This window comes from Plecotus auritus, assembly GCF_963455305.1.
Source record: "Plecotus auritus genome assembly, chromosome: 8".
Classification (NCBI taxonomy): Eukaryota; Metazoa; Chordata; class Mammalia; order Chiroptera; family Vespertilionidae; genus Plecotus; species Plecotus auritus.
The window spans coordinates 59,916,382-60,018,890 of NC_137782.1; the positions used below are offsets into that span (position 1 = coordinate 59,916,382).

A 102,509-nucleotide genomic window follows, 5' to 3' on the forward strand; every position below is an offset into this window, starting at 1 on the left:
CTAAGAAGGCTTCCAGGATTTAGCCTCTATTTAGTTTCCATTATGTTGGTCAATTTAGCAGCTTCGATGAGCGAAAACAAACTTTTCCCACTGCGTAGTCAGCATCCTCATTTCTAACTATCTGTTAGAATTATTTTCTTCTGATATATTCTTATTGCTTAAATGATACAAACAATGTACTGCCCCATGCCTTCTTGAGTAGAGCTTTTACAGCACACACTGGGTGCCTGAGCTGGACACTGCCCGCAAGGCAGACAACAGGCTCTGAACCTGGATGGCCCTGCGTTAAAATCATTCCCAGCCCTGCTACTTCCAAGCTGTATGACCTTGGACCAGCATTCCAGGTGTCCAGTGCTGTGTAACAAACTACCCCAAAACTTAGTGGTTTAAAACAACTATATTTATTTTGCAGTTTGGGACAGCTCGTTTCTGTTCCACTTGGCATTAGTTGGGGCAGCTCCAATGCTGGGGGCTGAATTATCTGAAGGTTCACTCTCTCACATACCTGGTGGTTAGCAGGGACCAGAGCTGGAGTTGTGGGCTGGAACCTTCACGTGGCCTCTCCATGAGGCCTGGCCTTCCTCCCAACATGGTGATTGGGTTCCAAGAGTGAGGGGAGAGAGAAGGGGGGGAGAGAGAGAGGGAGAGGGAGAGGAAGAGGAAGAGGGACAGGGACAGGGACAGGGAGAGGTAGGGAGGATGAGAGAGAGAGAGAGCGAGAGAGAGAGAGAGACCGCTAGAGCGAGCGCGCGCCTGGATTGTGTTGGGTGGAGCCATATTGTCTTTTATGGGCTAGTCTTGGAAGTCATAGAGTCACTTCTGCCATTCTCTGTTGGTTGAGGCAGTCACAAAGTCTGCTCAGGTTCAAAGGGAGGGAACATAGACCCCATCACTCAAGTAGCAGAGTGTCAATGCCACATGGTAAAAAGAGTAATTGGGATGAGCTATATACTGCTGTGCCTATTTTGGAAAATACAATTAGCCACAAGTTTTAACCTTTATTAGATCCTTTAATGAAGTGTTGAGCACAGAGCCTAGCATAAGTGAATGCTCGTGGGTCAAGAAGCTGCAGACAGTCTCTCTGCCTGCATGCAGGCAATTCTGGACTCCCAGCAAGTCTCACACTTTTTGTGGTTTCCCTGGTCTAAACTAAGTCCAGTCCAGAGCACCTACCTTGGCCCCACTCAACCCCAGAATCCCTCCCCACCAAGGCCTTGCTGCTCCTCAGGCTCTCCTGGGGTGGTAATGTGGATTCATGGCTCCTTAAAACCCAAAGACCCTCGCCGAAACCGGTTTGGCTCAGTGGATAGAGTGTTGGCCTGCGGACTGAAAGGTCCCAGGTTCGATTCCGGTCAAGGGCACGTACCTTGGTTGCGGGCACATCCCCAGTGGGGGGTGTGCAGGAGGCAGCTGATCGATGTTTCTCTCTCATCGATGTTTCTAGCTCTCTATCCCTCTCCTCTTCCTCTCTGTAAAAAATCAATAAAATATATTAAAAAAAAAAAAAACCCAAAGACCCCCAGGGCAAGAAGGACCCTCAGCTCCCTGCTCAGCCATGGATTTGAGGTAGAGCTAGGACTCGGGCTCAGATCCAAGCCACTCTACTTTCAGGACCATGGTGTGTTAGGAGTGGTTGAGCTGGCCTGGTGTAGCATGTCCCCTGCCTGAATCCACACCATTCAACATCTCCAACCCACATTCTGCATAGGGGCAGAAACTGAAGCACAGAGAAGGTAAACAATTTCCAAGAGCTACAGAGCATCTCTCCCTCTGTGCCAGACCAGAACCACCTTACAAGAAACAGGAGCATCAGAGCTGGAAGGATCCTGTCACCTGTTACAGCAGACTAGACAGGTGGGGACTCTGAGGCCCAGGAAGTGGGAAGGGCTCTCTGGCTACTCTGTGATGAAGCTTTTGTGGCCATGTCCCTGCATATATTCTGTGCTCCAGGAGGCCAGGAATGTACAACTGACAAGTCTATCACTGTGTCCTTCAGTGTCCTACCTGGTGCCCGTGGACAGGTGAGTGGACAGTCAGTGGGGGCAAGGGAGCTGGTGCCTTGCCAGGAGGGGGTGGGAATGTCCCTGAAGAAGTGTTTCCCCCAAAACCTGCTGAGTAGCCCTGTTCCTTACCTGGCTTAGTGGAGGGACATTCACACGCCTGGACACATCTAGATGGGGATGAAGCTATGCCTCAGGTGCGAGGGGGAAACCCAGAAATGTATTCACTGCCGTGGGGAGGTGGGACAGAAACAAAGAAGTGGACCTGGTGCCAGCTGTGCATCTAGGGCAGGAGGAGGTGAAGAAACAGGATTGGGATAGGAGGAGGAGAAGGAAGGAGAAAATGGGCAGGTGGAGGAAAAGAGAGAAATGGAAAAAAGGGAGACCCCTGCAGCTTCCTGACCCATGGGCACCTTGGAGGAGAAAAAGGAGGGGAGGGAGTAACAGGAGGAGGAACAAGAGGCTGCAGGAGAGTAAACACAGCCCTGCCCCCCACTCCGCTAGCAAGGGGGTGCCACCCAAAGGGTGAGTGCGCGCGTGGGAGGGCAGCCAAAAGACTTAACCTGGCTCTGCCCAGCGGAGGTTCCACCACAGGGAGTAGAGCGGGGAGCAGGGTAGGGAGAGGGGGTGGGGAGGTGTGACAGACGGTGGAAAAGTCAGCAGCCTCGGAGCAGCCCTGGAAGGGAGGAAAGGATTCCCCCAGAGCCAGGGCTCCGGGGTCGTCCGCAGTTGCTCTTGGGAGGGAAGGTGTGGGGCTCAGGGCAACCGTCTCCAGCCCGTGCCAGGCACCATGGGGGCCAGAACCTACTCCCAAAGCATAACTGTTCTGACATCTCATAATAGGTCACTTCCTTCTTAGTGGTGCGGAGCCTAAAATCGGGGTCGCGGAGGAGAGAGTATGCCTGGGATCACTGCGGGTCAAGGTGTGCAGGGCCGGGCATGCACCCAGGGCTCCACGGTGCCTACGCCCTCACGGGGAAGCGGAGGCAGGAGAACCCAACACATCTGGTGTTATGTTTGAGTTCCATCCCGGCTCTGCTAGTGACTTTGGGCTAATAGCAAGCCTTCCGAGGCTTCAGTTTACGAATCTGTACAATGGGATGATTGGTCTTGCTTTGCCCGGTTAAGGGGGCGGAGTTTGCGCACGCTCGGCAGAGCGGCGAGGGGCGAGGGGCGAGGGGCGAGGGGCGAGGTACCGGGTGTGTATATGGATGCTTGCTCCAGCGTCCTGAGGTCTGCCCGGCCTCTACGTGGCAGTTCCCTCTCTCGCGGCTCGCGGGGCCCCTGCCGGGACCCTGGGTGCAGGGGAGTCCCCGCCGGGTGCATTCCCCAGGACCGCAGGGAAAGGGGCGGCGGCGGAGCGACAGAGGAGAGAGCCGGGGCCGCGGCAGCTCCGGCCCGCCTGACCCTCGAGGGGGTCGCTGTTGCCTCGCAGATCCCTCCCTCGCTCGCTGCCAGCGTCCCTCCCTGCCGCTCCCGCCGCGTCCGCCTTTTGTTCGTGGAGCCGCGCGCCCCCGAGCCGAGGCGGCGGGGCGGGGAGCTGGCGGGGCTGCGCGGGGGACGGACCGCGCCGGGCGGAGCCGGGGCCCGGGCCACAGGCGGACTCGGAGCCCGAGGGAACGATCGGCGCGCAGGCAGCCGGGGCCCGAGCGCGCTCCGGGGGCGCGGCGAGGCCGAAGGGGCGGGCACCGGGCGGAGCCGCAGCCGGAGCCGGGGTGCCTGGAGGCGAGCGGGCCGTTCTCTCCGAGCTCAGAGCGGCGGAGAACCCGTTGAGCGAGGGTCGGGGCCTGAGCGCAGTCCGGGGGCTGAGGGGGTCCGAGAGGAATCGCGACCCAAGCGGCCAGAGCGGCGCCCGGACCCTCCCCTGGGGTGCGGAGGCCGGTTGGGCCTGGGCCATGCGCGCCGCTCGCTGAGGCCAAGGGAGGCCGAGATGGAGGCGCCAGTGGGAGAGCCCACGGCCCGGGGCTGCGGCCCCCCGCCCGCACCCGCCCCAGAGAGGAAGAAGAGCCACCGCGCGCCGTCGCCGGCCCGGCCCAAGGACGTGGCCGGCTGGTCTCTGGCCAAGGGCCGCCGCGGCCCAGGCCCGGGCTCCGCAGCCGCCTGCAGCGCCGCGTCCTCCGCGCGGCCCGACAAGAAGGGGCGCACGGTGGTGCCCGGGGCGCGGGGCTCAGGGACGCGGGTCGCGGGGGTCCGTACCGGAGTCCGTGCCAAGGGCCGCCCGCGCCCAGGTACCGGGCCGCGACCGCCTCCACCGCCGCCCAGCCTCACCGACAGCAGCTCGGAGGTGTCCGACTGCGCGTCGGAGGAGGCGCGCCTGCTGGGCCTGGAGCTGGCTCTGAGCAGCGACGCCGAGTCGGCGGCCGGGGGCCCGGTGGGGGCCCGCAACGGGCAGCCGCCCCAGCCCGCGCCGCCTGCACAGCAGCCTCCGCGGCCGCCTGCCTCCCCCGATGAGCCGTCGGTGGCCGCGTCGTCGGTGGGCAGCAGCCGCCTGCCACTCAGTGCCTCACTTGCCTTCTCCGACCTCACCGAGGAGATGCTGGACTGCGGGCCCGGCGGCTTCGTGCGAGAGCTGGAGGAGCTGCGCTCGGAGAACGACTATCTCAAGGTTGGGGCGCTGATGAGGGCGAGGGAGGCCTGGGGAGGCGCCGGGTGTCACAACCCCATGAGGCTGAGGCACTAGCTGCCCCACTGAACGAGCTGGATAAAGGGGCCTAAACCCTCCGGGACCACCCTTACACCCGCCTCCCATTTCATTTTAGGAACCCCTAGGAGGAAGTTGGATGAGGAGACTGCCAGAGAGTTCTGATTTGGGGAGGGGAGGGGGGTAAGAAAGTGCTTTGGAGGACGACTGGATGCATTACTTGGAATGGAGGGGTGCGTAGTCAGCGAGGGGCCAGACCTCTGGCTTCAGCTGCTCACAACCCCCATTCCCAGGACAGAGGCCAGGCCTTTAGTGGATCTCCTTTCTGGGACAGGCACTGTTGTGCATGCTGCAAGGGAGACCTGTGGCCAGACCGTGCCAAGGAGAGGCTGGAACACCTTTCTTTACTCAGGGCTTTCCCTGGCACAGGCCCGTCCCCGCCTGCCTTTCAGGGCGAGTCCTGTTTGAAAACATGACATCTGGGAACATCCCTTTGGCTAGAGTCCCACTTCCGCCCTGTCTAACGGTCCCACAGGCTGGGAGGGGGATGTCATGGGAGAACCGGTTCAGAGGCAGCTTCCTAGATCCCAGGATACTGCCTTCTGCCCTCTCTGGACAGACCCTGTATACACAGGGTTCCATTGGCCCCTCATAGCCTGGCCCTTGGCCTTCCCATGTTCCCAATAAGAGGGAAGCTGCCTATCTGAAAGGGGCATTTCCTCTGGGCATGCCTTCACCCTTTCCGTGGACCTGAGCAACTGCTGGGTGCAGGCCAGGCTTGGCACTGTGGCCACTTTGGGGACAGCCCAGACCTAGTGTGTTGACCTTGGTTGGGCAGACTGGAAGCTTCATGGGCTCTAGTCTACTGCCACTGGCTGGGCACGATTTGGGAAGAGGCTGAAATGTTACCTGCTCTTGTCAGTTGATGGCCTGGCACAACACCCAGCGTGCCTCTGGCCGAGAGCCACAGAGTTAACTGCACTCTGCTGATTTATGCCTGCCTGGCAACGCTTAGCTTTGCATTGTGGTTCTTCTGGCAGATGCATTTCTCTCTCATTAGAGTTTTTGAGGTCTCGCTCAACTATGTCTCCCCCTCCTCATTTCCCCAGGATCTGCTACCCAGCATGTGTTCAGTAAATGCCTGTAGAATAGAAGGACAGGGCCTGTCTGAATCAGGTTAATTCACCCCTGGTTAAGTCTTCCCAAAGGCCCCATTCATTCAGTGTTGACAATCAGGTTCATTCAGCTCCTATAGAAGCTAGTGGTGAGGAGAGGACAAGTAGGAGAGTGGGTAGAAGGAAGGAGACAAGCCAGAGGAGGCCTGGCCCTGCCCTCTAGGTGCTCTGAGCTGCTTCCTATACTTGCTGCCTAAGATGCTCTAAACTCACACCCTGCCCCACTGTTCACCCTGGGTAGAGAAGGTGGGCCATAGAGCTTTGCTTCAGGGTCCCCTCATGCACCCACCCCTGTGGCCTGCTGTCCATCCCAGGAAGTCATCTGGCAGAGCTCTGAAGTCCATCTCAGAAGTCCATCTGAGCCACCCATGACAGTTATGATGAAATGTAGTTTCAGAAGGCTGGGGGTTGAGTCCAAGGTCTCATAGGAACCAGGGCCTGGCTGGGGACTTCCCATTACCTAGGCCAGGGCTGACCCTCAGTTTCTCCCATGCATTCAGTGTTTCAGGCTTTGTGTGCAGGCTTCAGGCCACTGTTGAATTTGGTGTCTGTAGCTTCCTGGCTCTGTGATCTTGGTCAGGTTACTCAGTGTCTGTGGACATCAAGTTTCCTCATTGTAAAAAGACACTTTACACAACACATCTTCCAACCATAAGGGTTAACTGAGATAATGTGTGCAAACACCACTAGAGCATCTGGCATGTAGTGAGCCTCAGATGAGAGTAGTTGTCATCACTGCTATTCTCAAGTGGTATGTGACACATTTCCATGGACGCCTTTTATGTTCTCTTGTGGATTCTGTGGGGGCAGAATAGAGCTTTCTCCCCATCCGAAGCAGGCTGGGCTCTTTCTCCTGGCTCCTCATGGATTCATTCACCAACTATTTACTTAGTGCCCACTGTGTACCAGATACTGGTGCAGATCGGGGCAATGCAGCCATGGACAAAGATGAAGTATCTGTTTTCATGGAGCTTTGGGTCTAGTCGCGGATCGAGCAATAGTCATAAGTAAATCACAATGCCAGTCATGACAAGGGTGGAGAAGGATACAGTGTGCCAAGAGCACATGGAGGAGGTGGAGCTGGAGATGCTCAGAGAGGCTAAGGGCTGAAGGATGAGATGAAGCCAACTGAATAGGAGAAGTAGAAAAACGCTTGTTGATTTCAAGGAACAGCAAGCATCTAGGCTGAATAGAAGAAGGAGTTTGGATGAGAGAGGCGAGCAGGGCCAGAGTGTGTACACTTGGGTTGGTGCCCAAACTTCTCCCGAGCTTTGTTTAACCCAGCTGCCAGCCTCGCAGAGGCGAGGTGAAGATCTAGAGACTGGATGTGGGCCATAAGTGTAGGAACTAATACAGCAGGTTTTGGTTTGTTCATTCTATGGATGGTAAACCATGGCCAGAGTGGGGAAGGACTTGCTCCAGGTCCCAGAGCTGGTTCTCCAGGCCGCATAAACTCTTGACATGTTTCCTGCCCCTCTGGGCCACTTTGCTTCTAAGATGCAGGAACTGGTTACCAGGAGAAGGACTCCAGATCCCCAGCATGTCCTCTGCAGGCCCTGTACTCCCTGGCTTGAGTCCCATAGAGTCTGGTGGGGCCCTGTGCAGGCTCATCTTCCAGCTGGTGGGGGACACTGGGAATTGTCAACTGGGGAGGGCCTCTTGGGTGACGGCAGATCTCCTGTCACGCGAGGCCTCCTCTGGGGCCCAAGTGGGGCAAGTGTAAATGGGCAGCTCTCTCCCAACGAAACGATAGAAGGAGCTGCTACAGAGATGGGAGTAAAGTTGTCACTTGAGTTATTCAGAGAGGCTGGGTGACTCGCATGTTTGGATGAAGACATAGGGTGTGTGGAAAGCAGCTTGTAAACTGTACAAAATGTTGGTGGTTGTGATTACTTGAGGAGGATTCATGAGGAGATTGATGTGGTGGCTACAGTTGAGCTGCCTGATCTCAGGGTCCCTTTCAGCCAAGGAAGTCTGAAGATTAACTTTTAAAGGTCTAGGATGAAGTTGTTTTTTTGTGTTTTTTTTTTTTTTTTTTTTTTTTTGCTGCACAGCAGACACATTGATGTTTGAGATTCAAAGCCCTGGTGGTCTGAGATCTTCCGGGTCCCCATCACCACTCCCTGTCACCCACCATGTAGTGAGGACATGCTAGGAACCCACTGGGTGTGGGTGGAAGAATCTGAGAGTTGGAGCCCAAAGACTTGGCTTTGAGACCTAACTCTGCCTTTTACTGTGTGGCCATGGTAAGTCACTTGGCCTGTCTGAGCTACTCTTTGTTTTCATCTATATGATGAAGGTTATGGAACTTGCCTTGGCAACTACATAGGATTGTTGTCAGGAATAAGGGAGGTGTGAATAGACAGAAATAAAAACAAAACATTTTGTAAGCAGTGAAATCCTGCATCTCTTTGGAAATTGTTAACCAATGAGTAGACAGGATATCTGTGTTTTCATTCTTGGGGGAGCTGGAAGAAGCCTGGAGGTTGGGTCCCCTTAGCTGTAGGATGCTAATAAATAGGGAGCGCTCTAGGGAGGACAAAAAGGTATGATCACGCTCCATGTGTGGGCTCCATGAAGCCAAGCCTTCCTACCTTCTTGGAGGAGATTTGAATGTTTGAAGTGCAGCCAATCTAGGTGTCAACCCAGAAGGGCCCAGAGGAAGCATCTAATCCACCCTCTGTTCCCATTGTACAGTTGGGTAAATGGAGGCTCCAGGTCACACAGCCAGGATTCCAAACCTGATTTGCCCAACTCTGGGTCCTATTCTTTCTGCAGGATGACTGGAACAGTGAGCTTTTGGTTGCTAACAGTGTGTCTAATCTGGCACACGGGTTGGTGAGAAGAATCCTGTTGTATGCCAGGCTCTAAGCTAAGACTGGTTAGACTCTTGTCTCACAAATGCTGTAAACCGTTGATCCCCTCTAATGTGCCAAGCTCTGGGTTAAGTAAGCCCTTTGCTCCTCATAGCAATCCTGTGTGGAGGGTTCTGATATTAGACCCATTGGACAAATGAGGAAACCAAGAGGCTATGTAATGTGGTCAAGGTTGCACAGCTGATAGATATCCTTGGGAACCTCACTGGATGACCCTATGTTGTTGCCCTTCCCCCGTCGCTCTTCCATTCTCTCCCATGCAGGAGGCGGCCTGAGTTTCACAGAGCCGGGTTCTTGCTTGGCTTTGTCAGTTACAAACTGTGTGACACTGGGTGAGATATTTAGCCTTTCTGAGACTGTTTCTTCTGTAAAATAGACCTAAGCATGCCTGCCCCAAGGTCCTGGGGACCCTTTTCAGTGCGGTGATGTAGATCTAGTGCACAGAAAACGTCAGTGCCTGCTCCAGTCCTCACCTTCCCCTTATCTGCTTCTCCAGGCATTCATTCATTCATTCATTCATTCATTCACTCACTCACTCACTCACATGTTTTCTGAGTGCCTCCTGAGTACCAGGCCAGCAAGTTGTGAAGCTCCTGGGAGCTAGAGGGGGAGGGCTCCAGTCTGTCACTGGATGGGGGAGAGGGGTGGTAATCATGGTCAGTAAAACTACTGGCTGGTCCCTGCCCTGAGTCCCGGCCCTCCCTGTGGCAGCTGAGAAGTGACCTAGAAGAAGCTGCTCTGAGACCTAGGTCTTTAAGAATCTTCTGCAGTTTGTCAGTCATGGTGGGGGAGGGTGTGTGTGTAGCCCCAGCAAGATGGAAAAGGAGATGGAAAATGTGAGGCGGTTGCTGCTGAGGCCTGGGGGACCACGTCTCCCAGGGCTCCCAGCATTCCTCACAGAGGGGCGGGGCCTGTGTCCCTGGACACACTCTCTCTTGCATACACAAACACACAGTATTCACAGCTTGTGCCCAGAGATTTACACATTTCACATACACATCCAGTGACATGCTTACGTTGCATGCTTCCAGAAGCATAGCTCCAGACATGTTAGAGAGGAGATATGCTCAGAGAACTACACAAACCCAGGCAGATACACAACCTCCTGTCTCATCACACCCATACATTACCAAACATATACAACGGAGACGCACCATTTAGGAAAACCTGGCTCAGAAACATACCCTCACACAAAACTTACACCCCCCAGACATGCTTGGCTGTGTCCCAGAGATGAATGAACAGCCTGGGGACACCCTCAGACAAATCAGAAGTACACATATGTATGCAGGCACACACACACAAACCCACGCAGACTCATTACACACAGGTGCTAGCATCCACAGAAATCCACAGATCTGCCATTCCAGGCCAGCCGAGACACGAGCCCACAGCCCAGTGACCTCCACTGCCTCTTCCACAAAGAGAGCAGCCGCCGCCCTTGCACAATACCCCAGAGACACACACAGACACGTGGCCACGTACACACAAGGGACATGAGTACAGAGCACTCAGATGTCAGGCTTGTAGCATTTGCTAATGGGAGCCAGAGACCCACAACCCAGGTGCCCAGGCACACACACACACATACACACACACATTGGCTGTGACATTTCACCCATACGGAAACACAGGAAATCCTGGTCCATGTCTCCCTGGGGCTAATGTGTACAAACCACTGTTTTCAGCTCCTCTACAAGGCTTCCTTCTGCAGGGCTTCTGGGAACAGTGAGGAGTATGGTGGAGGCTTGATTTTGTCACCTCCTGGGTCTGGAGGCCCTAGGAACCAGGCTGGGGCTGGGTGGTAGGTGGATGCGGGCTGACAGGTCACCAAGTCAGGAGAAGCTACACTAAATGCCCTCAGGTCCTGCTGCCCAGCACTTGGGCCTGGGCCAGTGGGCTGAGTGAAATGCAGCAATCTTCAGGCCTGCCCACAGGAGAAACATTGCCTAGGGTCAACTCCCTTCTAATCTCAGGATTTCCTGCTCGCCCTTGTCTCCCTCCTTCTTCCCCTCTCTCTTTGCTGGGGGCTATGGAGAGCCAAGTTCCTCCATCCCTAAAACATGCCTGATTCTGCCTGGGAACCACTGAAGGAGGCCAGGATAGAGGAGATGTAGCACTCAGAGGAGCGGCCTGGAAGACTTCTTGGAAGAGGAGGCATTACAGTAGAAGAGTTAGCCTTGAGTGGCTGTTTCTGTGTCCAGCTGCTGTAACAGAGCCTGACACATCATAGGGACTCATGTGTTTACCAAATATTTGTTGCAGGATTGAATGAAAGGCAGTGATCATAGTCTACAGGTGAGCTGTAGGCAGGCTGCAGGCTTAAAGCAGAAAAGCTGAGGGAAGGGTGGGTGAGGGGCGGTGGTGAGGGAGAGGCTTGAAAAGCGGAGTTGGGCCTGTTGGGAAGGACACTGGATGCCGAGCTGAGCTGAGGTACTATGAACACCTTGCTGAAAGGGGGCCATATTGACCCATAGCAAGGCTAGGGGCTGCCCCCTTTCCATGCATCTATAGTACTGAGCACAAGGCTCAGAGGCTCAGGGTGGGAGGGAAGAAAGTCTGTTTGATCTCATGGACAAATTCCACCCTTGGGTCGGGTCTGGAGCCAAATCTTGCTTTGTCACCTACTCCCTGTGCATGATCTCATGCGTAAGTCCCTTTATTAAGCTTCCGTCTTCCTGTGTGTAAAATGGGAATTTAATCCTTTTTTTTGCAAGGCACTCAGGAGAATTAGTGTTCAGGTATATGGTACTTCCAGCACCTCCCTGGGCACTGAGGAGGGGAGGGAGCCCTCTGGGGCAGGGGTAGTTCCCCAGGATTCCAGGCAGGGGCTGGACCAGCAGCCAAGGTTATTACTAAAGTCATTCCCTGGTGCCCCAAAGGAATGACCTCATCTGTGGTCACATTCTCTGCCCTCTGGTGCCAGAGGAACTTGGAGCTGGGATGGGGGAAGAGCCAGAGAATCTGGGGTGTTCTGGACCAGGCTGACCCTGGCCTTCACCGGAGACCCACAGGTCTGCATTCTTAGCAGATAGTGCTGGCCTTTCTGAGAAGTGGCAGTGAGTCAGAGGAGGTGGAAGCAGCAGGCCAGCCCTTCCCTAGTGTCCAAGGTGGTTAAGAGCACTGTGGTTTAGAGCCAGGCTGACCTGGGCTTGAATCCTGGCTCAGTCTTTTCCTCTATGAGCTTCCCCTTTATGAGCCTCAGTCTCCTCTGTAAAGTGGAGATGCTGATAGCAATTACCCTACAGTGTTGCTGTGGAGATTCAATGAGAAAACACATGTATACAAGGATTTGCTGGAGCAGCTTATAATAAGGATTCGACAGCTCTCTGCCCTCATCGCTCATTAGCAGGCTTGGTTCTGATTGCCTGTGGCCCCTGGATCCTTGATGGCAATGTGTGTCTGGCTCTGGGTTGTGGGTCTGGGGATGGAGCAGGGGTCTGGGAGGTATGTGCGGAGCTGAATTGCATTATGTACCTCCCCTAATACATGTCTCCCTCATGTCCCTCCTTTCCCTCCCATCCCAGTCTTCTTGGAAGAGTCGAGGCCAGGGCCGCAATGGAAGACTTGTAACCCTGAATACTCCTTTGCTAATGGAGGGTCGCCTTGTGAGGGGAGGCCCTTGTGCTAAGACGGAGGTGAATAATCTTCCATTGCCTGGGCCACAGAGAAAAGCTCGGCTCCAGTGGAAAACCAGTTTGGGGTCCCATAGGCTGGACCATTTTTCCCCTGGTGTTGCCCAGATCCGCTTGGGATCTCCTGGGCCAACTGCATCAAGCCTCTCCCCTCTGCTCCTCCTTGGCCCTGCCCAAGTGCCTGAGCAGCCTGTGTGGTCCTGCCTCCCTCAGCCTCACCCTGCTCCACCCAAGCTCCCAGTGCTCCATGCACCCAGGTCTCTGTTCCTGTGCGGTTCCTGGCACTTGCTAGGTCCCCTCACCCTCCCTTTGGTTTCCTCCTCCACCTTGTGCATTCAGCTCCAGGCCAGGCTCCTCTGTTAGACACTTAGGAGCTTCCTGTGGGCTCCTTTGGGGCATTTATCTCAACTGTAATTGGGTTATTAATTGGGTAATTACAGGTTTCATGTCAGTCCCTCCCCCCTGTTCTGCACTAGGGCAGAGACCTTACCAGAGTGGGACTTAGTCCCTTCCTTTTACATAGGTATCAGCTGAGGCCCAGCGAGATCAAGGGGATTGCCAAAGCTCACGCAGCCTGCAAGAGGCCAGAGGCAGAAGGACTGGTGTCTCGGTGCCCTTTCCAGCGTGCCCAGCAGAGGGAATGGCAGGAGCAAAGGCTCAGGGGTGTGACGTGCTAGAGTGTGCAGGCTTCTCAGCTGTGCAGCCTAGGACCGCTCCCTTGACCCTCCGTGTCTTTCCCTCCCCAAAGACCTCTGAGCCCTGCTCTCTCCCTGCTCAGAGATTTGGCTGCAGCCCATAGGCCGTTTAGGGGATGTTTTAAAAACATCCAGATCCAAATGCTGCCTTCCTTCCTGTCCGCACAGAAAGGACAGGAGGAACATGGGCAGGCATCTCAGCGGTGAGCATTCCCCCCAACCCCAGGCAGCAGGGACTGCAGATGTCTCCCTGCTCTTTCTGGTAAAGCCTGGCATGGGCATTGACAAACCAGGCGTGACCTTGGTGGGCACCAGTCTCTGGGCCTCTCCTCTCCCCCAGCACACGCATAAACGTACTAAAACCCACCCACACACCCACGCACACTTGCTTAAACACCTCCTCACCAGAGGGAGTGTCTGCAGTGTCAATCACAGAGCTGTGCCTGATCTGGGGGCTCTCTCCTGATTGGCTGTGGCGACTTTATCTTCCTGAGCCTCCATTTGTTAATCTGTAAAATGGGCATAAAATAATAGCACCCCCTCAAAAGGACTGTCGTTGAGCACAAGATAATGGCCCTCCATTTAGAGCTTAGCCCGTTGTCTGGCACATGGTAAGCCCTTGCAAAAATATCAACTATAATTATTGTCTCTATTGTTCTGTCATAGAGACTATGTAGTCTAGTTTATCCGGACTCAAACTGGACTTATTGTGTGACCTTGGGCAACATAGTTGACCTTTCTGACCTCGGGTCTTCATCAGTCTGTTGCAGCAGGCTGGGATATGAGATAACGTGTGCTGCCTTTCATGTGGCTGGCAGAGGGGGAGCACTCAGGGAGCAACTTGCTGGTTACTTACTGCTGTTGGAGATGCAAGTCTAGGACCCTTATCTTCCCTTGTGACCCTCTGGGACACTGGGGCCAGGCAGCCTCTGTGCCAGCTGGAGTAGGGGCATTGTGTGGCACAGCAGTGCCTGGCTGGCTTCCTGGCCCCCCTTCAGGACCTTTGACTCTGACTCCCCCATAACTAGAGCCCAGCTTCTACCCAAGGAAGCTAAGCTGGATTGAGCTCTGGGCTGGGAGACAGGAGCCCAGAGTCCCTTCCTGCTCAACTCTGGACCCTCTGGGAGACTATGGGATTATCCCAGTCCCTCTCTAGGCCTTGGTGTCTCTGTCTGTGAAAGGATGGAGTTTTTGGGTCCCCCTGGCCCAGCTGCTTTGTCCAGAGTCTTTGCTTTTGAGCTGGGAGGAAGTGGAGCTTGCAGAGCCTTCTGCTCTCCTTGGGGTCCAAGTGTGATGATCTCATCTGGAGCCTTGACAGGCCCTGGGGGATGGGCAGAAGGGACAGCAGATGGATGCCCTGCCTCTCGGGGGGCTGGCATGCTGCCCCTGTGGCCCCTGCTGGCCCACCCTGTAGGTCAGCCCTTCTGGGCTGGGCTAAGTGACCCATGCCAGAGCCAGGGTGGCAGATGGGCAGGCAGTCTGGGCTTTGGCCCGAGGGAGGGACTGTGGTGGCCAGGGCAGTGTGGGAGAAGGCGGGCCAGGCAGAGGCTCCTGTTCCTCCATGGAGTGGTTGCTGTCCCACAGAGCAAAGGTTCTGGATCCCTCAGTTCTGCTCTGTCATTCTATCTGGATCTGTTTGCCCATCAGCCAGTCAGGCCCCTAGAACCTAGGGAGGATACATTGGGTAAGGTTTGGAATCTGGCAGGGATGCAGCCTGGGAGTTGGTGGGCTGGGATTTGAGGCCCACCCCTGGGGTCTGAAGCCTCCGTGGACATTAACTTTGCAGAATCAGAGAATTTAATTAGACACAGTAGCGCTGACCAGAAGTGGTGTTCTGGAGGGAAGTGGACCGAGATGGTAATCTTCTTCTCCTAGGTCCCATTATTCATTCAGAAGCTATTTCTTGAGCTGTTCCTGTGTGTGCCAGGCACTGTGCTAGTCTCTGCCCTCCTGAGACTCACACCCTATAAGCAAACAGAACAATAAGTAAAATAATTAGTATCACAAATAAGCCTGTGATACAGATCATGAAAGAAACACAGTTTTGAGATGGACGCAGTAGGCCTGGAGAGGTCTGGAAGGTTTCTCTGAAGGGGTGGCGTGGAGGGGGAGCAGGTAGTACAGAGGTGCAGGGCAGGGAATCGGGCAGAGGGAATGGCAGGAGCAAAGGCTCAGAGGTGGGACAGGCCAGGTGTCTTCTGGAGAAGCCCCAGGTGGCTGGAATGTAACCAACAAGAGGAGTGGGGGGAGATAAAGATGGGGAAGTGGGCAGAGGCTTTTAGTTTAGGTAAGTTACATATTGCATAATGAGTTTTGACAAATGCATACAGTTCTGTAACTACCACCACAATCAAGGTATAGAACAGTTCCTTTGCCCCCTAAAATTCCCCTGTATCCCTTTGTAATCGCTTCCCTCCCTCTTCCCCCAGCCTCCGACAAGCACTGGTCTGTGTTCTGTCCCTATGGTCTTGCCTGTTCTGGAATGTCATATAAGTGGAATCATACAGTAAGCAGCCTCCTGAGCCTGATCACTTCGCATAATGAATTTGAGCTTCATCCATGTTGTTGCAATATCAGCAGTTCATTCCTTTTTATTACCAAGTAGTATTCCATTATGTAGATGTACCACAGTTTATCCATTCATCAGGCGAGGGACATTTGGGCTGTTTCCATATTTGGGTGATTATTGGAGGGTTTTCAACAGGAGAGTAATGTGGTTTTAAAAAAAATCCTTCCACTGTGTGGAGAACAAATTAGTGGGGTGCAAACTGGCCGTCATGAAGATTAAGTCCATTGATTCGGTGATGAATCTGGCCTACCATAGATATTCACTAATTGTTCATACCGAAGAGCTGTGCCCTGGGGAAGCTGGGAGGTTCCTTGTTGGAGGTGGCATTTGAGGTGGAGGGGTGAAGAGGTGGGAGACTGGTAGAGAATGGACGGAGGCCTAGGCAGGGCAGTGTCCCCTGGGAGCTGCGTAGGCTGAAATGTCTGTTCCCGGAGCCTTGAATACCAGGGCTTCTAGAATGTGATCTGCAGGGCCCTTATCAGAGTTCCCTGGGAGAGCTAGGTGAACAGGCACCCACCATGGCCCACCCTTAGCTCTATGGGGCTGATTCTAGGATAGGAGGTAGCCGGGGGACTTCTGCTCTGGAATAGTCCCTCCTTGGTGGCTGGTAAGAGATGACTTCCTTCTGCCTTCAGGAACTCCTGACCCCTCAGGGTCAGCTGGGAGTTGTTGCTGGGGTTCAAACCACCCACTGGCACTTGCTGTCTTTCTGTAGAGGGACCCCCTGTTTAGTCACTTTCATCTCCAGTCCCACACAGGTCAGGAGACTCACCATCCACTCTTGCAGACCAAATTCCATCAGGCCCGTGCATCTGGGGTCACTTGCAAGCGTTCCAGTGGGCCCCAAATCTAAACTTCTCCCTTCTGCTCTCGTTGTACTAAGATTAATCATCTTACATGGATCCAAGTTTCCCACAGAAAGCATTCTTTCCTGGCACATTGAAAACATGGCTGGAAAGCGGAGCTCTGCTTCTCCAGCTTTATGCCTGATGGGGGAGAGCCAGGGTTGGGGTAGGGACCCAGACCCCACAGCGAGGTGGCTCTGGAGAGAACAGAGGCCGCATCTTATTTCATGCCTTAAGCTCTCTGCTGAGAAGAATTCTCAGAAAAATGCTTTAAAATACTTAAAGTATAAAGGAAACCAAATACAGTTATCAAAGTATATTTTTAAATTATGCTATAGTAATATGTGTGTTTATTAACTCATAAGATCTGGTGACAAGTCACCTTACTCCTGTGATTTTAGCGCACTGATGGGTGTAAACAGTATTTTGACATCTCTGCAGCAACTACTTTGTGATATGAAAATATCTGTGGTTTCTTTTGGTGGCAAAGTCACAGGTACTGCTAATATAACTGTGGCTTGTCCAGAATAGGATATGGTAATTTTTAGTTAGAGGTTAGTGAAAATAAAGATGTGATTTTTTTTTCCCCCCTTCCCATCCAAGTTCATGGACTTCCTGAATTCTGGTGAAAACAAAAGAGCCTGCAGTTCACGGTCTGAGTCCTGCTTGGAGGTCCCTCTGAGTGACCTTGGGCATGGCCCACTTTCCCTGTGTTTCTCCCCATTCTTCGTCTCTAGAACAGGGATGGTGATTCCTGTCCATGGGGTTTCTGTGAGGACCCATGAAATGATTCAGATGGAATGTCTCTATAAACTGTGAAGCCCTGTGCAAGCTCTCGCTATTATTAGCAGTAGTGTGAGCTCATGTTTGGCCCTGCAGCCCAGCATGTATCAAGAGACTCTTCCTGGCTAATTCCCCCAGGATACCTGGGAACCAATCCATTGCAGGGAGCAGGTCTGCCTCTGAGAGGCTGCTTCCTGCAGGCTGACTTCATAGATCACCGGGGTCAGGGGGAGGATTTGGGAGGATGGACAGAGATGCACTTTGTGGACAGGGTGTGGGTGGGTGAGCAGGAGGTTCCCTGGGTAGACAGACCCTGCCCCACCCCCTCCTAGGGTGTCACGGGGGTCTGAGCCCAGCCCTGGAGCTGCCCAGGCTCTGCAGCTGGCTTGGGGCTGGGATCAGGAGGGCCTACCACCCTGGGCTGTGCAGAGAGACTGGGCAGGGCAGAAGCCATTCTCATACTTTCATTCATTCATCCACTCGGAGACAGTGATGTGTGCGTGTGCTATACTACATGCTGAGTAATGCTGGGGACCAGACCCAAGTCAGACCTGGCACCTGCCCTTCCCCCAAATCTTGACTTGAAAACAGGCAAATGCAACTTAAAACTATTAGTACAAGAGACAAATAGAGTTCAGAGTGTAGGAGTTGAATCAGATTAGGGGAGGGAATGTTCTGGAAGGATGACATTTTTAGGAGTTAGTCTGGCAAAGGCCATTCTAGCAGAGGGTGAAGAACACAGTTTAGATGTACCAGCCCAAGGTCACAGGGCCTGTTTGGATTCCAGCTCCGCCACTCCCTTTCTTGAGCAGCTCTGGGCAACTTCTGAGCCTCAGTTTCCTCATCTGTAAAATAGGAACATTTCAGTACCTACTTCACAGAGTTGGTAAGATCCTGTGCTGGGCTGGGGCCTCATAGTGAGCTTCCCGATAGGTAGTAGCTGTTTTTATTTTTCAATTGCAGTTGACATTTAATATTATTTTATATTCGTTTCAGGTGTACAACATAGTGGCTAGACAATTATATAACCTACGAAGTGATCCTTCCGATATTTCAAGTATCCGCCTGGCTCCTACGTGGTTATTACAGTACTAGGGGCCCAGTGCACGAATTCATGCACCTTGAAAGGAACTGTGGGCCTCAAGGCTGTGGTGGGCACAGGGGCTGGTCTCAGCCCATCCTCCGCACCCCTGCCCTGCCCCTCGCATCATGGTCCCTGGTCCCCTGTCTGCCGGCAGCCCCACTCCCGCCACCGCCACTTCCACGTGCTGACGGTGCCAGCCCCGCTCGCACCCACTGATGGCACGGAGCGATTGGGGCCAGCGCCAGCAGTGGGTGCAAGTGGGGCCGGCGCTGTCAGCGGGTGCAAGCAGCAGCTGCTGCCCCGATCACCCCTCAGGAGCAGGGCGAGGTGGAGAAGCCCTTAGGGGTGATCAGGGCCGGCAGACGCCACTGGCATCCGCTGATGGCGCCGAGTGATTGGGACTGGCGCTGGGCGCAGGCAGCGGGTGTGAGCGGCAGGTCTGGTGCCAGCTGTGGGTGCAAGCCGGGCCGGCGCTGGCAGTGGGTGTGAGCGGCAGCTCCAGGCCGGCAGCGGGTCCAAGCGGGGCCGGCGCTGGCAGCAGGTGCAAGTGTCAGGCAGGACCACGGTGTGCAGGAGCAAAGAATTTTCAATAACCACTAGAGGCTCGCCCAGATGACAGTGACCGGCACCCCGCCTTGGTATGGCACCCCCGCTCACCTGCTCCACCATCCTGCTGCAGCTGACACCCACCATGTTCCGCACTCTGCTGCCTGCTGCCGATGCCCACCATGTTCTGCATGCGCCCCCTGGTGGTCAGTGCACATCATAGCGACCGGTTGTTCAGTTGTTTCACCATTTGGTCTATTTGCATATTAGTGTTTTATATATATAGATTATTCACTATATCCCCTATGTTGTGTCTTACATCCCAGTGACTATTTTGTAACTACCAATTTGTGCTTCTTAATCTCTTCACCTTTTTCACCTAGCCCCCTACCCCACTCTCCTCTGGCAACTATCAGTCTGTTCTCTGCATTTGAGTCTGTTTCTGTTTTATTTGTTCATTTATTTTGTTATTTAGAGCCCACATATAAGTGACATCACAGGATACCTGTCTTTTTCTGATTTCTTTCACTCAGCATAATAGCTGGTAGCTGTTTAATTGTGGCATATCTGGACAGGGTAGGATGGGGGGCAGAAGATGCAAGGTCAGGGGCAAACCAGGAGTGGGGGGAGACCAGGGGCAGTGTGGGTTCCAGGGGAAAGGACATGGACTTAATGCAGAAGCCAGTGGGAACTATTGGAAGATATAGAAAGCCATCTGCTTTTTCTCAAACTTTGTCCAATAAATAGGTATCACATCTGTAATCAGAGCAAAATAAGCATTTTCTATAAAGAGAAGGGCTGACTCCCCTGGCATCAGTGTGGGTGCCTCATTCCTATCCCTCATCCTCCCCCTCCACTCCCTATTCTCAGTCCTGGTTAAAGGAGAGGTCAACTGAAAGGAGTGGCCAGATGGGATGGGAGTGGAGGGCTGGCAGGCTGTGCTTGGTCTGGGCAACGTTCCCCAGCTTCTGTAGGCTGGCGTTTCTGATGGGGGATGATCGGGGGCCTCCAGGCTCAGAGGTCAACACTGCTGGACAGCATGGCCTTTTCCTATCTGTGGGGGAGGAAGAGGTTTGGAGTTTCCCCATCCATGCTGGGGGACTCCAACAACCTTGTTGGGTAGCTACTAGGCCTGTTAAGTCCTGCAGAGTTTGGCCCCTCCTTCCCCTCTTCCACAGAATTGGGGGATCTAGGAGCCGGGAGAGGCTCAGCAAGGCCACTAACCTGTCTTAGAAGGAGCTGGAAAGCGTGGGTTCCCCCAGCCCAATCCCTCAACTGGATCAGCCAGTCACTGGAGAGCTTTCCAGGGACGGGTCAGGACTGCAGGACCTAAGAGCCCCAGGAGATTCGGAGGCTCAGTGAGGTCTTAGAACCTCTGGAATAAAGCAGGATCCTGATCTCCTGAGTCCCCTCCCCATGTCCCAGCAGCCCCATGTCCCAGCAGCCCCATGTCCCTGCCCCTACCTCAGGCCCCAAAAGCTCAGCCTCTGCCTAAATCCTGCATTCACCAGCTTCCGCTGCCCACACCACAGCAGACCCGCCTATGCAGCCACAAGCCAGTCTTTGTGGACTTGCCCTCTCACATGGGCCGTGCCAGGACGGGCTGACTGCATTCTGCCTGCAGCTGGGAAAAGCCCCCGAGGGGCTTGGGCCCCCCTTGGCCACCATGGAGAGATAGAGCTGGCATGAATGCAACATCCTGCATTTTCAGAAATTGACTGTGGTGAAGGGCAGGCCCTGGAGAGACAGCTGCTCATGTGAAAAAGATCATTCATTCATTCACTTACTCAGTAGATTCTTACTGAGACCCTGCTCTGTGTCAGGCCCTGGGCTAGGGACTTGTGGTGCTGAGACACATGACTCTTGCCCTTTTAGGAAAAAAGACTGAAAGAAAACTCGCTGCATTAGAGTCCCTTGTGGGCCCCATCCCTGGAGTTTCAGATTCAGTAGGTCTCTGTTGGGACATGAGAACTTCTGAAAAGTGCCCCAGTGATGCTAATGCTGTTGGTCCAGAGAGAAACTATGAGTGATTCGTATTTTGTGTATTTTTAAAACTGTCTCTGATCACTGTTTACTTTTATAAATAGAAAAATCAGTTATTTAAAACTTAAAAAAATAAATGGTCCCCCAGAATGACGGCAGTGCTCTGGATATGGTCCTCTGTTGAGGGATGTCAGTCTCCCATGATCTACATGTCAGATATTCGTTAATGTAGCCCAGCATCATGAGCTTGCCTGTCCTCTGTACTTCCCCGTGGCACATTCCCAGCCTTGGGTCTATTCAGACCCTCACAACCTCCCCGTCACCAGGTCCTGTCAGTGTGACTGCACAGAGAAGAAGTGAGATGCTAGTAATAGCAGCATGAGGATTTGAACACAGGCCCAGCTGGAGGCTGGTTTAGCTTGGATTTTGCCGACCGCCCTGCAGATTTTGCCGACTGAGTGCTGTTTCTTTTATGCTTCTTTAATCTGTCAGCTGAAATGGCATGTGGACCCCTCACTTCCTCATTTCTTTAACTGGTGTGATCATTGACTGTCCCACTTCCTCCTTTCCACTTTTAGTTTAGTCCACTTGGCTTGATGGTGGGGTGGTGAGGCTGTGTGTGCATGGGGTGGGGGAGGGGATCCTGGTGAGGTGACTGTTCCTCTGGAGCTGGTGCAGCTCAACCCACCCAGAGGAGAGAGGCTGTGGTGGCAAGTGAGGATTCACCCTTCACTTGATAGTGGGAACAGGACCACGTCTGTTAGGGTTGGGAGAAGCATATACCTGTCCCCTCTGCCTTCTCCAGAGTTTAGAACCATTTGAGAAAGAGTCCCATGAGTCAAGGAGATGGATGTTAAAACCTCAGTGAGCTTTCTTCCTAAGAACTGGCCTGGAGGGTAATGCTTCTCAACCCTGCCTCCAAATTAAATCCACCCTCCCAGTCTCAGGGGCACTGGACAACCCTAGGCCATTCCCTCGGAGGGAGCCACCCATTTTCTTTGGGGAAAAGGAGGCTCAGAGGACTGGTGAACCTAGTTCCAGGGAACCTAGCTCTTCCAGGGCCTGCAGGGCTGTGTTTTCCTTCTTGGCCACCCTCCTCCCATCAGCACCGTCCTTTCTCCGGCTCCTCAGGGATGCCTTTGGCAGATCAGTCATCCTCCATGACTCAGTTTCTCTTTTTAGTGTACAATCTTATTTAATCTATTCAATCACTAAGAGTAGATATTATTCCATTTGTGACTCAGTTTTCACATTTGTTATTAGACATAATAATCATTTATTTATTCTGAGGCCCTCCCACTCATCCCCTTACGCTTCGTTTCACATTGGTATGCCTTTTTGCGGCTGTTTACCTACCTAGACATGTATTCATTCATTCCGTAAACATTTGTTGGGAGTTTGCAAGATGTTGGGCCCTGTGCTGGCTGTGGAGGATACATCAAGGAGCCAGGTGACCCTCCAGACACTTACAGTGTCTCTGGGAGACAAACTGTTCAATAAAGAATTGCAGATGTGCTCATGGTGACAAAGGGGAAGTGAGGCACATCTGGGAGCTGCTGACAGAGGTGGGCAGGAGCTGCCCTGAGGAAGTGAGGTCACCCATTCACTTAAAGCCCAAACCCAAATCTTTACTCAGCCCTTCAAGGCCCTGCATGGCTGACCCCTGTCTGTTTCTCCAGCTTCAACTTAGCCCTGTAGCTACTCTGGCCTCCTTGCTGTATCTTGGCACACTGAACTCTTTGCAGCCTCTGGGCCTTTGCACACACTGTTCCCGCTGCCTGGAGTAATCTCTCCCCGGCTGTCTCTTTGCTTGGCTGTTCCTTTTTGCTTCAGCTCAGCTATCCCTGTTTCAGAGATGGCCTTGGCAGGGCTGCCTTCCTTGTGAAGGCTCTGGAGGAGAGAGACCCTTCCTCTTTCCAGCTTCTGAGGCTGCCTGTGTTCTTTGTTAATGGCCATTCCTCCATCTTCAAAGCATATCACGCCATCCTCTGCTTCCACGGTCACTTCGCCTTCTCCCACTTTGCTCCCCTTGCCTCCCTCTTACAGGGACCCTTGTGATTACCTTGGGCCACCCAGATAACCCAGGAACATCTCCCAGTCTTTTAACTTTATCACATTTGCAAGATCCCTTTTGCCATGCAAGGTAGCATATGAATAGATTTTAGGAATTAGGACATGGACATTTTTGGAGGGGGCATTATTCAGTCTACCATACCCAGGCCCCCCGAGGTGCCTAGGACCAAGTTGGGTGTGGCCTGCACTCATGCACAGGACCCAGTGACCGGATCGCCCCTTCTCCCTGTAGGATGAGATCGAGGAGCTGCGGGCAGAGATGCTGGAGATGCGGGACGTCTACATGGAGGAGGACGTGTACCAACTACAGGAACTGCGCCAGCAGCTGGACCAGGCCAGTAAGACCTGCCGCATCCTGCAGTACCGGCTGCGCAAGGCCGAGCGCCGCAGCCTCCGCGCTGCCCAGACTGGCCAGGTGGACGGCGAGCTCATCCGAGGCCTGGAGCAGGACGTCAAGGTAAGCCCAGGGCCTTCCCTAAGCCTCACAGGTGCCCTTGTTGGGGGTGGGACTATGCGCCTGAGCAGGACCCAGGTCAGCCTGCAGCTCACTCCGTGTGTGTCCTTGGGCAAGTTGCATCACTTCTCTGGGCCTCAACTTCCTCATCTGTAAAGTGGGGATCCCCGGTGAACTGATAGGCCATTGACCAGGGATATCCCAGTGGTATACTATGAATCCTCCTAACAGCAGCTACTGTTTGAATAGCAGCCACACACCTGGTGATGGGCTCCCAGTTGTTGGTGCACAGTTCCATGGAGGTTTCTTTATTGCACTAATTAATGGAGCGTAATGAAGGCCTGGAGTTGGATCAGGCTGGTTTAAATCTTGACTCTCATATGCCCTAATTTTGTGATGTCGAGCAAGTCACCTGCGTTTCAGTTTCCTCATCTGTAAGATGGGTGTAACGGCAGCCCCTGCCTCATAGGGATCTATGAGGATTAGTGAAATAATGTGGGTAAAAAGTCACTGTAAGCACCCCCAAATGTTAGCTGTTATTATTATTCTCATTTTCCTGATGAGGAAAGTGCGGCTCAGAGAAAGAAAGTGCCTGTCCATGGTCATGTGACCATCAGTGCGTATGTGGCAGAGCTCCTGCTCTTCAGTCTCCTATACCTCTGCCTAACCTCCTCCCTCTGCCTCGGTAGGGCAGTAGGATGGGATGGAGGCTGGCAGCTGGGGCCTCCAGAGGAGAGGTCCACCCTGCCTGTGTGAGCCCTGGTCAGGGGCTGAGAACCTGGTGGAGGGAGGATTCAGCTCCCTGCTCTCAGAACTCAGTATAGTGTGACCAGGGGGATGTAGGAACTGGGAGAAGGGTAGCTGGGGAGTCTTCCTGCAGGGGTGACATCTGAGCTGAAGCCTGAGGGAGAGGGGGCATGAATCAGGAGGTGAAGGAGGAATGCTGGAGAAAGGGTCCCTGGAGGGGAAGGGGAGGTGACCAGTGACTGCCAGTCCCATGCAGGCTTTGGCAGCTCCGTTGTCTTACGTGCACAGAGGGATGATGGTAAGGAAACTGATCTCAGAAAAGTTACGTCTCCGAGTCCAAAGTGCACCTCTACCTGAGAGGGCAGCTCCCGGGACAAATGGTGACCCAGATATTCAAGTGCCAGGCACTGGATTGGGAGCGTGTGGGTGAGGAAGAGCCTGGGGAAACTCAGAGGAATCTGAGTTTGGACCCAGGTAGTTGATTTCAGGTAGAGACAGAAAGAGAGCTGAGGAAGGGTAGAGGATCTGGGGCTGGGAGCAGGCTAGCTAGGTTGCCAGGGCCCTCTATGGGAGGAGCTGAGAGCAGCCTGAGTGAGCACACACCACAGTGGTGAGAGGGGGGCCTCTGCAGTCTGGGCCGAGGGGAGGGGAGCAGCCCCTTCTGTTGGGATTTGAACTAGCCAATCAGCATTAGCCTTGCCCCCTTCCCTCCCTCCTCTCCCAGCCCCTGCAGCTGGAGCTCTGAGCTCATCGGAACAGGCCTGGGCTGGATGCCTCTGGCCACCTCACTTCGCCCCATGTGCTGGGGATGTTGTGGCGTGTTTTTAAGGTCCTCAGATCCTGACTTCCCTTGCGTCTCCTGGGAAAGCTGATGGACCCAGGTGGGGAGGGTCCGGGGGCTGCCTAGGAAGGTATCCAGGGGGACTCTGTGACTTGCTCTGCCACCTCTTTGGCCAGTGCCCTAACTGGCCCCCACCTCTTGGGTCTTGGGGCTTCCGTTTCCCCTTCTATTAAATGTAGGGCTTAGATCAACCGAATCTTCATTGAACAGGTGGGTTATTGGTGAGGTCGTCATGAATGAAACCTCAGGCCTTGGTGCCCCCTCTTCCCCCAACTCCCACCCCCACCCCCACCCCCAGCTCTTCATCCCCTGCCAGGCTCTCTCACTCTCTGCTGGTCCTCACAGCTGACAGGACCCACAGAATCTTAGTGGGAACATTGCCTGGCATGAGGAGGTCAGGGTCAGGGGCCAGAGACCTGCTCTGCCTGTTGTTCGCTGTGTGGCCTTGGGAAAGCTTCTTCACATCTCTGAGCCTCAGTTTCCCCATGTGGAAAATGGAGATAAAACTGTAGAGATTTTTGTGAGGATAAAATGAAATAACTCAAGTAAAGACAATGCTATGCACACAGATTGGCTCTGGATTCTCAGCAGATGAGCAAATGTTGGTCGTGGTGTTGTTCAGTAGAATTTTAAGGCTTGAATGAATAGGACAAGTGGCTGGGGCAAGCATGAGGAAGGAAAGGTCAGATTTACAGGCGTCCTCAAACTACGGCCCGCAGACCACATGCGGCCCGCCAAGGACATTTATCCGGCCCGCCGGGTGCCGCTGCCTGTCCTGCTTAGCAGCTGACTCGTCCTGGGCCCGCAGTGCGCATAGGAATTTGTTCATAGTTTTTTTTTAAACTATAGTCCGGCCCTCCAACGGTCTGAGGGACAGTGAACTGGCCCCCTGTTTAAAAAGTTTGAGGACCCCTGGGCCAGAATTTCAACTGCCCTGGCTGGACCAGAATCACCTGGAAGGCTTGTTCACAATGCAGATTCCCAGGGCCCGCCCTCAGAGCCTGGGAAGCCTATGCAGAGTATCAGGTTCCTAAATCCGAGATCTAAATTTCCCCCTGGAGGGACTCCTGTGGGAGGCCCAAGACACACCAGTATAATGTTTCCTTTCTTAGAAACAGATGTTGCTGGAGAAGAAGTTCTGGCTTTGGTTTTAATTTCCTGGGTGACCCGGCAGCTGCCTCAGTTTTTTCATGTGCAAAATGGGGGTGACATTCCCATCCTCCCAGGGTTCCTGGGAGAATTTAGTCACACCTCTCCGATGCTGCCCTGCAGGGGACTTCCTTAGTGAGAGTTCCCTACCTCCTCCCTGAGGATTCAGAATGACCAAGACACCCTGGGGCCCATGAGCTGAGGACAGATGGGCCAATCAGCGAGCAAGCCAGCAAGCAGGACTGCTGTAGCCTGGAGGCTGCTGGTTGCATTTGGCAGGAGCCAGGTCCCAGTGCTGTAAACAGTGACCTCATGACTGAGGGCATTTGTTTGTGCTTTGGGAATTTGCCCCGGTTTCCGGAAGCTGCAGCTGCTTCGCCTCCAGAGTATCTCAGCCCCCTACCATGGGTGGAGTCAGGAGTATCAGGAGACTGATCAAATGAGACTGGCAGGTGGGGTCCTATGAGAACCTGACCGTGTGAGCCCACTGTTGGGCTTACTATTGGTATTCTTATTGTTGCTATTAATATAATGTGTCATCCAGCTTCAGGCCAACAGCAGGGGCAGGGTAAGAGTAAGACTTTAGAGTTGACTCATCTCCTTTAAAATCTTGGTCTGTAGCTTCCTAGCTGTGTGACCTTGGGCAAGTGATCTTCCCTTTCTGAGCCTCAGAGTAGGACTAATAAAGCCTTTCCTAAGGGGGTGACAGGCCCATGATGGGTGCTCAGGAAGTGACAGCTATGGGGGCCGAGGGGGGGCCCAGGACCACTGAGATTCGAGGGGTGTGGGGGGGAACATAGGCTACAAGGCTCCTGCCCTTCAGGCCAGGGTGCTCTTTGCTCCCATAGGCTGTCATTGGGGCTCTGGGATCTGAGATTAAGGGCTCTGTGTCCACATTGGAATTCTGTAAGCTGCCTGGGATTGGGCTTTTCAACATAGAATCCCTCAAGCCGGGGGAGCACATTTGGAAGGGGATCCCATGCGGAATAGAGCAGAATACAACTAGGGACTCGTGGAAGGGACAAAATCTATAGAGTCACTCAGGAACCCAAGAGGATCCAGGAATCCACATGGATCATGACTTGATGAAGAGCCGGTCACCTCCTCAGGTTGAGGCCATGGTGGGGACAGAACAACCCACCAGATGGAGAGGAGCTGGTCCAGGTAGGAGCGCAGTTGGAGAGGAGCCCTGGTCCCCAGCCAGGGACATAGCCCTCCCTGAAGAGTGGGTGGGGTTGGTGGCTGGGGGAGTATCCCCAGCCAAGCTAGGGCAGGTGCAGCTCCCAGATTTCAGTTGTTCGCTCCTTCATCTTCCTCCATCTTTGCTTGCTTGGTGTAGTCTTGGATTTGCTTGGTCACCCAATAAAGGTTTATTAGGCATTTAGTGTGTGCCAGGCCCTGTGCCACTGCTGGGGCACAGAGATGTGAAGGAGCTCAGGCGTGGTCTGGGGCCTTGACCTTTGCCCCACCACTCCTGCCCCCAGGCCTCAGCAGGGTGAATGAATGAGTGAATGAATGAATTCGTGATCAGGACAGGAGTTCACTGGATAACCTAAGGAGCCTGGGGCTGAACATTTCCAGCAAAAACCCTGCCATCAAACTTAAAAGGGAGGCTGTGGAGTATAGGGCCTAATCAGATAAAATCCGTGTACCAAGGTAAAGCAGTAATTTTGACAATGTATTGAAAATTCTATTTTTTTGAGCACCTACTATGTTCCAGCCACCAGCCCAAGCACTGTATCATTTATTTTTCACAATAGCGCTCATGACTAGACTAAATCACCCCCCTTTTACTGATAACCAAACTGAGACTTTGAATAGTTAACTAACTTTTCCTGAGTCACACACTCAGTGAGTGCTGGAATCAGGCTAGAATCTAGTTTTCCCATCTGCAGAGTCCTGGTTCTGATAGTGAGGGGTTGCTCACTCCACTTTGTGGATGAAGAAAGCTTGGTGGCCTAGAAAGGCTGTGGGAGGATTCTCATGGGCCAGCTTCTAGCTGTCTTTGGAGATCTTCAGGGACAGAGAGAGGCAGTGGGCACCGGAGGGAGGGGAAGACAGTGCTGAATTTCCTTTCTGGCCGTTGTTTTTCCTGGCCTGCTTTGCACACTGCCAAGGGGTCTGTGCCGAGCTGGGCCTGGGCCCAGGCAGCGGGCAGAGCCAGGGAGGGCCCTCTTCCCTTCCGGCAGGGAGGAGGTGCCATGGTCATTTCCGAGACTGGCAGGCATGGGAGCTGGGCTATCCACCTCACTCTTGCTGGCAAACACATTGTACCCCTTGTGGAGGCCTGGCCATGCTGGCCCCTCAACCAAATCCCTAGGGCTCCCCCGAGCTCAGCCCACAATAGCTTTATGTGATCCTGAGCAAGTCACTTGCACGCTAAGCCTCAGATCCCTTGTCAGTATAATGGGGACCGAATTGGGGTAAAGATGAATGAATCTGGCACGCAGTAGGTATTCAACCAATGGTAGTGCCCAGCCCACTCAGGGCTGGTTGTAATTTATGAACTCAAAAGGGCCCTCCTCATTCCCAGAGGTCTCCTTTCCTGGCCTTTCACCCCCGGCCGGCAGAAGACAGGTCAGAGGGTGTCCTCGAGGAAACGGGTGCTGTTGCTGCAGAGTCCTGCAGCCAGGGTTGGAGTTTGTAGCTCTGTTAACTCCTTTCTGCAGGGATGACTTGGACACCGGCCAGGCCTTGTCATTGGAGGCATGTTCTATATCCCAGATGATTGGAAATAGGCCTTGGGGGTCACACAGTGACCTCCACCGAGTCCTGCCCGTTTCTGGGCTTGTTTCTCGAAGAAGCAGCCACTATTTATTTACCCAGCACTCACTGTGTAGGCAGCGGGCCAGACCTTTGTGCAACAGCTGACTTAGTCCTCCTGTTGGGCCTTTGAGGTTGGTCTATTATTATTGCACCCAGTTTGTATCTAAGAAGACTGAGGCACAGAGTGGGGAAATGATTTGCCCAGGATCATGTGGCAGAGATGGGATGTAAATGGTTCTGGGGCTGCCCATCTTGCTCTGAGTTTCCTTTTTCTTTAAAATAAATTTCTGGTGCCAGCCACAGGCTCTTGTGAGAATTGGCAAGAGGGTGGCTAGGAGCCCTAACCGGTTTGGCTCAGTGGATAGAGCGTCAGCCTGTGGACTGAAAGGTCCCAGGTTCAATTCCGGTCAAGGGCATGTACCTTGGTTGTGGGCACATCCCCAGTGGGAGGTGTGCAGGAGGCAGCTGATCGATGTTTCTCTCTCATCGATGTTTCTAGCTCTCTATCCCTCTCTCTTCCTCTCTGTAAAAAATCAATAAAATACATTAAAACATTAAAAAAAAACAGAATTTATAAAAAAAAAAAAAAAAAAAGAGGGTGGCTAGGAGAGACTTTTGGAAGCATTAAGGAGCCCGGGTTAAATGAAAAGGTATTCCTAAGAACAGGAAGGGCCTTTATAGCTTTCTGGGGGCTGAACTGTGACATAGACATAAGGAACATGGGGTGCCTGGGTTTGGGTTTTAGTTCTACTACTTCCTGACTGTGTGACCCTTGGTGAGTTCCTTAACCTCTCTGTGCCTCTGTTTCCTCATCTGCTAAGTGGGGGTAATGAGAGAAGCTGCCTGCTCTGGGGTTGCTCTGTAGCCCAGATGGGATGACCCCTGAGCATGCCCATGCTCTGCTCATCACCTACCCTTGCTCAGGTCTCTAAGGACATCTCCGTGCGGCTGCATAAGGAGCTCGAGGTGGTGGAGAAGAAACGGGTGCGCCTGGAAGAGGAGAACGAGGAGCTTCGACAGCGGCTCATCGAGACCGAGCTGGCTAAGCAGGTGCTGCAGACAGAGCTGGAGCGGCCGAGAGAGGTGAGGACCCCGTCCGTCCTGGTTAGGGCCAGGTGGGGGGTGGCAGGCTTGTGTCAGCCCCATCCAGCCAGTGTCTCTGCGCAGTTAGGCGTCCCTGGCAGAGTTGTTCATTCACTCATTCCTCCAGCACATGTTTTCTGAGCACCTACTGTGTACACTATGTGCTGGCCACTAAGGACACAGTGGTGAGTGAAAGACATTCGGTTCCTGTCTTCAAGGAGCCCACAGCCTAATGAAGGAGACAGTCATTCATCACAGAACCACCCCTGGGGGGCGATTAACTGAGGAAACATGCAGCCTTGCCCAGCATGGGCTGGCCCTCTGCCTTAGTTTCCTCATACATCAAGTGGGACAATAATGCCCCAAGGCATTGTGAGGACAGGCTGGAATAACGTACGTGTACATGTTTCAGGGACTGCCAGGGACTGCCAGGCACTGCCACTCAGTGTGGGGCTGGGCCTCTGGCCAGTGTGTCAGTAGAGATCGGGACACTAGACACTTCCTGAATATGACCCCCAGAGACCTGCTTCTCTGTCTTTGATCATGCCAGCCCCTCCACCTGGCATGTCCTTTCTTCCTCCTGCTGTTAGGCACCATGCTGGACACTTTATCTTAACAATTTTTATAAAGGCCCAGTGAGGTTATGATCTTACCCATTTTATAGATGAGGAAACAGCCCCTGAGACAGGGATGGATGTCCTCACGGTCACGCAGGGCCCAGTGGGCTCTGCAGAAGGACGGTTGGAAACCATCAGCCTAAGTGACCCTTAAGGGCTGGGATCCTCCAGACTCCAGGGGTCTGTGTTCCAGGCAGCTTCTGGCTCCAGAGGCATGGCTGGGCCTCAGCTGTCTGGCTGCTCATGAAGTATCCTAGGATCACACATTGTTCCGGGCACACTCCTCACCTTCCCTGAGGGCAGGCATGCCAGCATTCCAGGAGTACTGAGATACCACAGCCCTGAGCCGCCCTTCAGCTGCCCTATTCGCAGAGCGTGTTGGTGTGATGTGCCAACAGCTTCTCGGTGTGCAGACGGGGCATTCGCTGCTAAGGGCTGCTGTGTGGCCCTGCCCATCTCCAGGGCTGGGTGGGAGGCCCCCTCTCTCAGGCGGCCTTCCTGCCTCCCAACGCCTGGCCCAGAATACAGGGCATCATCTTCATACATCTCGTTGCTGCCATCCTTGGTAGTGAAAAGGGGAGACAATTTGAGAAAGTGCCGTGGAGGTGAGACTGTTCTCTTGTGGTGGAGAGAAGCTGAGGCTCAGCAAGGGGCAGCAGCTTGCCCGAGTCCACCCAGCCTTTCCTTGGCAGAGATGTGGCTGAGACTTCTAAGTCTCAGTTCTTCTTCTGTGACATCAGGATAATAACAGTACCCAGTTTACGAGATTGTTCATGATTATTAATAAGATTGGGGTAACCATAATATGAAGAAGTTAAAAAGAATAAGGTAGTGTGGCAGTTCCTGAAAAAGTTAAACATAGATTTACCAAATAAGCCAGCAATTCCACTTCTGGATATATAGCCAAGAATTGAAAGCAGGGACCCAAACAGATATTTGTACCTGTGTTCATAGCAGCATTATTCACAATAGCTGAAAGGTATAAGCAACCCAGATGTCTGTCGATGGGAAACATATAGTGTATTCATACAATGGAGTATTTGTCAGCCGTAAGAAGGGAGGAAATTCTGATACAGGCTACAACATGGATGAACTTTAAAGAAATGATGGTAAGTAAAATAAGCCAGACACAAAAGGACAAATATTATTCCACTTATTGAGATATTTAGGGTGCTCAGATTCATAGAGACAGAAAGTAGAATGCTGGTTACCAGGGGCTGGAGGGAAAGGGAGTGGGAGTTAGTGTTTAGTGGGTACAGAGTTTCAATTTGGAAAGATGAAAAAGTTCTGGAGATGAATGGTGGTGAATTCAGTACAATATGCATGTACTGAATGCTACTGAATTGTGCACTTGAAAATGGCTAAAAATGTATATTTTACCACAATAAAAAAGATACAACTGTTAAAATGGTAAATTTCATATTATGTATACTTGGCACAATAAAAATAAATAAGGTAGATATTACAGTTGACCTTTGAAAAACCCAGGTTTGAATGGCTCAGGTCCATTTATACATGATTTTTTTCAATAAGATACATATAACATACAATATATGTGTTCATCGATGGTTTCTGTTATTGGTAAGGCTTCTGATCAACAGGAGGCTATTAGTAGTTAAGATTTTGGGGGAGTCAAAAATTATATGTGGATTTTCAATTGCATGGGAGCAAGTTGGTACCCCTCACCCCTTTGTTATTCAAGGGCCAACTGTGTCACTGTATGTATTGACATGGAACAATCACTAAGGTACATAGTTAAACAGGAGAAGAAAGTTATAGAAGTATACATATTGTGCAATCCCACTAATCATTTTGAAAAGCCATACAAAACAAACTGGTGTTGAAGCATCTCTCTCTCTCTCTCTCTCTCTCTCTCTCTCTATATATATATATATATATATATATATATATATGTGTGTGTGTGTGTGTGTGTGTGTATATATATGTACATATATTTATGCATGCAAATGCAGAACACAAGTCTGGAGAAAAACCCACTGAATTGAAGAATTAGAAAGGGTGGGAGTAGGGTGGAGAATAATTTTTGCTTTTATGCTATTAGTCCTGTAATTAGGGTTGGTTGTTTTTTAATAAGAATGTATTTGAGTATTACTTGTGAAATTTTAAATGCAGTCAAGCATGTAAAGGGCCCTTTGTGGTGCCTGGCACACAGTAGGTGCTCAAGAAACACTGGTTCACTGCCTTTTTGAAGGTGATGTCAGCAAAGCTGGTCTAGCCCTCCCTGATGTGCCCCTGGTGTCTCAGGATCTAGGCAAGGAGACGTGGCCCTGTGTTTATTTGCTGATTGCCCCCTCCTTCCTCCCTCTGCTCCTGTCATGGTTTCTATGGAGACGATGGTCCCTTAGCAATTCTTCTGCCAGGGCATTATCAAGATCTGCCTTTGCCATCCTGACAGGTTGCTGTGGCGATGCTGTCACCTGGCTGGGAACAGGAGCCCCTGGACTGGGCTGATGTGGTTGCCATGGATATTGCTCTTCACTTGGGGAAAGGGAGGGTGGCCAGCTCTAGCCATGCTCTGCGGTAGCGCTGCTGTCCAGCTGGGCTGCAGTTCAAGAATCATAACACTAGCCTCTCCCTCATCAGTAGCACCCCCCCTTCTTGTATTGTACTAATAATTACAGGAAGAAAGCCAGTATTGGTGTTGACATGACTTATTATAACATAGCGGCTATGCCTGAGGGCTTGCTCTGTACCAGGCACTACACTGAGCAGTCTGTGTGCATCCTCACGCTGTGTGACAACAGCTCCCAGTGTACGTAATGTGCGTAGCGCTGTCCCGTTTTATAATTGGTAATCTTCTTGGTAATTTTTATATTGCAGTGTAATCCACATGTGCTGAAAGTCACTATTTTAAAGTCTACCATTCAGTGTTTTTAAATATATTCATAATATTGTGCAAATCCAGGACATTTCCATTGCCCCAAAGAACCCCTGTCACTGTTAGTAGTCATGCCCTATTCCCCCTTCCCTCCAGCCCATGGCAACCACTAATCTACTTTCCGTCTCTATGGACTTGCCTGTTCTGGAAATTTCACACAAAAGGAATCATGAAATATGTGAGCTTTAGTGACTGGCTTCTTTCACTTAGCATGATGTTTTTAAGGTTTATCTATGTTGTGTTGAAGCATGTATCAGTATTTCATTCTTTTTTATGACCGAATAATAACCTATTGTATGGATATAGCACATTTTGTCTATCCACTTATCAGTTGATGGGGCTTTGGGTTATTTCTCCTTTTTGGCTGTTATGAATAACGCTGCTATGAACACTGTGTACAGGTTTTTGTGTGAATATATGTTTTCAGTTCTCTTGGGTTATATACCCAGGAGCAGACTTGATGTATACAGACAGGACTGGGTGGGGGGTGAGGGTGGGGAACAAGGCTCTCTGCTTCCCAAAGCCACACTTACTCTCACAATGATGCCCCTGCCCTCCTTACCCCATCCAGGGGCCTTGCAAAGACTCTGCTGTGTTCTCAGAACCTCCTTCCACTGAGTACCCCTGTTACAGAGAACCGGAATAAATCAAGCAATGCTCAGAGAGTTTGGAGTCATGCTTTATTAACCTCGGCGGGCTTAGAGAAAATGAATTCAAATTCTAAGCAGAGCTACAAGCAGAACTTCCCTTTTTTTTTTTTAAAGGGGGGCACCACGTGAGGTTTGAGCTTTTTTTTTTTATTGATTTTTTTACAGAGAGGAAGGGAGAGGGAAAGAGCTAGAAACATCGATGAGAGAGAAACATCAATCAGCTGTCTCCTGCACACCCCCTACTGGGGATGTGCCCGCAACCAAGGTACATGCCCTTGACTGGAATCGAACTCGGGACCCTTGAGTCTGCAGGCCGACGCTCTATCCACTGAGCCAAACCAGTTAGGGCAGAACTTCCCTTTTTATAAAAGATCCAGCCCTATGTGTGCTTAGTGGTTAGCTTGCTGGTGGCCTTGAAAGCTACACAGTTCTATCCAATTAAAAAATATACCTGGCATGGCATTGAGAGTATGGGCGTATCTAGTCTCTGGCCTACAAGGTCAGACAGCTAAGTTTATCTTCCTCATTATTCAAGCAGGCTAAAGCAGGCTAGAAAGCAAAGTTACTTTTTTAGAATAAGAGGCCGTCTAAAAAATAGCAGAGAATTCCAAACAATAGTTCCACAAAATAGGGGTTAGCCTTCTCACCCCCAACTGGCACAGGCTTCTTGTGCCCAATCCCACTCTGATGGGGTAGGAAGGGCGCTGACCATGGGGTCAGGTTACCTGGGTTCAAATCTCAGTTCTGCTGGCATTGTCGTCTGATGCAGCCTAGCTCTGGTCTGTGTGGTACGTGGCGAACATGAACATGGAGTCACAGGGGCCTGAGTTTGAATTCTGACATTGTCACTTATTTGCAAATAACTGTAATGCTGGGCAAATCGTGTAACTGTCCATTTATAAAATAGGACTATCAACCCCTCCTCAGAGGTGTTTGTGAGAATCAATGGAGACAAGCAGAAAAAGCCCTAGGCCGGGACTAGGGACTTGGTAAATATCCATCGCCGTGATCGTTACCCACAGGGTAATGCCTGGAGAAGTCTTTCCTTTGGTAAGTGTGTTCCTGCATCTCTGGAAGGAGTGCCTCATGCCTAACTGCGAGTTGGAAGGAGTGGTTACATTGGGAATCAGCACCAGCAGTTGGCAGCATCTGTCCCAGTGACTTTTGATTTGGGGCTCATGCCTACACCACTGTTTCCTTCAGCCCCCCACCCCACCCCACCAGTGCTCTCCTCCAGCCGGGAGCCACACGGCCTCTCTGTCCAGGTGCTTCAGCTGCTCTGGATGAAGAATGCCTCAGTCTTTGAGCGGGACCCCCACCTCAGGGTCCCCCCCGCCCTTCAGAATAAATTTTGTACACATAGCACAGTCTGTGTTTTCAGTGAGACCGTTCCAAACATCCCCTCCAAGTTTGGTGAAAATCTACCCAGCTGTTTTGGCAGACGGCTCATTTTATTCCTTGAAGGTTGGTCTTTGTTCCCTGGCAACATGGAAGCATGGGAGGTGTTAGAGAGCAGGAGGCCCCTCCAGACCTATGCTCAGGCAGCGTCTTTGTGGGCTGGAGGGCGGAGACATGCTCTACTAGTCTCCTGCAGAACAAGGGAAAACATAACTCATGCTTCTAAGAGCCGTTGTTAGACCAAGAATATTTAGAGGCACCACCCTGGCTGCTCAAAGGCGGCCTCCTGAGTTGCTGGTGGGTGGGGAAGCCCTGCTACGTGCCAGGTCAGAGAGTGTGCTCTTGGGGTCTGGCAGTGGGACTGGCATTCCTGTTGGTACCCAAGCACTGCCCTGTTCACCCTCCCAAGGCCCAGGGCCAGAACATCTGCCCCTGGGGGCGCCACCATGGGGCTCTGTCCCTTGAGGGACACCACAACCCCCGAGGCTGCCTGGCCAGCTGCTGCCCTGCAGAGGGGAGGAAGGCCGTGCCCTGTGAGTCTGCCTTGTTTTCCCTCCAGAGCCGCAGAGCAGTGTGGGTCCCCACATGGCTTAGGTGGGATGGGGAAGGGGCAGTTCCAGCGGCAAAGGCTGGAACCCCTTTGGCCCTGAAAAGGTTTGCTGCTTCGGCCCTTCTGATCCGCCCACTGCCCTTACCTTCTGGTGAGGTTCTAGCCACTCAGAGCTCCCTGTCTGCCTGTTGGAATGTGTTCAGTGACTTTTCTTGGAGAAAGTACGTTTTGAAAACATTTTACTACGAACTTTCCTCCTCCGCCCAACAGGTAAAATATGCTTAGTAGAGAAAGACAGGAAAATACAACGATGTAAGGAGAAAAAATTCACCTAATTCAATATTCAGAGGAAATTACTCTAATTACCAATTACTGTTTGGGTGAGAGTTATATGTACTCTCAATATAGTTTTTCTATTTATACGTACACAGACATTGAAATGTATATGTATAAATGCATTTTTAAAAAATATGTTTTTACTGATTTCAGAGAGAGAGAGAGAGAGAAACATTAATGATGAGATTCACTGATCGGCTGCCTCCCCCACTCCCCCTCCTGGGGATTGAGCCTGCAACCCGGGCATGTGCCCTTGATCTGACTCAACCTGGGACCCTTCAGTCTGCAGGTCTTCGTTCTATCAACTGAGCCAAACCAGCTAGGGCTGTATATGTGAATTTTTAAATTAAAAAGTTAATAGGAGCTCAGTGAAGCAAAACTAGCATTTTAAAAAAACATAAAGGCATGCCTGGCATACCTCTGAGGGTGGATAGGCAGATTCTGGCTGCACTGGTTGCCTTGGGCAAGAGAACTGGTGAGGGGTTCACTGATTCCTTCCTGTACTTTCTGAAGTTTGAATGCATTATCCAAAAAGATAATAGAAGTAATCACAGCCACACATAAACGAAAAGAAGAAATCCTCCCCTCACCACCTCCCTCAGTTCTGCTCCTGATTCAAATGAGCAGTTTAGTTTGTATCTTTCAAAGAATTATTTTTCATTGTTTGTATCTTTTTGAGCCTCTTTTTATGCTCAGACATTGCATCTCTTGCTCTCTCTTTCTCTCTCTCTCTCTCTCTCTCTCTCTCTCTCTCTATATATATATATATATATATATATATGTATGTATTTTTTAAAAATAAAGATGGGATTATATTATATGCACAGTTTCTGTAATATACAAAATAATGTAGCACGAACACAGACTGTTGTTTTAAAATGCTGGGTGTTTTGGGGTTTTCTTCTGCCTGAGGTGCTTATTATAAAAGTCAAAGATCACAGAGTCAAGTAGACATGGGAAGGAAGGAAAGCCTGAAAGAGCACCTTCTATTTCAGTATTTAAACACAGAGCCGGAGGCCAGGAAAGCGCTCCAGCGGCCGTGGTCACCCTCAGGTTGGGTAGGAGAACGGGTGGGGTACTCAGGGGGACTTCTCTGTCAGCATGGTATAAGACTGACAGTGAGAATGTATTTTTGTATGTTAACTTTTAAAAAAATAAAGTTAAAAAGAAAAACACAAAAATGCTGGAGGACCATCTCCTCCCTTCAAAAAACCCCACAAAAAAACAAAAACATGGGGGAACAAAAGTGCAAAATGCAAGTTTTCTATATCCTCATTGTTAACAGCCTACTGTATATTCTTCAGACTGTCTCCCCCCTGCCCCCCATGTGGGTGCACACACACATGTATACATCTTATTTTTATAAAAATGATAACTTGCTTTCTTTTTTTAAATAACAGCTTTATTGAGATATAATTTATATGCCATAAAGTTGGCCTTTTTTAAGTATACGGTTCTATGGTTGGAGGAAGATTCCGAGCTGTACAACTATCACCACTCTAATTCCAGAGCATTTTCATCACCCCGAAAAGAAACCCCGGACCCAGCATAGTCACTCCCTGTTCTCCACTGGCAACCACTCATCTGTCGACTTGCTGCCTAGATTTGTCTATTCTGAACATTTCATGTAAATGGAATCAAGCTATGTAGCCTTTTGTGACTGGCTCCTGTCACTTAGCGTGATGTTTTCAAGGTACATGCATGTTGTAGCCTATGTCAGGACTTCATTTCTTTCTGTGGTTGAACAATATTTCCTTGAGTGGATGTGCCACATTTTGTTTATCCTTCATCAGTTGGTGGACACTTGGGTTGTAGATTTTGTTTAGCAGGTTCTTTCTTTCCTTTACAAGACGTCTTTACCAAGTCAGTGAATCTCACTGTCTCTCCATCCCTCTTAATAGCTTTAGGCTTTATGCTATCTTATTCCTTTATGTGTATGTGATGGTTGGGACCTCGGGGTGCCTTTGGAGACCCCTGGCTCCTCTTCCTGTCACCTACTTTCTTCCCCCAGGAAGTCTGCAGTGCTTGAGGAGGTTCTGGTCACCGAATCCATGGCTCAGTTTTATAGATGATAAAATAGAGCTTCTGGGAGAAGAATGAGCTCACCCAGGATCACAAATGCAATGTTGTGGGGTTCCCAGAGTTCAGCTTCCTGCCGAAGCCACAGCCCCTCCCATTTAGCTTGTTGATAAGCAAGCTCAGATTGTCAACCTAGCGCCCTCACCTCAACCTCTCCACATGGGACTCCACCTCGGAGCAACCCTTCCTGGGTCCCATTTGTGAGTTGGGGGGCGCTGTTTGCGGAGGGACTTGCTTTGTGGCTCTCACCCCACAAAACAAGTCTTGGTACCCAGCGTCTGAAATATTAGCCTCTGCAGACCTGCCTCATTTGCATTTTAAAAGGTGTCTAGGATTTGATTGGACTTGAAGATATACTCAGGAGCCCATCTGGAGTTCATCTTCCTGGCTCTGTGGTTTCTACCTGGGCTGCACATTAGAATCACTTGGGGAGCTATTTTAAAATACTGATGTCTGCGACCTACCCTGGACCAATTATATCAGAATCTCGGTGGGTGGGACCTTGGGCATTGTTGCTTTTTTTTTCTTTTTTCTGTAAGTTCCCCAGGTAATTCTCATGTACACCCAGATTTCGAACCACCAGCTACCTCATCAAAGAAGGCCCATTTTCTCCGTCCAAGTCCTTGGAACTAGATTTAGAGCTATTTCAAGAACTGGTCCCAGGTCAGCTGTGGATTTGCTGTGGGACCTCGCTCTCACCTGCGGTAAAGGGAGGGATTGGATTAGATCAGTAGCTCTCCCCTTCATGTATTCAAACCACACGAGAGCATTCTCAAAATATACCTGCCCAACCCAAAAAGTCAGAAGCAGCCTGAGTGAATCATCCTGCTTCGTAGGAAGACGTGCTCGGTGGAATCATGCATCTAACTGAATGACTCTTAAACACGGCGAAACTTCAGTAATGATTATTGTACCCTTTCCCCCTCGAAACCCCCTGGGCGAGTGCTATTTCACATTCTTGCCATGCATAGACGTATAAGCCTTCCTGTTTCTCTGTAGCTTCAGTAGAAGGTATTGTGAAATGTTTGGATTTTTGCCAATCTGATAGGTGAGAAATGGTATCTCAGTATAGTTTGAGTTTGCATTTCTCTATTGAGCAGCGTTAAGCATCTTCCTATGCTTAGGAGCCACTGAGAACTGTTTTTCATATCACCACCCCCTTTTTCTGTAGGTTTGTTGGCTATTTTAATTCTCTATTTTGTGAAGCTCTTTGCCTATTTAGGATATTGACCCTTTGTCAGTGTTATGAATTGCAAATATTTTTTCCCAGTTTGTCATTTATATTTTTACTTTTCTTAAGATGTGTTATTTTTCCATGTCCATTTTGCTTATCTGATCAAATGTATCAATTTTCTTCCCCTATCACTTCTGGATTTTTGAGTCATGACTATGTGTTATAGTCTTATTTTCCTTTCATCTGCATGCAGACTTTTACAATTTAAATTGACATCAGTCCCTCATCATTTCCAAGGCTCCTGTGGATTATGATTTGTTGCACCCATATTCATTCATTCTGAATTAAAGTCCCTCTAGAATGCCAGTTCCATGAGGACAGCTCTGAGGTGGAGCTTTACATGCAGAGACTATTGGAAGGGTCCTCTTGGGAATAACACCGTCAGGGAACAGAGGGAGAAGTGGGCTGTGGAGCCTTCAGACCAGTGGCTCAGCCAATCTCATGGGGAGCTCTGGAGCTTGGATGGCCCTTTAGAGCTGCCCCGAGTTGAGGCAGTGGAGCCAGTCATTGGATGTGGGCTGCCTTCAGTCAATGGCCATTGTTGGGAGGGGGACTAAATGTCGAGGTCTTAGTAGTGGGGGAGGACGAGTGCTCCAGTCCTCTAAGGGGGATCTGGATGGAGCATCTGCCCCAAATACCCGTCTGTCTTGGCACCTGCTGTATTCTCTCTACCTGTCTGTGCCTAGCACATAATAGGTGCTCAGGAAGTCTGGTGGATGACTATCAAGAACAGAAACCCAGATATCCAGGTCTTAGCCAGGCCAACTGGATCCAATGTGGTGGTGGGAGAGAGGGGAGGCACCCTGGGCAGGTGTGTTCAGAATCATCTCCTGAAGTGCTTCTGGCCTGTCCCCCATTTGCAACCCACTGGGTGGTCTTGAGAGTCCCTCTGGCTCAGCAGTTGGTGCTGGTCAAGGCCTGGAGATGGCTGGGCTGGGCTGGGTGGAGAAGGGGGCCCTCAGTGAAACTGTAGGCTCTGTGACTTCTCTTGGATGCACATCACCCTCCTGAGCTTTCAATGCTGACTTTTTTTTTTCATCTCCCTCCAGCATTCCTTGAAGAAAAGAGGAACGCGTTCCTTGGGAAAGACAGACAAGAAGCCTTCGGTACAGGTACTTCCCAGCAGTCCCCACAGACCCCAGTGTAGCCCCTGCTGGCAGGTTTTAGTCTTAAGGCCTAACTCCAGGTGGCCTGGGGGTTTCTCAGAGATCCTCACCCCTCTCTAGCTTTTATTCCATCCTCCCCTTGTTCCTTTTCTTAGCTTTGCTGTCCACTTCATTTCCCAAAACCGAGCCCTGAACCCGTGATTCTCACACACTCAGATCGATAAGTGCTATATGTAGCATAGGTCAGGCACAGGATACCGTGAGCCTCTGGTGCTGGATTATCAGGGTGCCAGGCGTTTTTCATACATTATCTCATTTAATCCTCTCCATGGCTCTGTGAGGGAGGGAGTGTTATTGTCCCATTTTATAGGTGAGGACATTGTCGTAGGAATGTTAGTAGTGGTAGTAACAGCAATAGTCGCCTCGGTAAAAAATGTTGCCTACTCCAGGAAGCTCTCCTGGATGCCCCAGGTTACGTGTGGTGCTCTATCGTTGCTGCTTTATCAGTATTCCCCTCTCTGCTTCCCTCTGGACCCCAGCTCCTTGAAGGTGGGGGCTTCCTCTGCTTTATTCCTGTGTCCCCAGCACATAGTTGGTGCTCCCAGAAATGCTATGGCTGGTATTGAGCCTCCTAACACTAATCTTCCTGGGTCCTCTCTGTCCCTGTGCCCATCGGGCCCCAGGAGGACAGTGCAGACCTGAAGTGCCAGCTGCACTTTGCAAAGGAGGAGTCGGCCCTCATGTGCAAGAAGCTCACCAAGCTGGTCAAGGAAAACGACAGCATGAAGGAGGAGCTGCTCAAGTACCGCTCACTCTACGGTGATCTAGACAGCGCCCTGTCGGCCGAGGAGCTGGCAGATGCACCCCACTCGCGGGAGACCGAGCTGAAGGTGCATCTGAAGCTGGTGGAGGAGGAGGCCAACCTGCTGAGCCGCCGCATCGTGGAGCTGGAGGTGGAGAACCGAGGCTTGCGGGCCGAGATGGATGACATGAAGGATCACGGTGGCAGCGGTGGGGGTCCGGAGGCACGCCTGGCCTTCTCTGCGCTGGGTGGCAGTGAGTGTGGGGAGAGCTTGGCAGAACTGCGGCGACACCTGCAGTTCGTGGAGGAGGAGGCAGAGCTGCTGCGGCGCTCCTCGGCTGAACTCGAGGACCAGAACAAACTGCTGCTGAGTGAGCTGGCCAAATACCGTTCAGAGCATGAGCTGGACGTGACGCTGTCAGAGGACAGCTGCTCCGTGCTCAGCGAGCCCTCGCAGGAGGAGCTGGCGGCCGCCAAACTGCAGATCGGTGAGCTCAGTGGCAAAGTCAAGAAGCTCCAGTATGAGAACCGTGTGCTCCTGTCCAACCTGCAGCGCTGCGATCTTGCCTCCTGCCAGAGAACACGGCCAATGCTGGAGACGGACGCTGAGGCAGGGGACTCTGCCCAGTGCGTGCCCGCTGCCCTTGGCGAGGCCCATGGCCCCCATGCCACCCGGCTCTGCAGAGCCAGGGAGGCTGAGGTGCTGCCTGGTCTGAGGGAGCAGGCCGCCCTGGTCAGCAAGGCCATTGACATCCTGGTGGCCGATGCTAACGGCTTCTCAGCTGGCCTCCGCCTCTATCTGGACAACGAGTGTGCCGACTTTCGGCTGCATGAGGCCCCCGACAACAGTGAGGGCCCCAGGGACACCAAGCTCATCCATGCTATCCTGGTTCGGCTGAGCATGCTGCAGCAGGAGCTTAACGCCTTCACGCGGAAGGCAGACGCGGTCCTTGGGAGTTCTGCCAAGGAGGCGCAAGAGCCCTTCTCGTCGCTGACCCCCTTGGGCTCCCAGGGGCCCTCCAAGGAGATTCTTCTGGCCAAAGACCTTGGCTCAGACTTCCAGGTAAGAGGTCCAAGTCACAGGCCCTGTTGCTTGCTTATTTATTTATTTATTTATTTATTTATTTTTATTTTTTTAATTGATTTCAGAGAGGAAGGAAGAGGGAGAGAGAGACAGAAACATCCATGATGAGAGAGAATCATGGATCGGCTGCCTCCTGCAAGTCCCCGACTGGGGATCGAGCTCACAACCCGGGCATGTGCCCTTGACCGGAATCGAACCTGGGACCTTTCAGTTCGCAGGCCGATGCTCTATCCACTGAGCCAAACCGGCTAGGGCCCCTGTTGCTTTTTTTGATAGAACCTCTTTTACTGAACCACAGCATACAGAGGGGTACCCAGAGCACAGGCGTAGAGCTTAGGATTTTCCCAAGGTGAACACGGTCACTGTGTTCATACAAGCACTGCCCAGAACCAGGACGAGAAGATGACCAGCACCCCTCCTCATGCCCCTGTGCAGTCACAGTGCCCCTTGCCAAGGGTAGCCTCCTGATTTAGTTTGGTCTGTCTTTGAACTTTATATAAATTGACTCATCCAGTACACATTTGTGCCTGGCTTCCTTCACTCACCACGTGTTCGTTGTTGCATGTGGCAAGAGTTTGTTAATTCTCTTTACTGGATACAATCTCATTGAGTGAATATGCCAAAATTCCTTACTCACTTACTATTGATAGATATAGGGCTTGATTCTGAGGCCCTGCCTTTTTTTCTTCTTGTTTCTTTCACAATTTTATATTTTAAACTGAGTATTATTAAAACAAAGAACTTTTCTTCAGGTCATATGCCAAGGCCAGAAACGTGGCTTTCTAAAGATATTGAATGAACTTGTATGTTTGGATGTCCACACAATACTACTTAGAAAAATTAAAATAGCAAATGTATTTGTCCCCCTAAAAAGCATTATTGACAAAGTAGTTCATAAACATTCAAAGCGTTTCAGAAGCACCTGAGTAAATAATGAACGCCTCGTCCCGGCCGGGGTGGGTCAGTGTTTGAGCATAGTCCTATGCACCAAGAGGTTGCAGAGTGCAGGTTCTGTTCCCAGCCAGGGCACATGACCGGGTTGCCGGCTCAGTCCCCAGGGGGTGGCCAGTCAATGATTCTCTCTCATCATCGATGTTTTTAACTCTCCCTTTCCCTTCCTCTCTGCCTAAAAAAACACACAAAAAACATACTAAAAAAAAAAGATGAAAGCCTCCTCTTTGCGGCTTCTCACTCCCTAGGGGTCTGCTTTTCACAGTCTGGAACAGCTCTGGCCAATACAGTGGCCTCTAGCCACATGTGGCTACTTAAATTTAAATGAATAAAAATTATATACAATTGAAAATTCAGTTCCTCAGTCGTGATAGCCACATTTCAAGTGCTCAGTAGCTGCATGTGTCAAGGAGTGTAGATCTATAATACTCAATCACCACAGCAGGCCCTTCTAAATCTCTCTCTACATAGACTCATATATTTGTTTTTTCACCCATATTGTCTTTTGTTATACCTGCTGTTACCACACAACTTATTTGTCTCATGCCATGTATCTGCTGGTTCATTTACTTATAATGCTGTATTTATTGTTCATGCACTTTTTGTGTTCAGCGTTGGAGGTGCCATGTTAAGCAAAAACAGAAAGGAGTCCTGCCTCCCACCCCCCGCCCATACCATCTAGTAGGGAAGAGAGATGTTAATAAAAAGATGAGGTGAGGGCTTTCAAGGAAAAGTACTTGGTTCTATGAACAAGGAACTTGACTTGGACCCTGGGTCAGGGAAGGCCTCTGATCTGAGCTGAGACCAGAAGTGTGGGTTACCGGGGGAAGAATGTTCTGAGCAGAGGGAACAGCCTGTGCCAAGGCGTCGTGGCCAGACAGAGCATGGTGTGTCCAGGAACTAAGAGAAGGAATGAGGCTGAACTGCAGAGAGCATCGGGAAGGTTTGAGCTCCATCCTAAGAGCAATGGGATGGGTCTTGCCATGTCTATACGGAGAGATTTGGCTCTTTTCTTTTTCACAATTACATCGTTGTAGTGGTGCCATAATTTATTATATCGGTGTCCTGTTGATGTTGCTTGTTTAAGCAAGCAGACTGCCCCATGTTAGGTCCCCCTCTTGGTTCTTTTTGAGGTAGGAACGAGCTGGGACTGCACATGTAGTAGGATAGTTGAGGCTGCCTCAGAGATTCATGCACAGGACAGACACTCACAGAATCAGAGTTTCACTTTCCATTTACCTAGTCGTTCATCCTGTCAACAGACATTCATGGAGTGTTGCAGTGCCCTAACCAGAGCTAGGTCTGGGCCCCAGAGATCCCCGCCCTCAGGTGGGTGGTCAGAGCCTCTTGTGGAGCCCAGAGGCCTGGGTGGGGCTGTTTCTGGCACCCCTCGGGCTCATCCCCATGGTTATTGTGGTCTCTTCTGCCTGTGCCTCTAGGTGCAGCCACCTGACTTCAGGGACCTGCCGGAATGGGAGCCCAGGATACGAGAGGCCTTCCGCACTGGTGACTTGGACTCCAAGCCCGACCCCAGCCGGAGCTTTAGGCCTTACCGAGCTGAAGACAATGATTCCTACGCCTCTGAGGTGGGCCTAGCCCTGAGCAAGCAGCGGGGTGGGTAGGAAGAGAGTGTCTGGGGCTTCCCAAATGCAGCAGGATCCATGGGGAATCTTAGCTGGTGGTGATATGGGTTTTGAGTATTCCATTTGGTTTCAAGCTTCCTGGAAGCCAGGATAAAAAGGGAAATAAGGAAGTTCAGGCCATTCTCATGGCCTGATAAAAGGAAGCTTTTAAACTCAATAATTTATGGCATTTAATGGAACCACTAATTTATGTACAGGAAGGCAGCAGTCTACTGTCAGGCGACTGGGTTCAAATTGTGGGTCCACGGTATACTGTCTGTAAATCACTTGACCTCTCTGATCCTCAATTTCTCGCCTTTAAAATGAAGCGATCCCTCGTAGTGTGTTGAAAGTATTAAATATACAAAAAGCCTCAGCTTAAGCCTGGTCCATGCTGGGTGAGGAGGAGGAGGATGACACATCACTGGGCCTCAGGGGACCTAATATTGTGACTGTGTGACTTTGGGCAGGACATGGTCTTACTCTGATGCAGCTTTCCCGTCTGTAACATGGGAGGATTCAAGTTGGTAGTGGCTGTAGAATTGCTAGGATTCTCTGATCCTTGAGGACTTCTGAGTGGTTCCAAGCCCTTCCCAAACCTGCAAGAGAAGGATCCTATCACACAATAGGGGAGTGAGGGCCTGTGGTGGGAGGGGGGAGCAGGCTGGGAGAGGTCAATGGGGGGAAAAGGAGACATACATAATACTCTCAACAATAAAGAATTAAAAAGAAAAGAAAAGGGTCCGATAGACTGCATTGGACGACCTGCCTGAAAGTCCCGAACCGTGGAGAGCCCTGTGTGTGCCCTAACCTGAGCATTCTTTTCTGCTGAGCATTCCTGGGAAGGCACTTTGGAGTCCCAGGAAGGCCAATAGGCAATCTATGCAGAGTGAGTAGCTCCCTTGAAGTTGAAAGATCAAATACTCTAAGTGGTTAGAGTTTCCTAGCAGCCGTGGCCAAAAGGGGGAGGGGCGGAATCAGGAGATACTTGGTTCTCATTTTCTGAGGAAAGGAAATAAATGGCCAGCTCACCTGCAGAGAAAATGATGTCCTGCACGCATTCAATTATTGTTTCATTCAACCACTTCTTCTTTTTTTTATATATATATATATTTTATTGATATTTTACAGAGAGGAAGGAAGGGAGAGGGATAGAGAGTTAGAAACATCGATGAGAGAGAAACATCGATCAGCTGCCTCCTGCACACCCCCTACTGGGGATGTGCCCGCAACCAAGGTACGTGCCCTTGACCGGAATCGAACGTGGGACCCCTCAGTCCGCAGGCCGACGCTCTATCCACTGAGCCAAACCGGTTTCGGCCAACCACTTCTTATTGATCAGTTACCATTTGCCAGGCACTGTGTTGGGTACTTGAGTTCACTTAGAATCCTAGAGACAGCAGATCTAGCCCTACAAGGATTTTTAATACAAAACAGGAGTATAAGATAAACCTCAAGTCAGTGCCTTCTATTGCCAAATTTCCACATTATTGGCCAGATAAAAAAATGTGTTGTTTTTTTTTTCATAGAGGAGGGACATCTTGCCATGCCTGGGAAGGTTTTGTGTAAGGGTGGAACTGACATTTCCTTTTTTTCCCTCCTGCTTACCATGACACCATAAACATTTCCCTCGGTTATTAGAAATACATAAAACATTTTAAAGTGAAGTGTAACATACATACAGAAAAGCACTTGCATTGTAAGTGGACAGCTCAAATAATTTCCGCAAACTGAACACGCCTGTGTAATCAGCAAGCAGATGAATAAACAAGCATGACCTGCCGGGAGTCCTCTATGTCCTCTTCCGGTCACCATCCTGATTTCTAACAGAATAGGTTAGTTTCGCCTGTTTAGCTACAAATACTTATAAGCACAATGTCCCGTGCAAATGTAATTTTATTGTCTTTTTCTTAAGATTTTATTACATAGCAGCCAATAGCTACAACAAAGTCCCTAAGCACCATTGCATAAAGATACAAAGAAGAAAGTCAAGATCATAAGATTATCACGTAGTTAACTACTGTTAACATTTAGTGTGTGTCCATGCCCTTCCTGTTTTTCTATTGAGATATATCTTTTAAAACTCTTTATTGAAGTATAATATCACATAGTACACATAATAATAGGATAATGTACATACAATAAAGGACACCATCCTTAAGGATATCGTTAATGGATTTTACATATGTATAGACCCCTTTAACACATATATTGATTCTCATCATTATTATCTAAGTTGTTTGTAACTTTTGCAGTTATAAACAATGAGATAGTGGACATTTTTGCAAATCAAATTCAGTTTCCACAGTATATTATTTTCTTCAAGTAAATTTTAAAAAGACACATTATCGAGTTAAAATTGTAATAGCTAGATTTGATGTACACTGTTTTGTTTCATCATGATGAACCGCTGAGGTAGGGTCAGCCATTGTGCCCGATTTGTACTTGAAGGACAGCTTGGGTCTGACTTACTGCTGTTGCTCTCCTACGACTATTGTCCTCTGACCACAGCTTCTCCCCTCTTCTTGTTCTCTCCCTCCTCATTATTCATGTCCCTCATCCCTACCCCAGATCAAGGAGCTGCAGCTGGTGCTAGCCGAGGCCCACGACAGCCTCCGGGGCCTGCAAGAACAGCTCTCCCAGGAGCGGCAGCTACGGAAGGAGGAGGCTGACAACTTCAACCAGAAAATGGTCCAGGTGCGTGGTGCTCAATGCCCTACCTACACGTACTCCATCCTCCCTTCCCTGATTTGAAGGCAGAATTCTCAGAGGTCCACAAGTCTTAAGAAGGCAAGAATGTCAGGGGAAACCTGAGTCTTCCTGCCCCATGGTTGTGGAGTGTCGCTGCACATGTGATCACACATTAGCTGTGCCGGGCTGGAATCCGGGGCTGGTCATTGGCTGCCTTTGTGACCTCCTGTCTCGTCTCTGAATCTCAATTTCCTGTCTATGAAGTACTACCCCCATCAGAGCTGAAAATCTGTAGCCGAAAGGCCATAGGTCTGGCTGGTAATCAAGATGTTAATCCTACTAATAGAAAGCATTTATTAAGCCCTTGCAGTACCTGTATATCAGGGCTGTGTAATGCACTTTCCACACATTATGTCTTTTAATACTCAGGTCTTCTCTTATGCTGTGTCCCCATTTTACTGATGGGGAAACTGATTCCCAGAGAGCTGAAGTACTTTTTGCCCAGGGTTGCACATCCAGGCAAAGTGAGGCTAGGATGTTAATCAAGGTCTCTGGCTCCCTCTTAGCCATGACATGGCATTGCTTTCTCTGGGTCCTAGGATATTACATGTGCTCAGTCTTCCTCACTCCCAGCATGCCCTTACCCCTCCCTGCCTTCATTGCTCACCCTCCCAAGTTCCTCATTAAATGTGAGTTCACGCGAAACATTGGCACGAAGTACATGCTTATTAGATTATGTCATGGTTTTTATAATCAAACAGCTGAATTCAAATCCCAGCTGTTTTCACTGATTCAGTAAATGATTGCTGTTGACTTTATGAGTTCCTCTTCCCTGGAGTAGCAGAGGGCAGTGTTTAGCTCAACAGAATGAGCTGCTAGTGGTGGAACACCACCCAGAATTTCTTCACTGCCCTTGTCAAAAGCCTGGAATGGGGTGGGGTAGTGCCCAGGAGGACAGCTGGGTTGCTCATGCTCTTCTTGTTCACCTCGAAGCTGAAGGAGGACCAGCAGAGGGCGCTCCTGAGGCGGGAGTTTGAGCTGCAGAGCCTGAGTCTCCAGCGCAGGCTGGAGCAGAAATTCTGGAGCCAGGAGAAGAACATGCTGGTGCAGGAGTCCCAGCAGTTCAAGCACAACTTCCTGCTGCTCTTCATGAAGCTCAGGTGGTTCCTCAAGCGCTGGCGGCAGGGCAAGGTGTTGCCCAGCGAGGGGGATGACTTCCTTGAGGTATGTTTCCTCTGGGACTGGGACCGGGTCGAGGGTGGTATGGGGTTGATAGGACCAGAGGGACACCCAGCTGGCATCGGCACAGCCCTGAGGCTCCTATACAAGCCATCAGCTCGCAGGCTTCATTCAGCATCTGCTTGTGAGAGCCAGCTCTTTACTGGGTGCTGTGGCAGGTGCTGGGGATACCGGGGTGAAGAAGATGTTCTGGCCTCAGCAGGAGAAAATTCCTTGGGGGGCTGGTAGGTCTCTAATTCTTGTTCATTTCCCTTTTTAACAAACCTCAGAGTCTTCATCAGGCAGGAGTGTGTAGGTGATTTTAATAATCTAGTTCTGTTGATATTCCATTATATGCTAGTGTGCATTAATGTTTTTTACTCGTTTAAGTATAACTTACACACAGTAAAGTGCACAGATCTTAAGTTACACATGATGAAGTTGTATAGTGTACACCTGTGTAGCCCCCACTGGTCACAATAGAGCACATTTCTAGTGCCCCAGTCAATATGTCCACCTCAGCAATCAGCACAGTTCTGATTTCTTACACATCATTACTTTTGCCTATTGTAGAAGTTTATATCAATGCAGGTAGTCTTCTGTGTCTGCCTTCTTTTGCTCACTATAAGTTTTGAGATTCATTCATGTTTTGCATATAGAAGTAGTTCATTTTTTATTGTTTATGTTTGACTTATGAATATACCTATTTTATTTTTAATGTTACCTTCAATATATAGCAATGGGGCTTTCCATTTTTAGTAATAATACTTGCCTTTTTTAGACATGTTTATTTAACTAGAAAGTAGGTTGACTTAAAAACATTCATGAGAGTAGAGGTAGTATTTGGATATAGCAGGAATCATGAGGAGTGGAACTTTGGGAAGGACTCCCATGGCCCTCAGCCTGTGCAGGATCCTTTGTTCCTCAAAGCCCCTGTGCCCCATCGTCAGCGCTAACATTGCCGAGAGGAGGGAGCACATAAGGACATCATACCTCAGTCACACCCAGCTGAGTCGGCACTGCTTACCTTGGCCTTTTGGGTACAGGTACCTCTGGTCTAGCCCAAGCTTGGAAAAAAATTGCCTGACATTCATTTGATAGAAAAACCTTTATTTATTCCATTTCATGTTAATATTCATATGTTTATAGGGGAAATACTAGTGTCTTGGAGCACAGGGTGTTACACCAGACTTTGCCAGGGTTGTTACACAATACTAGAGGCCCAGTGCACAAAATTCATGCACAGGTAGGGTTCCTAGTGGCTGCTGGCTGCCAGCTGGGGCCTCCCTTCTCCCAGCTGCCTGCTGTCACCACTGGCCAGGGCTGGGTCGGCTGCGGGGAGGGGCCACAGGTGGTTGGCTGGCTGGCCCCGCCCCCTGGTCGAACTCCTCGTCAAACTCCCGGTTGAGGGGACAATTTGCATATTAGGTTTTTATTATTTAGGAGGATAGAGTGTAGGTGCCATGTTATTCTTCTAAATCCCAATTAATTATGAATTCCAAGCACACCTGACCCCAAGGATTTCAGAGAAAGAGTTGTGTACCTGTGTGTATAGATAGAAGATTGTATATTTAAATACTCGTGGCTGGGGACAGAATTGGGGTGTTTCTTTATCCAGGCCCTGTCTCCCCCACCCCCCCCCCCGCCCCCGCCCCAACACACACTTTCCAGCCTCTGCACCTTCCTGACCCTAGAAACCCTTATTCATGTGATTTCTTGGACACGCACTTCGTTTTTCCTTCGCCTCACTGGTTGCTCCTTCTCCATCTCCTTGGCTGGACCCTCCTGTTCTCCCTGACCTGACCTCTGAACGTCAGAGTCCCCAGGACTCAGCCCTCAGGCGGCATTTCTCCTTCACCTACACTTACTCCCTGGGGGAGCTCATCCAGGCTTATGGCTTCCATGGCTGTTCTTGCACATTGTGAATCTATTCGGAATCTGACCCAGCTGCACTTCCCCTCCCCGCCCCCCATCTGAGTCATCATCACATCTTGTCTGGATTGTCACAGTAGCCTCCTCACGGGCTCCCTGCTTCTGCCATTGTACCCTTCCACCAAGCATCTTCTATTCACACGGGTCCAGGGAGGTCCCAGGCAGCATGTACTCCATGTGGATGGTGCCCTGGGAGTTGTGTGAGATGGGGCTCTGTTGCTGCCCTACATCTCCAGGTGACACCCAGAGGGATTTGTGAAAGTGGAAGTCAGGCCAGTGTTGCTCCTCCCCTGGCTACCATTTCACCCGGAGAAGAAGCCAGCGTTCCTGCGTGGCCTGCTCCGCCAGCCCTGTACTCCTCTCCCTTCCTCGAACAGACGTGTTCCCCCTTCAGGGCCTTTGCATTGGTTTTGTCCTTTTTCTTGGAATTCTCAACCTGCCGTTAAGCTCACAGCTTATTCTCTGGCCTCCTTCAGGACTTGGCCCAAGTATCACCTTGTCTCCAAGGCCTTCCTTGACCACCCAGGCACAGCACACCCTGGCTCCTTTTCTTGGTCTCTTTTTTCCATAGCGCCTGTTATTATGTGACATTCCACATATTTAATGACATTTCACATATTTGTTTGTTTTCTTGTTACTGGAAGCTAACGTGGGCTTTTTGTCTCTCTTGCTCACTGGTGTATCCCCAGTTCTGAGCACAAAGCCTGGCACATGGCAGGAGTTCAATAAATATTTGTCGAATGAATGATGAATGTGCACCCAGACAGGAGGTGGCTCCTTCTGCTTCATTCCTATCCTGAACTAGTACCCTGGTCTCCCTGGCCAGCCCTGGAAATCTCCTTTCTGTCAACCTGAACCTCTGGCTCCCTTTTCTATAATCATGGGGTACCTGTGTCTTTTTTATTCCAGCCACTGTGCCTACTTTGACCCGGCCTGACAGCATGTCATTTCTGAGTAGCTTTCAGAGACGCCTCATGGTGTTTGAGGTAGAGAGATGGTGGGAGGCCAGAAGTGCCTGACTTTCCAGCTGTGCTCCCGGTCTAGAGGGCGCCCAGGGGTCGAAGTTGAAATGTGGGGAATCGGTGCTCAGCTGGATGCCTCTGAGCCATCCTGCACCTCAGATCTTGTTCTTCCTTCCAGTCTGGCTGTTCAGTCCACTTTCTGTCTGGGCCACTAGCCTGAATCCCCTCCTGCTGAGGTGACATTCAAGGAGCTGTGCTGGCTGCTCTAGTCAGACCCCCAGGCATGATGCCTTCCCCCCGTTTGATGAGTGTGTTTGTGTGTTTTTTTTAAACTAGGTAAATAGCATGAAGGAGCTGTACCTGCTAATGGAAGAAGAGGAATTAAATGCCCAGCATTCTGATAACAAGACCTGCATGGGGGACAGCTGGACCCAAAACACGGTTTGTTCTCAGCCTGCTCCCAGTCCTGCCCTGTCCATTTCTTCCTTTGTCTGATTAGTGACCACTTCCTGCTACCTTCTCTGATCTATCTTGTACTGGGCACTAGGGCTGCAGAGGGTTATTGCCTGGTCACTGGCCTCAGGTGCTCAGTGTTATGGGGTATATACGTCATCCCAGGGCGGTGACAGAGGGCCAGATGGTGGACTGTGGGGTCACAGGCAAGAGAACAATTAATTCTGTTTGGAGTGTAGTAGACAGTGTCACAGAGAAGTGGTTATTGGTGGTGGGGGTATTTTTTATATATATTTTTATTGATTTCAGAGAGGAAGGGAGAGGGAGAGAGAGAGAGAGAAACATCAATGATGAGCGAGAATCATTGATCGGCTGCCTCCTGCACACCCCCTACTGGGGATCAAGCCCACAACCTGGGCATGTGCCCTTGACCTGAATCGGACTTGAGACCCTTCAGTCCACAGGCCGGCGCTCTATCCACTGAGCCAAACTGGCTAGGGCTAGGTGGTGAGTTTTGAAGGATGAATAGGTGTTTGCCTAATAGAGAATGAGGGGAAGACTATTCTGGACCAAGAGAACAGTTTGTGCAGAGGTGTGGCAAGGTATTCTGGGGTTCCTTGCATTTTGGGATGTACATAGTGGAGATGAGGACATCAGGCTGGCGTCATATGAAGATGGACCCTGTGGTCTGTGGTCAGGAACTCTCAAATCAAGCCAGGAGTAGGGAGAACAGCGGGGTCAGGCTCCCAGGGCACACACAGTGAGCTTGGATACGGGTGGGAAACAAGCCATGGGCCAAGGAGAAGAGGTTTGGGACCGAATCAGGCATTCAGGGAGGCTCCATGGTTCGGACCCCTTATCTGGCCCGCAGTGGGTCAGAGAGAATCCTGGGCAAGGAGAAGGATCCAGGACCTAGACACTGCAGGGCCTCAGAGACGCCAGGGCCTGGTTCAGATTTAGGCAGAGTAATTATGGCTTTAACTGCAGGGTTTTTATTTATGTGAGGCTGGGACACATGTTGGCCTAGGAGGTGGCCAGGGTTGAGATGACTCAGCTCAGAAATCTTAGGGCTAAACTTTCATGGGTGAGATGTACTAGAGAGGGTGTGGGACTTGCCTGAGGCCTGGTAGGGTCCCAGTCCGGACTTTGGGTGAGTGTTCCCAGCCCAGGCTCCCCTCGCAGCCCCTCTAAACGCTCCTGACTCAGGCCTCGCCCTTGTCTGCAGCCCAATGAGTACATTAAGACACTGGCCGACATGAAGGTGACACTCAAGGAGCTGTGCTGGCTGCTCCGGGATGAACGCCGTGGTCTGACGGAGCTTCAGCAGCAGTTTGCCAAGGCCAAGGCCACCTGGGAGACGGAGCGTGCAGAGCTCAAGAGTCATACCACCCAGGTGAGTCTCCCGCCTGACAGAGACATGTCCCCCTTGTCCTGTCTCAGCGCAGCCCTCAGCTGTGGGATCTGGGAGCAGGATGTCCAAGCGTAAGTGCCTGTCTGTACCTGGTGACATCCTTCACACACACACCTGGACTTCCGCTGCCTGCTGTCCTCATTCTTCCCTTCCTCTCCTCATAAGGATCCCCTTAACCCCCTGCTTCCTGGCTCTGTTCTGTTTCCTCTGCTCAAACTGAGGGGCTCCTCTCCCCACAACCCAGCATGACCAAAGGAGCCTTAACCAGGAGCTCTGGGGGTTTGGTCTCTGCTGTGTACCTGGAGTCAGGTTGCTGCCCCACTCTGGTTTTTGCAGTGACGGGGTGGACTTCCTGCCACCCAGAGAGAGTGCTCTAACCACCTCTAGCCCCTGCCACAACTCTGCAGGGTCCGGCTTCCTCCAGCCTGCCCCTGCTGCAGGCTACCGTCCAGTGTCGGGGCCCCTTGGAGGTGAGTGCACTCATTATCTCTGCTGGACAAGTGACAAAACAGGCATAGAGGAGTTAAGTTTCTTTCCCAAGGTCACCCAGCTAGTCAGGGGCAGATCTGACCCTCACTCCCCAAACCTCTACCCCTCCTGACTCCCATGATCATGATCTCACCTTCCAAATCAGTCGTCCTCAAACTACGGCCCGCGGGCCACATGCGGCCCGCCGAGGACATTTATCCGGCCCACCGGGTGCCGCTGCCTGTCCTGCTTAGCAGCCGACTCGTCCCGGGCCCGCAGTGCACATAGGAATTTGTTCATAGTTGTTTTTTTTTAAACTATAGTCCGGCCCTCCAACGGTCTGAGGGACAGTGAACTGGCCCCCTGTTTAAAAAGTTTGAGGACCCGTGTTCCAAATGCTCAGATTTCTGGCTGTCCCGAGCCATCATGCTCTCCTCCTGACCCTCCCTGCAGATCTCACAGCTCCTGCCCCATCTGCACATTGCACAGTGTCCACTGTTTGTGCCAACCCCTCCCCCTCCTAACCCAGCCGTTTTAGGTGCTCCTCTCCACTGGGAACCTTGCTGGCCCCATGAGGGTTAAGATCCCAGAACACAGCCTGGGGGGTGTGGGGTGCCTTAATTCTAAAGGTTGTCTATTCACCTCCTGCCACCCCAAGGTTTGAGGCTGAGAAAGCCATCACACTAGAGGGATTCCTGCATGCATTCATGACATGACTTTGGGTGCATGTCCCCACTAACTGTAAACTCTGTACCGCTGGTAAGAGTTGTGAAGTATGAGAAGCAATAACTAGGAACCTGCCATTTTATAGCTATGGGAACTGGGACAAGTAACTTAACCTCTTCCTCCTGTGTAAAATATCGGAAGTGGTAGTCATTTGCCGAGTTTGCATGCGGGTACTGAGATAATAAAGGCCTGAAAAGCCCTTAGCACTGAGCTGGGTGGGTAGAAAGAGTTCTACAAGCCTTGCTTGGGAGGAGGGGTTAGTTCTGAGTGAGGAGTCCTCCCAGGGAACTCTCTCCCCTGCTGGTGTCCTGGAGGGAGAGAGGGCAGGCGAGCAGAGAGGTGGGGCCTCCTGATGCCAGCGTCCAATTTGCTCTTCCTTCCACAGATAGAGCTGAAGGCTGGGAAGGGCGCTGGGGAACGGACAGGGCCCGAGTGGAAGGCCGCCCTCCAGAGGGAGCGGGAGGAGCAGCAGCACCTCCTGGCTGAGTCCTACAGTGCTGTCATGGAGCTGACGCGGCAGCTGCAGGTCAGCGAGCGCAACTGGAGCCAGGAGAAGCTACAGTTGGTGGAACGGCTTCAGGGTGAGAAGCAGCAGGTGGAGCAGCAGGTAAAGGAGCTGCAGAACCGCCTGAGCCAGGTAAGGCCTGTCCTAGCCCAAGTTGGCTCAAGCCACAGGGGCAGTCATTGTGGAGAAAGGCCTGGGGTAGGCGCTCCCTCAGGCAGAGCTGCATCCAGGTGCTCAGAGAACACAGTAGGAACTGGGTCTTTCTCTCTGCCAGTCTCTCAGACTTGCTTTCCTCTGTGTTTTTTTCTTAAGCAAGCTGTCCTCAAATATGGCCACTGTTAGTTTTGTGCTCATATCCTCACAGCTTAGTGACTGCAGTGGAAAGACTTGTGCTTTCCCACAAGGCTCTGATTGGCTAGGTGTGAGTCATGTGCCCATCCCTGGAGCCTGCCAAAACCCAGGAACCAAGAGGGAAGGGGCCCCCATGGGAAAATTGGAGTCCTCCGACCCAAAGAGGGAGATAGGAAAAGCAATCGCTGAACATTATGCCCACTACAGTTCACATCATGCATCCAGCTTAGCGGGCTGCTATGCTCCCCTCTTTATTTTGGTTTTTTCCTTTGCTTTACTTTTTATTTTAATTACCTAAATCAGGACTTCATCTTTATATAAGACCCAAATATCACAAAAGCTTATTCCAACCCACTCCCTCCCTTTCTTGCTAAATTTATATTTTTAAATCATTAATTAAATCGTAATGTACACATTGTTTACCCTTTGGCTCTTTGATAGAGAGCTGTTCACAACAGGGTGTAGAGGCTGTTGTCATTCAGTTTATCTGCTCTTTAGCATTCCTGGCAGAAAGACACCACCCTGATGTGATGCAGCTGCTGTTTAGCTGTTTCAGAAATTGTAGCATGAATTATCATTGTAGTAACAACTGTATTACAGTGTATAGTATCCTATATAATAAAACCGTAATATGCAAATCAACTGAACGGCAGAACGACTGGTCACTATGACGCACACTGACCACCAGGGGGCAGATGCTCAATGTAGGAGCTGCCCCCTGGTGGTCAGTGGGCTCCCACAGGGGGAGCCTCAGCCAGAAGCTGGGCTCATGGCTGGTGAGCGCAGCCGTGGTGGCGGGAGCCTTTCCCACCTCTGTGGCAGGCGGACATCCCCCAAGGGGTCCTGGACTGCGAGAGGGCGCAGGCTGGGCTGAGGGACCCCCCACACACACACACCAGTGTGTGAATGTCGTGCACCGGGCTTCCAGTTAAATATAATGTCATCTATAAGGATTTCCATCAGTGGTTGCTTTTATGGTCATTTCTCAAGTCCACCTTGATGGTGACTCAGAGCTGCTGCCCACTGTGAAGGTGGCTTCTAGTCCATGATCTGGGTTCCCCAAGATGTACAGCAGAGCCTGGGGAGTGGCCCAGCACAGAGCAGGGCCCTACTCACCAGCTGTGCCCACCACTGACCGCCCTCTTCACCCTTGCCCAGCTGCAGAAGGCTGCTGACCCCTGGGTCCTGAAGCACTCAGACTTGGAGAAGCAGGACAACAGTTGGAAAGAGGTGAGTAGGGTAGCAAGCCATCCATGTTCTTTTGGCTCCTGGCTACACTGGGAAGTCCCTCAGTTGGGGAGGATGTGACAAGGAGGATGCTCACCCTGTCGCACAGGTCACATCCAAGCCTATGGTCTGGGACTTGGAAGGACCCTCTGCCAGCTCCATCCTTCCATGTCTGAGAGAAGGGCTGGGTGTCTGTATTCTTGGCCAGGCCCCTGGCCCTCTTTAGATTTCATATGTGCCTTTCTGAAAAGCATGGCCTCTAAATAGCCATGTGATCTTGGGCAAGTCACTCTCCCTCTCTGGGCCCCCATGGCCGCATTGGTAAAATGAGAATCATGTTCTCTGCCTTGGCCCAGCCATGGTTGTGGAGATCAGTTAGGTCACACGGGTGAAGATTGCTCCTAAGCCTCAGCTGCTTTGTCGTTATAGCAACACGTCGAGTAACCAAACAGGGAATGGACAGGTCCTTTCCATCATCCCATGTAATTCTCACGACAGCCTGAGGAAGTGGTGTGTTAGTCAGTGGCTGCAACGAAAACTGATTCTGGGGAACTGAGATAGGAGAGGATTTATTAGGGGCTCCCGAGGGCTGGCAATGCAGGTACAGAAAAGTGGGGACCTGCTTTGGAACCAGGGTGAGACAAGCCCAGAGCAGGAACCTCCAGATCACTGCTGCCAACTGAACAGCAGCCACTGGAAGCTGCCACCACATGCAGATTAAGTTCTAAACAGACTCTGTTTCCTTGGGGTTCTCTCTTGGAGCTCCCATTGGCCAAGCCTGGATCACATACCTATGGAGAGGGGAGGTGCATTATAGCCAGAACCTGACCAATCGGCATTTTAGGTCAGCGCTGACATCACTCCTGCTCCACAAGAGGAGACTCAGGTGGGGTCAGTTCCCAGAGTGACCTCCTGTCACCTTCCCTCAGGGTGTTGGTGACCAGAACTGACCCTTCTTGTCTCTGTTCCTTGACAGACACGCAGTGAAAAGATCCACGACAAGGAGGCTGTTTCCGAAGCTGAGCTTGGGGGAACTGGCTTAAAGAGGTGCTGGCATCCCTTCCACCCACTTCCCCCTGCAGCCCCACCCCCTGCTCCACACTCCAGGCTTCACCCCCTGCTCTGCCCTATACCTGCCCATGCCTTTCTTCTCTCCATGCCCCATGTGCCCATCTCTGCACCTCAGACGAGCTGGCAGAACGCACCTTGCCTTTCTTCTCTCCATGCCCCATGTGCCCATCTCTGCACCTCAGACGAGCTGGCAGAACGCAGGCATGTGGTTTCTATGCAACCCAGGCCACTTAGGAGCTGGGAAACTTGGAGCGATAATTCCTGTGTATGATGTTTTGTTTGATTCTGGACATGGAAAACTGGGGCACCTGCAAATCCTAGCTGGGAAAGAAGTTGTCTAGCTCTTGTTGAGGTTCTTCTTCTTGTGTCTGTAGTTGGGAGAGTCAAGCTGGACTCCCATTCCTGGGATTATTGAGCCCCTCAGGCTCTCAAGCCCATGTCACCGTCGTTAGGAAACCCATGGAAGGAGTGAGGGCAACAGAGCCCCAGAGGGAGCAGCCTGGACCAGGAAGGTGGACTGTGGAGTCAAGTGTGGGTTTTGAATTCCAGTTCTGCCATCTCCAGCTCTGACGTTGGGTGTTGCTTCCCATCTCTAGCTGGTGGAGATAATAGAAGCTGCCTCCTGCAGTTATTGGAGGACTGAATGGTCTGACATGTGAGATGCACTTACGTATGCCCAGCATTTTTAGTCATCAGGCAACATGTGTGCCAGGTCCATGCTGGATATTTAGTGAAGTTTTAGTTTGGGTTCCCCCGAAGCAAAGACAAGGACTTGAGACCTTGAGACAAGGGAGTGGATTCCAGGAAACACCTGGAAGTGAGACAGGAAGGGGAGGGGAGGGGTGGGGAGGGAGCCAGTAAAGGGGGTGTTATCATTCCACGGACAACCTGAACTCAGTTTCAGTGAAGAACTATGAGAGCCAGAGCAGAGCTTGCAGTTCAGAGTTCTCCCACCCATTGTTTGTTGAGGGCTACATTTAGGAGCATAAACTCTTTTTCCAGCTTCCTCTGTGTGGAAGCCAAGTGTGCTGCAGTCAGAAGAAAAAGCCCTCAGACGCTCAGAGCAGGCAGTGCGGGGTGTGTAGGTGTGAGTGCATACGGAATGTGGGGCAGGGCGCTGACAGAGACTTCCACAAGAGGCGAGCAGGGTGGTTGTGGTCCCAGCCCTGGGGCAGCACAAGGGAGGGAGGCCAGAGTGCCTTCCTTGGGGCATGTTATCTTCCACTAACTCCACTCTTCCTCCTCTGCTCTCCCCAGGACCAAATCTGTTTCCTCCATGTCTGAGTTTGAAAGTTTGCTTGACTGTTCCCCCTACCTTGCCAGTGAAGCTGCCCTGGGCAAGAAGCTGCCCAACAACCCTGCCTTTGCCTTTGTGGGCACCCAGCCAGTGGACCCAGAGAAGGATGCCCAGGCACAGCCACGGGACTGCAGCCGCCTGGGTGCCCTGGCCTGCCAGGACCCGGCAGGGAGGCAGATGCAGCGCAGCTACACGGCTCCCGACAAGACGGGCATTCGTGTCTACTACAGCCCCCCTGTGGCCCGGCGCCTGGGTGTCCCTGTGGTCCATGATAGGGAGGGCAAGATCATCATCGAGCCCGGCTTCCTCTTCACCACCGCCAAGCCCAAAGAGTCGGCAGAGGCCAATGGGCTGGCCGAAAGTTCCTACGGTCGGTGGCTGTGCAACTTCTCACGGCAGCGCCTGGACGCGGGCTCCGGGGGCGGTTCCCCGGCAGCAGGGCCTGGATTCCCAGCAGCCCTGCACAACTTGGAGATGTCAGGCAACATGAGTGACGACATGAAGGAGATCACCAACTGTGTGCGCCAGGCCATGCGCTCAGGCTCTCTGGAAAGAAAAGTGAAGAGCACGTCCAGCCAGACGGTGGGCCTGGCCAGTGTGGGCACTCAGACCACCCGCATGGTCAGCGTGGGCCTGCAGACCGACCCGCCCCGCAGCAGCCTCCATGGCAAGAGCTGGTCACCCCGCAGCTCCTCACTCGTGTCCATGCGCAGCAAGCAGATCTCCTCCTCCCTGGACAAGGTGCACTCACGCATCGAGCGGCCATGTTGCTCGCCCAAGTATGGCTCGCCAAAGCTCCAGAGGCGATCTGTGTCCAAGCTGGACAGTGCCAAGGACCGCAGCCTGTGGAACCTACACCAGGGCAAGCAGAATGGCTCGGCCTGGGCCCGCTCCACCACGACGCGGGACAGCCCCGTGTTGAGGAATATCAATGACGGCCTGTCCAGTCTCTTCAGTGTGGTGGAGCACTCGGGGAGCACAGAGTCCGTCTGGAAACTGGGCATGTCTGAGGCCCGGGCCAAGCCCGAGCCTCCCAAGTACGGCATCGTGCAGGAGTTCTTCCGGAACGTGTGTGGCCGGGCCCCCAGCCCCACCTCAGTGGCAGGGGAGGAGAGCACCAAGAAGCCGGAGCCCCTCTCCCCGGCCAGCTACCATCAGCCAGAGGGCATGGCTAGGATCCTGAACAAGAAGGCACCCAAGTCAGGCAACAGCGAGGAGGCCAGACTCTCTGTACTCCCCCAGGTGGGGAAGGATGGTATCCTCCGGGACGCAGATGGAACCCCAGTCCTTCCCAATGAGGTAGGTGGGTGGGGTTGCCCTTTTCCTTGGGAGGTGGGGTTGGCTTATAAGGTCCAAGATCTTCTGGTTTTCAGGAAATATAGTTAATTTGTTTCAAAAAGTTCTTGTGCTAATCTGAGACAGGGTTTGGAAGGCCCCAGACCTGGAATGACACATGGTCGGATACCAAGAGACTAGTGAGTACTAGAGATTGCCAGCATCCCCCACAGGGAAGGGGTGTGCTCACATCTCTCCTGCCACCAATGGTGTGCTGGAGCCTGCCCATGTGATTTGTAATAGTCAGCTGTGCCATCTCTGTGTTCAGTGACATCACCTTGGTACCTTGAGATCGGCCATAGTGGGAGAATTTACACGATGAAAATTGGCAAGTGCCACAAGTCAGAGCCCCTCCCCTCACTCCGGAAAAACTAGTTATTAAGTATTTATCAGCATACCACTGCCTCCACCCTACCAAGACTCCATGCCTGAGTGCTCTCACTTTCTCTGAGAATCTTTTGCCTGCATACCTCACTCCTGATGTCAGTTTTAGATTTTGTTAGGGATTATTTGCGTTAGTAAAAGAATGCATATGCATTAGCTTTGCAGAAAGGGAAGTGGTGGAGTATCATACAGAACCCCGAGGGCAGGGACCCAAAGGCCTCAGCTGCTTCTTTCTGTCTCCCTCTCTTCTCTCTTGAGCTTCATTTTCTCCGATAATGTGCTCAGTATGTATATTTCATTCTTCCTTCTTCTGTTTCTCTCTCTTGCATTTACATATGGGCAGGAGGGCTCTCCTAGCTCTGATTTTATAACCTCTTCTAGTTTAAGCACCTAAGCAAAACTTATTCAAATCCCTCTGTCCCAGTTCCACATTTTTGGAAGAAAGAAACTGGTCCAACTCAAGTGCAATGTACTCCCTTGGTCCAGTCAGGGTGGTATCATGTGATGTGCAGTACATTCAGTGAGGGTTACATGTGGGGGCACAGAGATGAGGTAGGCTGTGATTGGCGCAATTGTATGTATTGTATGTTTAGGTGGTTTCTAGTTTTTCCCTATTATAAACAATTCTGTGGTGAACATCTTGGTGCAAAAACATTTTTCCACATGTCAGATTATTTCCTTAGGTCTGAGTTGCAGAAATAGGATTACAGTATAAAAGAATATAAATTTTTAAAGGTATTTGATAAATGTTGCCAAATCGCCTTCAAAAGAGTTTGCCTGCAGACTGAAGGGTCCCAGGTTTGATTCCCGTCCAGGGCACGTATCTCGGTTGCAGGCTCCTCCCAGGCCCGGGCCCTGGTCAGGGCTCCTGCAGAAGGCAACCAATCGATGTGTTTCTATCACATCACTGTTTCTCCCTGTCTTTCTCTCTCTAAAATCAATGGAAAAATATCCTCAGGTGAGGATTAAAAGAAAAAGAAAAAGAAAAAAAAAAAGAGTTTGTTCGATTTCTACAGCCCCCATTGCATGGTGAGTGCTTTGCTTCTCTGTACTCTCACCTAGCTGGCCGCATTTAAAACAAAATCTCTGAAATATTTATTTCTACTTCTTAACTTACAAAAAACTTTTAACTTAATGTACATACTGAACACATCATAAGAATAGGGCTCACTGAATTCTCACAAACTGCATACATACCCATTGTTTTATTTTCCAGAGAAACAGAACCAATAGGCTGTGTGTGTGTGTAATTGGCTTACACCAATATTATAAGGAATTGGCTTGCGCCATTATGGAGGCTAAGTCCCAAGATTTGCAGGATGAGTTAGCAAGCTGGAGACCCAGGCAAGCCAATGGTTTAGTTCTATCTGAGTCCAAAGGCCTGAGAACAGGGAGAGGAGATGGTGTAGTTCTGGTAAGGTATATGTACCTAGTGTAGTTCCAGTCTGAAGGCTGGCAGGCTTGAGTCCTAGGAAGAGCCAATGCTTCCGTTCGAGCCTGAAGGCAGGGAAAATGCCGATGTCCCAACTCAAAGGCCATCAGGCAGGAAGAATTCTTTCTTACTCAGGGAGAATCAGCCGTTTTATTCTGTTCAGGCTCTCAACTGATTAGATGAGGCCGACCCACAGTCGGGAGGGCAGTCTCTTTTGCTCTGTCTGCTGATTTAAATATTAATCTCATCCAAAAGCGTCCCCACAGAAGCACCCAGGGTAATGTTTGACCAAATATCTGGGCATCCTGTGACCCGGTCAAGTTGACACATAAAGTTCACTGTCACACCCATATAACCACACCTACATCAGGAAACAAAGGTACAGAGCTGGCTGTATTTTGAACGTTGATTCAAATATTTTGCAGTATATAAAAATTGACCAATTGTTCTAGAATGTAGCTTATGGAATATTCACAGAGGTGGGAACGCATATGTGTATAAAGAAATATATTGCAGCCGAAACCGGTTTGGCTCAGTGGATAGAGCGTCGGCCTGCGGACTGAAGGGTCCCGGGTTCGATTCCGGTCAAGGGCATGTACCTTGGTTGCGGGCACGTACCTTGGTTGCGGGCACATCCTCAGTGGGGGGTGTGCAGGAGGCAGCTGATCGATGTTTCTCTCTCATCGATGTTTCTAGCTCTCTATCCCTCTCCCTTCCTCTCTGTAAAAAATCAATAAAATATATTTTTTAAAAAAAGAAATATATTGCATTATTAATAAAAATAGCTAACATTTTTTTAGTACTTAATAGGCACTATGGCAAAAGCTTTACATATCATATGTGATTTAACTCTCACAACAACGTTGAAAAAGGTATCCTGTCCTCACCCCAGAGAGGAGGAAATCAAGGCCCAGAGATTTAAGTAACTTATCCAAGAACACACAGTTGGAAGTGACAGGGCTGGGATTTGAACCAAGCATTCTAATCCTGTAACAGCACTTTAACCATTGACCCTATGTGTTGGTAACACTAAAAAAATAGACACTACCTAAATGCACATCAAATATGAATAGAATAAATGAATTAAGGTATTTTCACTCAATGGAATAGTAGATAGCTATTAAAAAGAAGAGCTTGACATATACAGTGACAAAAAAGTGTTCATGTTTTGCAATTGCAGCATAGGCTGTAAGAGGTAAGGTCATTTCGGTAAATGTATGTGAGTGCAACTTGGTGAGAATTTACTTTGATGTGTAGGACCACGGACAATGTTCACTTTCTTCTCTGTATATTCCAGAATGTATTACATTATGGAAAATTATTTATGAACATTCATTACTGTTCTAATAGGAGAAAAACAATTTTTAAAAATTGTCCAAAGAGGGGCTACAGTCCGTGGGACCTGGTCCCTGGCATGATTGAGCCAGCTCTTTGCCTGGCTGGTCATCCAACCCCTGGGTGGTCAGTGCCTCCTGGCTCCTCCTGATTTCCTCTCTTCCTCCTCCTAGGATGCTGTTTGTGACTGTAGCACCCAGTCTCTCACCTCCTGCTTCGCCCGGCCCTCCCGCTCTGCCATTCGCCACTCTCCTTCCAAGTGCCGGCTGCACCCTTCAGAGTCCAGCTGGGGTGGGGAAGAGAAAGCAGCCCCTCCCAGCGAGTGACAGCAGCTGAGCTCCCTGCCTCAACCAGCCCAGTGCATGGATAACGGAAGGGAACCAGCAGAGAAGAGGGTCATGCCCTCCAGCGTCACCTCGCCCTGGGGGATAGCAGCTACACCACTGCTAGAGAACAGCTTTCAATCCCCAAGGTAAAGTGGGTTCTCCTGCTGACCATGGGGTGGCGATCTCTGGCTCCTCAGGGGAAGGCAGTGCATAGGAGAAAGACCAAAACTGTGCTTCCAAGTGTCTCCAGAGAGGTCCATTGAGAGCTTATCCCTGAGTCTTTAAGGAGAGTCTTGCCTGGTTCTGCCCACACCCACCTCTCAGAAGAGCTGAGGAAAGGATACACTCCTCAGGGAAAGGGCTCATGGAGATGATCATTGCCAATCACACCCCCTTCATGGGGAGGAAACCCCAATGAGAAGCACAGGTTTTGACCTAGGACTCGGCTTGGGGTTCTTGGTGGAGCTGGGCTGGTCATGATTCCCATCCCTTCCTTCCCCCACTGCCTCCTCCTCCCAGCCCCACTGCTTTGGACCGCTGTGACTGTAGGGGGTATGATAGGGTAGTAGCCAGGGCCAAGAACCTGCTTGGAATCCTGGTGCTCTGGATCTCCCTGCCCAGAGCCTGCATACAGCAGGACTAGAAGGTGAGAAGGTGTGGGGCTCAGAGCCGGTGAGCCACTGGAACTGCCTCCCTTCCCAGGATATTCCTTGAGGACAGAAATAGGTAGAGTCACTCTCAAGATCTGGTGCACAGATAAATGCCTAATGCCCACTGCCTTGATCACTGGGGCCTCTTTCCCCAGCACCCTGGAGGGGCACCACATCTCCACTGTGTTTACACCCTGTGGCTGGTGGAGGGCAAAGATATTCCCAGTAAGAGGCTCCCAGTTGGCCAGGCCAGGCCAAGGAGCACTCCAAGAGGCTGGTGTCCCAGGACATAGCGGTAACACATTTCTTGCCTAGGTTGTTTATTTGAATTTTTCTTACTATAAATATTTAAGGTGGTTTTACTTTATTTTAATAATTTAATTTACCCCCAAAGTCCCTAAGGTAATTTATTGGCTATTAAGACATGTATTCTTGCCGCTGGGATAATGAAAGGCTTTGAACACAATGGACAGGTGTGGGGTCCCCCATGTGGACAAGACAGCTCAGCAGCTGAGCTCTGGTCTCCTGGTCAGGGTTGCCCCGCCCCTCCAGAGCTGGAGCCCTTCTCTTGCTCCCCCAACATTCCTGATCATTGGCCTCAGAGCACTGCTTTTCACTCAACATCTGGTACTTGCCTGGCCCCTGGCAACCAGTCTGTAAATGCTCACTGACCAGCTGGAGAGCTGGACCCACATCACCCAAACATTCTCCATTTCCCTTCTCATTTTCTCTCCCCAACCCCCCCATCCCCGATCTGACACTTTTTTTTTTTTGAGTCAAACATGGATTACTAAGACTCTCTCAAGAGCATGGAGACCTCTCCAAATTCCCCAAGTGAGAATTCGCAGGAAAACAGGACTGAACTTCGAGAATGTTGTTTATTGCAGCTTTGCACATGGATCTGAGAGTGTCTGCCAGCCTGCCAGCCTTTTCACCAGCCTCTCTTAGCCTTATGACCTCTCATGGCTCTTCTCCGAGCCCCAACTCCACTGCCCACCCTCCCCCACGTCCCAAGTGAGCTGCCCGAGCCATTGGATAGATTGTGACGTGGCTCATTGCAGTATGGCGAAGAGGCCTCAGGTGGCCTTCCCCTTGGTGCCAGTGAACCCCTTTTGGCTACACACATGCAGAGGTGTGGCCCTCCTATAACTGGCTGGATGTCCAGAGTGGAAACACCAGGATGAAATGGTTTGTCTGTGGAATTCCCCATGAGGAAGACCAAAAGCCAGCAGCTTGGTTAGTTTGCCCCCAGGACTCAGGAGAGGCCTCTGCTCTCCCACCTGCTTCTAGTTCTGCCCTTTTAGGTCATCTGGACCAGTTACCCAAAGTCCTTCATCTCCATTCCCAACCAGAAGAACACCAGGGTCATGTTCAACCAGTCGCATAGTGACCTGTATGGGCAGAGTAGGCAGACCAGTGGAGCCATGGGCCAGGCCCCTCTGGAATGTGGTGCTCCCACCACAAAGGTCAAGGGGCCCCTCCAGGGTTATCTCCAGATGAGGAGATTCACAACAGGCCACAAGCCACCAGAGGCCTTCTGCCACCTCCCCAAGCTGCAGAGGGCCAGGGAGTCTGCACCCCCAGCCTTGGAGAGAAATCCTCATGAGACCTGAACCCTGCAGCCTACAGACCGCTCAGCCTTACCATCGTCCTTGTCCAAGATTGTCCTTGCCATCCTTGTCTCAGCGCCTGGCCACCCGGCCCCCAGCCGGTGTCACACGCTCCAGATCTTCGTTTTCAATAAAGTCCCAGTTTCTACTTTCTGCATGCCACTGTGCAAGGTCACTCATCACTCTTCCTACAGAAGCCTCTGGACATGGGGCTTGATGGGGTTGAAAATGTTGTATGTAAATATTCATTTGGTTTGATTTTTAGCATTTTAATTAGTAACTGTGTTTTCTTTTTGGGGGGTGGGAGGGTTTGGTTTGTAAAAACTCTACTCTTTTGGAATGTAATTTCTAAGTTTGTTTGTTTCTTCAAATGTCTTTTAAGCCTTGGTAACATTCCCAAAGCAGAAAACTGCCTGACTCACAGTGGGGATTCCCTGGAACATTGGGGTCCAGGAAAGAACACTACCCTCTTCCCCTTCCTGCTATCGCTCCACCATTTTACTCCTAGCATCTGCCTTTTTCTCCTCCTCCTTCTCTCCTAGTCTTCTTCCTCCTTTCTCCCCATCTCTACTCTTCAACCAAAGTCCCAAGGAACCCTGGGGTCCTAATCCCCTACAGACTGCTAGGCTTGGGCCCATGGTGTTGGCACGAGTTGGTAGGGATAAATGGAAGACCACTGACATGGTTGACCCTAAAGTGGGCGACCTTATGTTTCTTCTGAGACCTCTTTCAAAGCCAAATTAGACGCTCCTAGGGTCCTTGATGTCTGTATTTGAAATGAAAATCCTACCACTTTGCTCTAGACCCTGTATGCACAAGGCAGCAGAATCCAGTTCCCCATCTTTGGCAACCCCTTCCCCCCAATTCTTTCTCCACCAAAAGATGACAAATTTCAAAACACTATCAAGAGTTCTTACTTTAAAAAGAAAAAGAAAAAAAAAAGAGTTCTTACTTTCACTGAACTCAAAATGGGCTGACCCCATGGCCTCCCCTACAGGTTGCTTTCCCAGGTGACACAGTTGAGGACCTCAAAACTTGACCCTCTTACACCCTGACCACCATGTGGCTCCATCATGCCTGCCCCATGCACCTTTATAGTTTCGTCACTCGGTCTGTTTTCTTCTTGCCTACCCAACTTCTAGGCTCTTCTTCCTTCTCCCTTCCCATCCAGAATGTCCCCCCTTTCCAGCCTCACCCACCCACCCTCTGCCAAGTTCCCACTGCCTCTTCATTAATAATGATGATGATCCCCTACACAGTCTCCCTAGAGCACTATTTAGAAATCGCTCCCCCAACTCTGGGAGGCAGCCTTGACAGGACAGGGGTTAGTGTTCCCATTTTGCAAATGAAGAAACAGGTGCAGGTCTCATCCCAGAGTCATGTAATTGGGAAATCATCAAGTCTAGACTAGAACCTCAGTCCACTGGATCCCCAGCCCAAACTCTGTCCTGCTTGCTGTGCAAACCCACTGCCCTACTGGAGGCTCTGTGCAGATACAGGACACCTAGAACATGCCATTGCCCAACCCAGTCTTGAAAGCAGTACACCCTGATTCGCTGGACCTGTGTGTTCCAGAGGGTAGTCTGGGGACCCCTTGTATCAGGATCCTCGGAGGACATGTCCAAAATCCAGCTTTCTGGGTCAGGACCCTACATGTTAGATAAACTCCCAGGGAGATCCTGAGCATCAATGGCCCCTTTTTGTGTTCACAGCCCTGATCAGTATGCCACTTTCTTTTAACCAATAACCACAATCCTATATCTTAAAAAGAGCACTGTGCTGGGAATTAGGGAACTAATCCTCAACCCAGCTCTGATTTGGCCTAATAACCCCAAGAATTTCCAAGACCCATCAGAGGTAACTTACAATCAGAGGCATAATACAGCAGAAATAGAATCTTTTAAAATCTTAGTTTAATAAGACAACATAAGTAGAAAGTAAAAAAAGCAAGAAGAATTATCATTCCCCAAATCTGTCTGATGTAATTCTCATAACCATGCAATTAAAATTTACTCTTGAGTTTTCTGGCATCCATACTACAAAGAGAAACATCAGGTTCCATCAGTCTGATTATCCAGTCATGGGAGGCAAGCATATTTGACCCAGGAGACAACTCTCATACTATTAACTTATAGCATGTGTCCTTCAGAGACCACTAAACAAACTGATATTTCAACAGATGAACCTAAGGTGTAAGGATGTTTTCCAGGTGACTTAAAAAAACAACAACCACAAACTGCTACCAACTTGAATGACCTCCTTGGACTCAGATCATGTGGCTACTCTATGCCTCAGTTTCCCTAGTTATAAAGTGGGGATAATGTCCTTCTACCTCACATGTCTTGTGGTGAGGACCAAATACAATATTGTGCCTGCAAGTCTACTTGGAAAAGCATAAGATTCTATTCAAATGTGAAGTGGTCCCATAACACTCATTGTCCCTAGGCCAGCCCCTCAGTGACCTGACCCTGGGCGTGACATCCCCCTCACTATTCTCAGTAAGTAGAAAGGGGGCCAAATGATCATCTGAACCATCCCTGTTCACTATTTTAAGATTGCAGCAAATATTTACATAACATAAAACTTAGTAGTAATTTTAAGTACATTCACAGTGTTGGGCAATCATGACCAATGTCCATTTCCAAAACTTTTCATCATCCCAAACTGAAACCATCCACTAAACACTTCCCACTCCCCCTCGCCCCCCAGCCCCTGGTAAACTCTATTCTACTCTACTCTATTTATGAATTTGCCTATTCTGGGTACCTCGTATAAGTGGAATTGTTCACTCTTTGCCATTTTGTGTCTCATCTCACTTTTTTAGATGAGGAATGAGGCCCAGAGAAGAGAATGGCTCACCCAAGTTTACACAGCAAACTAGAGGCAGAGCCAGGACCAGAACCCAGGTTTTGGCATCTGTGATCTTGGTTGTGCCTCTTCCTCTATCTGGGCTATCTGCTCACTTTCCACCTCTCATCCATCCTCTCTTTTATCTTCTTCCAAAGTTTCCCCTCCCCCTGCCTCCTCTTCTCTGCTGGTTCCTATCCGCAGACCCAGTGCCCTGGCCAATGGCCAGGTTTTCCTCTTCGGACCCTGAGCTTACTTGTAGCATCCATCCCTCAGCCCTCCCAGAATAGTCTCCCCAGTACTACTCCCCTCTCATGGATTTCCCTGTAACCTCAGCACCTCACACCCTCCCTCCCCGTGTCCCCAGGCTCACATTCCTGTCTTATCAGGGAAGTGCCCTAGGCTGTGGTCTTCCAACTCATGTTTGCTTTCAGATCTGGGAGTGTTTTCTGGGTTCTGTTTTATTTTGTGTTTTCTCACACCAAAGGGGGCACCTTTCCCCAATGCCTTAGGTGGCATCAGCCTTACCAGCCCTTCTCATTGGGCTCGGCCCCAGCCAACCCCCAGTCCAGAAACATCTCCTAGTCCCATCTTTGAGTCACATTATCTTCTCTATCCACAGCCTTCCAGAGGACCCCAGCATTTCCCACTGGGAGAGAGAGAAAGAGTGTGGCATCTACCCTGCCCATTCCGGCATGGCCTTGGTTGAGGAGATGCAGCCTGGCTTGGGTTCTTCTCTCCCTGGTCATCTGTCCATGTCTGTCCATTTGACACCCCACCACTCTCTGCTCTCCCTTGGGCCTCACCAGCTCCAGAACAGCTAGCTCATCCTGGCTGAACCTGTAGCTGACCCTGGCTCTGCCCCTCCCCCCTCCCCAAATGCTTGCAGTTTGCAAAGTCCACAGACCCAAGAACTGAAGGAGACATGACGCTGGGCCTGAGTCCTGTCTGTGCCCAGGGCTCCTCCCCACTCCTCCCTCATACTCCCTGGACCATCCCTTATTTATCCTATTGACCCTGCTCCTGTCTCTTCCTGCCCTTCACCAGCCCTCTGGATCCCAGACCCCAAGTAAAGGAGCTTTAGTTTCCTCTAAGCATCCTTGAAGGGCCAAGGTAATCAGGCCTGGCTGCCCTGTCACACTCCATTCTGACACCACTCAAACTGCTTCCGTGAGGAGAAACCTCAGTCAGGAGTCCGAGACTTGCCTCAGGTCTGGGCAGACCTCTTAACTTCCCTGAGTTTAGCTGGTTGTATAATGTTATGATGAGAACTAGGATGATCCCTAGGGCCTTAGGGCATCCCTCATGTTTTGGGGTCCTGCATCACCATCCTCTCTTCACTGGACCCTGGTATCCTGGCTCCTCTCTCAGCTCAGCCCCTGATCTCTGTGCCTTAGTTTACTTCTCTGCACAGGGGATTCACCACAAGACGATTCCTGCAGCTTCCCAGGTATTTGGTGCCTCTGAGGCTGGGCCTTGCCAGGTTGCTGAGGATGGGGTACCTGGGGGTTCTCAAAGCAGCTGGAACATCACCTGGAAACTGATGGAAATGTAAAGTATTGACACCACCCGAGACCTACCGAATTCGAACTTCTGGGCTGGGGCCCAGCAAGCTGGGGTTTAACAAGCCCTCTGGATAATTCTGATAAAACAGGAGTTTGCCAACTGCTGACCTATACTAGCAATTAGTGCAGCCTGGTGAGGGACTGAGGCTGGCCCAGACCAGGAACAGGTGGGAAACACCAACTCTAGACTCCTGAGAGACTGGGAACTCTCCCCACCTGCCCTCCACCCCCACCCCAACAAAACCCATGTCCTCCCTGGAAGCTGGAGGACAGGGAGAAGGCACACATTTTTCCTTTTCCTGCCCCGGCTTGGTTCCAGCTTTGCTCACCTCTCCCACTTGTCTGCGTTTTACAAAAGGTTATGTAGGTTGTACAAGCCAGGCGGGGGTTGGCAGTCTTTGGGGCAGGAGAAAAAAAGACCCTGACCACTTATCCCTTGGGAACCTCACCATAGGCTCATGGCCTCTCTTCAAATGGAAAGAAACCTAACTCAAGAAAAGAATCCTAAATCCCCAGCTCCTCCTCCTCCCACCTCCAAGGAGATCTTGCAGATTGTGCCAAAAAGCAGCTCCAACCCCCAGTGACTGGGGAAGAGCCGGAAGTTGTCCTTCCTTTCCATCCTGCCCCTCCCAACTCCTGCCATACTGTGAAGCCCCCTTACTGCCCAGCCTGGTTTCCTGGTGAGGGTCCTGCAGTTGAGGGCCCAGGGAAAGGTCTTCAGGAGGAAAGAAACCAAGGGCATCCTTGGGCCAAACTGTCTGCCTCTCCTGTCCACTGTTCTCTTCTGCTCACTCCTATCTTTTAAGGCTCCTTCCCAGGATGGATTGGGTGCTAGGATGACTGTGGTCCAATCCACCAGCTCTCCCTGCCCCTGTGTCTTATTTCAGACATGAGAATAACTGTACAGTGTAAACTTACAAAAGGTTTTTAATGGTTGTAGATTGGAAATAAAGTATGTCATATGAACAGTTTCCATGGACTTTCCTCCTCTGATTTTTCTTGTGGGATGGGTGGAGCCCCCAGCAGATTTGAAACCTGACAGTAGCCTGCCCCTAGTTGTCTGGAAAGTAGGGATCCCTGGGAATGCCACAGCCAGCTGGCTGGTTTGGGGCCACCAGGTGTTCCCTGCTGCTGACTGCTGGCATCTCAGAGTCTCCCTTGAAATGGGATATGACCACTGAACATGCAGAGTGCTCAAAAATGGAATTGAACTTTTCTACAAAAGACTTAAAAAAATTATCATGGGGAAAAAATGTTTTTTAATTATGGGAAAAGAAGGACACTTTAGAATGCATTAATTATCTATTTCAGTATAATTAATTATTCCAAAGCTATTATATCACAGATGCTGTGGGTTAGGAATTCAGGAGCTGGGTAATTGTGACTCAGGGTCTCATGTCAATCAGGCTGCAGTAATGTGAAGGCTTGCCGGGGGCTGGAAGATCCGTTTGTAAGGTGGCTCATATGCCTGGCAAGTCAGTGTTTGCTGTTGGCAGGAGGTCTTAGTTCCTTCCCACGTGGACCTCTCCACGAGGCTGCTTGAGTATTCTCACAACATGGTGGCTAGCTTCCCCGAGTGAGTGATCTCTGAGAGAGCAGGGTAGCAATCACAATGTCTTTTATGACTAAACCTTGAAAAAAATCACGTTACCATTTCTGCAATGTCTTACTGGTTAAACAGATTAGCCCTATGCAGTGCGGGAGAGGACTACAGTAGGCATGAACACGAGGAAGCAGGGACCACTGAGGGCCATCTTGGAAGCTGACCACAAAAATTGTTTTGAGGATCTAAGAACAGCCTGTGCTAGGCATTGAGAATGCAAGAGATGGGCCTAGAAGACAGGAAAGCAGATGTCAATCACAGGGCACTCAGGGAGCCTAGAGGAATCAGGAAAGGCTTATCAGAGGACAGGACATTTGAAGGTTGAGATGTTGACCACACGAAGAGGATGGTGGTGTGTTGCAGGCAAGAGACTGAGGGGAGATTGTTCCAGGGAGAGGGAACAGCACGTGTGAAAGCCTAGTAGAAAGAGCAGAGCAGAACTGGGGAACTGTAAGAAGTTTTATGTCACTGGAATGGGTAACGATAAAAGAAGAGGCTGAGTCAGATCACACAGTGCCTTATGAGGGGACAAATGTCCACATTCTGTAGACATTGGGGAGCTGTAGAAGAATTGAGAGCAGGGAAAGGAGACCGAGGAAGTATTGGGTCTGGATTCCATTAAGCTATATTCTCACTGTGCTCCAGGATGACCAGCCCTGGATCAGAACAGTGTTCTGGCCCTAGCTGGTTTGGCTCAGTGGATAGGAGCGTCAGCTGTGGACTGAAGGGTCCCGGATCGATTCCGGTCAAGGGCACATGCCCAGATTGCGAGTTCAATCCCCAGTGGGGGACATGCAGAAGGCAGCCAATCAATGATTCTCTCTCATCCTTGGTGTTTCTATCTCTCCCTCTCCCTTCCTCTCTGAAATCAATAAAAATATATTTAAAAGAAAAAGAACACTGTGTTCTGTTCTTGGGATGTTGACAAATGAGGAGCTGGAAGAGTAGGTGGACACAGAAGGAACTGGGTACCATTGACTCCCAGAAAGTGATATTCAGGGAACTAAGAGCAAATCCCTGCTTTTATTTTATTTTTTTAAATATTTTTATTGATTTCAGAGAGGAAAGGAGAGGGAGAGATAGATAGAAACATCAATGGTGAGAAAAAATCATTGATCGGCTGTCTCCCGCACACTCCACACTAGGGACAGAGCCCACAACCCAGGCATGTGCCCCAACTGGTAATCAAACCATGACCTCCTGTTTCATAGGTCAATGCTCAACCACTGAGCCACACCGGCCAGGACAAATCTCTGCTTTCAGATGGCTGTTGGAGCCAGCAGGCTGAAAACACATGGTAGAAATTTCAGGAAGGCAGGATTCTGCCTCCCATCAGAAAAAAAAATTCCAATAACCACAGCTGCTATGGAAGGATGACCAGTCATGCTCCAGCTGCCACTCCCTAACCTCTCGTTCAGACTTTCTGGACTGCTCATAATTCAACAATTAGAGACTGCAGGTCTGAAAGGACCACACATGCAGGGGGACATTTTTCATGGCGTCATACCAGGTACTGAGGAAGCAGCCTGCTCTTTGGGGCCAACAGGGATAGTGAAAAAGGCACAGGCTGGGCTCTTGGGAGTACAGAAGGGAGGGACATCTGGTTCTCAGCCTGGGACCTTAGAGAAGGCTCTGAGAGATGAATCCTCAGCTTAGAGTTAAAATTAGATAAATTTTCCAGGAAAAAGTAGGGAAAGTCTTCTCAGGTAGAAGGAATGGCAATCAAAGGAGCAGAGGCAAGAAGCTTCGGGAGCCCTGGCGGGTAACTCAGTTGGTGAGGACATCGTCTGGATACCCCAAAGTTAAGGGTTCAATCCCTGGCCAGGGCACATGCAAGAATCGACCAATGAATGTATAAATAAGTGGAACAACAAATCGATGTTCCTCTCTTTCTCTCTCTAAAATCAACAAAAATTTTAAAGCAATGGGAGTAGGCAGAGGAGCATCCGGCAATTGGGGAGAGGGTGTCCTGTAATGAGACTGCAAAACAGCGTTCTTGAACTTTGCCATATATTGAAAGGGCCACAGAGGAGAAAAAGTGCTGAAGCAGGAGGAGTAGAATAGGATGAAGCAAACAGTACATAGCTCCAGTCTTCCCTGGGACACGGTCCACATTTTAATGGGCAAAGGACCTGAATAAACACTTTTCCAAAGAGGACATACAGATGGCCAAGAGACATGAAAAAAAAAAATGCTCAACATCACTAATCATCAGAGAGATGCAAATTAAAACTACAATAAAATATAATCTCACACCTGTCAGAATGGCTACCATCAATAAATCAACAAACCACAAGTGCTGGTGAGGATGTGGAGAAAGGGAACCCTAGTGCACTGCTGGTGGGAATGCAGAATGGTGCAGCCATTGTAGACAGTATGGAGTTTCCTAAAAAAATTAGAAATGGAGCTACCTTTTGACCCAGTGATCCCACTTCTGGGAATATATCCTAAGAATCCCAAAACACCAATCAGAAAGAATGTATGCACCCCTATGTTCATAGCAGCGTTATTTAAAATAGCTAAGATCTGGAAACAACCCAAGTGCCCATCAGTAGATGAGTGAATAAAAAAGATGTGAGCCAAAACCGGTTTGGCTCAGTGGATAGAGCGTCTGCCTGCGGACTGTAGGGTCCCAGGTTTGATTCCGGTCAAGGGCATGTACCTTGGTTGCGGGCACATCCCCAGTGGGGGGTGTGCAGGAGGCGGCTGATTGATGTTTCTCTCTCATCGATGTTTCTAACTCTCTATCCCTCTCCCTTCCTCTCTGTAAAAAATCAATAAAATATATTAAAAAAAAAAAGATGTGGTACATTCATCTACACAATGAATACTACACAGCTGTAAAAAAGAAGGAACTCATACCCTTTGCAAATAGCATGGGTGGACGTGGACATTATTATACTAAAGGAAATAAGCCAGTCAGAGAAAGATAAATACCATATTATGTCACTAATATGTAGAATCTAATGAACAAAGTAAACTGAGGAACAAAATAAAACCAGAGGCCTGGAGAGATGAACAAACTGACAGCTGTCAGAGGGGAGGGGGTAGAGGGAACTGAATGAAAGAAGGTGAAGAGATTAGCCAGAACATACTGTATATGCATAGCCCATGGACACCGACGATGGCCAGGAGGCGGGGCGTGGTGGCTGGGTGGAGGTGGGCAAAGCAGGGGTGGGGCGTGGGGTGGGTGGAGGAATGTGGGGCATCTGTAATAGTGTCAATAAATTAAAAAAGAAGATGAAGAAGCAGCAATAGGGAGGAGGACCACTAGTCTGGCAACAGGGGCAGAGCTTCAGATGCTGAGGTATTTCTTTGGCAAGTATCTAGGCCCCAGTTTCCCCATCTTAGATGGGTTCTGGGCCGCGGGGCCCAAAAGGTCAGGGCGCTGTGGCAGGTCCCAGGAGGGGCCTCTCCGGACGTGGCATCGCAGGGAGACGTTAACGTGGCCACTTCAGGGCGGAGAAAGCGGCGGCGGCAGCGGGGCTCGCCAGAAGGGAAAGACCAGTTTACGCATGCGCATTGAAGGAGGCAGGCGCTCTGCGTGCGCGTGCGCGTGCCCGAGCCGCCGGCCGCCGGCCGCCGGCTGCGCATGCGCCCTTAGTTGGCGGGAGATTTCGGTTGCGGCGGCAGCAGTAGCGCGGGGCGTGGTCCGTGGAAGGCGCACCGGACCTAGACCAGAAATAAGAGGTGCAGGGGGTCCAGGGTTGACTCGTGGCCGCGGAGAGTGACCTGCGGTCTTGTATTAAGAACGGAGGCTTCGGATTGAACGGGCGTCGCTCTGAGGTCAGGAAGTCGCATACCTTTCCCGGGACGCGGCCCCACTCACTCTCGCACCCGCCTTTTGGCTTCGGACCTCGGCCCAGTCCAGGCCGGTCGCCGCCCCCCGACAGCGTACACTAGGGGTGCTCCGAGGCGCTGCGGCCTCCTGGGTGAGAGGAGACCCTAGGATGATCGCGCCTCTCCCTTGGCCTGTGCAGAGCCAGCGGTCTAGGGTTGGGGTGGGTCACAGAATTCCGCCTCTGTCCCCGGACAGGCTTTTGCCCTCTGAACCTCAGTTCCTCTATCTGCAAGGAGGGATGAACGACAGTACTTATGGAGCTGTGGAAAGGATTAAATGGGGTAAAGAGATAATGATGGAAATAAAGCGGTCACATATAACATAGGTCCTGGCATATAGTAAGTGCTTAACAAGCAGCTTAACCAATGACAGTTGTTGCTGTTATTTCCAGGCTTGAATCTGTGATTGTTATAAATGCGGGGATTTATATCCATGGCCTATATCTGTCTTGTTCTCTTTTCTGTGTCGTCCCTCCAGATATATTCATTTCTCCTTACCTATCACTACCCTACTCCCTCCCTACCCCCTACCCCGTATAGATTTCCTATGGGAGTGAGGGGTAAGTATGGCAAATGTAGAGATGCCTCAGTCTGGTCCCTGCTGTCTTCCGGTCAGTCCTTGCTGACATGCACTAGGAATACAAATACAGTGCGTCTGGGGCGACAGACATGTAAACAGACGTTACAGCCCCTTGCTAGGAAAGAAGTGGTGTGAAAGCTTAACTTTTGAGCTAAGTTGGGAAGGATAAATAAGTTTTACAGGCTGTATATGCAAAGATTCAAACGTGGTGGCAGGATATGCACGTAGCAGGAGAGCAGAAATGGGTAGGTTGAGAATAGCGTATGAAAAATGTTGAATGCATTGGAAAAATCGCTGCTGCTGTCTAAAGAATGGCTAGGAGAGGAGCAGTGCTGGATATAGGAAAACTAGTGGACAGGATTATTGGGTGGATGGGATGGGAGGTGGTGGAGATTATGAGACCTGAACTAAACTAGGAAGTGGAAGTGGAGAAAAGATTTAGAGACAAACTCATAGATGCAGGCAAAAGAGTGGTGGTTACCAGAGGAGAAGGGAGGTGGGGAGACGACAAAGGGTAAAGGGGGTCAAATATAAAGGGTGGAGCAAAAGTAGGTTTATAGTTGTGAGTATGCAGAACAGAGTTTATTCTTGTATTATTTATTGTACTATTTTTTTTAACAACTGTAAACCTACTTTTGCCCCACCCTGTATAGTGACAGAAGGAGATGACTTCTGATAATGAGCACACAATGTAGTATACAGATGTTGGATTATAAAGTTGTACATCTGAAACTTATATAGTGTCATTAACCAATGTTACTCTAATAAATTTAATTAAAAAAAAAAAAAAAGATGTAGAGCCCTAGCCAGGTTGGCTCAGTGGATAGAGCGTCAGCCTGCAGACTGAAGGGTCCCAGGTTTGATTCCAACCAAGGGCACATGCCTGGGTTGCGGGTTTGATCCCCAGGAGGGGGTGTGCAGGAGACAGCCGATCAATGATTCTCTCTCATCATTGATGTTTCTATCTCTCTCTCCTCCCTTCCTCTCTGAAATCAATAAAGAAATATATTAAAAAAAAAAAAAAAAGATGTAGAGATTGTTAGAGGTAGAATGGATGGAATTTTAGACCTGGATAATTTTAAGAGTAAAAGGTAAAGGATGTGATTTTTCTAGTTTGGAAGACCATGTAGGTCATAATGCCATCAACTGAGGAAATTAGGGACTAGTTAAACACAAAATAATTGGGAAATAAAATAGGTTATGTGTTAAGGGAGATATGAGTATTTCTAGTGATAAGTTCTATAGAAATACAGAACAGTAGATGATGAACCCTGCTGATGGTCTCTGTGGATGTGGTGGGTGAGGTGGCATTGGGCGGGCCTTGCCAGATAGGTAAATTTCATGGGAAAGAGATGGGCAATTCAGAGAGGCTGGAAAGCACAAGGCCTGTTCCTGTGTAGTAAAACCCCAGTGAGACTGGGGCTGAAGTGTGAAGAACAGATCACCTCATTTTCCTGTTTTAGGGTTCTCCACCCAGGATGACTTCAGTGACTAGATCAGAGACTGTGGAAGGTGAGTTTTATACCTTTTACCTTGGGTTCAGGTTTCTTAGCTATCCTCAAATGATTTCCTGGCTCTTGGTGGAGTTGGAATCACATGTTCATGTATTTGCACAGGTACTTCCTCAGTGTCTCCATGATCTGGGGCATACATTTTCTGTTTCCACTTTTTTGCACAAATACTCAGTTGTGGGTTTGATTTTATATTTTGACTTTTTTATAACAAGTGATAGAAGAGGAACCAGTGACATCTAAGACTCATGATCATCAATTGGAATCAAATGCCAATCCTGTGGAAGTGTGTAATAAATCGTCTATTTCCCTGGAGATGACTCAAGGAGTTTCAAAGGAAAGAATTCATGCTGATTGTAGCCCTAAAAAAGGGGAGTGTTATGATCTCAGCCACGAGGAAGGAATTCAGCCCAGGTCTCTTCATTTGTCTCCCCAAGAACAGTCTGCCCATCATCGAGACAGAAGGCAATCCTGGCGGCGAGCAAGTATGAAAGAAATCAACAGGCGGAAGTCACTGCCTCCCTTTCATCAGGGCATCACAGGTGGGGTGCTGCACACATAAGATGTGGAGTTGCAGCTCAGATAAGATGTGGCAGTGAGGTATGGTAGAAAGAACGTAATGGGACAGACTTGACTTGGCAGAAAGAGTGTAGTGGGACAGACTTGACTTTGCTACTTAACAGCTATGTGGCTGAGTAAATCACATCACCTCTCTGAGCCTCAGTTTATTGAAGTACAAGATTAACATGGAAAGTCTCTAGCACATTTCAGGAAAAACTGACCTTAAGCGGCTTACTTTAACCTCCTTTGTCTTATGTTCCTCATCAGTAAATGGGATGAAATAATATCTATTTTATAAAATTATACGAGGAAAAAATGAATTGATTATAACACAATACTTGGCACATGGTAAATAGCTCAAATGTTAAGCTATTGTGATTATTTTAAAGATATTATCTCACTTCCAGATGGCCTATGTCTAACAGGAAAACAGGATAAAAACAGCCACTTAGCATATCAGAAAATTGCTGCCCCAATTATGCTCATGTATTTCATAGGTGTGCCAAGAAAGCATCAGCAGTTCCCTAAAGTCACCCCAACCTTTATCTCTGTTCCAGAGAATGTGAACCTAAAATTCTGTATCACAGAAAATCACTGATGTAATAAGATTATGTCCTTGTTATTCCTGGCCACTTGCCAGATTTCTTTGGTTATAGGCAGAAGGTATTCTGTTGTGTTTTTTTTAACTAACAGCAGTGAGAATTTATCAAAAAAAGAGACAAAAGAACTTTAAAAATACAACCAGCTAAAGGTAGAGGATGAAAAGACATGTATTTCTCAAATTCTCAAAGCAAACTTCCTTTGCTGTGTAATAACTGATGTTTTTAAATGGGCGTAATTGAAAAAACAGTGTCTGCATCCTGTACTTGTTTGAGGATTCAGTGACATGATTATGTAAAATGCCCATCCAATTCAGGCTGTCTCACCATGTGACCTTGGCAAGTTACCTATTACCTAGTCTTTGTGCCTCCGTGTCATCATCTGTAAAATGGAATTGATAAGATATTTGCCTCAAGTTTTAAGGAAGTATGTGTAGTGTTTAATAAAAAGCCTTTTGCATAACAAGTGTTCAACAAATTACTATTAATGTTATTAGTTCATTGTAGAAGACAGCATGGTATTACTGGGAAAAACAGGTTTTGGTGACAGACTTGGGATTGAATTCTTATTTCACCAATTTCTGGCCTCAAACAAGTCATCTCTCCTCTGAGGTTCAGTTTCCCCATCTGTAAAATGGAGCTCATAGTTTATAAGAGGATTCTTAAGACAATGTATTTAAAGCATACTGCAGGACCTGTCATAAAAATGCTCAAATGTTTCCATCTCCTTTCTTTGAATGGTGAATATAAAACATCAAAAAAAGTTATTTACCTATCTTGTTTAATAAGACAAGGTTTTAATGTAATACATATAAGGTTCTTATAACTTTTTAAAGCTAGAATGCACAAATTGGTAAGTTTTATTCCTCGGTGGTCCTGAAAAAAATCAGATGTGACTATATATGAATTCTCCCTTAAATAAAGAAGGCTGCTTGAGCATTCTTGCCTTAAAATGGACTGCATCAAGAGAGAGGAAATTTTTCAGGTTTTTTATTTTGATAATTGTGAGTATACCACTCCTTAAATTGATATTTTTATGTTAGAGCTCAGCAGATCCATCAGCGTCGACCTAGCAGAAAGCAAACGGCTTGGCTCTCTCCTGCTTTCCAGTTTCCAGGTGAGATTCTCGGGACTGGGAAATGCTTCTTTTTAAGCTGTTGCTGTGAGAGTCCCAAAGAGAGATCAAAACTGTGTAATACATCTGTTAAAATTAAAAGATGTTTCTCTCTAGTTTGGATTAATTTAAAAGCCAGATATAATCCTAGCAGCTGATTTTGTCTGGACTAGGCTCTCTATCCCATTGGTACTGTTGCTGCTAACTGAGCAGCTAAGAGTGAGAGATTTCCCCAATCTAATATCTCTTGCCATTGGCAGCAAATGACAGGGAATAATGGTAATTTAAAGTAGGTCCAAATCTAAGTTCAAACAGACATTGGATGTCTGACTACATACTAAGTCAGTATTATATGACTAGTTGATGATTAGTTTAGATAAGCAATTCATTTGTGTGAATTAAATGACCATTTTTTTCTCAAACCAAAAATCAAAATGTATAGTCTTACCAACATAGTTTTATCCTGATCTATTTATTTGTTATATGAAAAATCTTAGGTATGAAAATTAAATCATGTTTATTTCACATTTATTAAGCATGTAAAATTATATGAGCTTTGTGGTTGTTGTACTAAAAATGCTTTTCTTTATTTAGTTCTCTGTTCAGAAACTTGAACCTTTCCTAAAGGGCACTGAGGGCTTCAGTCTTGAGAGTTTTCGAGCCAAAGGTAAGTTGCTAAGAACAGGCAAGTGAGCTTTGACCTTGAACTGTACCTTCTGTTAAAGTCAGTTGAAGCCCCACTTTTAGGAGCCCCATTTACAAGAGCTGCTCCCTTACAAAACCAGCCCCCCTTGGATTGGCATTAAAATATATATATGCTGCCCTAGTAGGGTGGCTCAGTTGGTTGGAGCATCGACCCATACACCAAAAGGTTGCAGGTTTGATTCCCAGTTGGGGTGCACATTGGAGGTAACCGATCGATGTTTCTCTCTCCCTTCCTCTCTCTCTAAAATCAATAAAAACATATCCTCAGGTGAGGGTTAAGAAAATAATAATAATATATGCTAATGAAGTTCAGAAGGTAAGCCTGCCCTCCACTCCAAACCATAGTCGCAGCTCCTCTCCACAGAGACAACCACAGCCACCAGCTTCTTGTGTATCATTGCAGAGATACAGCATTTGCAAACAATTATACATTAAAATCAAATAATACTCTCTGCACTGTTCTTTTCCTTGTCTTTTGTTTTTTTTAACCTAACAGTTTATATTGCAGACTAGAGGACCTTTGCACGATATTTGTGCAAGAATAGGCCTTCCTTACCCTGGATTCGCTCCCGGCCACCCGGGAGCCGCCAAGTCCTCGCTCCCAGCCGGAGCATCACTCCTGTAGCTCCCTCCGTGCCCCCTCTTCCCCCTCATAGCAAGCGTCCCACCTGGCCGCTCCACGCCTGCCTATGCAAATTAACCCGCCATCTTTGCCAGGTTAATTTGCATACTCATGCCTGATTGGCTGTGGGCGTGGTGGATGTACAGTCAATTTACATGTTTGTCTATTATTAGGTAAGATTATTCCATACTGCACATGTAGAGCTGTCTTGACACTTTAGTAGCCACATGATATTCCATTTTATAATTGTACCATATTTTATTTAACCAGTTTCTTATTGTGGGCTTTTAGGGTTTTCAGTCTTTTGCTATTACAATGAATAGGGTAATGGATACTTTTTTGTTTTCTCTAATCCTCACTTGAGGATATGTTTTTAAATTGATTTTAGAGAAAGAGAAACTTCATTTGGCTACCTCATATGCACCCTGACCAAGGATTGAACTCACAATCTGGTCATGTATCCTGACTGGGAATTGAACCCAAGACCTTTTGGTATACAGGACAATGTTCCAATCAACTGAGCCACACCAGCCAGGGCAAATACCTTTTTATACATGCCTTTTGGCACATTTACAAGTAAAAATAAATTTTTAGAGTTGCAATAAAATAGGTCAAACAAAATGATAAAAATTACCAGATTGCCTTCCAGAAAGGTTGTTTCATTTTATTCTCTCACCAGCAAATATGCAAATATATTTGTTTGCATATCTGTTTTTTCACATTTACCAATACAGTTTTATCAAACAGTTCAGATGTTTTACAGATGATAAAAGGTATTTTGTAATTTTAATCTGTTTTTCAAAGAGGATAAACATTTTTAAATATTATTTAGAACTATAGGTGCTTCATTTTCTGTTTATATCCTTAGTTCATTTTTGAAAGTTGGCATGTGGTGCTTATATTGATTTGTAGAAACTCTATATGTTAAGGAAATTAGCTGTTCATCAGTGATATAAGTTACAAATATTCTTTCCCAGAAGTCAGTTTTCAGCTATCTAGGAAGTAGCTGTTTTCCTTCCAGTAACTACACAATCATCCAGAGTCAAAATACTCAATGTTACCCACTTTATTTTTTTATTTATTTTTTTAAAATATATTTTATTGATATTTCACAGAGAGGAAGGGAGAGGGATAGAGAGTCAGAAACATCGATGAGAGAGAAACATCAATGAGAGAGAAACATCGATCAGCTGCCTCCTGCACACCTCCCACTGGGGATGTGCACGCAACCAAGGCACATGCCCTTGACCGGAATCGAACCCGGGACCCCTCAGTCCGCAGGCTGACACTCTATCCACTGAGCCAAACCGGTTTCGGCTGTTACCCACTTTAAAAACCAAGAAAATACATGAACTCAGACTTACTTGTTAATTAAAATTATCTCAGAATTGGACCCATCACCATAATTAGAGTAGATATGTCAAGGTTATCTTGATAGCTATTTAACACCCTTTTCCTTCGCCTGAATGTAATTGTGGACTCTTCCAGGTATAAGCAGAGAACTGTTTTTACCTTATGCTTATAATGCTTTATTTGCCTCCAACATTTTTTATAACACTTTCCTGTTGCCTGACTTCTATGATATATTTCCTTTCAGCACCAGCAGTTCAAATCTCTTGAAAAGAATGAAATGTCAGTGCAGATATCTTTTTAACTGCTTTTTCACCAGTCAGATCTAAAAAACACTATCAATAAATGTCATTCAGAAGAATTGTCTTACATTTTATCTATATCTACCCCCAAAAAAAGATACAATCTTTCTGCATATTTATACCACTTTTTTGAATAGGTGAGAGTGTCAGAATGTGACGGGACCCTAGCGCTGAGACTACCCTAACACTTGTCAGCAGCTTCCTGTGAAAAAAAATTTTTTTTTTTAAATGTATTTTATTGTTATTTTACAGAGAGGAAGGGAGAGGGATAGAGAGTTAGAAACATCGATGAGAGAGAAACATCGATCAGCTGCCTCCTGCACACCTCCTACTGGGGATGTGCCCGCAACCAAGGTACGTGCCCTTGACCGGAATCGAACCTGGAACCTTTCAGTCCGCAGGCTGACGCTCTATCCATTGAGCCAAACCGGTTTCGGCGCTTCCTGTGAAAATTTATATTCTGTTTATAATATGTAATTTTATTCTCTCTAGCATCTTCTCTTTCTGAAGAATTAAAACATTTTGCAGACAGACTGGAAAGTAATGGGACTCTACAGAAATGTTTTGAAGATTCAAAGGGGTAAGTTCAATTGCCCTTCTGTCCTAAATTATAATTGAATTAAGGCTTTTTATTATAATTAGACAGTTGTTCATTCACTCATCAAGAATTTATTCAACATCTTCTACATACCAGGCTCTTCTAGATGCTGGAGATAATAGTGATAAATAACTAAGTCAAACAAGGTATTTTGTTCTGATATACTTTAATAGGAGATCAGGTCAAACAAATATAATGATTTAAGATAGTGATCTAAGAAGTCACTAATAGTGACTTGAGGGGGTAGGTTAGCTAGACCTCTACTGAATTCACCTTTGAATTGAGACCTATTAGACCTGAATGGTGAGAAGGAACCAGCTATGGAAAGATGAAAGGAAAAGCATTCTTCTAATTTTTGCTAGCCATGCAACAACCAAACCTCAGTTCCTAATGTCTCCCATCTCAAACAATTTGGTTCTCTATAAAGTTCGGGCCTTCGGACCAAAGGGTCCCAGGTAGATTCCAGTCAAGGGCACATACTTTAGGGCACATTCGGGAGGCAACCAATCCATGCATCTCTCTCACATTGATGTTTCTTTTTTTCTCTGTGCCTCTCTCCCTCCCTTCCACTCTCTCTAAAAATCAGTGGAAAAATATCCTCAGGTGACGCTTAAAACAAACAAACAAACAAACAAACAGAAAAACAGTACATTAGACAGGTACTGTATATAAAAAAAGGTTAAAATAGGGAATCATTAAAAGCAGTTTTTTAAATCTTTATTGTTGAAAGTATTACAGATGTCCTCTTTTTTTCCCCATTGACCCCTTGTAGCCCACCCCAACCCTCCACCTCAGGATGGGAAAAATTTTTGGTTTTTTGACTAAATTACTTCTTGAACAACCTTTCAGAACAAATTAAGTTGGAGAACTGAGGTTCCACTGTAAACTTATGTTCTTTAGCTGTTTACAAGCAAGAATATTAAGAGAATTTAGAAATCCCACCCCTAAACTTGTTCCTCTATATGGGTGGAGCCCTGCCCTGTAATAAATCATGTCACTAGAGCTTACATCATAAACTTTTTAGTTTTGACTTTGCAAATGTCTACTTTTCTACCTATCCTTAAATTTAACATTGGTATTTGGGTAATGAAAAATATTTGACTCATTCTTCTGGGGATGGAGTCTTTAGGCATTCAGAATGGTCCAGCTTTTGACATACCACCAGAGATGGTTCTACAATACAGCCTCTAACAAAACTAGGCTGTCCCAAACCCCGAGACATTGTTTACCTTTATACCAAGAAGGTTGGGAAAGCACCAAAATCTGCACATGGTGTGAGTCCAGGCAACTTTGTGGAGCTCGTGCTATGAGAACTAAAGTTCTAATGAGGTTGTCTAAAACGAAAAAACATGTCAGCAGGGCTTATGGTGGATCCATGTGTGCTAAATCTGCCTGTGACCTGTCAAGCGTGCTTTCCTTATTGAGGAGCAGAAAATTGTTAAGAAAGTGTTGAAGGCACAAGCACAGAATCAGAAAGCTAAATAAAAACATAAAGGCTTTCTGAGTGCTAAAAACAAACAAAATTTGGCTTAACATAGTGTCTCCTTTAATGCAGTGTATTTAAGCCGTAAGCTGTTGCATCTCAGCCAGCATTGATAGAGGCTGTGTGTCATAGGCCTTGGTAGAAAAACATGAAAGGTAGAACAATTCATTTGTTTTTGTCAGGTGGAGTACCAAGTACATCTGCAAAATTTTGTCATTTTCAGTGCTTCTTTCCATTAGGATTAGTCACTCAGCTGTGCTGAGCCATTGGTGTAAGTCCCCTGTACAGCGATAGCTTCCGTTTAAGGAGGAAGACAAGACAGTCATATGAAAAAGTATGTTGGGCCTTAAAAAATGTTAAGGTTTTGATTGGTGGAAGGGGAAGACACTAAAAACTGATGTGAACAGAAGTTTAGAGATTGAAAACCCCAGATATTCAGAGTCAGGGTGAGTGAGATTATATGGGACAGAATAGATAAAAGGTAACAGTAGGAATCAAAGTTAATGAGCTGGATGGAGCGAGAACAGAGATCCTTAAGTGCCAGATTAAGGAGGTTTTGCTTTTTTCTTCTGAATACAGTAGAGCAGTGGTTCTCAACCTTTCTAATGCCGCGACCCTTTAATACAGTTCCTCATGTTGTGGTGACCCCCAACCATAAAATTATTTTTGTTGCTACTTCATAACTGTAATTTTGCTACTGTTATGAATCATAATGTAAATATCTGTGTTTTCCGATGGTCTTAGGCTCTACAGCAGCGGTTCTCAGCCTGTGGGTCAGTCACGACCATCGGAAAACACAGATATTTACATTATGATTCATAACAGTAGCAAAATTACAGTTATGAAGTAGCAACAAAAATAATTTTATGGTTGGGGGTCACCACAACATGAGGAACTGTATTAAAGGGTCGCGGCATTAGAAAGGTTGAGAACCACTGCAGTAGAGTGTCACAGGCTTTTTAAGCAAGGAAGAAATTAAAGGAATATTTAAGAAAGGTTCTTCTGGCCATGTGTGAATTGGAATTGATGGGAGAGAGAAAAGATGAAGAGACCTAGAATAAAAGTGAGAGGCTAAGAAATAAATATTTGTTGAAAGATAAACTTTTTTTAATATAACATTTTTATTTTACTTTATTTTTTAAGATTTGAACTTTAAAAAAATACTTTTATTTTTTTATTGATTTCAGAGAGAGGGGGAGAGGGATAGAAACATCAGTGATGAGAGAAAATCATTGATTAGCTTCCTCCTGCATTCTCCTTACTGGGGATTGAGCCCACAGCCCGGGCATGTGCCCTGACCAGGTATTGAACCTTAACTTCCTGGTTCATGGGTTGACACTCAACCACTGATCCACACCAGCCAGGCGAAAGATAAATTCTTTTTTTTTTTTTTTTTTTTTTTTCATTTTTAGAGAAAGAGGGAGAGAGAGAGAGAGAGAGAGAGAAACATTGATGGGAAAGAGAAACATAGGTTGGTTGCCTCCCGCACATACCCCGACCGGGGACTGAACCCACAATTTGGGCACATGCCCTGACTGGGAATGGAACCTGCAACCTTTTGGTAACAGGACGATGCTCAACCAATTAAGCCACACCGTCCAGGGCAAAAGATAAATTCTGAACATGTTTTATTGCCATTGAAATTATGTAAGTTGTCATATTAAAAGCAAGTGTTCTTGAAAGATTTGTGTTTATCACACAATACTATCTGTATTCCAGAAAAGCATCAGATTTGTCTCTGGAAGCATCAGTGGCTGAGATGAAAGAATACATAACAAAGTAAGTGAAAATGAATGAACCTTTGTTGAAAAAATCTAAGTTCAGTTGGGGAAAATAATTAAACTTGGGAACATGAATAATAAACATCCTGTTCTGAGTGTCAATACTAGTGTAGCAACACTAGAAGTTAGCTGCATATTGGGATCTTAAGGGCTGTGCTTATGGCCAATTTCATAGAATGGAGTCTAGGGAATAAGGATGTTAATTTAATTTTAAGAATGTGTGTTTGATTTTATTAAATTAATATCCTCTAAATCAGTCATGGTTTCTAATCCTTTAATGGCCTTTTTATTCACATCTTAGAACCGCAGTAGATACCTAACGTACTATTGGTGCCCTGAGTGATTCAGAATGAGATAATAAAAAATTAACAGAATTTTTTTTCTGATCCTATAGGTTTTCCTTAGAACGTCAGACTTGGGATCAGCTCTTGCTGCACTATCAGAAGGAGGCTGAGGAGTTCTTATCCAGGTTAGATCTACAACTGGAATTCAGAAGCTATCTTTTCACTTTGTGGAGTTTGATTTGAATTGATGTTAGTTTCATTAACACAAATTGAATGACGAATCTTTTTTTTAAATTAATTAATTTATTTTTAATTGTTTGAAGTATTACAAATAGTAGTACATATGTCTCCTTTTTTTTTTCCCCATTGACCTCCCCCTGGCCTCCCCTACCCGCCCCAGTACATGCCTTTACCTGCCCCCCGCCCCCAGTGTCTTGTATCCATTGGTTATGCTTATATGCATACAAGTCCTTCGGTTGATCTCTTACAGCAACCCCCCCAACGTCCCCTGCCTTCCCACTGAATGACGAATCTTATCTCATAGGCTAATCAACTCATCAAAGCGCTGTAAAATATTTATTAGCACTCTCTGACCTTAAATGGAGAGTCAAGGAAAGGAAGGGAGTTGGCATCACTATGTTCAGTCAACAGAGTTGCCTGTGTTCTATGTCTTTGGCTGCCATTCTACATCCTGGGGGAGACAGGCACATCTCTGCCTTTTACCTGGAATCCTGGGCTGGGCCAAAAACTTTAGTCAGGGGACTTTAGTGGGCACATGGCCTTTGAGCTGCAGGTGTGGGAGAGAAGCCTGGCCAAGGCCTTTGTGGAAATGCAAAGACATGAAAGGGGGTGATGGAAAGAGAGGATCTTTGGGTCTTAAAGGCACAATAAAGTGGGAAAGTGCTAGATTTTTATTTAGTTGGCCATCTAAGCTAGTGATTTTTAAGCTTTTTTCCAAACAGAATCTTAGGAAGGAACCCAACTATAAAATGGTAGCTAAAACTCTAATTGCAAAAGTGGCCTCTTAGTAGAGAGGTACTTTGAGGAATATGGTTTGAAAACCTTCCCCAATGCAGGCATTGATGGTTATCAGTTACTTTATTCAGCCCTGACATGTTCTCTTTATGAAGACATAATGTATAAGATATGGCAGTTTCAAAATAAACAATTTTTTTTTAAAATATATTTTATTGATTCCCTACAGAGAGGAAGGGAGAGGGATAGAGAGCCAGAAACATCGATGAGAGAGAAACATCGATCAGCTGCCTCCTGCACACCCCCCACTGGGGATGCGCCCGCAACCAAAGTACATGCCCCTGACCGGAATCGAACCTGGGACCCTTCAGTCCGCAGGCCGACGCTCTATCCACTGAGCCAAACCGGTTTCGGCCAAAATAAACAATTTTGATGGGGCATGCTTATTGGTTAAGAGGAATGCTTCTGGAAGCAGACTGCTTCTGTTCAAATCCTAATACTACTTCATTTTGTGATATTGGGCAAGCCACTTAATCTCTAAGCCTGAAGTTCCTCATTTAAAAATGCAGATAAGCCCAGCTGATGTGACTCAGTGGTTGAGCTTCGATTTATGAACCAGGAGGTCACGGTTTGATTCCCAGTCAGGGCACATGCCTGGCTTGCAGGCTGGATCCCCAGTGTGGGGCGTGCAGGAGGCAGCCAATCAATGATTTTTTCTTGTCATTGATGTTTCTATCTCCCTCTCCCTCTCCCTTCCTCTCTGAAATCAATAATAAAAAATACCTTTAAAAAAATGGAGATAATATTAGTACCTATCTCATTGGGTTATTGTGAGTGTTAAATGAGGTTAAATGGAAAGTGCTTAGCAATGTCTGGCATTCAGTAAATTGTAGTAGTTGCTCTTATTAAAGAGTCATCAGTTTTCATGAACTCTCCATTATATTCAGTTATTTTAGATAATTGAGGTATCCTAGCATTTTTTTGGTGAAAGATCATAGACATTGACTTAAGGATAGCAAGCTTTGGCTTTACTCTACCCCAACTGTAGTTCTTTTTGTAAATGGACCTTACTGTTAAATGAGATTAACTGACATGAAGCTTCTAGCATTTCCTGGAGTTCAGTGGTGTAAAAGAGTTAATGGAGTCCATGTGGACGCCATCAAGGCGCAGTGCAGCACAGGATCGCCAAGGCGGACCTGCAGCAGCTTTGGGTGCAGGAGGGGTTGGACACCATGGTGAAGAGTCTGGAAAGAGAAAATCCGGAAGATGCAGGGCCTCATGTTCCAGTGCAGTGCTGGCTGTTGTGAGGACAGCCACGTCCATGCAGCAGGTGCACCGGTGCATGGAGTGCTTCCACGCACCTTTGGCTCAAGCCCAGGCCCTGGTTACCAGCGATTTGGAGATGTTCCGGGACCGCCTGGCCCGGTGCACTATGCATTGCAATGACAAAGCCAGATTCAATGATGCAGGGAGTAAAGAGCGTCAGGTGAAGCAGCAGCTGGAGGGTTGTGTGACCAAGTGTGTGGATAACCATATGAACTTCATTCCAACCATGACCAAGAAAATGAAGGAGTCTCTCTCATCCATTTAGATAGAGAAGTCTTTGCCATTGGCTATTGAGGATGAGGGCAGGGATTTATTTAAAATGAAGAATGAGAATTTTGGTCTTTTAAGCAAAGTTTATAGATGAAGAAATTAATGATGGCAGCAAGTTTAAAGCATGTGTCACTTGCCTCTGGACACCGGTTCTTTTATGTTTTAATCCTAGAAAGTGAAATGGAAAAAACTGGTGCTAAAATTTAGGTCAGAGAGTTTTTGATACCCTAAATTTTATGTGGCAAATGCTTATCCTAGCAATAGGCATTTCTCTCAGATCAAGCTAGAGCCCTCTGAGGTACCAACAGGCTGACAGTTTCCTCTAGCCTGCCAATGATCTAGTAGAATCTGAGGAGAGGTGTTTCTGTTTGTTGCAACCTCCTGTTTACCAGAAGCATTACCACACCATTTTCTATAAGCTGTGAAACAAAATCCATGAGCTACTAATTTAGAAGTGGAAAAAACGGTTTCTGCGTATTTGTTTTGCTTGGTTTTGTCTTATATGCAAGGGCATAAAGTTGATTTAGGATGTGGAGTTGGGGGAGGTAGTTTGGATAAAAACTTGAAAAGGTTTCTTTGGATATCCGTTTCTGCCCAAGATGTGGATGTGCACTTCTTAAATGCTCACACATTACATCTTCCAGCTCGGAGACCGTACAGAAACATGAGAGGCAATGTCACTCTGGGTATGGGAGCAGACCTTCTTTCTCACTGACTGTCATGATGGGTCCTAAGCTTGTCTGCAGCAGAGTGACAGGACAATCTTACAGTGGTACTCTATCTTGAAGGGAAAGGGGGTTTTGATTGTGCCATATACCAATATTAGGAATGAACAGTGAAGGAGGAACTGTTGGCTGCTTCATTAAGAGATAGGCAGTAGCCCTAACTGGTTTGACTCAGTGGATAGAGCATTGGCCTGTGGACTGAAGGGTCCCAGATTTGATTCTGGTCAAGGGCATGTACCTTGGTTGCGGGCACATCCCCAGTAGGAGGTGTGCAGGAGGCAGCTGATCAATGTTTCTCTCTCATCAATGTTTCTAGCTCTCTATCCCTCTCTCTTCCTCTCTGTAAAAAATCAATAAAATATCCTATATAATAAAAGGCTAATATGCAAATAGACCGAACGGCAGAACAACTAGAACAACTGAACAATTGAACAACTGGTTGCTATGACATGCACTGACCACAAGGGGGAGTGCTCAGAACATGGCGGGCATTGGCCGCGGCAGGATGATGGAGCAGATGAGCGAGAGTGTAAGACCTAGGCAGGGCACTGGTCGCTGTCATCAGGGAAAGCCTCTGGTGGTTACTGAAAATTCTTTGCTCCCGCATGCTGCGGTCCTGCCCTGCACTCACACCTGCTGCCAGCACTGGCCCTACTCACACCCACTGCTGGTGCCCAGCACTGTCCCCAATCACTCGGCACCATCAGGGTGAATGGCAGCTGCCAGCCCCAATCACCCCAAGAGCTTCTCCACCTTCCCCTGCTCCTGAGGGGAGATTGGGGCCAGCAGCTGCCTCTTGCACCCGCTGCTGGTGATGGAGCCGCCTCTTGTACCTGCTGCCAGTGCCTGGTGCCGGTCCTAATGGATCGCTTGGCACCATCAGTGGATGCGAGCAGCAGCTTCCAGCTCTGATCGCCCATGAGGGCTTTTCCACCTCTCCCTGCTCCTGAGGGGTGATCAGGGCAGCAGCTGCCGCTCACACCCGCTGACAGCACCGGCCCCACTCGCACCTGCTGCTGGTGTCGGCCCCAATCACTCTGCGCCTTCAGCGGGTACGAGCGGGGCCAGCGCCATCAGCGTGTGAGAGCAGTGGCAGAAACAGGGCTGCCGGCAGACAGGGGACTGGGGGCTGTGGCAGGAGGGGCCAGCCAGGGGCACAGAGGATGGGTTTTGCTTGGTTTTGTTTTATATGCAAGGGCATAAAGTTGATTTAGGATGTGGAGTTGGGGGAGGTAGTTTGGATAAAAACTTGAAAAATCCGTTTCTGCCCAAGATGTGGATGTGCACTTCTTAAATGCTCACACATTACATCTTCCAGCTCGGAGACCTTACAGAAACATGAGAGGCAATGTCACTCTGGGTATGGGAGCAGACATGCTGCCGGCACTGGCCCCACTCACATCCACTGCTGGTACCCAGCACTGTCCTCGATCACTCGGCACCATCAGGGTGAGTGGCAGCTGCCAGCCCCAATCATCCAAGGGCTTCTCCACCTTCCCCTGCTCCTGAGGGGAGATTGGGGCCAGCAGCCGCCTCTCATACCCACTGCTGGTGATGGAGCTGCCACTCGTACCCGCTGCCAGTATTTAAGGTATCAAAAACTCTCTGACCCAGTGCCTACCAGTTCCTTTCAAGGTGCACGAATTCATGCACTGGGCCCCTAGTATTAAAAAAAGAGTTATGAAGTACTGGATTTAAGAAAAACCTGGTTTTCAGGAATGAAACCTAAACCCAGTATTGCTTACTTAGTCCCCTCAAATAACAGAGCCCTACTAAGATGATCTTTTGGCAACAGGAAGGTTAAAGGAGAAAAAGTAAGCAACTCAGGGGTGAGTTGTTGCTTCATTAGAGCAAAAGAGGGGCAACCCCCCATTACCAAATACCACTTTTGCCTTGGGCCTGCAGTATTCCTACCTCAGCTCTAGCACCTTACAATTTTGATAAGGACCTTGTTGTCTTTTTACCAACTTATTACTTGAAATGATAATATAGCCTGTCTGTTTGCTGTTTCAGGACTGTGATATATTTTCCCAGTGGTCTGGCTTTAAAAAACAAATAAGGTTTGGGGGTTGGGAACCGTCGGGGAGAGGTCAATGGGGGGAAAAGGAGACATATGTAATACTTGAAACAGTAAAGAATTTAAATTAAAAATAAATAAGGTTTAATTTTTCCTCCAAAAAAAAAATTAATACTGGCCTGACGGGTGTGGCTTAGTGTTTGGGTGTTGACCCATGCACCAGGAGATCGCAGGTTCAATTCCTGGTCAGGGCACATGCCTGGGTTGCTGGCTCAATCCCCAGCAGTTGGGCATGCAGGAGGCAGCTGATTGATGTTGATGTTCATCTTTCATCGTTTCTATCGTTCCCTCTCCCTTCCTCTCTCTCTAAAAATTAATAAAATCAAATTTTCTTTATTAAAAAAAATAATACCAGTTAATGGTTTTGGATCCCACTGTTAATAAGAAGAATATTGCTTCAGGTTAATGAAGTTTTATTGGAGGCTTTTTCCCTAGGTGATCTTTCATTATTTTCCCCAGAAAGTGATTATAAAAATTCTCTAAAAGCTCCCCCTTTTTTTAGAGGATCAACTGAAACAAAAATGACTGAAGTTGAACCTACAGCGTATCTTGGGTCTTCCCAGAATGAAGTCCTTAATACAAAGCCTGATTACCGGAAAATATTACAGAGACAGAACAAAGTCTTTGATTGTATGGAATTGGTGGTGAGTTGGCTCATGTTTATATTTGGTTGAGTTATCCAACTTTGCTACCTTCTCATCCTTGGAAATTAAAAGATCGGAGAATATGTTTAATAAGATAAGGTAAGTATATTTAACTCTACCTTGGTGAAACATGGAGAGACAATTAAAAGAAACAAATAATATGTGGTGATTAGTGCTAATAAAGCAGAGTAAGGGAGACAGTGTACAGGCGGGCAGCAGGATACTATACAGAGCAGTTGTTGATAGTCCCTCTAAAGTGCCATTTAACAGATACTGGAAAGAAATGAGGAAGTGAACCATGAGGACATTTGGGAGAATAGTATTTTATTGTTCCAAGTATCAGCAGGAAGTAGTTGATAAAGTGTAATTCAAGGAGAGTTTATAAGGGGCTATGTATAGAGTGTACATATTGGGAAATCATAAGGGTTAGTGAAGGAACGTGGGGCAGCTGAGCTCTACCCCTAGGCCTGCGGGAGGAGAGGAGGAAGAGTTACTGTGGTGCCCAGACCGGTTTGGCTCAGTGGATAGAGCATTGGCCTGCGGACTGAAGGGTCCCGGGTTCAATTCCAGTCAAGGGCATGTACCTTGGTTGCGGGCACATCCCCGGTGGCGGGTGTGCAGGAGGCAGCTGATCGATGTTTCTAACTCTCTATCCCTCTCCCTTCCTCTCTGTAAAAAATTAATAAAATAAATTTTTTTAAAAAAAGAGTTACTGTGGCACCTGAGGGGAGAAAGTCACATAGTGGGCTGTTTCGAGAGAGCCATGACCTTCAGTTAAGAGACACAGCTAACTCAGAATGATCCTTTCCTGAGCAGGCCTGGGCAAAAATACGCAGACCTCATTCAGCTTCCCCCCTACTTGGGCTCCCTCTGCACCAAGCCCACCCAGAACTCAGAGGACATGGGATCCTGTTAGAGGTTATCTCGGTCAGCCTTCTGGGGCATAGAACAGTGTGAAGGAGTGGAGTGTGGAGGAGCAAACAGAAAATGTCTGACATAAGCATTCCAGGTTGAAAGGACAACAAAAGCAAGGCTCCCAAGCAGGACTTGCCTGGTGTGTTTGAGGAACATCAAAGAAGCCGTGGACCCTTACAGCTCATAGCTGTCTTTCTTTTTTTTTTTTTTTAAATATATTTTATTGATTTTTTACAGAGAGGAAGGAAGAGGGATAGATAGTCAGAAACATCGATGAGAGAGAAACATCGATCAGTTGCCTCTTGCACACCTCCTACTGGGGATGTGCCCGCAACCAAGTTACATGCCCTTGACCGGACTCGAACCTGGGACCTTTCAGTCCGCAGGCTGACGCTCTATCCACTGAGCCAAACCGGTTTTGGCTCATAGCTGTCTTTCATCTGCAGATGGACGAATTGCAAGGATCAGTGAAGCAGCTGCATGCCTTTATGGACGAAAGTACCCAGTGCTTCCAGAAGATGTCAGTACAACTCAGTAAGTATCTCTTGAGGGGACTAGAGGAATAACCTTTCAGATTTAAACTGCCCTTACTTAGCACGTGGTCTCAGAGGGTAAGACCACATCAAGTGGTTTGTTCCCCCTCCTCGTCTTTTACAGTAACTATTATGTTGTGGGTACTCGTAGTTGATGGGAAATTCCACAGAAACACAGTAGACCAAGAATTAAATTCCCACACACCATCTTGTTTTAGTAAATCTGAGATTTAAGAAATACCCATTGCTTTTTTTCCCCTGTTCATTCCTCAAAAATTCACTGACACTGCCCTTACTTACTCCAGCCCTAAATTATTGCTATACATACCTTCATTTTTTTATTACAATGTATTTTGGTTGTAATTATAGCTGGCTTTCCTACCAGCTGTCATCTCCTTGAGAACGGAGATTCTTATTTGTCATTGTAATGCCCTTCAGTCTGGCACAGTGTTCATGCAGTAAGTTTACAATAAATCTTATTTAAATTCAACTGAAATTTATTTTTTGGCTCCTTTCCTGTGTAGGCAAGAGGAGTACGCAACAATTAGATTCTTCACCAGCTCGAAAACTGCTCAAGCTTCAGTTCCAAAACCTGCCTACCGCACATTGTTCTAAATCTTGTCAGTGACCTTATGCATCTTTGTGCCACAAGGTGCTCTAGAGGAGAGACATGGAAAGAATGCTCCAGCGCATGGTGATTGCGTGGCAATCTAAGCTGGTGATATCTGCCTGTTGCCTTTGAGGATAATTGGCTGACTGAAGAGCACTTTGTTGTTTTTCTAAAAGTAACAACACTGCCCTGGCTGGTGTGGCTCAGTTGGTTGGAGCATCATCCAGTGCACTGAAGGGTCACGGGTTCAATTCTGGTCAGGGCACATACCCAGGTTGCAGGTTTGATCTCCAATCTGAGTGTGTACAGGAGGCAATCGATGGATGTTTCACTTTCACAGCAATGTTTCTCTGTCTCCCTCTCCCTCCCTCTCTCTAAAATCAATTTAAAAATGAGTTACAACACTTTTGTATCCAAAAGAATGTTGTATGGACACTTTTTCCAAGAATGTGCAAGATAATTAAAATTTCTGTTTTGGAATGACCTTTAGAATTAGTAGTCTAGTGTTTTAAATATTCTTTGTGATCACATCTCTTCATCTTGTGTAGATATTTTTCAAGTTTTGAAACATCCAAAGTCATTTGGGATCAAATCTAATGAAACATTTTAGAGGTCAAATTGGGTTCTAGTTGTAAAAGAATGAGACTAATTTTCTAGTGTGACTCAGGATGATTTTAGGTATAAACGTTGTGGGCATTGATTATATCAAGTGGATACGTATATCACTTCACAGGATATCCAAATTGAGGAAATACTACCCATTCTCTATGTTCTGCCCATAATGTGCTTCAGTTTTTAGTATTGAGTCAACATCCTAAATCTTGGATTCATTGTTCTCTGTATTTAATAATCTGCATTATAAAATTGTACATAATTAAAAGTTTTCCCTTGTCTGTGTGTATTTTGAGTGTATAAAAAATTAAAAGTTAGGGAGGTCTTAGAAAATAAGATTCTTTGCCAAGTGTGAAAGCTAACAGTAGTGTAGAGATAAGCCTCAGCATTAGTTAGATAAAATACCAACCAATTTATTGTTAATGTTTTATTCTCTGATCCTCCGACCTAGTAGGATAAAACCTATTTCATTTAAATACCTAGTTATAATGTTAAGTCTTAAACTTTGGCTTAAGCACAGCTAATGAGACCTGTAGTATTCCTTATTCTTCCATATATTTACAGAGACCCTGCTATTATATGCCAAGCACAATTCTAGTTAGTGGGAAGACAGCAAAGAACAAAAACAAACATGGGACCTCCTCTCATGATTCTCACAGTCTAATGGGCACACAGGGAACAAGAAGGGACAAGTTCTCTGCAGAAGTGATGTTTTAGTTGATTCTAGAAGAATGAAGGAGTTAAATAGGGCAAATTTTTGAGGCAAAAGGAGCAGTATTTCCAAAGGAGGGAGAGAATGAAGCTAAAGAAAAAGCCCAGTAAAGCAGGAATGCTGAATGTCAGTGGAAGAGCCACCTGAGAAAGAATTGAAAGTCATTAGGAGGTTTTAAGAGCAAGATGGGATCAGAACTTTATTTTTAAAAGATCATTCTTGTTGCTATATGGAGAATAGATAGAAGCAAGCAAGGTATGGATGTGAGAGACCCCAGTCTATTGGGAAATGATGGCCTGTGCTAGGTGTTGGCAGTGGGTGAGTGGAGTGAATTGCTCAGAGTGTCTGGAATACTGTAGGCATTGTAACCTATATGTTAAAGGCCTAACTGTCACCCTGACAGTTGAGGCTCGGTTGGGCATCGTTCTATACACCAAGAGGTCACTGGTTCGATTCTGGTCAGGACACATGCCTGTGTTGCAGGCTCAGTCCCTAGGAGGGGCTATGCAGGAAGCAGCCGATCAATGTTTCTCTCCCTCTCCCTTCCTCTCTAAAATAAATAAAAAGATTAAAAAAAAAAAAAAAAAGCCCTAGTGCAAGCATGTCAAACTCAAAACTCAAAGGCTAACACAGGCCAAATAAACAAGATTTAAGTTTCTGTGGGCTGCAAAAAAACAAAAGCTTCGATTTTCATAGAAACTTAGGTTTATTTCGATAGAGACATGCTGAATACAAAGGGCTGAAATAAATGAGTAATTGCTAACAAAGTAATAGAACATTTTAATAAAAATATTTTTTCTTGAACGTTAACAGACACTGAATAACTGCACAAATTAATAAGTGTAACACAAATAAACCTATTTTTCTTGTTCTCCAAAAGCGAAATATTTCCTGTTGCACACAGCAAACAAGTCAGTCCAAGACTAATGACGTGGCAATTTGCTGCTAAAATATTTGCTGCTAGTATTAGCAGAGAGAAATGGTGTGCCTGCGCGTAAGGCACATAAGGGAAATGAATGCAACATGATTATAGTAATCAGTCATTAGCTAACGTCGTTTGTTATTAATAATTATGTATAAAAGGATATTGTAAAAATTAAGTTACGAAATTTTTATTAAAACATTTCTTACAGCCCTAGCTGGTTTGGCTCAGTGGATAGAGCGTTGGCCTGCGGACCAAAGGTCCCGGGTTTGATTCCAGTCAAGGGCACATGCCCCGGGGTTGCGGGCTCGATCCCCAGTAGGGGGCGTGCAGGAGGCAGCCAGTCAATGATTTTCAGCATGGATGTTTCTCTCCCTTCCTCTCTGAAAGCAATAAAGATATTTAAAAAAAAACAAAAAAAAATTTCTTACATACTGTTATATTGGCTGGGCCGCAAAAATATTCATTGTGGGCTGCATGCAGAGTTTGACATGCTTGCCCTAGTGGGTTTTGCTGAGTGGACAGTGTAGGCCTAAGAACTGAAGGGTTGTGGATGTGATTCCAGTCAAGGGCATGTACCTCAGTTGCAGGCTCAATCCCCCGTCCTGATCAGGGTGCATGTAGGAGGCAACCAATCCATGTGTCTCTCACATAGATATTTCTCTTTCTCCCCCTCCCTTCCACTCTCTCTAAAAAATCAATGGAAAAATATGCTCAGGTGAGGATTAACAACAACAAACTTAACTGTCAGTGTGACTGGGAGAGATTTAAGCTGCAATTAGATCAGGTATTAAATGTAGATTTGGTAGCCTGGGCTTTTTGGAACCCACCAGTGCACGAATCCATGCACCAGGCCTCTAGTCCTATATAATAAAGAGGTAATATGCATGAGTGACACCATTTTGGGCCTGTGGTTTTCTTTTGAACACTTACTGTAAAATTAGGAGAATGACAGAACCTGTATCACAGAAATGCTATGAGGATTAGATGAAATAAAAGTTTAGAACAGTGGTATCAATATGATGGAGGGTAAAAGCTTAAAAAGCTGTGTGGATAATAGAACAGTTGATGAGATGGGAGAGCTAGTAGTTCAATTTGGGATACTAAATGGAGAAGTCAACTAGACTATTGGATTATACTGGTAGAAAACCGGGAAGAAAAATCTGGACTAGAGATAAAATTTGGAAGTCACTGATAGGCAGTTATTGAAGCCTGGAAGAGTAGATAATGTCCAGAGTAGAGCATGAAGGGAAACTTTGGACAGCCCCAAAGAAAGCTGGGGCTTTTAAGAATCAGAGTGGTGTTAATTTCCTACACTTTCAGAAGCAGAATTGTATAATGGGAAAAGTATAGAATTTGAAATGAATGTTCATCTCATCCCCATTTTCCTCATCTGTAGAATGGGGATAGATAAATCAATTCTAAAGTTGATTGTACTTTCCTCCAATTTGTTTATTACATTGTATTGCATTTTTTGTTTATAAGAATTTGCTCAAACTCAAGCATAAGAAGTGTGTTTTAGTCTGTCTTCAATAGCTAAACAGGAGAGAGCATAGAAAAATAATAAGTTACAAACATTTTACTTGAATATAGACCAGCTGTGGGCAAACTACGGCCCGCGGGCTGGATCCGGCCCGTTTGGCTGTTCTATCCGGCCCACGGAGCCAAAAGAGTGGAGGGTTCTCTTGTTCTCCCCTCGCTCCTTTACTTTGAATTTATATTAGTTCACACAAACACTCCATCCATGCTTTTGTTCCGGCCCTCCGGTCCAGTTTAAGAACTCATTGTGGTCCTCGAGTCAAAAAGTTTGCCCACCCCTGATATAGACTATATAGCCTTATGACATAACTTCTATTTTTTTGTCATTATAGATGAAGTCAAGATTGGAGAGGCTTAATTTAACCAAGGATATATAGATAGTAGTGGAGGGTGAACTAGAACTAATTTTGCACTTAATAAGTGTTAATGAATAAACATCAATCATATATATATATATATATGCCTAAGCAACCGGCTGACTGACCGGCCAGTAGCTATGACGTGCACTGACCACCAGGGGGCAGATGCTCAACACAGGAGTAGAAACAGCAGGCATGGAAACATGGAACAGACTGATGAATCAGAGGGAAGGGGGGAGGGCGGGAAGAGATTAACCAAAGATCTTATATGCATACTAGAGGCCCAGTGCACAGAATCGCACCAGCAGGGTCCCTCGGACTGGCCTGCGGGGATCGGGTCAAAACCAGCTCTCTGACATCCCCTGAGAGGTCCCAGATTGCAAGAGGGCACAGGCCAGGCTGAGGGAACCCACCAGTGCACGAATCCATGCACCAGGCCTCTAGTTCTATATAATAAAGAGGTAATATGCAGATTGACCATCACGCCCTTGCACAAGATGGCTGCCCCCATGTGGTCACAAGATGGCCACCACAAGATGGCCAGCAGGGGAGGGCAGTTGTGGGTGATCAGGCCAGCAGGGGAGGGCAGTTAGGGGCAACCAGGCCAGCAGGGGAGGGCAGTTGGGGGCGACCAGGCTGGCAGGGGAGGGCAGTTAGGGGCAATCGGGCCAGCAGAGGAGCAGTTAGGCATCGATCGGGCTGGCAGGGTAGTGGTTAGGGGGTGATCAGGCTGGCAGGCAGAAGCAGTTAGGGCTGTGGTTGGCAAACTGCGGCTCGCGAGCCACATGCGACTCTTTGGCCCCTTGAGTGTGGCTCTTCCACAAAATACCATGGCCTGGGCGAGTCTATTTTGAAGAAGTGGCGTTAGAAGAAGTTTACGTTTAAAAAATTTGGCTCTCAAAAGAAATTTCAATCGTTGTACTGTTGATATTTGCCTCTGTTGACTAATGAGTTTGCCGACCACTGGGTTAGGGGCAACCAGGCAGGCAGGCAGGTGAGCAGTTGGGAGCCAGCAGTCCTGGATTGTGAGAGGATGTCCCAGATTGGAGAGGGTACAGGCTGGGCTGAGGGACATCCCCCCCCCCCACCCCGTGCATGAATTTCGTGCACCGGGCCTCTAGTATATAATAAAAGGCTGTGCTCATTTAACATTAATTTTCCCTCTCCCCAAATTTGGTTCAGGTAATTGTGCTTGATGAATAACAATATAGCCCTAGTCAGTTTGGCTCAGTGGATAGAATGTCGGCCTGCGGATTGAAGAGTCCTGGGTTCGGTTCTGGACAAAGGCACATGCCCAGGTTACGGGCTTGATGCCCAGTACTGGGCGTGCAGGAGGCAGCTGACTGGTGATTCTCTCTCATCATTGATGTTTCACTCCCTCCCTCTCTGAAATCAATAAAAATATATTTAAAAGAACAAAAAACAATATTGTAAACAGTTACTGCCTTGATATTTGATAATATTTGTTACATTTGCCCTAATTTAAGAGTATTTTACTTTTAATCAGTGATACTTAATAAGGAATGTAATGTTGACCTTAAAAATAAGACATCTAGCCCAGTGGGCGTGGCTCAGTAGTTGAGTGTCTACCTATGAACCAGGAGTTAACAATTTGATTCCTGGTCAGGGCACTTGTCTAGATTGCAGGCTCAATTCCCAGTAGGGGGCATTCAGGAGGCAGCCGATTGATGATTCTCATCATTGACGTTTCTTTTTTCTTTTTTTAAATATATTTTTATTGATTTCAGAGAGGAAAGGAGGAGAGATAGAAACATCAATGATGTGAGAGAATTATAGATGGGCTGCTTTCCCTATGCCCCCCACTGGGGATGGAGCCCACAACACGGCATATGCCCTGACTGGGAATCCAACCGTGACCTCCTGGTTCATAGGTTGACTTCAACCACTGAGCCACACTGGCTGGCCTCTTCTCTTTTATTTTATTGATTTTTTTACAGAGAGGACGGGAGAGGGATAGAGAGTTAGAAACATCGATCAGCTGCCTCCTGCACACCCCCTACTGGGGATGTGCCCACAACCAAGGTACATGCCCTTGACTGGAATTGAACCTGGGACCCTTCAGTCCGCAGGCTGACGCTTTATCCACTGAGCCAAACCGGTTACGGCAGGCCTCTTCTCTTTTAAATAGCTCCCTTGCTTCACTCTTCTTCCTATAAAAATCTTCCATTTTGTACAACCTCATAGAGTATTCTGGTTGCTAGATGGGATGCTACTGGATTCATGAACCACTTAATAAAGCCAGTTAGCTCTCCACATTTACTTGGTTG

At 48.4% G+C, this 102,509-nt stretch overlaps 2 protein-coding genes and 2 pseudogenes across 5 annotated transcripts; all 4 read left to right on the forward strand.

The window, feature by feature from the left end:
* The first annotated feature begins 3,580 nt into the window (after positions 1-3,580).
* On the forward strand, positions 3,581-72,040 carry MTCL2 (microtubule crosslinking factor 2). The gene is made up of 15 exons (XM_080685871.1): positions 3,581-4,605; positions 23,138-23,362; positions 29,787-29,945; positions 40,758-40,820; positions 41,498-42,679; positions 45,091-45,237; positions 47,845-47,970; positions 48,958-49,188; positions 52,413-52,517; positions 53,755-53,922; positions 55,520-55,771; positions 57,149-57,220; positions 58,194-58,264; positions 59,546-60,884; positions 64,245-72,040. Exons 1-15 carry the CDS (start codon positions 3,931-3,933, stop codon positions 64,395-64,397), a joined length of 4,968 nt encoding a protein of 1,655 aa, XP_080541997.1. The 5' UTR covers positions 3,581-3,930; the 3' UTR covers positions 64,398-72,040.
* Positions 72,041-78,561: 6,521 nt separating this feature from the next.
* On the forward strand, positions 78,562-96,565 carry DSN1 (DSN1 component of MIS12 kinetochore complex). 2 transcript variants are annotated; one of them, XM_080685689.1, is made up of 10 exons: positions 78,562-78,604; positions 79,041-79,145; positions 80,807-80,880; positions 81,472-81,544; positions 84,349-84,436; positions 87,657-87,716; positions 88,113-88,187; positions 93,878-94,019; positions 95,381-95,468; positions 95,992-96,564. In XM_080685689.1, the coding sequence occupies exons 1-10, from the start codon at positions 78,571-78,573 to the stop codon at positions 96,093-96,095; spliced, it is 843 nt and encodes a 280-aa protein (XP_080541815.1). In that variant the 5' UTR covers positions 78,562-78,570; the 3' UTR covers positions 96,096-96,564. The 2 variants fall into 2 exon arrangements, with proteins under 2 accessions (XP_080541815.1, XP_080541814.1); XM_080685688.1 differs by lacking the exon at positions 78,562-78,604 and having other exon boundaries at positions 78,825-79,145; positions 95,992-96,565.
* LOC308256981 (large ribosomal subunit protein eL34-like) lies at positions 85,590-85,939 on the forward strand (annotated as a pseudogene). Its single transcript has one exon. The product of its transcript is annotated as a large ribosomal subunit protein eL34-like (transcript).
* Positions 90,174-90,568, forward strand: LOC308256980 (protein FAM136A-like; annotated as a pseudogene). Its single transcript has one exon. The product of its transcript is annotated as a protein FAM136A-like (transcript).
* Positions 96,566-102,509: the final 5,944 nt, after the last annotated feature.

Excerpts from the sequence above, each read along its gene's own strand:
- DSN1 (XM_080685688.1), top strand. The coding sequence starts at position 78,920 with ATGACTCAAGGAGTTTCAAAGGAAAGAATTCATGCTGATTGTAGCCCT. Across the intron at positions 88,188-93,877 it reads GCTGAGGAGTTCTTATCCAG|AGGATCAACTGAAACAAAAA; the intron begins GTTAGATCTACA and ends CCCTTTTTTTAG. Across the intron at positions 94,020-95,380 it reads TTGATTGTATGGAATTGGTG|ATGGACGAATTGCAAGGATC; the intron begins GTGAGTTGGCTC and ends TTTCATCTGCAG.
- MTCL2 (XM_080685871.1), top strand. The coding sequence starts at position 3,931 with ATGGAGGCGCCAGTGGGAGAGCCCACGGCCCGGGGCTGCGGCCCCCCG. Across the intron at positions 47,971-48,957 it reads TCAACCAGAAAATGGTCCAG|CTGAAGGAGGACCAGCAGAG; the intron begins GTGCGTGGTGCT and ends TTCACCTCGAAG. Across the intron at positions 52,518-53,754 it reads ACAGCTGGACCCAAAACACG|CCCAATGAGTACATTAAGAC; the intron begins GTTTGTTCTCAG and ends CCTTGTCTGCAG.